The sequence below is a fragment of the Haliotis asinina genome, chromosome 6 (assembly GCF_037392515.1).
Source record: "Haliotis asinina isolate JCU_RB_2024 chromosome 6, JCU_Hal_asi_v2, whole genome shotgun sequence".
Taxonomy (NCBI): Eukaryota; Metazoa; Mollusca; class Gastropoda; order Lepetellida; family Haliotidae; genus Haliotis; species Haliotis asinina.
The window spans coordinates 19,791,943-19,910,562 of NC_090285.1; the positions used below are offsets into that span (position 1 = coordinate 19,791,943).

Here is a 118,620-nt window from a genome sequence, read left to right on the forward strand (position 1 = left end):
ACGTTTTGAAGGTGCATTTTCGAAAAATAAATTTAGAGCATAAACTATATATATAGTTTTTTATATATACGGTTTTTAACAACATTGGACAGATAGAAATACAATAGCACTTCCTTCTACAGTTGATGTGACAGACACAGCCCATGGGGATGACCATTAAAGGTCATAAACGTCATATACAGGAATCAATGGAAGTGACACAGTGGAATAAGGTAGCTAACAAGACACTGTACGCTGTGGTAGCGATGAAAATTAAGAATGTAGATTAAATAATAACAAATAATTCCCATATGCCTTGGTTACATGGTTTGGGGATTTTAGAAATATTTGGACGAAGGCTGTCCTGAATTAGACACTATAACAACTATCAAAATAAATGGTACATTGGAAAGAATGCATGGTTCATCCGCAAATCCACAGTGATCACAATGATCACAATGATCACACAAAGTACTCGTAACTGTTATGATGTGAAATATGTACAGTCTGTTTCGCTGTCTCCAAGACCTGAGATATATTCACAAAGTGTGTCCTAATGTTGATGGATGGTCCGTGTCTCCAACTCGTAAATACATCATGAGATAACTGACGGAACCCTTCCCTAATTGCAACAAATATCTGTTAACATTAGTGTCCAAGCCACGATTCCTATTTAAAATATGCGTATGCAACTGAATTGTTAACTATATATATAGCATAAAGGCATAAACAGATTAACAGAAGTTTATTGCATGTCGGTGGCGGGAGGCTTGTGAACATTTTAAAATACGATGCTGTTAGAGCATAACATTGTTAGAGGGCTATAATCTTGATTTGAATAATTATAAATTTATTTGGCTGAGTGAGTGAGTGAGTGAGTGAGTGAGTGAGTCTAGTTTTACACCGCACTCAATCGAGTCTGGACCAGACAATCCAGTGATCAACAACATGAGCATCGATCTGCGCAATTGGGAACCGATGACATGTGTCAACCAAGTCAGCGAGCCTGACCACCCGAACCCGTTAGTCGCCTCTTACGACAAGCTGAGTCACCTTTTATGGCAAACATGCGTTGCTGAAGGCCTATTCTACCCCGGGACCTTCACGGGTCTATCTGGCTAAGCGCAGCAATGGCTTACTGTCAGCTGTTGATGACAAGGTAGATATGTATCGTATGCAGTTCATGTTTGGCTATAATGATACATAGGGTGTAGGTAAACGTTGTTCCTGGCGTAGCTCGAGCAAATAAAGAGAATCATGATATTCGCCTTCTTTATCTTCTTCTCAATACAGGCATAATGCATCAACAGGTTTCAATTTTGAACATGTTTGTATTTAGTAATTTATTATTTGAACAGCATCTGAACTAACCAAACGTTCAGTACATGTTCAGAACTTTGATGCTTTGCCGAGGCGATAATAATAGCTGTCGCCCACGTCGGGAACTTGATGACCTGACACAAGGTAGAATGTCAAAATCATTTGCACTACTGCGTGACGCATTTAGGCAGCTATCTTATCGATTTTGATAAACCTGAGGAGCAACACGTACAGCTTAAACCTTGTCACTAATTACTACACGATGGAAAGATACATGAGATATTCCAATTGTAATCGTGTCTACCTCGCAACTACGTGATTTCCTCGGTAAGCATTGTTTAGGGACTACCTCGTAACTACGTGATTGTCTCGCTAAGCATTGTTTAGGGACTACCTCGTAACTACGTGATTGTCTCGCTAAACATTGTTTAGGGACTACCTCGCAACTACGTGATTGTCTCGCTAAGCAGTGTTTAGGGACTACCTCGTAACTACGTGATTGTCTCGCTAAGCATTGCTTAGGAACTACCTCGTAACTACGTGACTGTCTCGCTGAGCATTGTTTAGGGACTACCTCGTAACTACGTGACTGTCTCGCTAAGCATTGTTTAGGGACTACCTCGTAACTACGTGATTGTCTCGCTAAGCATTGCTTAGGAACTACCTCGTAGCTACGTGACTGTCTCGCTAAGCATTGTTTAGGGACTACCTCGTAACTACGTGAGTGTCTCGCTAAGCATTGTTTAGGGACTACCTCGTAACTACGTGACTGTCTCGCTAAGCATTGTTTAGGGACTACCTCGTAACAACGTGACTGTCTCGCTAAGCATTGTTTAGGGACTACCTCGTAACTACGTGACTGTCTCGTTAAGCATTGCTTAGGGACTACCTCGTAACAACGTGACTGTCTCGCTAAGCAGTGTTTAGGGACTACCTCGTAACTACGTGAGTGTCTCGCTAAGCATTGTTTAGGGACTACCTCGTAACTACGTGACTGTCTCGCTAAGCATTGTTTAGGGACTACCTCGTAACTACGTGACTGTCACGCTAAGCAGTGTTTAGGGACTACCTCGTAGCTACGTGACTGTCTCGCTAAGCAGTGTTTAGGGACTACCTCGTAACAACGTGACTGTCTCGCTAAGCATTGTTTAGGGACTACCTCGTAACTACGTGATTGCCTACAATGATAGCCATGTCCACGAGGGAAGTTGATGATGTAGGTTCAGAATAATTTAGAATAGCTTCACTCGGCTTTGTACTGATAGATAGAAATACAGATGGACGTTATGACTGATTCCTTGCTTGGGTCTACTTCAAGGCATCATACTGCATAATGCCCCTACAAACTGGTAATATCTTTGTTCTCGTGCAACTTGTGTCTTTAACTGATGTCATTTTCCATAGAGTTCAAATCTTTTGGACAAAGTTCAGCTGCACTTAAAATTGATCAGCACTAGAGTTTAAAATATTATGTTTCGACTTTATACCTAAATAGATCTATCCATTAATAAAAAGCCTTTCTAGATCTGATGGAATGTTTATAATTTATTATTGTGATGACGATTTTTATGGAGAAGCATGTTCAATGTGAATGTCTCCCTTCCGTTCAAAATATGAGATCTCCCCGCATGACGTTCAAAATTTCAATGACCCCATCCTCTTCACATAATTTCTTTGCATAGTCATAATATATTTTATGTACCAAATAGCTGACCCTACATAATACATGTGTACTAAATTAGTGAACCCCATGCTCCCTAGTACACACTGGGTGACCCGCCTTAAAAGTCATTATCAATACCACCATCCCACCCCCGCACCCTGCCATAAATTGTGACCCGTCCCTAAGAGAAATCAGAGCATTACAGCTGTACGACGCGGTGTTTAAGCTATCGGGTCTAGAACAGACATTTCAGTGCTTGACAACACGAGATCCGATGGCAGATCATGTGTATCATGTGCAGATCATGTGTATATGAATCACTATGAAATGGTTATAATACGAGATGCTCTCAAAAAGGTGACAAAACCCTTTCCCCATCCACAAGCAACCTGGGCGGCGGGTTAGCATAGTCTTTACAGTGTTCGCTAGACACGCCGAAGGCCTGAGTTTGATTCCCTATATGGGTACAATGTGTGAAGCCCATTTCTGGTGTTCCCCGCCTTGATATTGTTGGAATATTCCTAAAAAGCGGCGTAACTTCATATTCACTCTATGCTTGCTAAAAAGCAGTGTAAAACTAAACCCACTCACTCACTAGCCATGCGAAATCTCTGTTAAAAGCACTGTCTATTGTAAAATTCCGTTTATAGCAACTAGCGATGTTATCAATGATTATAAAATCGAGTATCGGTTGATAGATATATTACTCCTTGATAATTTCTTGACAGACACTATCCCTATCACATGTCTCCCTATTGCTAAACACCATGGATACACAGTAACACTATCGCCTTCTTATCAGTACCTGACCTGTCCTACATCTACCTTTATAGGCTTGTCAATCACTTTACACCTCCTCTCCTGTCAACCCTCGAATTCACATTTGACCTTAGTATCGGGTAGAATTCACTCGAAATGGATATCAGATGGGGTTTTATGTTTACTTCTCTAAGCGTCGCAGCGTTACTTGCGGTGAGTGTTCAGAATGATTTAATGTACAGTTTCTCTTCCATTGTAGTCCTGAAGATCGTAAAGCTTCTGCTTCATGGGCCATGAGTCACTCACTTGTCGGTGGCCCTGTAGGTTCTCAGAAATCAATGATCATGAGTTCGAATCTCCGAATTTGTATCCCGGTTTAACACAATTCCAGATATAAGGTTTAGGTAAAGTGGTGAAGGTCAAAATGCCTTAGACATGTACCACTTTGAGCATTTCTGACACATCAGTCTGATATAACTGAACAGTTGAACTTTTCATTTGACTACTTCTCAACGCCTTTCTATCATAATATTATTAGTCCCATAACGCCAGTGACTCTGACTGAAGTTTATGGATTATCGATCATTAAATGTCCATTGTTAACACTTCCAGACTGCTACGGTATGGCAGAAGTTCTGCTTTACAGCGCCAGGCAAAACTGTTTGATGCCATATGTATAGCGGTGGCTGATACATTATAGAATCTCACCCAGGGGCGCAGCTACCATTATTTAAAAAAAGCGGGGGATTACACATGGTCGTTGCTAATAAGATTGGGCAAGCCCCCAATACTATGTGGATGTAAAGCTTTGCAAAATATCGGGAATACTCGAAGAAACTGCTTGCTACGCGCCTGTCACCCTCGTGTCTACTGATGTCAGTTACATCAACACGAATATATAAAGTGACAAATCTCCGAGACTTCCAAGGTATAGGTTTGCCGTTATCAACGAGTGTTGATATAATTGATATCAGTAGACGCGAGGGTGAGATTCTATATATCATTCAAAACCATTCTTCATTAGTGTTAACTGAACATCTCAGAACACGGTACTGATATTAGCCTTGCAGTGCAGCGATGCCCCATCGTTGTGACGTCATGAAGTTCATGCCACCTTAGGGCATTGTACAGAATCTACTATCACAATAATATCTCCTTTGATGATCTCACACTCCCTATGGAACGCAGATTTGGGTGATAAAAATAGATCTTCTCATTTTAAGTGAACCCCTTAAGTTGATAAACAGAAATATACTGAAATTGATGTGAAAATCAAACCAAGTAGACATTTTGAGTTTAGTAGAATGATTTCTTATACTGGATGTTTTGAAACCCGATTGAACATGAAACTCGGCTGTTTCAAATTCTCAAACTCAGAGTTTGGGTATGCTCTGTCTTCATATTGTTTTCCAGTCAAATGTAATTTTACAGCCAAATGAAATATAACACGTATTACAATCATTAATGGTCATCAAATTTCTGCTTATTCATGTCTACTTGGCCTGCTCTCAGAAACGTAAACAACTACATGCACGCGCACACGAACGCGCACGCAAATGCTGAGAGATGCATACACAGGTACATACACCGTTGTCCTTATGTGCAGTAAACTTGAAAAAAAACCCCACTAAACCGCATGTTACCTCACCTCACCTGACTCTTGCCATAACACTACGTTGTAAACCATTAATATGTATTTCAGACATCAACGTCAGATACTACTACAACAGAAGAACCTGCTGATGGTATGTCATCGCTTTAGAAACGCTTTGAATAGGGATGTACTTCAAGGTTATGTCCTAAGCCATTGTTTATTTTGACTTTTAAAACATGTATGCATTTTCCTATAGTTGGTAGATTAACATCTAGCTTGCCTTTGCTTGAGTTTGTGTGTTGTGTCAAGATATGCTCAGTTTTTGTTCTTATAGCTATTTGAGATGTGATGGTCCGGACTAAGATATTGGCCTTCAGTAACCCATGCTTGTCGAAAGAGGAGCATTACGGGATCGGGTGATCACCCTCGCTGTCATCGGTTGCACAGATTAATGCTCGTGCTGTTGATCACTGGATTGTCTGGCCTAGACTCGAGTATTTACAGATTGTCCCCATATGGTTGGAATATTGCTTAATGCGGCGTAAAACTAAATGCACTCACTCGCTATTTGCGAGTGATTCATATCCACAAATCTGCTGAACAATCGAAATCATACATGAGACGCTGCTTCATTTGAGATAATAGGACCGCTCGGTATCTTTCACGTTATAGATTGACGGGCTTTGGATATTGTTCATCCATGTTATACCACTTGTGAGATTAAACTGTAAAAGAATACTCTGACATATATCCACGTCCTTGCAATATTTCCTAATTACATTTACCAGAAACACTTTTAAATACAATATCTCTACACCATCCGGTTGCAGAAAGACTGGAGTTGTCTTGTGGTTAAGGGCCGGGTTTGATTCTCCACATGAGTTCAATGTGTGAAGCCCTTCTACTGTCCCCCGCCGTGATATTGCTGGAACGTTGCTATAAAAGCGGCATCAAATCATGTTCACTCACCCTTTCTACCTATATAATAATGAACAGGCGTATGGCGAAATATCTCACGCACTGTTTCTGATAGCAATGTCTGATGTAGACAGCAGTACCTCTAGCACCTGTATCAATGTACTGGTCATCTTCTCGCAAACACCTGGTGTCATGAATACTTTGATAGCGTTCTTATGCATACGTGTATAATATCAGATCTCGCTCAAGGCCATATACTTTTAGTAAATTAATTGTACCTATGCAAAAGCATTGTCGCAGATACCTGTATGTACATGTATACCATTCGTTTGTTTGATCGGCATTATAGAAGGAAACACTCAACTTTATGAGACATGCTACAAGTGTATGGCTGATAACGAGGAAAGAATCTGCATAGAAACGTTTCTCTATGCAATGAAAACGAAGCTGTCATCCATAAAGTTATATGTTTCATTTTTTTGTCTTTTATTTTGTTCATCCTATACATTCTTATGATTGAATCTAACAATAGTAGGTTATTGTGACGAGTGGGTCAGGGTTCGCTGACTACTTCATAGTGGTTCATAATCACTTGCTCTGTCATGGTATCCCATACTTACAATCACTGGATTGTGTGGTCCAAACGAGATTGTTTAAAACCACATTACACAGATGTAAGCACTGCTGAAACAATTATCACTTATAATACAGTCAGAATTGTACAGTCAACTCCGCTTCCATCAGAGCTTTCTAACCGATGTGGAAAGGGTTTCTATTCTTATGATAATTTTATCATCCTTGTGTTCGCTTATCGTGCTTGAAATTGGATGCAAAACTCGATTCATAAACTTGGATGTAATCCACACTGGTTCATTTTCAGTCCCAGGTAAAGTGAACAATTTGAAGACAACAGAGATAACATCTACGTCTATTGGACTGTCATGGTCGGCCTCATCAAGCGATGTTCCCTTCACCCAATACGTCATCTTCACAAGCAGGGGAGGCAACTGTGAACAAGCTGTCTACATCGTTTGTCCTCCCGGCGATGCGATCTATGCAGGTGTACGTAAGGATTATTGTCACACATTTTCTCAGACACGTAATGACATTTCGGAACAGGGCCGATTGGGTAGCCTAGTGATTAAAGCGTTCGCTCCTCACACCCATGACCTGTTTCGATTCCCCACAAAGGTACAATTTGTGAAGCCTCTTTCCGATGTCCCCTGCCGTGACGCTGCTGGTCTATTGCTAAAAGCGGCGTAAAACCAACCTCATAGTGTATTCGTTTCCTTTACTGACCAAGAGTCCGTAAAATAAGAAGTAATACAAAGTAATAACAAAACGATTTTAAAATATCGCTGGACAACTGTCTACCGATATCTATATGTATAGAACGATAAACATGAAAGCTGACAGTAATCCGTATAAACCAATACATATTTATACTCTCTACAACAATTTACAGTGTGAACATGAGCATCATATAACATAATTATCTCAGTCTTTGGTCGCAAATAGAAGTGCTGCTGTGAGTTATTACATTTTGTCAATATGGGGTACACTCCATTTATAGCGGACTCGCTTATAACGAACTAACGGATATGAAGAATTCTTCTTTCTGGTCTCGTCCACTTACTGTTTGTTGTAATTTAAATGCAAATAGCGACATGCATTTATCCCGAAGTAAACTTCATTGTAACCGTAGTGTACTTGACTTTGTTTTGTCTTACGTCCTAAGGGATATGGTGAATTCGTTTTTTTCTGGTCTCGTCCACTTACTTCATTTGTAAATCTAAATGCAAATAACGACATACACTTATCCCGAACTACACTTCGTTATAACCGTAGTGTACTAGACATTGCTTTGTCTTACGTCCTAAAAGCCATGCGGATCTCTACCTTGGCATACACAGACATAACCCGTTAAGATGCGGGTTGGAATTGGTCCTCAGTCACACATACTTGCAAATTCTCCTTCTAACGGGATCGGGTTGTCCGGTTCGCTGATTTGGTTGACAAATGTCATCAAATGCCAAATGTGTAGAACGATGCGAATGATGTTGATGACTGGATTGTGTGGTCCAGACTCGATTATTTACAGACCGCCGCCTTATAGCTGTAATCTTGTTAAGTACATCGTATTATTAAGCCCGCTCATTAACTTGGTCACTCGGACTCATTTTGTTTGAAAATTTACCGTCAGGAAAGATTACAGTAAAGTTGCAATTATACGGTCGTAACGGTCTCCCTATATATTAAGGGACCAGCAACTTGACATATGACGACTGTGTTCAACGAACAGTTGTTCCAATAACTGGGTGTCTTCTGTAGACGGATTGTATGCCTAGATAGGAAAACGATCAGGAAAATAAAATATGTATTTTTCTGGTCTATCTGAGGTTATGTCTTATGACAATAATAACACGAGTCCATGGATGACAACTTCGTTTTATTGTCTAACACGAAGAAGGGGCAAGAAATAGCCCAGAAACGTAGTGTCATCCATATACTCGTCTTTTTATCAATGCTTAATGTTCAGTTCCAAAATGAGTGAGTGGGTTTAGTTTTACGTCGCAGTCGGCAATATTCCAGCTATATGGCCGCGGTCAGTAAATAAACGAGTCTGGACCAGACAATCCAGTGATCAACAACATGAGCATCGATCTGCACAATTGGGATGACATGTGTCACCCACGTCAGTGAGCCTGACCACCCGATCCCGTTAGTCACATCTTACGACAAGCATAGTCACCTTTTATGGCAAGAATGGGTTACTGAAGGCCCATTCTACACCGGGGCCTTCACGAGTCTCTGTTCCAAAATATGTAATGCTTGCATCTTGAAGTTTAACATTTGTTTTGTTGTTTCCAGGCTCACTGCCAAAACGTAATTGCAGGCCCGACTCTGACGTATGATGAATGCCATGGCAACATGACCTTCAACGTCACTAACCTACAGTCCAACACTGACTACGTTGTCACTGTCGCTGCTGCCGCCAATTTCACAGTAGGGGAAAACTCTACAGTCACAGATAAGACAGCTATTGGAAGTACGTACACAGTGGTGGTTCTGTGCAACAATCCTGCAGATATGTTTGCAACGTCTTTCAGTGACATTTACAGGCTGGTATGATGACGAGGAACAATATTTATGAGTAGACATCTTCTTTATTGCAGGTGTAGATCCTAACACCGTTATCAAACAAATGATGATGATGATGATGATGATGATGATGATGATGATGGGTAGTTTTGTTTTTAAATGGTATCACTAATGGCCTTCAGGAAACTCTTACAGTTTTACACACACTACAACGGTTGTTTCTTGTTTTAATAGTTGAAAATGGTGACTTTAAAAAAGTTCTTTTCGTCTCAAAGCAGAATTTTATTTCAACCTTTCTTTTGGAAATTTGGTTTATTTTGGCATGGTCGAAAATAGGAAAATTTAATTCTTCCGAAAAAAATGCATGTCGGCTAAATGTGAATGTCACATGAGAAACTGTTTTCGTGATATGCAAAAATCTGTGTGATGAAGCTTTGTTGTAAACTAATGCTTTCTAACATATATTTGATATTTATTAGTAATTCAGAAAGTTATGAGGGTAACGACTATTTTGACTTGTAGTGTATGTCTGAAATATTGCTGAGTTCAGCGTTAAACAACACACCAAGCAATCAAGGCTTAAGAGCGCTTTTCAAAGTCTCCAGATGGGTTCCGAATATGTTATTGTTGCCACAAAGGTCACAAATAGTAATGAAATTATGTTCGCTAATTCTTACAGAGCATTACGGCGAATGGACAGATCTTTGATGTTGCTAAGAAGAGGCAACATAGTGTAATGTGACCTCTTTATGATGAATAGAAACATTTTTTATGGATCAACAAGCTCTTCATTGCAGTGAAGAAGTTTTCTATCCATAGAAACGTGTTCCGTTTCAATGTCATATTGCAGTTCAATTTCAAAATGGTTAGCAGAGGTTATATTTCTTACGTGGTTAAAACAATTTTATAATTATTTTTGTCTGTTTGTCTGTCGAGGTACTGTTTTACAAACGGTTTACTTTAAGCATTTTAATTTTAAACTTCCTTTGGCTTAAAGTCTGGCAACCTGAACTCAACAAAATTGCTAACTCAGCTTGAAAAATCATTTGCACAGATTCAGTAACATCTATCGACCAACAACAAATCGTCAAAAAGTGGGGAAAATTGTAAATGACAGCTATATTCTGTTTGAAGATTTGGATTTTGAACAAACAGGTTCCATCTTTTTATTGGATCTGCCTGTATTCGGTTAATGTTCACGTTCATTCATTTATCATCGTACCTTCATGTAAACCATTTTACACTCTGCTATTTATTTTAACTCATCATTACATTAAGCCATACCTCACCCTCCTAGTGCTCTCACCTATTTGTCTTGTTGCTTGTTTAAATGTGGTTGGTTGTGATTCCATGTTTTGTAACCAAAGTTTCAATCGGGATTATGTTATTTTACCTTATTAATTTTAAAGTATTATTTTATTTGATCTTATGTGATAATACCATAAGACACGTCGTAATGTTATCAACTACTAAAATAATCAGATCTGAAAATGAACGATTCCTAGAATTATATGCATCCAGATATTGCTGGCATTTCCTCTTGTATATCTCACAGCAACATTATGTCTTGCCAAACAGTTCCAGCAGAGCCGAAAAACCTTCGCGGAACAGTCCAGAACCAGTCCGCCATTTTGGTTGAATGGGATGTCCCCTCACACAACCCTGGGCCAATGTGGTATAATGTCACTATTCTAAGAGAGCTAGACAGGACGTCTAGCAACTTTATTTGGAATGGTTATTACTACGTTGAAGGTTAGAACTAGTATTTTCCGGTTGATCACTTTGTATTGCTTTAGGTACATGCAACGTTAACGGCCTTGAAGTCTGTAGTGAGTGATTGCATTTAGTTTGAAGCCGCACCCAGAATTATTACAGCTATAAATTACGGTCTGTAAATAATCGAGTCTGGACCAGACAATCCAGTGATCAACAACATGAGCATCGATCTGCTGCGCAACTTGGAACCAATGACTTGTTAGTCGCCTAGCTATGTGATACAAAGCTTGTGAAGAATCCTTGGCAAACAGCAAAGGAACAGTTGTCTTTTCGTGTGATCACTTATTTTGTCCCATCAGTATTTGCAGTCTCTGCAAGTGTCAGGAATATTGTGGAACACTGAAAATTTGTCGTGTTTTTATTTGGTAGCCTGAAGTTACATTTTGATTAAAAAAATGACATGAAATGAAAAAGCAACAAAACGGTGTGTGCCTTACTCGCCTCCAGTTTGGAGTGCCAATTATCCAAGAAGTTATCATTGAAGTCTTTTATTTCAATAAGAATTGTTTGGTCGTTTGTTCATCTGACGAGTGATGGGGCATATATTTCCTACCAAGACGGCGCTATCTGTTTCCGAACGTTTCCTACGTTTGTCAGTACAACACCTTCAACAAGTTCAAACTCTATTGTTCCATTTTGTGATCTAGGTCAGAACAGCAGTTCCGTCGAGGTGACAGGCTTGATGAGCTCCTGGAGGTACATGTTCGCCATTACAGCCAGCACCAAAGCTGGAACCTCCCACATGGCAACATCCAAACCTGTCAGAACCCTTCCCTCTGGTAAGTAAGATAATCTAAAGAATGGAAATAACTTTATATTAACGTAAAGCCAAAAACGAATGTGAATATATTGGAATTGTTCCGCATGACAGATAACATGCGTCTCTCCGTCTATGGGGGCAGTGGGGTAGTGGTAAAGTGTCCACTCGTTATGCCGAAGACTCGAGTTCCCCACATGAGTGCAATGTGTGAAAGCATTCCCGGTGTCCTTCGCCGTGATGTTGCTTGGTGTTTGCCAAAAGCGGCGTAAAATATTCACTCACTCCTTACCTCTACGCTTGCAAATATTCATCCTCTGATATGATAATGAACAGGCGTATGGCACAACATTATAAATGCACACTTTAGTGAAGGTATTATTTGCAAATATTCTTCAACCATAGCGCTATGGCTTGAGTCTATGTAAAGGTATGGGAGTTACGGTCACCTTAACGCTATGATCGCTTTGTACAACGGCACCCTGAACGTGGGTACAATGCAGACAAACCAACGATCATAATACCAACAAATCTACATTTGAGCCACACTTCACCCGATCCAAGGATTCTTAAGGATGCATCTCCTCTGCTACATCACAGTACTTGTTACGTGTGCACTTAGGATCCAGCGAACTTAAGTCGCGAGGGTTGAAGCCCATCTCTGGATGGGTGTGAAAACCTTCGAGTCAGCTTTGTGTGCATACTATGTCAGTGTCATCTCAACCCCTACTGTACAGTACAAGAACCTGTGAATCCGTTGGTAGATGACCAGATGGTGGCCACATGAATTCCTGCAAACACCTAGTTGCGGTACAGCAACGTGCAACAAAGTGTCCTAGTTCACCCAGCTGTGAATAAGGTACTTCGCAAGGGTGGGAAAGCCACATGAATTTGGTGCTCCTAATGACTGCATGAGCTGTATGATCCCCAGGGACTTGAGATTGAAAATTGAGACTGAAAATACGTTGTGCCGTTGTGACTGATTTCCAGTGATAGAGGGAAAAACAAAGCGCCTTTGAGCAACTGAGCTGTATGTATGTATGTATGTATGTATGTATGTATGTGTGTGTGTGTGTGTGTGTGTGTGTGCGCGTGTGTGTGTGCGTGTGTGTGTGCGTGTTTGTGTGTGTGTGTGTGTATGGGATCATGTATGCACGTACGCACGCACGTATGTACGTGCATCCATTCATGCATGTATATTAGAAAAGCATCAAATCCTTTTCCACATTCTCAAGTAGCTTATCGTCATGTGAGGTGTGTACATTTGTCATCCCTTGTGTCCGCGAAATATACATAAACGATATGAAACGCCTTAGTATAGTTCCTTATCCGTGTCTGGAGCGTCAGATGAAATGCATCATCATCTGAACCCCAGATTTGGTGAGACTGAGGGGTAGCCCTGTAGTTAAAGCATTCGCTCGTCACGCCAAACACCTGGATTCTATTCCCATGTGTGTATATGTGCGACGACCAGATCTGATGTGCCCCACCGTAATGTTGCTTATGATTCGGTGTAAAATCGAATATCAATTATTTACCGATACCGATTGCCGATTGTTTGGGTGTAGACTAATTGACAAGTGTTGAACTCGATGGAATGGTTGGCTGAAAATACTTGTCATTGCTTTATTTCTGCAGTTCCAGGTGAAGTACAGAATATCCGTGTAAAGTATGACCACGATCAATACCTGGCCGTCAGACTTACCTGGGAATGTCCTCCCGAGAAGATGAGGAATGGGCGCATCACAAGCTACACAATCTCCTATACAGGCAATGTAGGTCAAATAGCGTGGTCAGCGTGTAATTTTTAAAAAATCATCGATTCATTTGTGTCTTACAGTCAACCTAAACTTCATTTCAGCAATCATTTCTGGCGTATAGATTCGCACACACCTAGATATTTTATTTACTTTTATTTATTTTATTATAATATTTATTTATTTGTTGCGGAGTTCAGTGAACGTTTCCTCGCTGCTAACTGGAAAACTCAATACAGACATAAATAATACATGCATTAGTAAACGCTTTTTCAAAGTGAAATTTCAACGATTGAGCCAAATTTCTTCACTGGCTAAAAAAATAAATTAAAATTTAGATAATATAAATAAAAGCACAAAACAGTTATTATCATTGGTGTTAGGCCACATGAGTGATACATGATAAGTAATTTTACGTACATGACCCTATATCAACCATAATATGTTTGTATGCATTTTGATTGTACAAGGACTTGAGTAAGACTCTCGTGGAATTGCGTCAAGGTTCACTGAGCTGGGTACTATGTGTCCCAGTCCATCCAGCTGTGAATTTGGGCACCTCGTTAGAATGGGAGAGCCACGATATACCCGGTGTGCCTAGTGGCACCAAGCTTTATTACTCCCCAGGGAGCTGAAATTGATAATACGATGTGACGATGAGATTAACATCTAACGATCGAGGGAATCAAATGCCTTGAGAAAACACTAGGTGCATGGATATATGCGCTATTTAAGTATCCTATCCTGCCCTTCATTCCTGAAATGGTGATGTAGATGTTAAAATATTCTGCAGATATCCATGACGTTGACGGCAGGAAGCTTCTACCCAGAGGATCCGTGTACCGACCCACATGCGGTTTATCTCCCCGTCATCCCTGATGGGAAGTACATTGTTGAGGTACGTATGACACAAGGCTAAAGAGTTATTTCGTTGCGTTAAATTGGCCACATGGGGTTATAAATGCATGTTTTTTACAATAAAAACAGGTCGTGTCTTATTCTGGTTCATAAAAGAATTGCCTAATGTATGAGACGTAGAAGACCAATCGATATATTTGTGAAGCGAGATCCACGAAAAAAACCCAATACAAATTAAAGGTTGAAATGTCAGGATTCAAATGTTTTTGAAAAAAATAAGAAGACCAGAAACGAAGCAAGGCATTTAAAACTAACTTCCAAAACATAATCTTTTGCTTTCTTTCTGTTAAGAGAACATAAATTTCATTTGAACATGCCACAGAATACGGATTGTCCATATTTCTTGTTTATAATATCATTAGTACATATAATTACAATGAAAGGTTTTCAAATGTTTAGGTCGATGCAATATTGAGGACAGTGAAAGGCAATCATGTTATATGGTGGATATATGTCCAAATTGTCAATACCTTACACGGCACATCATAAATCCATCATCAACGGGCATCAGCCATAGGCTAAGTGAGGTGACTGTAGCACAATGCAGCAATGAAGCTACGTAAACATGTGGCTCAAACGTAGAATCTTTCAAGATGATTAAACAAAGTATTTGGAAGATAGCAAGGTATCTAAAACCTGTAACGTAGAACCTTTCAAGATGATTAAACAAAGTATTTGGATGATAGCAAGGTATCTAAAACCTGTAACGTAGAACCTGTCGAGATGATTGAACGAAGTATTTGGATGATAGTAATGTCTCTAAAACTGACTAGCATAAAATATCTTTGGAACGAGCTTGAGATGCAGAACAGACGATGTACTTGCCCTCATACAATAAATACACAACACAAAATGAGTCTTGCCATGTGTATGCAGTTCTCTTTGTCTTCAGGGCCGGTTGGGGAGGCCTAGTGGTTAAAGCGATCGCTCGTCACGCAGACGACCCAGGTTCGAACCCCGATATGGGTACACTGTGTACAGCCCATTTCTGGTGTCCCCCGACTTGATGTTGTTGGGGTATTGCTAAGATCAGCGTAAAACCAAACTCACTCATTTTAACCTGGTTTGTGTCTTCATGACTCTGTTTTCTGGTTTGTACAGATATCGGCGAACGCTGAATTCCAAGGAAACAAATCATTAATCATTTTTGTAGCTGACCGTGATAGTGAGTGCTATTCGTTACAACATTAAATGGATTGTAATACATCTCCCATTTTTACCTCAGTCTATGGTTCTTACGGTTAATCATAAAACTGTAGTAACAACTGGATGCTTTTTGTCTAGTTTATAAACATGAATGGTGTCATATGCGAGAAGATCGTATAACACGAGCTGTTATCATCCACCCAACAGAGTGATGAATCAATGTGTTTTGTTTTCAGAAATGTCCTTTAAATTACCATCGTTTACTAACACAACTGTGTCGACATCAGGTAAGCTGTAGTAACATATACTAACGCAGTTACGGAATGCGAAAGTAATTTATGTTTGTTTAAACTGTTAAACATTGATCTGTATATGCAATTATTTAACAAGGCTGTATTCAAGCATTCATAGTTTATTGTCCAATGCGCGTCTGCAGAAATGGAGGCTACCATTTTCACGTCCCCAACCCCGTATTTAACACCCTGTCTACATCCAGCCACAAACATACCCTTTGGTCTAAGGGAGATAACTCCCTACTGTAAATAGTCAAGTATTGATGACAAAAACCCGAGACTGATGTTATGAGCAAGTCACCCAAGTCCATAATTTATGAAAAACAATCAGCTTTTACCACAAACATAGGCTACTGGAAACTCTTGTAACCAGATATAGGAGGCGGTGGGGTAGCGTAGTGGTTAATGCGTTCGCTTGTCACCCCGAAAGACCCGATTCAATTCCCTACTGGGTTACAATGTGTGAAGCCCATTTCTGGTACTTCCCGTCATGGTATTACTGGAATATTGCTGAAAGCGGCATAAAACTAAACTCCCTCACTCTAACCAGATATGATATCCTGAAGTGAAAATGTACACATGACGTATTTTCTTTCATCGATGTTTCTAAAATTCATGTGTCAAAAACTCTATAATGATGAATTTAGATATTTCCATAGACAACACCTTAACCTAATTTTCTACATTTCAGATTCCCGCAGCCTTGTCATTGCATCCGCCACATGTGGCTCCGTAATAGTCATCCTCTTTGTCGCCATCATTGCTCTTTATCTAAGTGAGTACTTTGTCATGTGCAAATCAATACTGGCCTGAAATACTTTGCATGCTGTATGGTCTTGTGAGCTTATCATTTACCCTTTGATCATGAGTGAGTAGACAGCTGGTCGTACGTGACTATCTGACCGCCTAAGTGAAACAGTTAATCTGGGTCTATTGAAGCAATCATTGATACTGAATAATTCTCCTATCCTTATTGCTCTTTGATGGTCGATGTACCTTTGCTTAATGGAGGTTGTGGGTAGCCTTATGGTTCAAGGCTTGGCTTGTCACGCCAAAGACAGAGGATCGATACCGTACATGGTATAGTGTCTATTTCCCTATTTCTAATTCCCCTCTATCCCGCCTCCATTTCCGCGAAATTTCTGAAAAGCGGCGTTTAAACTATACTCGCTCTAAGTACCTTTAAGGATATTTGAGTGAATGAGAGAGTGAAAATGGTTTTACGCTGGCTTATACCAGCAATAAAATGACGGACGCCAAATACAAAATAGACCGAAGCCTTAGACAATCCTGCGCCATTGCGCTGAAATACCAGGAAGTGAAATTGTAAGTTAAAAGGGGAAGATGCCAGTTGAAAATGCATGCATAACAGTGGCAGCAGTTAATTCAGAATGATTAATTCAGGATTTTAGAATATGGAGAAATTAATTTAAGAGACACAATGTAACAAATGTAACAACAATTTTGTCAAAAATGCTTTCACCGAAAACAAATAACATGAAAGGTCATTTTATCACTTTCAGCAAGAACAAGAGGTTTCACGTCAGGAGACAAACGGTATTTGGTGGGCTGATCACAAACATGGCTGTGCTTAGGACAAAGCAGAACGCAATATCTATCTCACTGTACAAGAAACAACATCACAATAAAGTTATCTTGGAATATTGCTTTGGAATTTATTAAGTTAACTGACACTGCGCATCTATCTTTCACCGTCTCCACAATTATGAATATGAATATTACTGCGATCGTTTTATTGAAACACTCGAGTATATACTATCCAAAAAAGAAAGGCATAGACAATTGTATATTAAACACCTATTAAATACCTATTGTGTTGAAACAATCGTCACAATATGTAACAAAAGTGTTGATAATATCATTTACACAATTACACAAGTAAAAAATCGATTTGACCTGAAAATGTTGATTTTAATTAGATTTCTTATAAGGATTAGAAAGGCATCGCCATAAAGCAAAAGAAACCACCTTCCAGTTGAAATTGTGCAGCAAAGAGCATTCACTGTCCGGCAATAAAAGTCCATTTTACTTCCAGAAAATGGCATTCATTTCGAAGGAGTTTAAAGGTCAAACCAGTACGTTACGTCTTGACTCTGCGACACGGAACATCGCCAATGAAAGAATGCATACTGGAGATTAACAATATTCTGTTGCCAGCCGTCTGAATGATAGTCTGAGCAAGCTATCATTCCTTGTGGCTCGCTGCAACCAAACAGGTATAACACATGACCGTCCCCGTACAGTCAGACCTCGATACATCCGGGTACTACAGTTGCGTGATCGTATTGCCACGGGTGAGGACATAGCAGCCAGGGCGCCTGGACTTCCGGTCAAACGGTACGGAACAGTTTGAGAGAGATCGGTCTGACAGCCGGGTAACCCTACGTCTGGGTCGTGTTAGGTCGTCACCATCGCGCTCAACGTCTCCGTTCTGTAAGAGTATCCACTAAGCTGTGTAGACATTACCTTCTTATAAATTGGTGTAAATGTCATGCACTAATGTGAATTTGTGGACAAGTTATACATGTTTGAAAATACAAAACTTTCGCAACAGATTTCTCGTCTACGCATTTCTTCTTTGGGATGTTACATATGCTGGGGAATACGGGAACACTACTTCATAGCAGTGTTTCTTTATTTATCCTCAGTTTTCCTCCCATATTGCTATTCAAATCTGATGAAAGCTGGAAAATATTACAGGAACTCATGAATTTCCCTGTGTTCCTTTTTCTGTTTCCCTAAGTATATCTCAAATCCGACTGCCAGGAGTGACGCCCGATTTCATGATATATTGAAACCTCACATTTGGATCTTTGGAGCTGTTGCGCCTTGATAAGCTTGCTTGATGATCATTGTACACCATGACCGAGAAATGCATGAAAGCTGACATACGAAATGTGTAACTTCCCTAACGCCAACATTTTCATGGCATATGAGGTCTTCCGTCAAGAAACAGACTCCCACTGGGTACAAGCCACTTCAGCCTTGAAACTCAAACTAACAAGACCATACGCGGTCATGCAATGCATTACATTTCCATTTCAGTACATACATGATCTTGACATTCACAATCGAAGTGTTATTTACGAAGTGGCACACAATCGTATATCTGTCCAAATGATTCACACTTTTCATTACAAATGATATGAATTGGACAAAAAGAAACTGGTTTTGGTGTCGAATATGCCTGTAATATTGATCTAGCAAGTTGGATGTGTAAATCAAAACAATACATTTGATAACATCGCATCTTTACTTGATCAGAGTAGAATGAAGATGTCTTACTGATGTTTTTGTTACCTTGCTCAAACAAAATGTGAGCTACGTTCAATCAGATATCGCAGTTTAGTTAAAATAACCGTGTATTAAAAAATTACACGTTTACAACAGGTTGGCTGCAATCAAATGTTTGCATTTTAAAAATAAAAGGTCTCGGAAGGTTCAATTATGCATTTTAAAAATTATTTCACATATTTAAAAGAAGATAAAAATAACTGATAATAATCATGTCTTATACGCAAGAAGTTTATGTTCTAAAATTTACAATTGGGGAAAATAAATCAATAAATTTTACTTTTTTGTAATCTGCTTCTTGTTATAAAAAATGATCAGCAATTCTTTCCTTATTTACATACCCACACCATGCGACAGTGGTAACGATAATGGTCAACAGTTGTGTAGCAACACCGCTACGAGCTGATAACGTGTCCCACATTTAGCTGTATATTGTACAATAGTACACCTAACATGATCAACGACGTTATAGATATGTAAATAAAACGCGCCTTGGCGTCACGTAAACAGACCCAGGTAATGTTCCCATCATTCTTTCACAATGCACACCTATTCGAGACTGGGCTTCATTTTCGCCTTGCTCAGTTTTGCGGTTGCACCTCAGGTGAGTAGACAGAACTGTTTACAGGTATGTTTCTTTGACCTTCGCGAGCTTCTGTGAATACTCGTATTACCATCAATCCACGTGGACAGTCTTACACGTCTCATTGTATGGCGTTCCATGTACCTTTCTCGAATAATGTAAGACAGTCACATGTAAGGCACCACGTGAGACGTTCGCCCTTCACGCCGTGCATTATCAGAAGTAATTCTGTTGTGTTTTGCGTGAATATTACTGATGGCTGCTTCAGACTCGTTCTCACATAATGGAAAATTAAATAAAGCGGTCATAAAATCATCTCAGTTTACTTATTGTAGAAAGCTAGTAACCGGGTTAACATACTTCAGTGAGTGAGTGAGTGAGTGAGTGAGTGAGTGAGTGAGTGAGTGAGTTAAGATCTATCGTTACACTGGCAATATTTCAGCCACATCCCGACTTTAACAAACTAGAACTTCATAATAAATGCAATTGAATTATATATTTAGCCGTAGTTCAAAGTAACACAAATACTAAGTTAATAAATATGGTAAGCATAGATTTACCTTGAATGTTTTGGGACTTACATACATAAAATATAGGTGCTCCAGCTACGAGACCAATATATCAACATATCCCAAAACCCACTGTGAGACACTCATAAACAAGTTTTAATGTACACATTTGCAATTTAAAACACGGTCTGTCACAATATATTTCATAATTATTAAAATGGGATATAACAATACTATTTACAATCTATAACGCTGACTGAAAGCCCAAATATAAAAAAATCCGAACACTTCATAATGCATGTGATATATTTATAGTTGCTGATACAGATACATTTCAATAATTAGTTACTTTTGAGAAAACCGCTCAGGTGAACTGATATATATTTCTGGTTTACTGTTTGAATCTGAGTCCACACTGTCAAACAAAATGTTATGGATGTTCAGCCTTTCGGGAGAAAAGAGTGAGTGAGTGAGTTTAGTTTTACGCCGCACTCAGCAATAATCCAGCTATATGGCAGAGGTCTGTAAATAATCGAGTCTGGACCAGACCATCCAGTGATCAACAGCATGAGCATCGATCTGCGTAATTGGGAACCGATGACATGTGTCAACCAAGTCAGCGAGCCTGACCCCCCGATCCCGTTAGACGCCTCTTACGACAAGCTGAGTCGCCTTTTATGGCAAACATGGGTTGCTGAAGGCCTATTCTACCCCGGGACCTTCACGGGTCGGAGAAAAGAGTATCAACTATACCTATTCAAAAATGTCACGAGCTACGACTCTGGATCACACAATCCACTTAGAATTAATCTTCAGTAGCCCATCCTTGTCGAAAGAAGCGACTGACGGGATCGGGTGGTCGATCAGGTTCGATGACTTGGCTGACATGATTATGCCATTGTATCCCAATGGCTTAGATCGATGTTTATGCTGTTGATCACCGGGTTGTCCGATCCAGATTCAATTATTTACAAACCGCCGGTACATACATACAGCTGAAATACTGCTGAGTGCGGCGTAAAACGTCACTCATTCACTCTAATTTACCTGTTCCAGTTTGATTTCACTTGTTCTGTTGTCTTCAAGGGTAAGCATCTGTTAATCTGTTAAATCTGTCTCCCCGAAAGGCAATCATGTTATGCGAAGATTTTCGGTGTGCTTTGAGGTTGCACGATTCAAATGAATATCAACGTCTTGACAAAATATCGCCATTCGTTATCAACACGTGCTATTCCGGAAGAAGACGAATCGCTTTTCTGAAAGTTACGGCAAGGGACGACTGTTGTCGAATGTTATTACCCATAGCACTGAGGTTATATGTGTAAGTGTGCAGATGGTATCTGTATAAGGTCATTTACATTTTCTTACTTCGAGGTTACAAGTGAATGAGAGCCAAACATATCGTCAGTTATGCACTCTTCAAATGAGGAACCCCCCCCAAAAAAAAACCCAACAACAACAAACCAAAAAACAAAACAAAACAAAACAAAAAACAAAAACAAAACAAAACAAAACAAAACAAAACAAAACAAAAAAAACAGAAACAAAAACGAAAAAAAACCCGAGAAATGCATCGGTGATTTCGACAGTAGGTAAAAAAACAATACAAATATACAAATATACTATTTCATTCCAAAACGATATATTGGAGTGAAAGCTAAAACGGCGCAATTTTAACTATTGTCCCTTGTTTTAGAAGCGTTTGAAGAATTAGAGTCGACGAAATGTCATCAAGAAAACGAGCAAAGTTTCACGTGTAAGTAAGCGGAAAAGCATGTGGTGTCGATGAAACAGGTCAGCGTTGTGTTTAATTTAGGCATTTGTTTTTGCCTGGTCAAGAGGGAATGATCATGGCACGAGTGTGTACTGCCAATCGGAAGTGGCAGTCTGCGGTTCATGAGAAAACCATATCTCGCAGTGAGTAGGGAAGAATTCCACAAGAGCGACTTATTCAGTATGTGCCTAGACGACACCGAAGAGTACTTGCTGCCATTATTGGCCAAACAAAAAAGAAATTACTATGACGCCATCTGATCGACGCAAGTAAGCGGAAATATAATACAACAGAAACTGATCTCGCATCAGCAAGAAACGGCATTTCACATTCACTAACGGAACTCCCGCGTTCATTTTTCACAGACACTGTCCTTCAAGTGAATGAGCAGAAGGGATGAGTGAGTGAGTGAGTGAGTGAGTTAAAACATAAAGTCTCACTGGCAGTAGTTCAGCCATATCGTGATTAAAACAAGCTGCAAATTCACCATACATACATGTAAGTAAAAATACCTGTCAAAAAGGACAGTAAAACCAGCTAGAATATCACAGTATTTTAGAAGTAAAACTCCCATCTATCTCTAACATTAGATTTCACATTCGGACAAGACAGTATAAAGCGGGCTATACATCGCCAACAACTAAAGGTAGATCACCATACTCGGGACCATGGGAACTTACAGTACATTTGCTTCCTGCATTGACCCTACCTGGATGTGCGCCATCCCTTACGTTTTTAGCAATTTAGACACATTTAGCCATACATTTAGAAATACACACGTGCTGTAACAATGGAAAGTTTCAATGTACTTTGAATGTTTTGGGACTTACGTACCCTCAGGAGGACAATAATGTTACAGTATTTAACCCCCTTCGAGGATACATACACTAACAACTAAGTTAATAATCTAAACTATACCAATCATTAAAATACATCTTTATACAGAATATATTGAAGCAGAAGGAAATAGCCATGAATCAGATCACAGGAAGAGTAGGGGCAGTAACTGCTGCCAGTGGTGGCCATGCAAAGTGCTAAAGGACTTTTGGACTCAAGGAAACCATAAAACAACAATGAAAGCTGTTGTTGGACGAACTCTTCTCTCTGTCCACAGGGGTGTGAATTTTCACATTTTTACAACTGAAATTACATGAAATAATTGCTCCTAAAACAACGCATTAAATTCGTCTAAATTGGCTTGTGCGTGTCTTTTTTTGAAGAGTATAGTATAATCTTGCATTGACATGCAAATTGTGAGAGGAGCGGTAGCAACGGTAGGGCATATCATTTTCGCACGTGCCTTGTGACACAACACATTTCCCATTTCGATCATCATTTCCGTAGTTTGGCGGAGAATTTTGGGTAGACAATCGAGAATGAGTGAGTGAGTTAAGATTCAAAGAGTCATTTGCAATATTTCAGAAATACAAAAACACACAAACAAACAAACAATAAAAACAACAAAAACAAAAACAAAAACGGTCAGTATAAAACGGGCTGGAAATCACCAGCAACTGAAGGTAGGTCACCAACCTAGGAACCATGGGAAGTTGAAACTAAACACCACATCATGTGGTATCCACCAGTGTAAAAAAAACCCAGTGGTATATGATTCAAAAGGATAATAATGTCAGTGTTCAGTCAAGAACCTTACACCTACAAAATATTATTAAGAGTGAAATGTAATTATCTGGCCTGCAATGTTCCGGTCATATCTGCAATATCTAATGCCCTCATATGCAATATAGACGAAAATAAGCCTGTGGTTGAAGCGTTTCCACATCAGTTCGAAGAGCCGGGTTCAATTCCCAGTATGTTCAATCTGTACTATGTGTAAAGCCCATATCTTGTGTCCCCGCCTTGATACTACTGGAGTATTCGTAACAGTATACCCCATCACTAAAACAAGATATCGATTTTCAGCTGTTAGGAGGTAACCAAATCCCAGGTAAAGTCAACGATGCAAAGACGACGTCGGTGACATCGTCAGCCATTGGTCTTTCATGGACGGCATCAACAAGTTACAACCCCTTCACGAACTATCTAATCTTTGTAATGGCAAGAGTACACAAGTCGACTTCATCAGTTGCTCTCCAAATATAGACATTTTTGTAAATGTAAGTTTATCCACTCCGTTTATCCGTTTTATCCAGGGTTTCACTCTCTGGGGCATAATTCTCTTCCCAAGATAAACTTGTACGTTTTTCGTTTAGCAAATCGCAAATGCTTGTCGTGAAAGGCGGCTAACGGGATCTGGTAACTTGTTTGACACATGTCATCGTAACCGAATGGGGTAGATCGATGCTCATGCTGTTGATCACTGGGTTGTCGGGTCCACAATTTATAAGCTGCCGCCATATGACTGCAATACTGCTGGGTGCGAAGTTGATCAACGACCGACCAGCCTTAAAAGTTAAACATATTTTTTAAATGTACATGACTGTGTATTTTTCTACTGAGTGTTGGCATTTGTTCTTAGAGACAAGACTCCATTCTCCATTTTAGTACAACGAGTAAAATGCTTATAGTTACAAGGAACTATGCATATTCAACCCGTATCTTATTATATGCTACAAACAAAATGGATGGGGAATTTGATAGTCATTAATAAACTAAAACGTGGTGAGGCCATTTATACTCTGAGGTAAATGTAACTTATGAGTGTAATGGGCACACCACATTTAAGCTTATTAATGACTATCAAATGTTACGGTGTTCCCATGCTTTTTGTTTGTAGTATATTTATGAAATTTGCTCTTTATTTCACAAACACACGTGAAGGTCCGGGTTAGTATTGATCTTCAGTAACCCATGCTTGTCGTAAAAGCCGACTGACGGGACTGGGAGGTCAGGCTCGCTGACTTGGTTGACTCATGTCAACGGTTCCCAGATGTGCAGATCGGTGATCATGTTCTTGATCACTGGATTGTCTGTTTCGACTCTGTGTAGCTAGGATAAACTCACCCATATCAGAAAAGATTTTTTCAGCTGTGATGTACACTTTCGAAAGATGAATCACTGACACGTTTTCACACCCACAGACCCATTGCTCCCTAGAATGCGGGTACATCATTTTCATATGACGAATGTAATGGAAACATGTTTTACAAAGTCAAGCCACTGACGTCATACACAGACTACGTTGTCGTCATCGCCGCTGCTTTTCGAGACACTATTGGGGAAAATGTCACACTCGCCGTGAAGACTGATATTGGAGGTACATGTAGTAAGTGAGTGAGTTTAGTTTTACGCCACACTCAGCAATATTCCAGCTATATGGCGGCAGTCTGTAAATTATCGAGTCTGGATCAGACAATCCAGTGAACAACAGCATGAGCATCGATCTGAGCAATTGGGAACCGATGACATGTGTCAACCAAGTCAGCGAGTCTGACCATCCGATCTCGTTAGTCGCCTCTTGCGACAAGCATCGGTGCCTTGTATGGCAAACATTGGTTGCTGAAGGCCCATTTTACCCGGATCTTCACGGGTCAGTGGTACATGTAACTACATAGACACATTTTATATAGTAACTATTCAATCTGAACAGGCAGAGGTTATGTTCAAATGTTGGTACTGTTCTGAGATTTAGGTATTGTATAGGTCCTTTTTTATTATACTTGTACAGCGGGTATTTGAGGAAAGAAGACTGGAAAGAAGTGGCACTTAAATATGACTGAATGATGTTGTTTTACTCAGCAAGTCAAGCTATAAACAAGAAGACATGGTTGTCAATATCCACGGCCACGGTGTTCTGTTCCTAACTGGTTCCTGTGTGTAACTCCACCACGACATTCATGTCCTGAAAACACATAACTCATTTGGCTTTGCCTATCTATGACGGTTACTATAACGATCTGCCCTCATTGCTGATACCATTCGCAAAGTCAAGAACCTCATGACAAGGACCTTAACTTGTTGATTTGGTTCATGTTTTTGAACTCCATCAAGGCATTCATGTCCTTTAAACACATAACAAATTTGATTTCCCTGTTTATGACGGTATCCAAGGAAATAGGTTCCCATCATCTCGGACGGACCAGACAATGATCAACAACAATGCTTGAACTATCACCGCTGTTGTAATGAGATCTACTGACCTAGTTAGGGAGTGTGACCACCTTACCCCTTATTTCAACAACTTTATTTTTGAATGACTTTAATTATATACTACCCACAACAATTATGGGAACACCTGGATTTTTAAATATAACAGGAAATGTGTTTTGTTCTAAAGGGTTTTAAAAAGAAATTTAACATAAGTATTGTGTCAACAATATATATTTGCCTTTAACAAAGAAAGAAGTGAACCCACATGTTGTGGTGAGTTCTTAGGAATATTTTCAGCAGTATTTTTATTCTGCTCTCGTCCTTCACCAATCTATCATCAGGAACCATCACTTGGAAATGTAAACGCAGATAGTGTTGCTTAATGCCAAGGGGTCGCGGAGAGTTCTGGATGGGTGATCAACAGTGTTTCTAGGACTTCAGTCCAGCCCCACAACGAAGCACTTGTGATACATGTGTAATCACCTTCAGCCGGTGAGGCTGTTCAAAATTGCCTCTGTTCATCCAGCAGAAAATGGGTACCCTATGGGATGTCATGTAACCATAACCTTCTATCGCCTAACAGACAGCTTGGGCTATACCGTGTGAGCACCATGGCGATGTTTACGAGTGTGAATATTTGCTCGTTATAAACATATTATTACTAAATATGCATATTAATATTATCATTAGTTATTTATCAAGGTCCTTTCTCACACTGCGCGTTGTCTTCAGTTCCAGGACCGCCAACCAACATCCGTTTTACTGCTGTGAACGAGTCAGCCGTCTTTGTTAAGTGGGACATTCCATCACACAATGCTGGACCCATGGCGTACAAAGTGACAGTTCTTCAGGCCAGGAATAGGACGTCCAGTCGCTTCATGGTCCATCATGAATATTTAGTTGAAGGTAAGAATCAATAAATAGTCTCCACAGAAGTGTTATTAAGGAACCGTGCAAAATTTATGGCTAGAAGGAGTGAGAATTGGGGAAAGCTGGGGAACAAAACTTTATACCAAAACGGAACTTTTCACATCCACGATATTTGGTCATGTTTTTCTGCAATTTAATGAATGATCCTCGTGCAATTCATGTGCATACGTTTTGCAGCTGGTTCCACTAAAAGTAATTAATCTCCGATGTAACCATACGCATGTAACTGACATGTAGTGAGTGCTTTAAGTGAATTCAAACTTATGATGACTAGCATAGATTGTGTTTTCATGTTCATTATCTGCAGGTTGGACAAGTAGTGAACTCCAAGTGCCATGCTTGTTGAGTTCCTGGAGGTACATGGTCACCATGACAGCTGGTACCATCGCTGGAAACTCACCACTGGCAAAATCAAAACCTGTCACAACGCTGCCAGTTAGTAGTTAGTATCATTAACAACCATAAGTAAAACAAAATGTATTTGGGCATTCTGAATCTGGTCGATGATAGATAAATGATATCGTAGATTATCTATATGTTCAGTTCATCCATGGCAATATTCAAATCTTTCACAACGCTGCCAAGTATCGCTGATAAACTACAAAATTTATTTGGTCAAAGATAAGAGGATAAGGTAATTGAGCAATATAACCAGCTCATAAAGCAGTTTTGTTAGGATCACGAGCGTGGTTCAATCTTCATACTCATATTATTCCAACATTCCGAGGGTCAACTGTAGCCTACAGCTAAGGATAGTTGAAGCTGGCTTAACATGATACTGAACATCTTCATATGTCAATGACGTTAACAAAGACTTGTTTACTTGTGTAGTCCCTAGTGCCGTGCAGAACATCCATGTGAAGTTTGTACCCAGTGAATACTTGGCAGTCCGACTCATCTGGGAATGTGCCCCCGAGAAGAAGAGGAATGGGCACATCACAAACTACACTGTCAAATACACAGGCAATGTAAGATTGTGACATGGAACACGCGTATTGTATAGCAACAAGACCTGGGCTTGTGTGACCGTGTTTCTAAGTATGAAAAAATATGTACGTGACACTAAGAGTACATTTAGATATGGAATAAATACTTATTTCTGTATTAACAATAACTATCACTTTTGTTGAAGAATATTGCTAATACGAGGATACATGATGTGAGACTCAAATATTTTTGCATCAACATTAACCATCACAAGATTCTAAACTGCTGAAGAATATTTCTCATACGACGGTACATAAACTCCCGTCACCAAGGGTGTATATATGCACAGAAACAGATGTCAGTCGTAAAAGTTGGCGAATTTGGGTATGATTAGATCGGAATTGTTTACTCTCACAAGAATTATCGGTTTCTTATTGTCATCTGACAAGCAAAAGACAAGTCGAATAGGTATGGAACGTTGTTTGTCACCAAAAGAATTAAATAACGTAAGGTCTCGCAGAGTGTCGGGAACATCTCACGAGACATGTAGACAATACACTCTATAGTTGTTCATAAAACTTGAAAATTGAGCGAGTCTTTCGTTGAGGTATTGCTATTCAGATAACAACATTGCCATGCTACGTATAAGGAAAGAGTGGTGGTAGCTGTATGTGCTATATCGACATGTGGAGGTTGCAACTGGGAGCTTGAAGGAAACTCTTCATCTTACAGGCATCTATGACGATGACGGTAGGAAGCTTCTACCCAGAGGATCCATGTACCCACCCACACACAGTGTATCTCCCCGTCCTCCCAGATGAGAAGACCAGAATCGAGGCATGTATAATTCTTTAATTGCACAAACAAAATATTCATGATAGTAAACATGTCCATGTATTCATGAAACACGTAATCACACTCTGCATACCTGTGTTATACAATGTGATTACAAAAACACAACTATGGGGTATTATTTTGCGTATGTGTAACAAACAGGAAATCATCGACACAAAACTGTGAAGCTCGCATTCAAATATAGAGCGTTAGTGGTTGGTTGGTTGGTTGGTTGTGCACGTCGCCATATTCCAGCTATATGGCGGTGGTCTATATCTAATCGAGTCTGGACCAGACAATCCGGTGATCAACAGCATGAGTATCGATCTTCACAACTGGAAGAGTGTTAGTGCAAGAAAATACCCTATCTTGATTATGTCCTGAGAAACAGATTCATTTGATGTCACTGAAATCCATTTGCCTAAATCGTATGAATGGATCACTGAAAAGCCATGATGACTCAGTGTGTTAACGAGCAGGGTAAGCATGCACAGATGTAGATATGAACTATGGCATAAATAGCACAAAATATACATTCTCACTAATGGTTGTCGTTACCGTAGAACAGTTTTACTCACATTGATCTCTTGCATATGCAGGTATGTCGTTATCGTAGAACACTTTCACTCACAATAATATCTTGCATATGCAGATATGTCGTTATCGTAGAACAGGTTTTACTCACACAGATCTCTTGCATATGCAGATATGTCGTTATCGTAGAACAGTTTTACTCACACAGATCTCTTGCATATGCAGATATGTCGTTATCGTAGAACAGTTTTACTCACAAGGATCTCTTGCATATGCAGATATGTCGTTACCGTAGAACAGTTTTACTCACAAGGATCTCTTGCATATGCAGATATGTCGTTATCGTAGAACAGTTTTACTCACACAGATCTCTTGCATATGCAGATATGTCGTTATCGTAGAACAGTTTTACTAACACAGATCTCTTGCATATGCAGATATGTCGTTATCGTAGAACACTTTCACTCACACTGATCTCTTGCATATGCAGGTATGTTGTTGTCGTAGATCAGTTTCACTCACAATAATCTCTTGCATGTGCAGATATGTCGTTATCGTAGAACAGTTTCACTCACACAGATCTCTTGCATATGCAGATATGTCGTTATCGTAGAACACTTTCACTCACAATGATCTCTTGCATATGCAGATATGTCGTTATCGTAGAACAGTTTTACTCACACTGATCTCTTGCATATGCAGGTATGTCGTTATCGTAGAACACTTTCACTCAGAATAATCTCTTGCATATGCAGATATGTCGTTATTGTAGAACAGTTTCACTCATGCTGATCTCTTGCATATGCAGGTATGTCTTTATCGTAGAACACTTTCACTCACAACAATCTCTTGCATATGCAAATATGTCGTTATCGTAGAACAGTTTCACTCACACTGATCTCTTGCATGTACAGATATGTCGTTATCGTAGAACACTTTCACTCACAATGATCTCTTGCATATGCAGATATGTCGTTATCGTAGAACAGTTTCACTTACACTGATCTCTTGCATATGCAGATATGTCGTTATCGTAGAACACTTTCACTCACAATGATCTCTTGCATATGCAGATATGTCTTTATCGTAGAACACTTTCACTCACAATGATCTCTTGCATATGCAGATATGTCGTTACCGTAGAACAGTTTCACTCATAATGATCTCTTGCATATGCAGATATGTCGTTATCGTAGAACAGTTTCACTCACAATGATCTCTTGCATATGCAGATATGTCTTTATCGTAGAACACTTTCACTCACAATGATCTCTTGCATATGCAGATATGGGCAAATGCTGAATTCAAGGGAGACGAAGCATCCATGGTATTTCTCGCAGATTGAGCACGTAAGTGAAAATTGTGAGTTTAACTGAATAATAATTCGTATGCTTTTGGGACGATGACTTGTATTCTCTATGAAAAAGTAAAAAAATATCAATTAAATGAGACCTTTCCAAATTAAATAGATTAATTTTTGGATCAAACTTGAATGGGACTGAACTAAAAAAACACTAGCATTTGTACTTTAATACTATACTGTAATCCCGAATGTAACATTTGACCTGTTTTCCCACTAACAGTCTTTAAAGTTTTAACATAAGAATCTTCGCATTGCATGCATTTACATATTTCAACGTTATAGGCTCACATGTATCAACATAATAACATTATCGGATTTATGGTCAAGGAAACTTGACCATTACTTTAAAACTTTGAAACATACGTTGCAAGCAGTTAAAGTTCTTGACATAATGAGAAAAGGATAACAGTAGACATGCCCCAAACAGTATCTGAGTGAGTTTAGTTTTACGCCGCACTCAGCAATATTCCAGCTATATGGCGGAAACAGTATGTATATGAAATCAACTGAAACATGTTAACAGGCATGAGACTGACATAGGGAGGGGCTAAATGCCAGTATCAATAACGACCACTGTGAGCCCTGATGGCAGCAGCAATGCTGTGGGCATGCACGGAGACAATCAAACTATGAACAACACAATGTGGAATGTTCTGCCTCTGATGCTGCAATGACGTGCGAAGTTGAGAAAGTGTCTGGGGTGGTGGGTTTTTCCGACGCACACGCTGTCCCTGCAGTCCATAGATCTTCAACTGGAGACAAACTAGGCGAGCGGGCAAGACAATGTGAGCAGGTTATGGCGCGATAGAAACTTCTCCTGGCGTTGTCGTGCTGGAACAGTCACCTGTTGACGTGCAGCGAGACGTGGTGTTGCAGCTTCACGTCACCATGTGTGGTGTCCGTCATTGCACTTGCTACAGGTACATGAGGTGTCGTGCTTACACAGCAGACACCAAAACGATGGACTTGTTGCACGCTCTTCAGTGCATAACGTTCCCGTTGTCGTCAATAGACACATGTGCCCCCTTCAGCACAAGCCAGGAGAACACACTACCAAACAAACCAACGCGTTGAAAGTCCTAGCCAAAAATCGTGAACGGCAGCTGTTACTGTGACCTGACCTGGCTCTTTGAGTGGTGTTGTAACGTGCCCATAAAACAGAAGTGCCCTGTTTGTACACAAAGTACCTTGCCACAGCTTGATGAGGTCTTCCTTCTTGCAGTTTCCATATTATTGCATTGAACGGACGTAGGCCTTGACATCATTGTGTCATCATGCGGCCCATCACTGATGATTTAGCCTTTCATGCCCGGCCCAATGGGATCGGTACTCACAGTATCATAATATCTTGATGCGTTTCAGATGTGAGTACGTTTACGTTTATGCGAATCGGACGTGTATTTTTACCGTTCATGCATAAATATTGTATTACTTCATTGTCGTCACTATTTACTTCATTCGATAACAATAATATCATCATTTTTGCCTTCGTCAATTTTCATTTTTTGAAGAGTATATAACTGAAGTTCTTGAAAGGCATTTCGAGGGCGGACGAATGTGAATACACGACACGTTTTATCGATAACAACGCCGTTTCATTCTTTATCACAACGCCTCAGGGCCAATACCTGCTCATTCATCAGGTGTGTATAATACCTGAACAACTACTTTCTGGAATCTTACAGCTACTAACAGTAAGAGGTGACTACCGGGGTAAGGCTCGGTGACTTGTTTGACACTTGTAGCCGTATCTCAGTTGCGTAGATCGATGTTGATGCCTGGATTGTCCATATACAATCCCACTAATAAAAAAACTCAACCAAAAGAAAACAAGAATACCCCCGCCAAAAAACATACAAAAACAAACAACAGAAACAAAAACAAAACAAAACACAAAGAAACAACAAACAAAAACTAAACAGTAAAAAACAACAACAACAACAAAACAACAACAACAACAAACAAAAAACAAAAAACAAACAAACAAAAACAAAAAACAACAATAAAAAACCCCCAAAAAAACAAAAACAGAAAAAATAGAACACCCCCCAAAAAAACAAAACAACAAAACAAACGAAAACGAAAACAAAAACAAAACAAAACAAAACAAAACAAAACAACAATATATAAACAAATAAAAAAAAACAATCAATAAATAAAGGGTAAACTACTATCATAAACCCAAGAGACGGACATCTAGCTCATTGCTGTGCCAGAGGGAACTTTGACTGAATCAAAAAACGGCTATTTTCAAGCTGTCTTGAGATGGTCACAAACTGCACATAGTGTCATACATAGAGAATCTCACCCAAGTGTCTACTAATATCAAATATATCAACACGAGTTGATAAAGTAACAAATACGGTAACATCGGCTTGCCGATGATATTTTTACCTTTATCAAAGAGTGTTGATAGAACTGATATCAGTAGACACGAAGGTGAAATTCTATTTATCATCCAAAATCATTCCTCGCTAGTTTTCAATGAAAAATGTACATCTCTGACCACAGCATTTTATCATTAGATTTGCGGTGCAACGATGTCATAGCATTGTGACGTCATCAAGTTCATGACATCATAGAATTGTCAGGGTATTGTACAAAATCTAATGCCAAAGCGATATCTCCTAAGAGATGTCGTCTGATCTCACACAAGCGATATTCCCCATGGAACACTGTTTTGGATGAAAAAACAAGACTCTCTTACTTATTCATATACTCTTTCATCACTACTTTTTCTTTTACACTTAGTGGAATTCCGGCAGACATTCTAGAATGGTTATTTGTTGACGTTTTCATTCTCCTGCTTGGTAAAGCCGAGGGAGATTATATAATTTTTCACATGCATGAGGGTAACTTTGCATGGCCTAATACGGTCAACCGATCCATCCGTTCACGCTAAAGAGAGCTCGATCCCCAACGGGCTACTTTGTGGTAGCAGTTTTGATCACTGTCATAATTAGCAGTTATGACCACTGTCATTTATTTTGGGGTTAACAAAGGTTATTTTTACTTGTAGTACAGCTTTGAAGGATTCGTACTTGGCTACGTCGAGGCAGATTGTGTCAATCATGTCCAGGGCCCAACCCGAGCCCCTTTGCGGTTATCGTTCCAAGGTTTCTCGTATTTTTGTGAAAGAGGTGTCAATGGACGTGTCAACAATCTCGGGATGAGTCGAAACGTCTTGTTTGTTTCTGAAGTGAAGGACGTGTTCGGTGGTACCATCTGTCTGCTGTTTGTCCCTTACATTTTCACCGTGATTTGAAATGTGAGGCTTCCCAGATCATTCAGGTTCTCGCCGACTTTGATGCCGATCAGGGGTTTTAGGTAGCTGACTCTGATATTTTTGTCGACGTTCACCCCCCATCCTATCAGATACTACTTACCTACGGCATGCTGGTTGGCACAAATTCCAGTTCCAGTGGTTTGTGTTCCTCCACCAGTTTGAGTAGCTCGGCTTTCTTTCACCCAAATATCCTCTCAGCCCATGCTCCTTTACTAGGAGCTTGCGTTGTGGTTTTCGAGGAGGAATTTGGAGCAACTTCACCAGATGAAGTTTCCTTAAACGGGAGTAACCGATCACTCCACATTCTTTGGCAAGCATTTTCAGTTCTCAAACTCTTGGCGTTGCTGCTTTGTCCAGATGCGAAGTCCAATATCTAACAGGGTTTTGAGTTTCACTCCACATTCTTTGGCAAGCATTTTCAGTTCTCAAACTCTTGACGTTGCTGCTTTGTCCAGATGCGAAGTCCAATATCTAACAGGGTTTTGAGTTTCACTCCACATTCTTTGGCAAGCATTTTCAGTTCTCCAACTCCTGGCGTTGCTGCTTTGTCCAGATGCGAAGTCCAATATCTAACAGGGTTTTGAGTTTCACTCCACATTCTTTGGCAAGCATTTTCAGTTCTCCAACTCCTGGCGTTGCTGCTTTGTCCAGATGCGAAGTCCAATATCTAACAGGGTTTTGAGTTTCACTCCACATTCTTTGGCAAGCATTTTCAGTTCTCCAACTCCTGGCGTTGCTGCTTTGTCCAGATGCGAAGTCCAATATCTAACAGGGTTTTGAGTTTCACTCCACATTCTTTGGCAAGCATTTTCAGTTCTCCAACTCCTGGCGTTGCTGCTTTGTCCAGATGCGAAGTCCAATATCTAACAGGGTTTTGAGTTTCACTCCACATTCTTTGGCAAGCATTTTCAGTTCTCAAACTCCTGGCGTTGCTGCTTTGTCCAGATGCGAAGTCCAATATCTAACAGGGTTTTGAGTTTCACTCCACATTCTTTGGCAAGCATTTTCAGTTCTCAAACTCCTGGCGTTGCTGCTTTGTCCAGATGCGAAGTCCAATATCTAACAGGGTTTTGAGTTTCACTCCACATTCTTTGGCAAGCATTTTCAGTTCTCAAACTCCTGGCGTTGCTGCTTTGTCCAGATGCGAAGTCCAATATCTAACAGGGTTTTGAGTTTCACTCCACATTCTTTGGCAAGCATTTTCAGTTCTCAAACTCCTGGCGTTGCTGCTTTGTCCAGATGCGAAGTCCAATATCTAACAGGGTTTTGAGTTTCACTCCACATTCTTTGGCAAGCATTTTCAGTTCTCCAACTCCTGGCGTTGCTGCTTTGTCCAGATGCGAAGTCCAATATCTAACAGGGTTTTGAGTTTCACTCCACATTCTTTGGCAAGCATTTTCAGTTCTCCAACTCTTGACGTTGCTGCTTTGTCCAGATGCAAAGTCCAATATCTAACAGGGTTTTGAGTTTCACTCCACATTCTTTGGCAAGCATTTTCAGTTCTCAAACTCCTGGTGTTGCTGCTTTGTCCAGATGCGAAGTCCAATATCTAACAGGGTTTTGAGTTTCACTCCACATTCTTTGGCAAGCATTTTCAGTTCTCAAACTCCTGGTGTTGCTGCTTTGTCCAGATGCGAAGTCCAATATCTAACAGGGTTTTGAGTTTCACTCCACATTCTTTGGCAAGCATTTTCAGTTCTCAAACTCCTGGTGTTGCTGCTTTGTCCAGATGCGAAGTCCAATATCTAACAGGGTTTTGAGTTTCACTCCACATTCTTTGGCAAGCATTTTCAGTTCTCAAACTCCTGGTGTTGCTGCTTTGTCCAGATGCGAAGTCCAATATCTAACAGGGTTTTGAGTTTCACTCCACATTCTTTGGCAAGCATTTTCAGTTCTCAAACTCCTGGCGTTGCTGCTTTGTCCAGATGCGATGTCCAATATCTAACAGGGTTTTGAGTTTCACTCCACATTCTTTGGCAAGCATTTTCAGTTCTCCAACTCCTGGCGTTGCTGCTTTGTCCAGATGCGAAGTCCAATATCTAACAGGGTTTTGAGTTTCACTCCACATTCTTTGGCAAGCATTTTCAGTTCTCCAACTCTTGACGTTGCTGCTTTGTCCAGATGCAAAGTCCAATATCTAACAGGGTTTTGAGTTTCACTCCACATTCTTTGGCAAGCATTTTCAGTTCTCAAACTCCTGGTGTTGCTGCTTTGTCCAGATGCGAAGTCCAATATCTAACAGGGTTTTGAGTTTCACTCCACATTCTTTGGCAAGCATTTTCAGTTCTCAAACTCCTGGTGTTGCTGCTTTGTCCAGATGCGAAGTCCAATATCTAACAGGGTTTTGAGTTTCACTCCACATTCTTTGGCAAGCATTTTCAGTTCTCAAACTCCTGGTGTTGCTGCTTTGTCCAGATGCGAAGTCCAATATCTAACAGGGTTTTGAGTTTCACTCCACATTCTTTGGCAAGCATTTTCAGTTCTCAAACTCTTGACGTTGCTGCTTTGTCCAGATGCGAAGTCCAATATCTAACAGGGTTTTGAGTTTCACTCCACATTCTTTGGCAAGCATTTTCAGTTCTCAAACTCCTGGTGTTGCTGCTTTGTCCAGATGCGAAGTCCAATATCTAACAGGGTTTTGAGTTTCACTCCACATTCTTTGGCAAGCATTTTCAGTTCTCAAACTCCTGGCGTTGCTGCTTTGTCCAGATGCGAAGTCCAATATCTAACAGGGTTTTGAGTTTCACTCCACATTCTTTGGCAAGCATTTTCAGTTCTCAAACTCCTGGCGTTGCTGCTTTGTCCAGATGCGAAGTCCAATATCTAACAGGGTTTTGAGTTTCACTAAGATCAGAAGCGAAGTCATATCTCTGATAGGGTTTCAAGTTATTTACATGAAGTAGATTGTTGGTGTGGAAAGTATGTCTCGCTATTACGTATTAGCAATGCCACCCATACGTTGGATAGTTAAACTTTCATAAATAAATAAAAACATTTAAAAAAACAGCGGGAAAAAATGTTTGCATGCACGTTTTTTCAGATTTTGATCCTCAAAAGTCAGCTGCGTTAGATAAGGTAGTCCTTTTTCTCAAGTAGATGAGATGGCCTTGGACCATGTCCACTTTGTGGGCCTTGCAGGTATGATAATGGCACACCTTTTCGCACATTTCACACATGTAGTTAATGGAATCTTTTGGGATGGGCAGCATGAGCATGCCACAATATTTACCACAGTATTTGGCGTAATATTGCAATAGGGTGAGCCTGTCGCCAATCGGTTTCAGTCGTTTGCCGGTGAGCATGTAGTATTCTTGCATGGCATGGTCGGCGTTTTTCACGGTGTTTTTGCACACAAGACGGCCATTGATGAAATCGATTCCCTCCATCTGGTTTCTGGCATGCTTTTGATAACTTGCCGCTTTTGAATCTCGTCCCTCTGCTGGTGAGCCCTCATGTCTCGGCTGAACAGCTGTATAGGCACGTCTCCGATGGTCACTTCTACTTGCTTGATCTTGGGGTTGAAAAAAGCTTGGCTATCTCTTTCAAAAGGTGCGTAGTCCTCCACGGGAACAATGCCTTTCATTGATCACGAGCACATTCAGGTTGATATTCCACAGCGTGTTGCTCTTGTCCTTGATGAGTGACCAATGCCTCAGGACTTGGTCATACATGACAGAGCTTTCCCGAGTACTGGTGGTGAATCTGCTGTGCCAACTCAAAGCTTGTGACCATGTCGAACCTCAGTGAGATGTTGTCGACAGCATGGCTGCCAGGATCAACTGCAGGTTGCGAATGACTTTGTCCCAGCCACTGAAGGTGAGTTTGATATTCCAGCCTGTCACCAAGCATGGCCTGGTAAAATGGCGCATGTCCCTCGAACAGCTTGAAGTTGAGTGGTACGCAACTGAGTGGCGATGGCTTGTTCGACTGGCATGATTTTGATGAGCTGGTCGGGCGCAGTCACAGGCCACAGGTGCCATGATAAAAGTTGTCGTCACCTTCTTTCTCCATTTGTCAGGTATCTGTGTAGCAGTAAAACACATCTCTGTCGTTGATGCTCAGCACCTTCTTCCCGCCGAATTTGATGGTGGGTTTCTTGGCAATGGCATGACCAAAGTTCTGTCTGACTGTTCAAAGTCAAAGCGAGGTCGATCGCTAGTTGAACCTTGCCAGGGACGATGACGTCGTTCTCGCCCAGGTTGGGAAACCAGCGTTTGGTTTTGATCGATCTTGCTAAGATTTTGTTGGTGACGGTCATTGACAGATGCATGGCTTTGATGCTCAGTGGCTCCCTCAGCTTTCGGAGGGGATCAAGCCTTTGTCCGTACATCATTAAGTTTCACATCGAACCACATATGTGTATTACAAAAAGGGGCGAAATTCCGATGGACTGTTTTGACGTGCAGTCTCATGAACAAGAGTGGTCAAATTATTGTGATGATTTAAAACAAGATAAAATTACGTTGAGTTGCTGTACTGAGACCGTTACAAGTATTTCATCGATGGGAAGGGCATGCTGCGGTTGAAATCAGATCCAAAGGTCGATTTCATGAACACCTGCACGAGAAAGCTGTCGACTCTGGTGTTCAATGCCTTTGCGATGAATTACACCTCTGAGATTACAGTGGTGTACGATCCAAACGTCTTCTTCCACCCAAGGTCGTCCATGATGTGGAAAACATCAGATGCAACGACGGAGACGTTTTGACCCGACGCCTTGAAGAAACGTCGGACAGCCTCAATAAAATATTGCAGTCATAGTGGAACAAACCCTTTCCGGGGGTCAAGTTTTCTGTTCAGGAGCTGCGAGGGCTAGAAGAAGCTTTGAAACAAGTATGCGGGAAACTAAACGAAATCGAAGAGCATATTGCTTGCAAGAGAACCAAAATTGGACGGGTGCAATGAGGCCTTAAAAACATCATCAAGAAAAGATTGTGCAATCAGGATGATGAGAGAAGGACCCATTTGGAAGCCACTTCTTCAAACCTAGAAACCCTTCTGTCCCAGATCAGTTCGGGAAACCATCGACCGAGTCCTGAATAAGAACACCACTTTGGCTGATTTCTATTCCAACAGCAAGGCATCACAATCGCCAACATTCTAACTGCTCCTGGGTTCAATGTATCAACTTTGGTCAAGTCCCTGACGGGAGGAGGAGGAGGAATGCAGCCGTCACCACGAGTAAGTGGCAGCAGTGACCTCGAAAACTGGATAAAAAATTCTGAAATCACTTGGCGAGGCCTTGACCAAGCTTGTTGGCGAAGCTGCTGAAGCGCTCCAATGAATCCTGGGCAGCATTGTCTCGTGGCTGCTCGGCATGCTGTCAAAAACGGTCAGGTGGCGCGGTCTAAACCTGTTTGCTTTCGCTGTTGCCATGGCTGGACTGGTGTATGTCACCGCTAAAGAATTCTTAACCAAATGAGGCACAACCCGTTCGCGATCCAGCGCTGTTTTGTGATCGACGTGCCGCTGAATGATGACCTGCATGTGTGGAATATATTGAGGCTGCTGCCGCCGTTGTATTATTACTTCAAGTGCCAGGTGTGGTGCCACATTGCCCGTTTCCTTGGTACGCCTGGACAATGGGACGTGATTCGCGTTAATGTGGCAGCTGTGTTGACAGCTTTCGATTGGCGGTTGCAATGACGATTTCATCCTCAGACGCATGTTGCTCAGAGTCATATACAGCCATCGATTTACATATGAAAAAGAACAGCCCACAACACAAACCCCAATGGGGTCGAGGGTATCCATGTTCATTACGTCATGCATTGCATCATATCCGAACAGTTTGATTTTGTTAGCCTCAAGTATATTCACCGACGAGTGATGGAAGATGAACTGAATGTCATATCGTGAAAGAGTATATTTATTCTTGAACAAAGAATGAGACTGTGCCCGGTCCTGGACGACATGGCAAAAACGCTGGAAACAACCATAGACAGGTTTTGTTTGCCGCAGTTATGTGAAATCAAATGACAAATGGAACTAGAATGTCACTTGCGTAAAGCGTTGTACTGATAATATCGCAGAGCCGTCAATCTCGTGGACAATACAGATATTGCATTGATAGCAGCCAGCATGGGTGCTGGGCATCAAAATCACAACCACAGCGATGGGGTTGATCAGATTGTTGCTCAAGTACATGCCTCACTGCAATGCAAGGCGATGAAATATGATTAAATCAGAGTTCGGGCAGAAATGAAGCTCAGATGAAAATCCTATTTCCACTGTGCTCAAGGACAGTAAAATCTGAGAAGACGAGTTTCGTGTGGTGCTCTCGGAGCTCGCGAAATATCACAGCATGAAGCAAGAAATTTTGAGATTGATATGTTAGCATATCTGAGCATATATTATCTATATAAATTATTGGGATCTTTCATTTATCATGAAAGTTACCAGTTAACATTACTGAAGAATGGAATTGTATATAGACAGGGATTTATAGCCTGACAGTAAAGGTCCTTGTGGACTAATGTACATGAACAAAGTAGGTATTTGTACAATAATAGGATAGACTGTGATGAACGTTTCTAATCGAGCTATTAAGCCCATGCATTCCTTTGAAATGTAACAAACCTCTTAAGCTTTGTCTTTGAAATACCGTTTGCAGACACTATGCGGAGGGGACACAAGTAGTGAACACATAACAAGGACAAACTTTATGGATGAACAACTTCTTTATTCTTGTGGAGCGGCGTTTCGATACAGATTCTTGTATCGGTGACAAGCAAGCGGCCACGCATAATAAACGTTGCCGCTTCAGTTACCTCCATATTGTTCTTTCCTTCCATTATGATCAAACAGCCCCAAGAATGCATACAGAGGATATATTTATCAATATGTACAAAGTTTGTCCTTGTGAAGGGACGAAAATCTATGTATTTTCATGCCGCATTCGATATTACATTCCTGCTACTCATGAGGGAAGATTTACATGATTTTAGGTAAAGGAAGCTGCAACACTAATCTTTATTTAAACACAAAACTTGTAACTTTGATTTCCAGGGAGCCATGGTTGATGGTCATTATGAACCAGAGGATCCATGTGATAAGACACATTCTGTCATCTTACCAGTACGACCAGAACACGACTACACATTCACGGTAAGCATTAAATAAGCATTTAATGTGATTAATCCATTCTCTGTCCATGAAAAGGACGTTAAGGGATTATCTCTATGTAGTTAGAATCAATTGGATATATCTCGTGTCATCATTATTTTCACTGTGTACAAAGAGTTGTTATGGGATGCGACTAGATCTACATCAGTTAAGTGAGTTAAAATATAAAGCCACTTTGGCAATATTTCAGCCACATCGTGACTAAAACAATATATAGAGTAACAATAATGAAAGATTGATTATATAATCCTGTCAACAAAGGACAGTAAAATGACTAGAATATCACAGATATACAAGTAAAACTAGAAATGAATTCTAAAATATTTAGCGATAGGGGATAACACAATATAAAAATAGGCTATAGATCGCCAACAACGGAAGGTAGATCACCACACTAGAGACCAAGGGGACTTACAGTACCTTTGCTACCTGCGTGGACCCTAGTTGGATTTACATCATCCCTTCAGCTGATGGCGATTGTAGGAAATTTTAGCCAAAATTAAAAGAACAAGAATACTACATCTAAAAATCCTGGTACGTTTACACTGGCTTTGCACGATGTGGGACTTACGTACCCTCTCAGGAGGACAATAATTTTACAATACTTCAACCCCCTTCGAGGGTACAGCCACAAACAGCTCAGCTTCCTAGTCTAGCTACCAAACATTAAAATACATCTATCTACAGAACATATTGTTCAGAATTCAACTAATAAATCAATTTCCTTTAAAAATGCAATAATTAAATGAGAACTAACTGTGTTAAAAAGATCTTTAACTGTTTTAACAGTAAAATATTTCTCCCTTGTGATGGAGAATTCAACACTGACATGAAACAATGGGTCATGTGGCATGTTAGCGTTTCTGTCCGAGGAAGTTGTTTTTGATAGTACAAATAATATCGATATCAATCCTTAATAAGACTGCTGATCATACACAGACATATACATCACCATATTCTCCTGAATCATTTCGTTTATGTTCAAGCCTTAACGGTTTCTTGGATGGAGCATAATCCTAATTCAGGAAGAATATTTTTAAATTCTACATTTGAGTTGTGACTAACTAAATTCTAATAAAGATGTTAATATTGACTTTGAATTGTTAGTGATAATTTCTGTAGCATCAGCTTACCAGATCACATCCCCATACTGATATTGTTAAAGATGTTAAACACACTCGTAAATCAACAACTGCCAACATTATTGACTATTTTCGTCGGGGTTATTCTTACTAAAGAGGTAAAACTGAGATGCTGGGTAAAAAATGAAACGTCTTGTGATTGCATGACATGTCCAGTGCTTCTAGTAGTAGGAAAATGGCATTCATGGGCAACAAGTAGTCACATGTTTATCTTCAAGGGGCTTGTTTGGTTAATCATCAATGTATTTGATGCAGAACTACTTTCGAGTTTGGAAAGGCTTTACGTTCACCAGTTTTTCTGGTACTCGTCACCTCCACAAATCGAATGACCCCATTTGGGCCTGAAGTTTGAGCACAAACCTGCTCCTGTTGAAGGCTTATCTCACTAAGTGGCAGTTACCACACACTATCATCAGTGGCACAAAACCAAATTCTGTTGACATAAAAGTACGTTTCCTCCATTTGACATTTTCACTCATTCAATGTCACTGTAATTAAAGTAATTACTTTTGTTGACATTAGAATTTGAAGCTGTTTGCTTTTATTTCCCAAATGCCATATCATGCATTTTAGCATTTCGTTGAAAAAGTACTTCTTATTTGTCTTTTTTTTTTAAAAAAGGTTTCCGCCAATGCGATGTACAGGGGCAAGCCGAAACAATCAGAGGTGTTCCATGTTACTGCTGGAAGTAAGTGCTATTAAAATATCTAGGAATATGCTTGCATAAAAAACTATTAGGGCCTGAAAACGAAATGACATAACATATTATAGGGATGTACCGAACTGAAGACGACATTAATGTGTTAATATAACGGATAATAAGACTATATAATGTGAAACAATGAAAGATAATATAATAGGGGCCATGCTGAATGTCCCTATCGTGTTAGTTTTGAACTTTCTTGTTCACAGAACCGCTAAAAATGGATAAAACGAATGTATTCAAGAGCATGGAAGCTCAAAGCTCAGACGCTGCTACCGATACATCCTTTGTCATCTCTTTTGATTCTAAGACTCTTCTTGATGGTACATATGGGAACATAATTGAAGCAGGAATGCTTGTAATGAAGAAAATTGGTAAGCAAAACCACCTGTTTGGCTCATGTCATTGAGTGGATGTGTAAAATAGCAAAACCTCAGTATAGGTTGTGTGTATTTCTGAATCCACGGCCACGGTTTTCACGAACACCTGTTTTCGTCACGGACAGCTAATGGAGTTTGTTTGTAAGGGGAGATAAGAGAATAGAGTGTTACATTCAATCTGATGTTTTTTCTTGTCTGTATTGATATATTACTATTTTGCAGGAATGTATAGATATATGAAATCATGGTAGCCCATTGTGTAGAGAACACATTTTCATAATAACTCCATACAAAAACTCATCATGTGCATGTAGATACGCCACACGCGGACCCTCAAAATGTGACTGACTGGGACACATGGAAGAACTGGTACAAGTGGAAGAACAGTGGGTACAAGGGTTCTTACCGCCCAACTCCAGAACACTACCTGCTACAAGCTAGGAGGAGGAGGAGCGCTTCTCCAGGTAACATTGACTTACAAGATATCACCCTTGAGGGATATATACTAATGATAAGTATGTGTTTTGAAGTAGCAGTCACATACGTGTACTAAGCGCGTCGATTTGTGACTTCAGGGGAACGCCTTACTTCGTACTCGGTTGGTGTGGATGAAAGCTGTGAAAGTAAAAAAGACCAGTTCTGTAATGGACCCCTGGAACCAGATACTACATATATGTGAGCTTCCTTTCTTTTTTTCCATGATGTCCAGCTACCATGCCGTGAGCTCTGAAAATTGTCTTTAAAGTTTTCTGACGTACGATAAAGTGAGCGAGCGAGTGAGTTAATATTTGACGTTACATCGATATTTCAGCCATATCGTGACGAGGACATGTTTGATAGTCAGATGAAATATACATGTATATATTATGAAAAGCTGTCAAAGGACAGCAAAGCAACTAGAATATCACAATTACAATTAAAACTGGTAGGAAACGTTACAGCTAATATCACTATTGGGATAATACGAAGTAAAAGGTGGCTATAGATCACCAACATCAGAAGGAAGATCAGCAGACTAGGGACCACGTATGATAGCCCAAATGTTAGGTCTCTTTATTATACCTAGTTTTTTTCTCAGGTTCTGTTAAAGTAAAAGTTAGAAAGACACTTTATAATTTCTGTGTTATCATCATCATTTGAAAATTATGAAATCATCATTCATCCGAAAATCAAAGATTTCTGTTCTTAAGTATTTCTTAAAACAATATGTGAAAAGCTGGTATGTGGAGTGTGGTACAGAGCATCTGCCAGGCGAAGGGAATCAATGCTTCGTTACTTAGACCGCGTTCTCGATTGCACCCGTATAGTAGCGTAATGTACACAACAAAGTCTGTCACTGCCGGCATTATTCGACAAGAAAGGAAAACTGACCATTGCGAAGGTCAAGGCCTCCCTGCCACAAGGGCAGAAATTTTCTCTCACAGCGCATAGATTTCATTATGAAATGCTTGCTCACTATTCCCTTTAATTGTTACTTTAACAGGACAAATCAATGGAGACGAACTGGTTATTTGACCACTATTTGTCGATATTAGATGACTCAACGGTTGCCTTAGACACATTCGCCAGAATGACTTGTTTTGACTTTGCCAATCCAATATTCGTCATTGTCCATTCCAGGGTTGTTGCTGTGTCGTGTACCAGTGCTGGATGTACGTCCACTGAGCCGTTCGGAAACTTTAAAACCAAACGTACAGGTATGCGTTAATTCACTTGATGATAGTGTTTTTGATGTTACATGTATGTTGATGTCCACTCGAAACGCATCACTGGAATAAAACTTTTTTTCTCCCTGACAAATGAAGAAAGGAGCGCGTCTCTACCGATACTAAACTGATCAAAATGATTCAGAGCAACCATAAATTAAGGATACCAATGACTGCGATGCAGCTGATATTTCACCGTTAGTGTCAACAGCGTGTATGGCCGCCATTCACGTCGAGCAGACGAGCATGTCAATAATGCGACCCTCCTCCTGAAAACCGTATCTTTCAAAGCGAGTTCAGCTCAAGGCCGTTATTCCGTTGAGTTCTTTTCCCCATTTTGTCCCAAACATCAGCGCTGGTTTTGGAGGCACATGACAGGAATGTTTTTTTTTTGTTACTTATTTCACGTGGTCTGGGGGTAAAAAGGTACTTTATAGCAATTTGTAGGTCACGCGATCACACAGGGATACACGTGTTTTTTGGTGGAGATCATGTGTCGGTACCATAGGCTGACTACTTTAAGCACAGTTTGGTTTAAACTTTGTGTTAACATATTCTGTGATGTATTTGAACATCGTGGTGTTGAAGAAACTAGCCTTGTGTGGACGGGCATCCTTGTGTTTGAATGTCGATTCCATGATGTTCAAGAAACGGATTTGCCACTGGCTCGAGTGTCTGTGAGATTACCCTGACCAGCTATTAAAGGGGCTCTCTGGGGTGTAAATAGCAAAATGGGTAACCCGCATCCATCTGCCTTGTCTTGGCATTGTGGTGCGTGGACGTCCACCGATCGACAGCTTCATTGTGGTTCTGTTGACCTCTCAACAGTGCTGAAACAGGGTTTCGGTAGCAATGGGAAGGCACAGGACCTCGACGTTGAGACAATCCCTCCATAGCATTGTGACGTTTGTCGTATAATTGTTTGAAAGACCAAATGTAAAAGAAAATACTATTAGGCTTTTCAAGTCGACACCAGTTTTAGACATTCATGTGCTCCAGACAGTGTATTGAAATGTACATGGCAAACATGTCCATTCACATTCCATCACTAATTAGTCCTAGGCCAAATTCTAGAAAAGTCCCTGTCTTTTAGGATCTCTCAGCAGCAGTAAACGCGTTATTCAGTAATTAGTATGACACCTCCCACCCTCCATAAATTCTTGTTGATGTGGAACTAGCTATAGGAGGTATCAGGTCGCTAAAAACTAACTGGGTTCAGTCCACTGTTGAAACAGTGTCCACATGTTCATAAACAAACTGCTTGAGAATTGATCACATTGTCTAATGTGTGGTGACAAGCACTGATGTTCAACGTGGTCAAGATATGCAGTAAGGGTGATAAGGCTGGGTGTATCATATTACCATGATATCATATTTTCATGATATCTCTACATTTGGCCTAGGAGTATAATTGTAATTGCAGTAACAATTAGAGTTTTCTTTTGTGGGATAATATATATGTATACATAATCATATACCCCGTGCTGTACTTGTCAAATCGACATTCATATGCTCCACACAGTGTATTGAAATGTACACGACAAACATGTCCATTCACATTTCATCACTAATTATAATATCAGTTGCAATTATAGTTTCCGTTTGTGGACAATATGTATGTGTACATAATCATACACCTCGTGCTGTACTTGTCAAATCGACAAGTAAAAGACCACACAATGATGATTTTTCATCGCGAAAATGAACAGTTTGAGGCATTTGTGTCTTAGTTTAGACGAACATGGTACATGTAGTGAGAATTGTTCAAGAGCACCTACATTGCCTTCCTTTCTATTGCTAATTAGTCAGACATAGCCCACATAAAAACATTCAGTCCACGGTGCACAAGCTTTATATGTAAAATGAAGTGAATACTTTCCGTGAATATAAAGAAAAAATATTTTACTGTAGTCGGGATGAAAACTGACTTGCCATTGCTTGTGTCCGATGGCACCGATGTGACCGGATACTCTCAACGTTTAGACTCTGGCTGGGTCCTCATGCATAGAGCAGCCTTAGTTACAATCGATCTTAGGTCCCTGAAGTCAACTTTACAATCACCATACAATTGCTCTAAAGCACTTGTAATGCACAAAACCGATGTTAGTGCCATTGTAAGACAGCATAAATGTAAGATAGCATTAACAGCTATCTAACTCTTCAATGGTGGAGGTACGAATTTCTTATACTCGACGCCCGTCTACAATTGTCTGCAAGAGCGTATAGCATGCTGCTCACATAGCAGGCGGTTACTGCACACAACAGAACCCACAATCGCTAATAAATACCTACCCATGTTCATGAAAATATTGAAATACTAGAAAACAAAAAAGTCATTAAGAACTTTGGGTCTTGATTGAATGCGTTAGTAACTGAGGAAATTGAAACAAAACAAAAAGAAAATGTCTCTGGGACATGGCAACTCAATGTCTGATTGCCAAAGGTTGCCACTGAGACGTATTTTACGTGCATCTTATCAGGGGATTTGGGGTAAAGACCTAATTATAGATGCTTGAACTTTTTTTGCCATATACGCACCAAACCATGTTAATTTTTGACCCTATTTCGTTGATACGTACTTCATCGTATTATGGAATTCCTTTAAAGAATACGAAAGAATCTTGATTTTACACGATATCTAATTGTAAATTATTTTCGTCGCAAAATAGTTACAATCAATGACACGAATGGAACAGAAACTAAGAATACATGTGGAACTCTGTGGAGTCACAACATGAAATACAACGGGCAAGGCAGACTCAACGGCAACGACATAATATGTCAAGGGAAACTACTCCCATCTTGCTTAAAAACTGAGATTAGCTGCCTTTGCGTTATTGGACACCTTTCGTAACTAAATCCTTTCCATGATTATGAAAACGTATGTTGTTTCAATTTTCTTCCAAGACCGAGTCGGGTAGGAATAGTTAGTACTTTATGATATCAACTCGATGTTCATGTAGTTTACTACCCATATGTGTTTCACTACCCGATGTTTCTGACGTTAAATCGGTGGTGCATTCTCCCTGTAGTTGAAGTGTCGAGGCAAATCACACGCTTTTATGCAATATGAGATCAATATCAAAACGCATAGTGGATTTTTTTGGGCGAGAAACAAAACCTGACTAAAACGCCATTTTCTTACATACTACAATAATCTTAGGTCCTTACGATTGGTTTGGACCAATTGTAGGTTTCGATTGTAACTTACAATGATCTTAGCTCACAATCGCTTTGTGCAAGTGTATGTCGATTGTATCTGAGGCCAAGATTGCAGTCATAACGATTTAAGGTCTTAAGTCATCACAGTCCCCCGTAATGGCAAAATACTCTCAATGACTATCTCTGCTAGTTATTATCATGTCAAATGGTTTGGTGTGTATTTCTCATACTGGAATTAGAGTATTGGGAGGTTTTCAGTTTTGCCCCTGATGGAACGATAGCACCAAATTCCGTTGAAGCCAGACGTGTTGGTATGGAAACTCAAAAAATATTTTATGCAACATTCCAAAATTACCAAAGGCACCAGTACAAGACCAGATCTATCTATGAGCCAAGTCTGGTGAAGAAATAGTGAACGGTCTGATCTGAAAAAAGTACAATCACTGAAGTCAGTCGAAGACAATTCTGTTGCCTTGGATACAACAACAACAACAACAACAACAACAACAACAACAAAACATCTTACTCAGGAGTCCCAAACTACCGGAAGGCACCAATACACCACCCGGCCTATCCGTGTGCCAAGTCTGGTGAAGGAATAGTTAACGGGTTTAAAGTTCTGTTGTGGTAAAGAGCACCATCAAATTCAGTCGAAGTTGAGTTTGATGCCATGAAAACATTTTATACAGTATTTTATTCATAATCCCCACATTACCAAAAGGCACCAGTACACCACAAGAGCTATATGTTTGGGAAGTTTGATGAAGAAATAGTGACCGTTTTAAAGTTCTGTTCCGGAAAAGACGAATGTGCAGGGACGCACGCACGCACGGGCGGACGGAACACACCCCCACCCGCAACACGCGTTTCTCGGGATAATAAGTGCAGCGCTAAGATCGTTCTGTGCAAGTGGACCCTGGTGATATCCATGTTGTTAATGATTCAAACATGGCGTGTAGTGTGAACTGTCGTACAGGATCAATTTTATGATTTTTGAAATAGCTCTACATTCTTATATGAAAGGTGAGTGAGTGAGTGAGTTTAGTTTTACGTCGCACTTAGCAATATTCCAGCTATATGGCGACGGTCTGTAAATAATCGAGTCTGGACCAGACAATCCAGTGATCAACAACATGAGCATCGATCTGCGCAATGGGGAACCGATGACATGTGTCAACCAAGTCAGCTAGTCTGACCACCCGATCCCGTTAGTCGCCTCTTGCGACAAGCATAGTCACCTTTTATGGCAAGCATGGGTTGCTGAAGGCCTATTCTACCCCGGGACCTTCACGGGTCCTTATATGAAAGGATCTGGCAGAGCATTTGCTTGACCAAACAACATATTACACTGTATATTACTGTGGTGTTGATGGTTGGAGTGAAATCAACGTTGATATCGCATCAGTATTTGAGAAAGCTACCTATTACAACAACAGTGTTTAACTGACCCTAAACTGCTTGCGGTGTACACTTCTTCATTTGTTACAGCACTTGATGATGCCGCACCATGGACGATCGCCTTTGGGGTGACCACCGCTCTACTGCTTTGTGTCATCATAATCCTTGTTATATATTTGTAAGTACCATGACTTGTTTAGATCAAACAATTCTCAATTCATGGTCCCCATCCCAAATCGCTTCTTAAGAGATGAGGGACGGTGGGGAGCCTAGTGGTTAAAGGCTCGTTACATCGAACACCCTGTTAGGAACATGAAGTTAGAAACGGATTGGACATGCAAGCACATACATACATACATTACGGCTTTTAATCCCGAATATGAAAAAAATTGCTAGACCCAGGTCCGATTCCCTATATGGGTACAATGTGAAGCCCTTTTCTGGCGCCCATGTTTTTATAATTCCATGAACAGCATGAAAATAATTCAGAATTCAGTTTGCGCAAATATTTGTCTGCTGTATGAGACTGCCGGTGCCTTTCACATGTTTGTATCTTCCATTGCAGCAAGGTTGTTCAGCCAGCAAAGACAAAGAGATCACGGGGAGGAGCCCCTGCAGTAGAGCTGTCGTTGAGAGGTACAGGACAGAGTGAGGACACCCCTTACGATGAAGTAGCAGGTGGATCTACCAGTGATTACCACAATACACATGTGAATAGATGTTATGAGAATGAAGATACCAAAAATCAACACACATATGAATCGTTGGCCAATCAAGTAAAAGACAACGACATGCATTTGTACGAAACTGTGCAGGTGCGCTTGTGAATCTGAGTGAGTGAGTATGGTTCCAGGAATATCGCAGAGGACGACACCAGAAATGGGCTTCACACACTGTATCCATGTGGGGAATCGAAGTCGGATTTTCAGCGTGATGAGCGGACTACCCCAGCGCCCCTTGTGAATACGAAGTTACCACGAATATATTATGTTTACTATCGTCAATATCAGTGCAGTACCTAATCGATTTAAGGAACCGCGTCATTTGGTCAAATTGCAAAATACATCACTGTGCTGATCGCATGTATTTCCCATTTATTTGTAAAGTTGTATTTGTCACACCGGGGAAGTGAAACGAATACAATAAATCAGATCAGCTTACTCTGGAAACAGCCCAGAAATTTTTCAAAAGATTTCACATTTTGTGCGCTTAGCGACGACTTTACCATGAAAATGAACAAAAATGTGAATATATTGTACATGTATTGGTGACCGTTTCCTGATCCTTGAATGTAACCGTCACAAGCACATGCAAGTGAATTGTTTACTTGAATGAGTACGATGCAGGGACAAATAATACAGATCAAAATAGACAGATGCATCCGGATGTCAATTTCGCTGCCACTGGGACACCAAATCTCGAAATATTCTACACGTGTCCACCTGAGTGAGTGAGTGAGTGAGTGAGTGAGTGAGCGACTAAAACAATATGTGTATTAAGAAGATAGATTATACATTTTCGCCAAGGACGGACAGTAAAATAAATAGAATATCACATATACACATGTAAGACTAGTAATTAAATCTAAAACATTTCAACTATAGGGGACAACATATTATATAAATAGGATATAGATCGCACACAACTGAAGGTATATCACAATACTAGGGACCATGGGGGACTTCCAGTATCCTTGCTACCTGCAAGGACCCTAGCTGGATTTACACCATCCCCTCAGCCGCTGGTGATTGTAAGAAATATTAGCCAAAATTAAAACAACAAGAATACTACGTTTAAAAATCCTGGTATGTTTACAATGACTTTGAAAATTTTGGAGGAGGCCCTTTAAGAAGAACTTTCCGCAATGCGGTTATGGCAGTGCACCCCACGACTCGAATCGACCGACACATATGTGAATGCAACTGCACCCCCAGACCCGAGCGTTTTAGATGTATGAGCTACCAAACGCCCCAACCCTATCGACATTTACACTTGAGAGACAAAATAACACAGCTAAAAACTGAAAATTTACCTTGAAACTCGCAGACCCACCACGTGAGAGGCTGAACTTGACTACTGCATGAATTCCGGTTTGGAAATAGTACTCGTTCCAAGGGTTTGTGTGTGATTTGCAATAACGCCACACGAATAAACAAAATAACCATGGAGGCCAAGTGTAGTCCTCAACTTCCTGTCTCGCAATTGCTGAATCAGTTGCTTAGTTTCCAATAAAATGGTCTGTCTGTATGTTTTGTCGAATGGGTTGTTTTTCGCTGTCTGTACTGTGTGTAACATGGAATCTATTTGTGGATATTGTTGATGTTTGGTGTATGTTCAACTCTGTATCGGTGCTTGTCATTGGTCACATTCCTACAGTCCCACGGAACCATACCCAGGATTGGTTGTCTGTGGTTTCAAATGGTTATTATTGTGCAAACACGTGGTCACATCGTATTGTTAATGCCGTGCTCGAGTGTTGAGGTAAATATACTTCTGTACTAATAGTATGTTATTGAAAGGACGCATAACTTACCCAATACTTACCCAATTGATTTCACTTGCCTGTAATTATTGCTGAGTTGTTTTGTGTATCAAGTAGCAAGGCCGTTTTTACTGTGGGCATAGACACCTGTGCAATAAATATCAGAAAAGGTAAACCTGTCATAGGCATTTATGCTGTAGTCGTGTCGCACCAACAATCTGTAATTGTGCAGTAACAAAAAAGTAAACAATTGACTAATTAGCACTGTGATACATACCTCTGTATATACCTGAAATTTGTACATAACAATGAAATAAAGTTATATCTCAACCGTGACCTGTGATAGAACTAAATAACTAACTATGATACACCCTTGGCCACGAGGTGAATCAATTGTTGAAATTGACCGTGATAACAAAAACTGTGACTGACCTCAAATAAGTGCTTTTAAATACTCTCATTAAATTATTTCTTTGTATTAGCAACTGGTACAAACTGTAATCATCCTGCTTTTGTGATAAAGCTATATCAGCAATACGAAAATAAACCTGTTTTGTGATAAACGTTTGTTGTGACAATCCTGTTTTTGTGAAAAGTCTTTTCTTGCGATACAGCTATTTTGCGATAAAGCAACTGAGTGATACATTTAGACACTCTGGCAAACAGCAGAGGGAAGCATGAGCTGCAGTTGTAGCCAATATGATGCTTCGTCAACAAATAAACCTTGCAAAGTGTTAAATTTGTCATGGCGAAAAGTGAAAAAGAGGTACAGTCGAGGATCCCTATCCATGAAACAGTATCTGTGCACAGCATGTGCATAACATTATGAACATCAGTCCTCTGCCACAGACATTGCTGCAGGAATACGAAATGGGCATTATACCACTGGGGACTTAAAACTGATTGCTGAAGCTGTAGGGGAACGTATTCCACAGGGTGTTCTTGACCATAGTCGAAATATTTGCCAGGAATATCAAGATAAAAACCTGTTGCAAACACATGAGGCTTCCCTGTGACTTCAGCATGTCAATCCAATCTTGATGTCCTTTCTAGCAACACCGTGCCAAATGAACTTGTCGTTGGGTAACGCCATAAAATAATGCTCTTGCATTCACTGTTGAACAAATTTATCATTGTAGAAATTCGAATCTCATTGCCCCTTTATCGTTTGCCTAACTGTATATTTCATAACAGGGAACAATGCAATAGCTACATCCCGTCCTGTTGCGTCATATCACAGCATACTGAAATGGGTCGAAAATCAAAGACAAGGGTCTGGTCAAGGTGACATCGTCACCTTCATTAACACCAAGTCCTGGCTCTTAACTGGCACATCCGCTACACCATGGTCAGGGTCATCACAACACTATTGCACACTTTCCCTGTAAATGAGGACTCGGTACAAACTCAAGAACAGTAAATCCACCTGACTGGCTCAGATTTGATGTGCAACATCTCACAGCATCTTTGCCATCATTCCTTACCCGTGATCTGTCACTGCTCGGACATTATAGAGTCTATGCCATCAGTCATATGATTGAGTCTGTACTGAGTGAGCAAAATTGTCCCGCTTCCGGTTGTTGTGATGACTATGCTCAGCATCAGCTGAGTCCTCGTCAGCAGGATCGAAGGCATCATACAGAGCACTGTTCGATCAGACCTCAACTAAGATCAGGACCATAAGAAGTGACAGAATAGGTCACAGGTACTCCCTTTGTGGAAGCTGGCAGCCTTATTGCTCCAGATCTACCCATGGTACATTTTCCTTGTCCAGTTCCCCGTCGCTTTCAATGCCACACTCTGTGCATCTATCACAGTCACGTTGCCTGAAGGATGACAGTGTTGTCTGCGTCATCCGTGACTCGGTTACAGTATAAATGCGGAAGGGAACTCAGGAGTGGGATCATGGGTAGTGGCAGCCTCTGGCACTTTTTGAGAAACCTGACAAAATTGTTGGCAATCCTTATATAAATTATAACCACTTCAACGATAACTGTATATTTTGAACTTATTTTTGCTTTGATGAACTCGGTTCCAACATGACACTTTATCAACACTTTCCAGACACGTATAGTGAGTTCTTCCTACGTCTGTCCTAGATTGGGTGTGCAGTGCTTCCAGTTCTGCTGTGATGACGTCATCATATGACTGTAGCATGTCTGTCTTTTTGTATAGCTTGTCAATCTGCAACAACACAGCAGATTGTCTTTCTTTCAGAACCGTGATCGTGTAGCGCCCATTGCCAGCAGTCACCACGTGAAGCTCTCTATGGAGATTCGTCACTGGCACCGTCATCTGCCACAGTCGGCATACCTTGGGACCCGTATGTCAACGCGTTTACATGTGTTTCTCGGAGTGAAGGCACTGGACATACATCTGTCATATTTTGCCAAGACGTATCAGGACAACACGACGCTGTACGTGGTTGAGACGACATATGGGAATCCCTTGCAGTATTGTTCATAACAATGTACAGTTTTCAACATTCTGTACGTAAATCAGCAATAACTATTTCTATTGTCAATATGTCATTGCACAAGAGGGCATATGGCGTCTATATGGTTTTAGGAATACAGTTTTACAAATGTTGTGAATGGGTTTTCCTTGCATCACTTTTCGCGTATCGTAATTTCCTCTACGGTGCTTTCTTGGGTTTCAATCGTGAGTGGTTAAAATGCACGGTTTTCCCTGTATTTAAGTGCATTTGGGACAGTTATATTACCAATCCTAGGTATGGCCAATGGCAAGCACTGATACAGAGTTGCAATGAACATACATCAAACAAAATTCACAAATAAATTCCATATCACACACAGTACAGACAGCAAATAGCAGCCCATTCGACATACCATTTTCATTAGAAACTACGCAACCGATTCAGCATTTACGTGGTGGGTCTTCAAGTTTCAAGGTATATTTCCAGTATTCAGCTGTGCGACTTTGTCTCTCAAGTGTAAATGTCGCTAGGGTTTGGGTCGTTCAGTAGCTGATATATCAATAACGCTCGGGTCTGGGGGTGCAGTTGCATTCACATATGTGTCGGTCGATTCGAGTCGTGTGGTGCACCGCCATGAGGAAGGTTAAGTCTTTGAAGGGCATTTAGAAGTGAAATAATAAGAATGAAGATTTTTATGGATATCAACTTCTTTATATGAGAACACAACGTTTCGGAGTTTACATCATCAACCCTCATGTAAATCATGTACATCATCCTTAATCCCCAATCATGTGTTATGTAAACATCATCCAATCTTGCGTATGTATCACCATTGGCTTCCATCCTTATCCCCGATCATGTACATCGTTCTTATGCCCTATCTGTGTTATGTAAACATCTCCTATCATCTGTAATGTATTACCATTGGCTTCCATCATTGTTATCATAACTGTCGGCTTCCTATCAGTGCTTGTTTATACTTGCTTCCAGCTTTCGTTAATTCATTCCACCTTTTACTTTGTTACTGTTTTACCTGTACATATAAATATAGCTCTGTATCCCATTTGCAATCACATGATGAAGTAATAAGCATTAACTCCGAAACGTTGTGTTCTCATATAAAGAAGTTGATATCCATAAAAATCTTCATTCTTATGAAGAAAGTTGTTTTTAGTGGGCCTCTTCCAGATATGTGCTATTATAGCGTGATTGTATTATCGCCCTACCGCTCGTTTGAACTACTATAGCTCGATCTAACTATTATAGCTCGTTTTCAGGTTCTCCCCGACTTGTTCTAAAGGGTCACACATAACATGATAAGTTGAATTCTGTTTCACCTCCATTCTTAAAGAGACACAATATGATTAGCTGAATTCGTTTTCACCTCTATTCTGTATGAGACATAGGTCATGATCAGTTAAAATTTGTTTCACCTCGATTCTCAAACAGACACAGAATATGATTTGTTGAATTCTGCTTCACCTTTACTGCTATCAAGGCACTGAATGTGATTAGTTACAAAACATCTGAGTTATGTTTACCTCGATATTGTATAGGCGCACTACTACTACACTCTGTGAAGAAAAGAGTGTCCCTGTGTCATTCACAACAGTTGGCTTGTTGAATCGCATCCCCTCAAGATCATACTGAATAACCTATTGAGGTACAGGTATTTGTCGCAAAGATAAGTGTGAGTGCGCATGACCTGCGCAGCCTTTATTTATACTATAGACATATCATGAGGGTGAAAACTACAAATTGACCCATTTGGGGAATTGAACCTGACCCTTTAACTAGAAATCTGTGCTATCGTCACTCAAAACATGGGAGCAACTAAAAGTGAACTTTTCGTATTGTATACCAAATTCTAGAAGAGTAAAATGAAGTAAATCTGTTGGTGAAATGAACTTAACCGGGCTGCTGACACATCTGAAGATTTGACCTGAAGTACTGAGTCCATGTCCCCTGTGAATGTGTATGCTATCTAACTTATCGAGCTTATCACAAATGTCAGTCAGCAGGGGACGTCACTGCAATATCTTGTCAACTGAACAATGAGGAAGTAGTTTACAACAAACGCCTCCTGAATTTTACAAGCAGGAGTGTGGGATCATGTAAGCAGTCAGGACTTCTCATCGGATGTACCTCTCATTGTCTCCAGAATGAATCCAGGATTAGGATTCTCTTGTCTGCTGCTCTTCTCAGTCGTCTGTGTGGTATGTAATACACTCGTGTTATCTTCACATCCCAGTTTCAAAGTTATGAACCAAGAAATATGATACACGATTCGAAATCAGTTTGTTGGGAGTATTATCGTTGACGACAATTGCTATGGCAGCTCTGTTGATCGCGGTTTTAGTTAGATATCAAGTGAGTCAAATCTCTCGACATTTAGCGAGCCAGTGGCTAATCTCTGTACAGAAATCTCTGACCTTCAGACAGCTAATGTCTTCCCTCAGTTACATCTCCCCTGGTGATGCTTTTCGACTCCATGAAAGCGAGGTTGGTTTAACCGTCTTGCACTTCCAGGTTGCATTACCATGCTCCCTAAACACCCACATGCACTGAAACTCCCTAAACAAGCACATGCACTGAAACAAACACAAACCCCCTTCCCAGAACGCCCTCTTTAGTTAGAAACCGACCAAGAAACTCTTACACATTCACAACTGGAAGTGTTAATGTTCATTTTACCTGGTGGGAAGGGAGGAAGTTAAGGCTTTCCTTCGCTTAGTCATAGATCAATGTGCATATACATTAGAAAGTGTTTTAATCTGTCACAATATCCTCGTTCAAGTACATTGTACCGAGCGTAAAATAGCCCTGTCTGCACAATGCTTTGTTTCAGGATGCTGATGTACAGACGTCAAATACGCCTCTTAAATCTTCCTCACTCTCACCTTCATCACCACCAAGTCAAACATCAGCACCGGCATTGGCAACATCGATAACAGCATCATCATCCTCACTCTCACCTTCATCACCACCAAGTCAAATTTCAAAATCGGCATTGGCAACATCGATAGCATCATCATCATCAACACAACTAATGACAACACCATCTTCAACATCACCCCCAACAGCAGCACCTACTACGAGTGCAACACCTTGTATAATTATTCTTGGCAAGTCATGTCAGACGTCCCCATCGTGTTGTCAAGTTGACCATGCGACCTGTTACAACAACACCTGTCAGTGTGAAGGCAACTTCTTTCAGGAGGGGGAGACATGTAGTAATGGTGAGTCCAAAGTAGTGTTTCATGAGATTGTCGATTGTGGATGAGTGAGTGCAGTCTTACCGTTGAATCACAGACAAATGATGCGAAAAAGAAAAGAGGCATGATTTATATGTAGATTTTTTACCAAGAATTGACATGAAATTAGTAACCTTTGTGCAAGTCCGTTCCCATCCAATCGATGTCATAAATTATTATGATGTGTTATATATGTGTTATAATCTTACACTAGAGATTCTATATTATCAAACGAGATTCCTTGCTTATCTCATTAAGCCCTGGAGCAGCTCCACTGCCCAACACCCGGCACCTCTCGCTGACTGCCTGATTGCTGCGACGAGGCTAATTAGTGCTAATCATGCCTGATTTCCCTGGCAGGTCTCGGATATGACAGGAAACTGTCTAGTCACACAAACAAGTACTCATTATTTAATTGTGTCGTAAAGATGTAAATGGAAAAGAGGCCGATGTAATTTATTACATGTATGTCTTATACCCCTTCGCCAGTGTGTGCTGTATTTTTATCAACACCTACGCGGTCTTTGTACGTACGAGATGAACAAATATACAAATTCCTCCTGTCTCTCTCATCGTATTGACTGAATGATAATATACTATTTATAATAGAGTTTAAAAAAAGAGAGAGAGGGCGGGGGGAGGGGGGGGGGAGACTTGCATTATAATCGTCTACATTTTTTGCCAATACATTGCTTGTGCTTACTGACTATTTCAAGGAAAGTATCAATAGGTGTGTAAGTAACATGGAGCATATAGAGATTTATAAGAATGAAGATTTATGGATATCAAGTTCTTTATATGAGAACACAACGTTTCGGAGTTAATGCTTACTTCGTATCAAGTCTTTGAAGGAGTAAGCATTAACTCCGAAACGCTGTGTTCTCATATAAAGAACTTGATATCCATAAATCTTCATTCTTATGCATTTCACTTCTAAATGCCCTTCAAAGACTAGAGATTTATAGTTTGCCACTTTGTTCATCTTAACTTAACGCTGCAAACATAATCACCATTCATACACATACATACTGCATGATAAATTTATCATTACTCGATGCTAAAAAAGCTTCCCGTCATGTGATGGGATAAAATATCCCGAATGTAACGCATTATATCTCAGTTACTCATTATATTGGCTGATACTTTGACCAATCGTATCGTGACAACCTGTCAAAAAGGAAGGGCAAGGTGACGGGGCGTGGCCTAAATTTCTGAAGGGCACGTTTGGTCACCCAGGTTGGATACATTGATTTTTTATTGTATTGTTGACCAGTGGATACGTTGTGTTTCGGTTGTATATATAACTGTAATGTAACAATTTGTGTATTGTCTGATATCGTATCGCTATCAAGGTTCACCAGATTGCACCCATTTGTGCATATACAGTACAGAGAATAAAGCGTACGTAGCACCATCAAATGGGTTGTCCGACAAAATAACAACATATTTTACGCTTGTCCGGGGACAGTCCGTTCAATAAGGGAGTAGGGGCGTGGCTACGTATAAATTCTACCGGAGACTGTTGTTTCAAGACCAAAAGTAGCGCTAAATAATCTTATTACTGTAGTCTGAATGATGATACGCAAGGGTATCAATACCATGACTAATGTGCTATCCTGCTTTTACTGATGATGGATCAACGGAATTAGTTGCTACACGTGATAATTACAGAGAGGTGTCAAGAAACATTCAATAGCACATAAAGTAAGGGATTATGTAAGTGTGTCTTTCTTCACACATGTTTGGATTCTTTGTATGTAAGACATACTTAAACCAAATGATGTCCCTCTCATATCATTGTGTGAGATTAAATTGTTCAAAACATCTATGTCAATGGCAGTAAAGACGAATTTACGCACATGCCTAATAATCTATGAAAGAAGCGTTTTCGCTGATACATTGCTAGTGTATACTGAATATTTTAAGGAAAGTATTAATAAGCTAGTCCTACATATAACAGATTCACAGTTTGTCGCTTTGGTTAATCTAGATTTAACTCAGAAAATCTACGTTATCACACGAACATACATGCATACATATTGTATACTGCTATTCCTTGCACATACATAAGACAAAGGGTCATGGGATGGGCGTCATCAAAGTTTCCGAATAGGTCGTTTTGTATCTTAACTGTTCAATATACTCCCTGATTTGTTATCTATGACCAATCGTATCATGAGATACCTGTCACATTGGAAATGACAGGTGATGGGGCGTGGGCTAAATTTCTGAAGAGTACGTTCGGTCACAAGACAGCTTGGATACAGATTGACTATTGGTTAGATCGTTGACAAATCGATATGCTAGATTTCGGTTTTATCAACTCTAGCTATCATGAAAAGTTTGTGTATCGTGAACATACATAATCGTAAGGATGCCTGAAATGTATATGTAGAACTAACAAGCAATTTGACGAGTTCATTTTTCTTTGAAGCGCTCAAAGCGCTACAATCCGATCATTTTTACCCCGGATAACCCAATCCAACCATTGAGTAGAGATAGTATTTATTTGCATATAGTTTTTGCGCACACTACTTGTACATCAAACATAATGGCTTGCTGAATATTTCAATATAATCGGCACATTGTTACGAATAAATATCATAATTCAAGTACATGTATTATAGAATTAAAAAAAGTAACACGATACTGATTTATTGTGATGTATACACTTGAAGTTGAATCTCCCCAAATATTTATGAAGATGGGCATACTTATATTTGTTTTGAAAGCAAACGAGTTCAGAAGCTTGGCAATGGGCGTGACTCCACAAAACAGGTTGTACAATGATGTAACAGCGCATTAGTTTGTTTTACACTTGTCACGCGACAAAAGTTTACCTGGACATGCATTCAGCCAGAGGCTGTTATTTTGAAGTTGAAAGAGATGTTCACATATTTCATTTAGTGTTGTCTGATTGAATAATTATACGCATCAATACCGTAACTGATATATCATCCTCCTTTTATTGACGATGGATCTGATACACGTGATCATTACACTGGATAAGATAATTACAGAGATCAAATACAAATGTTTCTCACACAATGTTTATGTAAATTGCATTGAAAAATCACGTTTCAAATAAGCACGAAACATCTTGAACAAAATACCCCAGTTACCTTTGTATGGTTTATGTGTACTATAAATGTATACTATGAGTAGATGAGTAGATGAGTAGATTGCTATTTATGTCTATGATTCAATATATGAACTATTACAACGAATGAATGAATGATTCCAGCTATATGGCGACGGTCTGTAAATAATCGAGTCTGGACCAGACAATCCAGTGATCAACAACATGAGCATCGATCTGCGCAATTGGGAACCGATGACATGTGTCAACCAAGTCAGCTAGTCTGACCACCCGATCCCGTTAGTCGCCTCTTAAGACAAGCATAGTCGCCTTTTATGGCAAGCATGGGTTGCTGAAGGCCTATTCTACCCCGGGACCTTCACGGGTCTAACACAGAAAGTAACCTCTCTCGTAAGAAAGGCTAATCTTTGATCATTACTGCTGAATTGATTGAAATTATAGGTACAGTACGAATTTAAAATGTAAAACCCCCAATACGCGGCTCTCGCTGTGAGAAGCTAATTAATTTGCCGCATATATGCGGCTCTCAGCCTTAATGAGATATTCTAGATGTAAAGAATCTGTGAGGTATTCAGACCATTGTGAACCCTTGTTTTTATAATATTGTACTAAGATGATTTTCAATCTGTTTCAGTCTCGACACTAAAGGTAACCAACATCACAGCGACGTTTGTCGGTGAGAGGAACATAACTCTTGGATGGACAAACCCCAACAATATCAAACCCACCTTGACCTACACAGTTCTAGGTCATAGTTGGAACTCACCGATGGACACGACAATAACAGGACTACGTCCAGGACAGCTTTATGAAATTGTCATCACATCCTCCATCATCCAGTACAACGTTACAAAGCAAGTAAACAGTACACCTGTAAGCATCAGGACATGTGAGTATTCTTAAGAAGGCGTGGTACAATATATTTACAAATCTCCTACACTTTGGAAATTACCTAAATTCACCTTAGACATGAATAGAAGCAGCAAAACCCTGTTCACATTCCTAAGAAATCCCTCCCAAAGGCAGAGTCGATTGATGACTATCTCATTAGCAGACATTTGTTTCAGCAGTTTTACAGCTGTTTGTAAAAAAGTCGGATCTGAACCAGACACTCCAGTAACATAAGGGCGCTTAGAACATTTACAGATGATTCGGCAGACTGTCTTTACTAAATGTTGCTTGTCAGTATGGGGCAGTTAATTCGACACTGATGTCAGGAAGAAGACGAAATACAATCTAAAACCTGTTCATGCTAGAATTAAAATCAGTATCATCAACTTTTAATAAGGCTGTATTCAAAGGAAAACCATGCTTGGTGTTGGTGATGGAAACTCACGGCATTTTGTCAACATAAGAAACAGAAACGCAAACATGGTTGTATAGATTCAAGTCTATGATATTAGTCAAAAGTTAAACAGTGATTAAAGAACGCTGCGTATCACGTTATGATCATTAATATTATCTTACCTCACCCATAAGTGTTGTTTTCTGCATGGCTAAGCGCTCTTCTGTTATTTTCAATGTATCCCACTTACAAGCGACGTTTATTGTAAAGTATCCCGCTGCCTATAGCAACTCATTCGGTACTTCGTGGCAGTATGTCGAAGAACATTGAATCACCCATGGTGCACGGAAATTACTGATGTTTTGCGAATAAAAATCGATTGAAGGGAGATAACTCTAAATCTGTTTTCTTGTGTCCTCTGCAAAAGGAAAAAATAACATCGCATTTCATTAACTAAATTTTGACAAAATGTTCAAATGTAGTGCCTGTGAATATTAAGAAGGGGAATTACGGCGACTTTACTATGACAATACCTGGGGGTAAAACAGCAAGATGCAAGATTCGACTCGTTTGACACAGGTTGGCGAAGTCTACAATCTGATACCCTTGCTTCAGATAGTTAAAATTAACATTGAGGTGTCCGGTAAGATAAATACGTTGTTCATTGTTCGCTTGCGGTCCTTGATTGATGTACCCTTGATGTTTGTTTATGTTTCTTATAAGTTGTAGACTGGTCTCGAGGGGCGCACGGATTGATGTACCCTGTTTGTTCCCTGAGCACGAAGGGGTACATCGACCCATTCCCCTCTCCACACCAGTGAACAACTCATAATGCGCAGTTACTTTCCAGTACTATACATGTATGGTCATTCTAGCCTTAAGATAAACGTTGTCAAGCATTTCAAGGAAAACCACGGCCAATGTTTTCTATATCATATCCTTCGACCAAGTGGTTTTGGTGCCATGTTAAGTTTGCTGTCACTACTGAAAACCAACAGAAGTTACGAAAAATGTTTGATTCCATTAGGTGAAAACACTATTTCTATTTACTGCTGACTTGGCCCAAGGTGAGTTACTCTCATTTAAGAAATGTCAGTTCTTCACGCATTTTGCGTGTAAATAGTCTCTTTACTGTATTAGGATAAATTAACATCAGTGAGGGGAAACATCAAGGATACATATTTCTGCAAAGAAATGTTTACATAACTAACGAGCTTGAAGCAATGGAACTTGAAGACATAAGTACATATAACTTTCGTAATTATGTCATTGAGAGATTCCTATGCCCCATAACAATGGAGATACACCCGAACCAGCCCAAAGCCGAAACCGGCCCCTAGATATTAAACCCAAACCGGGACCTGTTCGGGTCAAATGTCAGGGACCGGTTGGGCTCGAGGCTAATTCTAAGAATGAATTGGAAGTAAACATATAAAGATCTAGAGCACAGGCTTAACATTATAATCATAAGAAGACGGAAGTATCATTGCATACGGACATCGAGGTGAGCATTTAAATAATTCTCTTTATTGGAGTTATCATGGTAGTATATGGAGGGATTGCAACAGAGAGGACCATAGCTCAGTGTTATCGTGTTTAGACTATTCTCTCTGTTGGTATCCCGTTCCCCTTGGTTTAACCTTTCCTCACGATATGGACGACACCAGACCAAAAGTCGATCGAACTATCCACACATGTTGTAAACAGAATAATTGTGACTGCGTGTGCAATCTTTTCACATTTTCTAAAATGCGCACGATTTTGATTCAGTATATCAAAACTTGACCTTTGAAATAGTCATTGCTGTAATGATTCACAAGTTCAAATCTGATATGACATCCTACAGATTTACTTGTAGGTCTCAATCCATAGTTTGGTCTCCTCAATGTGACAAATGTATTGTTTTCAAACTCTTGTGTGATACTCACATAAAATGCTATTACTTGTGCATTAGCGCTTCTGACATGTTAACCATAAAGTGCCACTCCATTGTCTGTCATTTTTACGCATTTCAGTGAATCATAGTCTTAAATCAAATGAGGCTTTTGTGGTTATGTATATACACAAAATTAGGTTAACTTCAATGAATGACTTCCATTTATTGACTCATGATTTTGTAAGCTACAATGGCACAATTATGCCAACTGGACAACAGGGACATTGTTTACTGGCCTGGACCGGTTTCATAAAACAAATGAATTACTTCTGTTACAATCAAACCTGAGAATTGTATCCATAAAATCTCATTGTAAAACGTGTTTGTGTGTTCACTGGGACGACACTGGGTGGTGTGCTCACAAGCATGAAATCATTTTTGATGCAGACCCATCTGAAGTTACTGTTCTAAACAGCAGAACAAGAAAGGTTCCTGCATCAAACTTTTCCCTGACCTTCAATCGAAGTGATGGCGTCGCAAGCTGGTACATCGTCACAGTGAAGCACCAAAATGAAATTGTTTTTAACACGACTGTCTATGACAACACTACTGAAACCATCAGAACACAAATAGAAGACCTCCAGCCTGCCACGACCTACAATGCATCAATAGTTACAGTGTCAGGGGATCGCTACAGCACCTCCTCAACGTTCTCATTCATAACAAAGGATGAACGTACGTACAAACCATCGATAGTGTAAATGAGTGACCGTACATCATATCAGATTGAATTTTAACACTGATATCCATTTAAAACATTCTTATATCAGCATTGCCGCTCTATTCAATCATACAGAAGGACTGCTTTTTTTGAAATATCTTGTAACTATTAGTTTAAAATATTTATGTAAATGTTTGACAAAAGTTCGTTGCAATATACATAGATTCAATTTTGATTCATATTGATACTCCAAAAGCTATGTAACTGCGGTTTTTAGTTCCTGTCTGACTGAACTAGAAGATGAATTCCATATTACTTTAGTATGTCCTGTTTACAATGAGTATCGTACTCTTAATACATTATGTCGTTCTTAAAAAGGATTTGTACGTCGGTCAGAAAAAAATAACACATAATCATATCTGTTGAAGTAATAAGATTCAGTATTCTCAGTGTGGCACATATGCATGTTTTTACACATGTACCGTTGGCGTCTTGGCCACCTATAGGAAATAAAATGGTGATAATGATAATGAAAACAATAGTGTTTTGAACACACAAATGAAAACAGGTGGCATGTTATTGGTATGCATAAAACTGTCACGTGCCATTGCAAGAAATGCATCATCCATCGATGATCAGTCAGTCATATGCTACAACAAAAGAGGATACAGTGGTTCTCAGTATCCTAAATTTCAAATTTTGTATTAACATCCAGTTGGAACTGAAACTCCATCCCTGTCAGAAAACTGACTTTGTGAGTTTATTTTCATTGTAATTATTGTAGAATTATTGAGACAACAACGATCATAACTGAAAAAATGTGTTTCATCAATAGCTCCTGGATATGTAGAAAATCTTCACATCAAAAACATCCCAGACAATTACACGGCTGTGGAAGTCATCTTTTCCTGTCCCAATGAAACAGAAAGACACGGTGTCCTGAAGTTTTATATACTGTCGTATGAAGCGCAGGTATGTCTTAGCCAGAGGATAAACGACTTCCCATTATTATATATATGTATCACCAAGATCGCACTTTGAACGAATTAAATTTACTTCAAATCCTGTCTACAGAAAGGATGATACGTCTTGCGTGAAGTAAATACATGGGTACAGAAATGTTTTAAAGGACATGAATATTCCGTGTGCATACGTTGTAAATATTATTGTTATTTTTGTTATTGTCATTTTGTTTTACTTTCTTGTTGTACAGCAAATCATGTACCGTTATTCAACATATAATTACAAAGTTACGTTGAAGAATTATAGCATCATATATCAATATGCAAAGTTTCATTCAAGGTAGTTGATTGAAAAAGGTACAATTACTTTCTAGCAACTTGAATAAACGTTGACAAATTTGTAATCTCAAATGGAATAAGATATGGCTTTAGTTATACTACAGTAAAGTGTCAACTCTCCCTGGATGGAAGCAGAGGAAATAGTTTTTACAAATGATATGCTTTATGGTAGATTATTTTGTTTGCTTTGTTTCTGACAGGATACAAATGCAGAAGGGGTATTAGAAAATATTCAAGAATTGAATATTTCAGCTCAACCCGATTCCAACTGTAACTACTCACGAGTAGTACCAGTGACACCTCAAGTGAACTACAATTTCTCGGTGAGTGAGATGATACTATGGACACATCAGCTTGCAAACACACATTCTCCGAGTACACAGAAGATACCTTTCATTGAGTCTTTCTTTTATCTTTGTTTGTCTTTATATTCCTAAAAGGACGCAGCACTCTGTATTTTCCTGTACTCCATGGCCATGGTCATGATATAACTAAGTCAATTAAATCCTGTCGTCACTTGCATATTTGGACAACAGCTGTAATATATTCTATAATCTAAATATTTCATCCATGCAGGTAGCAAAGGTACTGTAAGTCCCCATGGACCCTGGTATGGTGATCTTCCTTCAGTTGTTGGCGGTCTATAGCCTGTTTTTATATTGTATCGTCCTCTAGAGTTATATTGTTTTAGATTTAATTACTAGTTTTACATGTCGTCACGATATGGCTCCAATATTGCCGATGTGACGTTAAACATTAACTCACTCACTAAATATTTCACCTGATATCATACCATGAATCCTATTACAATGTGTATCCAAAACAAAGGTTATTGTATTCTAAAGTGGGTCATCCTGGGCCTCTTAAATGTCAGATTCAGAGTTAAATGTGCAGTTCATTCAGAGTGAAACGTTCTCCCTCCCCTAACCGCCATTACACACTAAGAGACAATCTTGACATGATTGGTTTTCAGGTACAAGCATTCAACAAATACGCAGGCAAAAAGTCAACCAAGAGTTACACTACACCGACAGGAAGTACGTGAAACTGTTTACATTAATGTGTACATTTAACCTTGCTGAATATATCTCAAGTGTATGGTCAACTGACGTTCGTAATGTTTTCACCCAAGCCCACACCGAACAGCGTATCAGCATTGTCACAATACACCTCAGAACATGTACAATTCAGGCCCTTGTCTTTTTACAGCTTCCAAGTAAATGCATTTGCAAAAATGTCATTTTGTATTTATAATACTCCACATATGCACACTACTTCATGAAATAGAGGAGCAGATATTGTAACCAAGGTTGCGTTCGTGCAAAACATGCATACATGGATTAGTTAGAGTACTTGTCCCAGAAAACAACACTTCTGAAAAAAAAACATTGCAGGTTTTAGTTGAATTGTATATGCAGTCAAATGTTGTCTAGTTTGTTTTAATGACTGTACAACGTACAGACGTCAGTTACTTTCACAATCCCAGTCCCTCTAACTATCACTCTCTATCATCTCCAGCTTCATTTTAAAACGAAGTTAGGACATTGCTGACGATTTCTCGACACTGAGATGTCAAACGGCGACCTTGTCTTGGCTGTTCGGACATGTTGAGAGGAACTGACAAAGATACACCTGTTCACAATAATAGATCCAACAAGAGTGATATGGTCAATCAACGTGTTAGTATTCACTTGTTCAGGTCAAGCCGAACAAGCTGTAGAGTGTGTAATTTCAACAATCCCCGGTAATTCTAAAATCTTAACAGATTTAATACGCCTTGTATTGTAAATGTGCAAACAGGTTATGAATGTGCAAAAAGACTGCCAGGACTGTTAAGATTTTGTAGATGCAGTGGTGATGCCTGGAAAGAGATACCTTCGCAGAATTTGATATTCAGTTCATGGGTCCGTGGGTACATAATATGAATATGTTCGTTTTCCAAGAATGCGGTCGCGTGGGTAGTTTTGATGCATGGAACACATCGGCACATTCCGTCACAATACAGTGGACCAAACCATTTCTTCCAAATGGAAACATCCTTGGGTATCTGGTGAAGATTACAAGAAACGGCAACGATGACAAAGTTATAAATGTAACTTGTGACAAGACTAAGGTAGGTATGAAAACAGTCACAACATACTTTTTCAAAGAAGCAAACCAAGATTAAAATACCACACATTATCACTAAAACATCAATGGTTCTTTCACTGCATATATGAGAGGAAGGTAGAATGTGAAGTTGACTCTTCATGAACGAATAGTGTCCCCGCTGTTATCTAAGCGAGTATATATATTATAATTTTTTCCAGCAGAAGCAAGAATGCAGGGCAGCTGACACGTCGAGCAAGAAGAGTACTGCTGTTGTCAGTGGAGATGGAAATGGGCAATACGACTACACTATTACAGGCCTACTGTCCTACACAAACTATACAATAGGCATATCTTGTATCAACATAAATGGAACAGGGGAGGAAAACAGCACCGCTATTCAAACAAACATGACTGGTAAGCGGATTGATGTTAGCGATAATTCACCTATGTCTTTCAGTCAGGGGTTATTAATAACATTTTCAAAATGAGTAGTAAAGTGTCAGTCAGCAGAAGGTAGATGTGTCGGAATCCGGAATCAAGTTATGTGCGCACGAAAACTCATAAATATGTAAATGTAGGCATGATGTCACAGGTCAGCAAGGGAGTGCGTGAGCAAGTCAGCACTCAGCAATATTCCAGCCATATGGCGGTGGTCTGTAAATAATCGAGTCTGGACAAGACAATCCAGTAACCAACAACACGAGCATCGATGTGCGCAATTGGGAACTGATGACATGTGTCAACCAAGTCAGCAATCCCGTTGGTTGCCTCTTACGACAATCATCCTTTGAGAAATACGTCGAACATTATAAGGATACACTTTTGAAATTTGGATGGTGCAGCTGAGATCTTGTCATAGGCCACACCCGCCTGGTGGAAGCAGGATAGCAATATTTCAATCCAGCCCTGTATACTCTTCAGTTTTTGTCGATAACAACATATAACATGTGACCTGTATCCTGAAAAAATGTGAAAAAAAGGAAAAGAAAGAACTGCTTAAGGTGTCATCCTAATTCATAGTTGTGTGTTTTATATTTTCTCACATGCACATTAGAAGAGATAGATAATAGGAACCTTACAGATACTATTCCCCATAGATTTTACTTACTTGTATTCTTCACTAATTCAAAAATTGGTATCGTTCAGAAGAGTTAGGTAATACGAGTTTTGCTGATACTATTCCACATGGTTTTTAATCACATGTATTCTTTATTTTTGTCAAATTCCTAACTGGTATTCATGGAACTATAGGGTAATTGCGACCGTGTAGTCTAAAATGTACCATTCAAATGTCTGACTGATCACACATTTTATATAAATCAATTATTCATTATCATTTGCAGAGTCAACTGGAATGTCAAGACACATTACACTTTCATCAAAAGTCAGTACAAATATCACCCTGACCTCTGTGATTACTTTCAGCGCCAACGACTGTACTTTGTTACCGTCCTTGCCCGTGTTAACGTTATATTTCTGTAGTTCCATCGCCTCCAAAAGACCCCTGGGCATCTGTCAACAGCTCGTCCACTGTGACCCTGTTCTGGACTCATGCTGACCACAAGGACGGACCAACCACCTACTACGTAACAGTATGGGAAGCATCGCACTTGACCTCAGAAAGTTTCCAAGAAAAAATGGTTGTCAGTGTCAGCGGTATGTCATTTAAATTAAATGAACACATACTGGTACATAAACTGACATTTCATCCAGCAATATTACGACATTAGGTAACATTTCTACATTGATAAGAAACCGAGTTAACTGGTTAATGCACAAGTTGTATCTGTAGTTGATGGAAAAGGAAAACATATATTACTGGGTTAGTACGGGTTAGTATTTGCAGTGTGGTAGATTAAGGGTTACAAGCGGGGTCAAGTACAGATGTAAATTAAGCTACAGGGCATACTCCTGTCCTGATATGTATCTCATAACACTGTAGAACGTGGTTGCCATATATAAGCTAAGCAGTAGTAGTGAGTGAGTTTAGTTTTACGCCACACCCAGCAATATTCCAGTGATATGGTTGCAGTCTGTAAATAATCGAGTCTGGACCAGACAATCCAGTAATCAACAGCAGGAACATTGATCTCTGCAAATGGGAACTGATGACATTTGTCAACCAAGTCAGCGAGCCTAACCACTCTATCCCCTTAGTCGCCTCTTACGACAAGCTCAGTAGCCTTCTGTGGCAAGCATGGGTTGCTGAAGACCTATTTTACCCTGGATCTTCATGGGTCAAAACGTAGCAGCAGCAGCAGTAGTAGCAGCAACAGCAGCAGCAGCAGCAGTAATAGATAGATAGATTGGATATTTACATAGCGCACATATCCACGCACTAGTGCATTCTCAAGGCGCTGGTATTTTTCCCTCGATCACTGGATGTCAATCTCAACAGCACATCGTATTTCAATCTCAACTCCCTGGGGAGTATACAACTCTTGTTGCCACTAGGCGCACCGAGGGTATTGTGGCTCTCTCATCCTAACGAGGTACCCAATTGACAGCTGGGTGGACTGGGACACATAGTCACAGCACTTTGTCCAAGTTTACTGCACGTTGCTGTACCCGTAACTAGGTGTATGCCCATGTTCATGTGGCCACCATCTGGTCATATACCAACGGATTCGTGGGTTCGTTTAAGTGCACAGGGTTGTGTAGGGATTGTGACAACACTGAAAGATTCTGCACACAAATGCTGACTCCAAGGTTTGTACACCCGGTCACAGGTGGACTCGATCCCGAAACCTCAACCTCGCTGGATTACTAGCCTGGCGCCTTAGCCAGCTCGCTCACCATGCCCCTGTAGTAGTAGTAGTAGTAGTAGTAGTAGTAGTAGTAGTAGTAGTAGTAGTAGTAGTAGTAGTAGTAGTAGTGGTGGTGGTGGTGGTGGTGGTGGTGGTGGTGGTGGTGGTGGTAGTAGTAGTAGTAGTAGTAGTAGCAGCAGCAGCAGCAAGGCATCCACCCTTCATTTTACCTTGAAGAATAAACTTCGGTTAATGACTAGCCACTGCAGCGTTTCTGTATGTGTGTAACTCGAGCTTCTAACAACACACACGTTGCACAGGCTTTAGGTACATACTGGATCATGTTGTATTGGTGTCAAAGTGTACAACAATAATGGACACGTTGTCTCTTTATAGGAGGCAATTAGCGGATTCCGCATACTGTTAATAATCTATTTGCGATCTGTAAAATAATATTAGTACACCTACCAGTACATACTGGTAAACGAGTTGATAAAAGCTTCTTGACGTACTTCACTCGCGTTAAGTTATGCCGTAGTATGTAGCTACTGCATAAAAGTTTATAAGCACGTATTACAGTGAACGCGTACTCTTATTTTACATAATTACACACTTTCCTAAGAATTGATAAAATGCACCTCTTAAATGATAACTAGATTTTGAGGAAGGTGAAACAACACATTTGTCCTTTTCATAGTCAAAGCTTATTATACTTCAGGGTTTAACAGCACATCCGTCCTGGTTGAGGGTCTCCGGAGTTACTGGAACTACACCTTCAACATCACAGCAGCTACTCCATGTGGAAACTCAAGTGTCTTGTCTATGAATGAAACTGTTCGGACTAAAGAGTCAGGTAAACAAAGCTATCCTCACTATTTCTCTATTGATTATACCACCACGTAGCAGCAACATTATGAGTGCGGCGTGAAAGTAAACTCACTCACTGTTTTGACTTTCTTGATACGAACCCAAAGTTCATATGGAGTGACCGGGTGTATTCAATTTCCTTGTCTAGTTTCGCTGATAAATGTATCAGCAGCCCTCAATGGACATTCCGTGGCGTTTTCATTATTCACAGACTTTTAAGAGATCTCTGTATTAACGATTTCAAGAATTTCTTAAAAGAGGTACGGAAGTCAATGATTTGACTTATTCGTGTTTCCCATTATGTATTTTTCTGAAAAGTGCCCCTGAAAAGTGTCTTAGTTAGCAGCTACAAAAAGCGGAAGAACCCAAATGGACTAATTTTTTGAAACACGATGCCGCATTATGTGATGTTAATTTTGTCGAATTACCTGATGTTAAACATGACGATGATCAAAATACAACAGAGACAAAACTAAGTTGCTAGAATATTCCATAATGTTTTCTGACACTCTATCTAATTTATAGTACGTATTAGTCCAAATATCTTGACATGTACAATGGTGAAAGGTACTTCAGTATTGCACATACGTATATCACTGCCCAATAAGACCATGAAGCAAGGTTCTAACAACTCAGCAGTGTAGGTTTGGCTGAAAAGTGGTAGAAAAGAATCCACTGTATCTATTACGTGATAAAAGCACAAAAACTGCCTTATCGATAGAGCCAGGAGCCCTCAAGCAGAATTACTTACATACATAGCAATACCTCCTAAAAGTCAAGTATTATATATACTTAGCTAGGTATAGGGATGTATTTCCATTAATTCATCTTAATCACACAATGCAGGTATTTTCAGTACAATTACGAACAAACGTCCGTAGAAATATGCAATTTTAGTAAACTGAAGTATATAATGGTTACAGTCACTAACGATGAGTTTATTACACATCATAAGGTGGTGATGCTATTCTGTTGGAGGTACGTCCAGGTCCATGTTGTACCTCCAACATGTTGTAATGGTAGTACTGCCCAGTGTCACGTCCGTGAATAGCATATGAAAGTATTCTGCCAGTCACAGCGGTCCCACCCTACATCATAACTAGGCAATCCCAAAGATAATCGTTCTGATAAATGTTAATATAAAACAATCACTCTGTCTATGAGATTCAAGGACTCCAACGTAAGCCAGGTTTTATAAGAAAACATAACGTTTGCGGAACGACGACTGGTCATCTTCACATCAACATCGTCTTTGAATCAATGGACGATGGAATAACACGCATTCGTGGACACTAGGCACAGATGTCCCATCTGTGTAGCCACCCAGTCTGTCTAGCTACCCAGTAAAGCATATCTCCAGTATGATAGACGTTACGACAACGTAGCTGTCGTTCTAATGAAACGGTACGACAACGTAACTGTCGTTCTAATGAAACGGTACGACAACGTAACTGTCGTTCTAATGAAACGGTCTTCTGGGCCAGTTCTTACCCTTGACAACCAGTTAAGAAGAATCAGGCCACGTATTTTCAAGTGTACTCAACCTGAATTATTTAGTCCATTTTGCATTTATAGCTCCTGGCAAGGTGACAAGGTTTCGCATCCATCAGGATCCAGGCAATTACACAAGTGCTGAAGTCATCTTCTCTTGCCCCAATGAAACTGAAAGGCATGGCGTCATAAGATATTACAAACTGTCGTATGAAGCGAAGGTACGCCTTGTTTTCACGAAAGTATAATTACACCTTCTCTAATAATGGGTTAGAGTATAAATAAGGTGTAACTGCATTTAATATACTTCAACCCACCTGTACCAACGTAACGGATACTGCGTTGTCGCACATCTGACAAGAAACATAAGAATGAAATGAGTATCCAGTGCATATGTTTTGTACATTGTATGCTTTGTGTGACATTATTAACTTTGATGTAAAGTTTGTATCACAGCCATGACTGAAAATTACGAAAGACTGAACATGTCACACATAACATGCTATGAACGAAATGCCATTTTAGTGCTACATTCTAATTATATTTTGAAGTTTATTATCTTGTTGCTCTTATTAGAGAAGAAACTAACAACAGCGTGAGACAAATTACCCTAAGGCTTGTATTTAATATTTCTGCTGATTCTGAGACCAACTGTAACTGTTCACAGGTTTGCTTTGCTTTCTTTATTTCTGATAGAGGACGTATACAATAAATGTGACAGAACATCCCCAAGAACAGAACATTACAGCTCAGTCTGAGCCCAATTGCAACTACTCACTGATGTTACCAGTGACACCTCAAGTAAAGTACATGTTTACGGTGAGTGTGGGCAAAATATTCACATAAACTGTGCTGTACTTTTTTCATATCCTTTGAGGACTCATTTTTTGCATATACTTATCTGAATAATCAATGTTAACATTGATATGTTAATGTTCACATATAATGTAGATTGCTCAGGCAAACGTAGCCACGTGTATCCACTAGGCCCGGACAACAGGACGACACTTAAGTTAGTTGAACTGAAAGGTACTTTCGGAACAAATGTACTTTATTATCATATACTCATGGAAAAAGTTAAGGGAACGCACGTTTCTTAGTAAACAGATATTTTGAATTGCCCTAACTTCAGCGCCGTGTATGATCGTTTTCTTGAAGAGCAGTTCACTCAAACTCACCATAATGCTTTCCATGCACGTGTACTACATGCTCCTAAAGTTACTTGCACTTAAATTTACACGTGACATGTATGTGGACTGTCAAACACAACGGTTAAAAACAGTGTTAACTTGGCGAGACAGTACTTTGGCACAGAAATGGGAGGCAGTTGGCATGGTTAATGGTGGAAGCTCATTACGACAGGTTGCAACAACTAAGTCTGTTCGCGTGATATCCAGACTGTTGAATGTCTATAGAGTGACTGGTGACGTCAAAATGAGGCGTGGCCGGGAACGGAAAAAGAAAACCACCCCACGGGATGACCGGACCCTACGCCTTATTGCTCTGCAAGACAGGTTCAAATCCTCCTCCTGAATCATTACGGAATTCAGGCGAAGAACGAACGTCAGAATGTGTTCACTTACAGTGCGTAATCATCTTAAATCGGCTGGTATAAAAAGCCGTCGTCCATTGGTTGGAATCAAAATGACTGAGCAACACAAGCGCTTGAGACAGCAGTGGGCACGGAACCTTGGAGGAAGAACCGTACGTCAATGGAGAAACACGATGTTTAGTGATGAGAGCAGGTACACACTAGACCATAATGGCGGTCGAATTTGGAGTTTGGAGACGCGTTGGGGAACGTCACAGTGCCTGCACCATCAAACAACATGATCGTTATGGAGGGGCTCTGTTATGGGGTGGGGTGGGTTTACCTTTAACCACAAAACAGATCTTGTACGTGTTGATGGCAGGATAACAGTTTACGATATCGTGACGAGATCTTGAATCCGATTGTGATCCCCTCTGCGCGTACAGCAGGTGGAATGTTCGAGTTCCAGCATAACAATGCCCGTCCTCACATCGCTCATGTTTGTCGGGACAGACTGAGGGCTGCAGATGTCCGGGTGTTGCAATGGTCGGCAAAAAGTCCTGACCTTAACCCCATCGAACATCTTTGGGATGCTCTTGGCCGCAATGTTCGGGACAGATCTGTTCAACCCAACAATTTGGATGGACTTTTCATGGCTCTCCAGGACGAATGGCGTAGAATTCCGATTGGTACTATCCGTACACTCACTGGCGGCATGCCACGGCGATGCCAAGCAGTTCTCCAGAGACATGGGGGACACACCAGATACTGATTTTCATCACTTGACATAAGCCTTTTCATCTGTATGAACTTTTCTCTTACTGTTTCAAAGATTAAAAATCACAGCTATATCATGCGTTCCCTTAAACTTTTCCATGAGTATATGTTTGCATCTGGCATTAACTCATGATAACTTAAGAGATAAACTTGACATGATCTGATTACAGGTGCAAGCATTCAACACATATGGAGGAGTCAATTCTTCAAAGAGTTATACCACACACACTGGAGGTACATCAAACTGTCCCTGACCTGTGTCATGTCTAAACAGTCACATCTAATGTGATCACTATTTTCTAAGTAAAAAGTCAAGTGATATTCAAATGTGCTCCCATGCCATTAAACGTATAACTTCTGAACATAATCATGAGTCAGTTTGTGGGGTCATATCGACACATGACACGGGTATGTTCGTTTTCCTAGAGTCCGGTCCCGTGGATAGTTTGGATGTTTTGGATACAACAGCACATTCCATCAGGATACAGTGGACGAAGCCCTCACTTCCAAATGGCAACATCCTTGGGTATCTGATAAAAGTTACATCAGACGGGAAACCTGACCTGGTTATAAATGTAACATGTGAACAGATTGAGGTGGGTGTGATTACAGTGATGAGATACTCTCCTAAAATACTGAATAAAAACGCAAATACCATAGAGTACAACGATTATGTAAGTGGATATATGTACTGTTTCGTGTTGTACACAGGAAGGAAGGAAGAAAAGCTGTTGGCACTTCTAGCACGAATAGTGCTTCTGTTTTCAAACTGACTACAAATTGTTACCGAATTACATGTAAGGAATACACGTTGATATATGTTTCATTCATGTGATCAAAGTAAGGTAAGCGGGACTACAGTGACATGGCACATTTTATAGAAGTGAACAAAAACGTAAATATTTGTATAAATAAAACTACAACTAGTTTATGTTTTCACGTTATAGAAAAATGTCCCTATCCTATAGGTGAGTAAAGCTTCTTTGCGTCGTGCCTCTATGTGGATATATGTGTTATTTACAGTTAAAGAAGAAGCACAGCTGTAAAACAGTTGACAACACTGAGGACAACACGAGTATTGTTGTTGTCAACCATGATGGAAATGGACAATACGACTTCAATATTACAGCCTTGCAGTCCTACACCGACTATACGATTGTTATATCTTGTGTCAGCATAAACGGAAGAGGCGAGGAAACGAAGACCACTGTTCAAACGAACATGACTGGTAGGTGCGATGATATTGAACGGTATTGAATAAAGGCTCTGAATTAGACTGATTCTGACTGGTCAACTGGGGTGTCTAGTTCCAGAGAACTAGATCTAGTGCACGTGTGTTTTAGAGAAGATAATGCTGCTTTGTATAGAAATCACCGAGGTGGAAGAAGCTGGTTAAAATTCTTGAGGTGTCTAGCTGCAGAGAACTCGAAGGAGAGAATGCGTGGGTTTGACAGTACTGTTGGGCTGTATCGAGCATGTTCACGAGCGATTTGCTTATGTCCACATTGCCCATGCCATTAATACATTCTGTGATATATGACAGACATTCAGGCTTTGGACAGGCTGGGTTTCTTGAGTAACTGGATGTCATCAGCCAAGGTTCCGTCTGATGGTGGGTTAACCTGCAGTGGTATTTGCAACATGGCTGGCAAATGAGAGAAAGAACCAGATGCTTACCCAGATATGGCACTTAAGAGGGTAGTATGACAGTCTTTCAAGATGGACTGTTGTAAATCAGATACGACGTCTAGTGGGCTATTGTAAATCATGATTGAGCTTCAGAAGTAGGTTGTGATTTATCATATTTCAAAGATGGAGTGAAGTCCAAGAATGCAAGAGCAGCGACGTACATATTGATCCATTCGTATTATTTTCACTGCTATTTTGCCTTATACGTTGTCCTTCTTCTTTTACATACATTCCGAAAGCTTCTTTTCGGTAAATGCAGATATAGACTTCACAAACTCATATTAATAAAACAATCAAACAATCAATCAAAAATAAAAAAAAAAACGATTCTAAACGGTCTAACTGATTTAACATGTTTAAGAATGTGGAACTAAAATGTTTCGTTTCAATTCTGTTCAGCTTAGTAGGGATAGGGTGAGGTGCTCACCTCGGACGCTTACCTGAATGACTTATATTTCGTGAAGCCTTCAGATGAAATAGCGGGTTCATTATTATTTGAAAAATCACCAGAAACGTTGAAACACATTGATTGGGTCATCAAAATTTTGAAAATCAGTGGACATTTCAAAAAGACAATGGAGTATGTTTTAAATTTAATCCTTGTGTCATAACCACCTGAATATGCTGTCTCGCAGAATCCCATGTAGCGTATTATTTCTACTATATTAATACAACTATAGGGTAATTGCGACCATACAGTTTAAAGTCTACTGATGAAATGTCTGGTCGATCGCGCGTTTCATCGCTTATTCGCAGAAATAAGACGCAGTGCGTTTTCATCAAGAATCGCAGAATCAGTAGAAATATCAACATGGCCACTGCAATTGATTTCAGCGCCATTGACTGTATTTTGTTCAGGGTTACTGAACTTGATAACATCAATATGATGTTTCTGTAGTTCCATCACCGCCAAAGGATTTCTGGGCCTCAGTCAACAGCTCATCCAGTGTGACTCTGTTCTGGACCCACGCTGACCACCAGGACGGACCGACCACCTACTACATTACAGTTTGGGAAGCAGCCAACTTACACTCAGATATGTTCGGAGAGAATAAGATTGTCAGTGTCAGCGGTATGTCGTGTAATTATGATGAGGACGTATTGTGAACACCTACAAAAATTTATACACTTTCTTCAAGTGCTATTACTGCATATTACCTAACATTTCTGCATCGATAAGGAACCGAGTTAACAGGCCACTGCACATGTTAATAGAAATGGGAAAGCGCGGTTTTCCGACAATATCAGGAAAGGGACACCAGAAATGGAATTCACAAGCAAAAAGGTTTGGGCGCGACGAGCGTACGCGTTAACCACTCGACTACCCTATCGTCCCTGATACGGGATTGAAAGAGTACTAGGGTAAAGTGTTACGTTCATGGAAAAGGAAAGAATAGGTGATGTGTAGTCCATGGCAGACAATAAGTATTTGCAGCCTAGTGAAGGAAATGATTAAGATTCATTATCAATTAGGCATACAAATCATCGAGATCATCAGGTTGCTGTCCATTTAGAAGTGGCACTTAATGGATTCCGTATTACGTTATTACGTATTACGTTAACAATCAATTCCTGTACCATATATTTTGATCTGTGACGAGATATTGGTATACGTGCCAGTACATTATGACTAACAAGTGTAAAATTCTTCACATTTTTTATGGAGGGTCTTTTAGCCATAATGTTAAGGTAGCGTGCGTCACAATTAATACTTACTGTTATATATAATGCATAGTTTAGAGAAAACTACAACACCTTCTTTATCTTCAGGGTTCTATAACACATCCGTGGTGGTTGGGGATCTCCGGAGTTACTGGAAATACAACTGCAGCATCACAGCAGCTACTCCATGTGGAAACTCAAGTGTCCTGTCTCTGAATGAAACTATCCGGACTAACGAGTCAGGTATAAACCAAAAAGCGAACAAATGTGTATTCCTCTTGCTCATTTCCAAGAAGAGCCTATTACATATGAGGACCTATTTACACCTGACCTTCTTATATCCATCGCTATTACCCATCAGTTCGTGTTAAGTGTCTACCTTTGTCACCTGATTACGTTTGTTGTCCTTACATATACAATGGTCTCTGTAACTTAGTTTTGTTCACTTGATGAAGGATGAATTTAAATACGACAGAAACCGTGGTAGGACTGAAAGTCTAGTGGCTAAGTAGAACAGTCAAATTCTGACAAGTTCATGTAAATCGTGATAAAGTACATTTTAATTATCATATATTCCTCGTACTGAAATCTAAGTGCTTATTTTTGTTGAAAAATTTGCCCTAAGAATGAAATGAGAGTAACGGAAGTTGTAGTATACGTTGTATGCTTAGTAAAATGGAATGAAAAAGTAGTCCCGCATTCCGGTGACACTCTATGGTGTATCACACGTGTGCAATGTATCGAAAATATTTCATGGCCTATTTTGACAAATATGGACAATAAATAATACAACTGCAAATCAGTGCACAAGGAGCCTGTGGATTCGTATCGTGGACTGAACCAGAATATAATTCTTGCTAATCCATAGCGGAGCTTCTGGTTTACACTAAAAATGATAAACATCTCTGTCCCTGTTTCCTGTACTTCCGAATGTACACCTCTTGGTAGTATGAATACGTTTTGAAATACTCTTGGACACCTCGTCCATCTTAATTATTTTTAATCACCTACCGATAGTCATCAAATAACACATTATACAATGTTGTTGTACAATGGAATGTATTACATAGTATGTTTTATCCACAGTTCCAGGAAAAGTGCAAAATCTTCACATCGACTGGCCAACATTTGTTTTAATTTATATCCTTAAACACATCGGTCTATCTTAATATTATTTTCTTCACATATCAATGGTGATTAAATAACACTTGCCTGTGATTTAATCGTACATTTGGAGCAGCAAAATCTACTGTTAGTTTTTGTGTTACTAATAAAGAGTATGTTTCAATTTTAGCTCCTGGGAAGGTTGAAAATCTTCACATAGAGCAGATTAAAGACAATTTTACGTTTGTGGAAGTTATCTTCTCTTGTCCCAAGGAAACAGAAAGACACGGCGACATAAAATATTACACACTGTCGTATGAAGCTCAGGTATGTCTTATTGCTGCTCACATAAGATTTATATTGTTTAAATATCCAGGTGTAAGTAAGAATTATGTACTATTATTTTGATGTGATAAAGATTACGGATGGTGTATACATTCTCTTTCAGCTTAATTATACCTGTTCATACAGATATATAGAGCTAGGGAAAACATATGAATGAAATGGATATTCAGTACATATGTATTGTGAAAGATGTGTACTGTTTGTACGTTGACAGATAGGAAATCACAGCAATGTGACAGAAAACCCCACAGGATTGAACATTTCAGCTGAACGTGAGCTGAATTGTTCCTACTCACAGGTTGTATCCGTGACACCACAAACAAACTACTTGTTTTCGGTGAGTCCAGTTATTTTTTTAAAAACTTTTAACCCGTAGTAAGTCACTGAATATTTGACACGATTCCTTGGTTGTTCCGTTGACAGTTTCTTTAAAATAATTTATCTATAATTATTATTGTTAATATATTTATAAGTTGATTTAGTCACGACATGGCTGCAATATTGCCAATGTGACTTAAATCTTAACTCTCTCTCACTCACTCACTCACTCGCGATTTCTTGAGTGAACTGCATTCAGTTAACATGAGGTATAGAGCAGCTGTGTGGGGCACTAGATAATTGCTGTATCAAATGGGCAGGGTAATATGTTTTCATACTGAACAGTGAATAACATGTAATGGTAAAAATGTAGTTAAATTGTTTGTGTATGGGAATACCAGAAATTGTTCCAGATACATGCCGCGTGAGGGCAACACTTCGTCTTCTTTCAATTACAGGTTGTGGCCCATGATTCGTTTTCTGGGAGTATAGCAACTGGATATCAGTTCGCAGATATTGGGAGTAAGTGTGTTTCTGACATTCCATCCAGATGCTGTACATGATTTATGTATTACATGTAGGATACACGTGTATAGAACTCATGTATACGGGGGATAGAAACACTGTCATTCGAATGTCTCACTAAAACAGAACCTCCATGGCAAGATTGTTATGCAATACCCATCTCTTAGAGTGAACTTGCATGCCAACTTATAACGCTTTGTTAATGACAAACCAATATCATGTCATCTAACTGCATCATGTGCATTGTGCTGCAGAGCCAGGGAATGTTTCGGATTTCACGAGCACGTCTATCAACAGCACCTCCATCAGACTCTCCTTTAAACCTCCCAGATACCCCAACGGCTACATCCTGGGATACGTCCTGTATGTACACACAGAAGACGGGGAGTGCAAGCAGGCTGTGTGCATTATCTGCACTGACTGCAAGTCTCATGCAACCTTCAGGGTGAGTACATCAATCAGTATATCTTAAGGCATGAGAGGGCACACGATTTTACTACCCTCTGCCTGCATTGCCAGTTATGCTCAGTCAAAACATAGCCACCCTTAATTGTCTAATGTCAAGGTCTAACATGTACAGTGACGTCCTCTTTTTCTTGACTTGAACGTATACTATTTTCCTGCCATAGTGTATTGACATTCCACAGAAAAGAAAAGTTAAGATTTGCTACGACATTATGTTGAAGGTACATGCAATTGCAAGTATGACACATGTCCGTGTATGGAAAATCTTCTCCAGCAATTGAACTGGTGTCTCTATTGTTCAAAGAGTCTTTGGGAGGTTTGGGTAACGTTCATTCACACGTCACCGATAACTGTTTATTCCTATCATATAAAATACACGTGTGTGAAGGTCTTTGATCCAGTATTGAATGGGAAGGCGTAAATCTTCCAATTTACTCTCAACATATCTTAAGCAGAACAGTCTGAATTTCATACTAATAACTTACCAATTTCAACAACGGAAAGATAAGGTGACTCGAATGTTAGTGGACATATACAATACCAGGATAAGGTGACTCGAATGTTAGTGGACATATACAATACCAGGATAAGGTGACTCGAATGTTAGATATTAGTGTACATATACAATATCTGGAGGCATGATACAAATGCACATCCGAAATCTATTAGATATCTACATGCATTAATATCATAAGTCTGTTTTCCTATCGTCTTGAGTGCAAGTGGTGTTCACTGAAGTAATAGTTTCAGAATACTTCCTTCTTTAATTATCGGTATGTGGCTTCTTCAGGTTGAGCATGATAAGTGTCGTCTATCCCGCAATGTGACTATACAAACAATTGAAACGTCTCCCACCAACTATGACGTCACCTCTCTTCTGTCGTACACTAACTACACCTTCACTGTGGCCGCTGTCAACAGCTTCAGTGTCGGGATTAACACGTCTCTAGTCGTACAGACAGACATTGATGGTAACTACATTTGAATTAGTTCTACTCATTTTGCAAATGAGATAAATCTTAACGTGATTTTCAAATGGTATTCGTTTAATATTCCCAGGAACGATTTTGTAAAAAGGTACAGAATATATGATATGCTACATGTGTGATAACCAAAAAAAGTGACGTCATAATTGTTTGGATTTATATATAATAATGATATTTTTCTCCGTACTAGTCCCATCGGTTCCTAGCGATCCCTCTGCATTTGTGCTTAATACATCGTCGGTAGAGGTTAGCTGGACTCCCCCGACTCACAAGTCTGGACCGACGGACTATACCATTATCATACAGCAAGCAACAGGAAGATTTTCTTCAAAGTTCGAGAACACGAGAAACATTACTGTGAACGGTAGGATTTTTTTTTACAGGCGCAGCAGCCTAATACATTTCCATAATATTCATGACCATACGATGTAGATATATTGTTTTATGAGAATCAGTCTCAACTCCCTTGGGAGTATACAACTCTTGAAGCCTTTTGGCGCACCGAGTGTATTGTGGCTTTCTCATCCTAACGGGGTACGTTTCATCAAACATTTATGATATATTTATTTCTTTTGAAATACTTTTGGACTTCCACCTGGTTGATGCCAGAGCGTAACAAGGTATGAGAAGCGAGTAAAGCGAGAGTAATGTACCTATTTTTTGCCCACCAGGTTATCAATCATCTAAAACAACCATTAACGGCCTATTGAGCTCATGGAGGTATATGTTCAGCATTATGGCTAATACATCCAAAGGAGCTTCCCGTCCTATAATGTTTGGAAGCAACATCACAACACAGGAGTCTCGTAAGTACTGTTTTGCTATTGTAAAGCAGTTTCATTATCTCATTATGACATTATCTCGCCGCAATGTATTTCGTCAATGTCTTATAGCAATATGTAGGTAGGTAGCCCCTTATGTATCCATGAAGTTCTTTAATTTGTTTTATAATCATAATTTATGATTACATAAATTTTCAGAACCTTGTGAAGTACAGAATTTGAAAGTTTCATCGATTCCTGACAATTTTACTGCTGTTAATCTGACTTGGGACTGCCCAAAGGAAAGAGAAAGGAACGGCTTTATCAGGAATTACACCGTACAGTATTCGGATTCGGTATGATACCACAATGTTCACCAAAACCAAAAATGAAACGACACACACTTCTGCCTCCTGAATCTTGTAAAATACTGTGATCCGAGTGCCAAACCAATTACTTAAATGATACTGACTGCATGCTATTTATACCAAGCAGGACATGGAAAGTATGTTTTGTTTGAATACTGCTATTTTGAGATTGATATGTTAGCATATCTGAGCATATAGTATCTATATAAATTATTGGGATCTTTCAATTATCAAGATAGTTACCAGTTAACATTACTGAAGAATGGAATTGTATATAGACAGGGATTTATAGCCTGACAGTAAAAGTCCTTGTGGACTAATGTACATGAACAAAGTAGGTATTTGTATAATAATAGGATAGCCTGTGATGAACGTTTCTAATCGAGCTATTAAGCCCATGCATTCCTTTGAAATGTAACAAACCTCTTAAGCTTTGTCTTTGAAATACCGTTTGCACACACTATGCGTACGGGACACAAGTAATGAACACATAACAAGGACAAACTTTATGGATGAACAACTTCTTTATTCTTGTGGAGCGGCGTTTCGATACAGATTTTTGTATCGGTGACAAGCAAGCGGCCACGCATAATATACGTTGCCGCTTCAGTTACCTCCATATTGTTCTTTCCTTCTATTATGATCAAACAGCCCCAAGAATGCACACAGGGGATATGAATCAATATGTATAAAGTTTGTCCTTGTGAAGGGACGAAAATCTATGTATTTTCATGCCGCATTCGATATTACATTCCTGCTACTCATGAGGGAAGATTTACATGGTATTAGGTAAAGGAAGCTGTAGCACTAATCTTTATCTAAAGAAAAACTTATAACTTTGATTTCCAGGGAGCTATGGTTGATGGTCATTATGAACCAGAGGATCCATGTGATAAGACACATTCTGTCATCTTACCAGTACGACCAGAACACGACTACACATTCACGGTAAGCATTAGACAAACATCTAATGTGATCAACCCGTTCTTCGTCCATGAAAAGGACGTTAAGGGATTATCCCTATGTAGTTCGAATCAATATTGGATATATCTCGTGCCATCATTATTTTCACTGTGTACAGTTTCAATGGGATGGGACTAGATCTACATCACTGACATGAAACAATTGGTCTTGTAGCATGTTAGCATTTCTGTCCAAGGAAATTGTTTTTGATAGTATAAATAATATCGATATCAATCCTTGATAAGACTGCTGATCATACACAGACAAATACATCGCCATATTCTCCTGAATCATTTCGTTTATGTTCAAGCCTTAATGGTTTCTGGGTTGGAGCATAATCCTAATTCAGGGAGAATATTTTTAAATTCAGCAGTTGAGTTGTGACTAACTAAATTCTAATAAACATGTTAATATTGACTTTGATTTGGTAGTGATAATTTCTGTGGCATCGGCTTATCAAATCACATCCCCATACTGATATTGTTGAAGATGTTAAACACACTCGTAAATCAACAACTGCGAACAGATTGACTATTTTCGTCGGCGTTCTTCTTACTCAAGAGGTAAAACTGAAATGTTGTGTAAAAAATGAAACGTTTTGTGATTGGATGACATGTCCAGTGCTTCTAGTAGAAGGAAAATGGTATTCCGACTAGGCAATAAATATTCATATGTTTATCTTCAAGGGGTTTGTTTGGGTAATCATCAATGTATTTGATGCAGAACTTCTTTCGAGTTTGGAAAGGTTTTACGTTTACCAGTCTTTCTGGTACTCGTCGCCTCCACCAATCGAATGACCCCATTTGGGCCTGAAGTGTGAGCACAAACCTGCTCCTGTTGAAATCTTAGCTCACTAAGTGGCAGTTACCACACACTATCATCAGTGGCTCAAAACCAAATTCTGTTGGCAAAAAAGTATGCTGCCTCCATTTGACATTTTCACTCATACAATGTCATTGTAATTAAAGTAATTACTTTTGTTGACATTAGAATTTGAAGCTGTTTGCTTTTATTTCCCACATGCCATATCATTCCATTTTAGCATTTCGTTTAAAAAGTAAAATTCACATTTTTTAAAAGGTTTCCGCTAATGCGATGTACAGGGGCAAGCCGAAACAATCAGATGTGTTCTATGTTACTGCTGGAAGTAAGTACTATTAAAATATCTAGTAATATGCTTGCATTAACACTATTAGGGCCTGAAAACGAAATGACGTAACATATTATAGGGATGTACCGAACTGAAGACGATATTTAATGTGTTAATATAACGGATAATAAGACTATATAATGTGAAACAATGAAATAATATAATAGGGGCCATGCTGAATGTCCATATCGTGTTAGCGTTGAGCTTTCTTATTCACAGAACCTCTGAAAAAGGATGCAGCAGAAATATTCAAGAGCATGGCAGCACAAAGCTCAGACGCTGCCACCGATACATCCTTTGCCATCTCTTTTGATTCAAAGACTCTTCTTGACGGTACAAATGGGAACATAATTGAAGCAGGAATTCTTGTAATGAAGAAAACTGGTAAGCGAAAACACCTGTTTGGCTCATGTCCTTGAGTGGATGTGTAAAATAGCGAAACATCAGTATAGGTTGTGTGTATTTCTGAATCCACTGCCAGAACGACGTGATCAAGTATTATCGTGCTGTTGCATGGATGACACAAAGAACGGTGAATTCATTTTACCGTTTTCACGAACACCTGTTCCGTCATAGATTTTCAGTCGTCCTATCATATATTTTTCACAGCTAATGGAGCTTGTTTGTAAGGGGAGATAAGAGAATAGAGTGTTACATGTAATCTGATGTTTTATTCTTGTGCGCATTGATGTATTACTATTTTGCAGGAAAGTATAGAAATGTGAAATCTTGGTCGCTCATTGTTTCGAGAACACATTTTCATAATAACTCCAAACAAAAACTCATCATGTGCATGTAGAAACGCCACAAGCGGACCCTCAAAATGTGACGGATTTGGACGCATGGAAGAACTGGTACAAGTGGAAGAACAGTGGGTATAAGAGTTCTTACCGCCCAACTCCAGAACACTACCTGCTACAAGCTAGGAGAAGGAGGAGCGCTTCTCCAGGTAACATTGACTTACAAGGTATCATTCCTCGGGCATATTTACTAATGATAAGTATTTGAAGTAGCAGTCTCATACATGTACTAAGCGCGTCGATTTGTGATTTCAGGGGAGCGCCTTACTTCGTACTCGGTTGGTGCGGATGAAAACTGTGAAGGTAAAATAGACCAGTTCTGTAATGGACCCCTGGAGCCAGATACTACATATATGTGAGCTTCGTTTCCTTCTTTTCATTATTTCCAGCGACCATGCCGTGAGCTCTCAACATTTACTGACGTTAGATAAAGTGAGTGAGCGAGTGAGTTAATATTTAACGTCACATCGGCAATATTTCAACCATATCGTGACGAGAACATGTTTGATATTCAAATGAAATATGTATATATTATAAAAAGATGTGGTCAAAGGACAGTAAAGCAACTGGAATATCACAATTAGAGTTAAAACTAGTAGGAAAAGCTAAAGCTAATATCACTATTGGGATAATACAAAGTAAAAGGTTGCTATACATCGCCAACATCAGAAGGTAGAACACCAGATTGGGGACGACATATGACAACCCATATTCTAGGTCTCTTTATCATACCTAGTTTTTTTTCACAGGTTGTGTTAAAGTAAAAGTTAGAAAGACCTTTACTACTTTCTTTGTTATCCTCATCATTTGCAAATCATGAAAGCATCATTCATCCGAAAATCAAAGATTTGTGTTTTTAAGTATTTCTTAAAACAATATGTGAAAAGCTGGTATATGGAGTGTGGTACAGACCATCTGCCAGGCGAAGAGAATGCTTCGTTACTTAGACCGCGTTCACGACTGCACCCATATAGTTGTGAAATGTACACATCGAAGTCTGACACTGCCGACATTATTAGACAAGAAAAGATGACTGACCATTGTAAAGTTCAAGGCCTTCCTGCCACTAAAGCAGAAACTTTCCCTCACAGCACATAGATCTCAATATGAAATGCTTGCTCACTATTCCCTTTAATTGTTACTTTAACAGGACAAATCAATGGAGACGAACTGGTTATTTGACCACTATTTGTCGATATTAGATCACTTAACGGTTGACTTAGACGTATTCGCCAGAATGACTTGTTTTGACTTTGCCAGTCCAATATTCGTCATTGTCCATTCCAGGGTTGTTGCTGTGTCGTGTACCAGTGCTGGATGCACGTCCACTGAGCCGTTCGGTAACTTCAAAACAAAACGTGCAGGTATGCGTTCATTCACTTGATGATAGTGTTTTTGATGTAGCATGTATGTTGAAATCCACACAAAAAGCATCACTGGAATAATTTTTTTATCTCCCGGATAAATGAAAAAAGGAGCTACCGATACTAAACTGGCCATACATGATTAAGTGCAACCATAAATTAAGTATACCAATGACTGCGATCCAGCAGAAATTTCACCGTCAGTGTCAACAGCGAGTATGGCCACCATTTACGTCGAGCACAGAGACAAAGCTTCGTCTCATCAATAATGTGACCCTCTTCCTGAAAACTTGCCGTATCTCTCAAAGCGAGTTCAGCTCAAGGCCGTTATTCCGTTGAGTTCTTTCCCCATTTTGTACCACACAGCAGCTCTACTGTCGGAGGCAGCCACAGCATGATAAGAATGTTTTTTATTTTGATTTCATGTGATCTAGGAGTAAAAAGGTTCTTTTCAGCAATTTATAGGTCACGTGACCACACGTGTTTATCAGTGGGCATCAAGTGTGTCTACCATAGGCTGATTACTTTAAGCACAGTTTTGGTTAAACTTTGTTTTGACATATTCTGTTGAAGAAACTGTCTTTGTGTGGCCGGACATCCTTGTATTTGCTTGTCAAATTCATGATGTTCAAGAAACGGATTTGCCATTGGCCTGAGTGTCTGTGAAATTACCCTTACCAGCAATTAAAGGGGCTCTCTTGACTGTAAATAGTCCACCGCAAAATGGGTAACCCATATCCATCTGCCTTGTCTTGGCATTGTGGTGCGTGGGCGTCCAGCGATCGACAGCTTCATTGTGGTTCTGATGACGTCTCAACAGTGCTGAAATGGTGTTTCGATAGCAATGGGAAGGCACAGGACCCTCACGTTGAGACATTCCTATAAGAACCATCTCCATAGCCTTGTGGCGTTTGTCGTTTAACTGTTTGAAAGACCAAAGACAATAGGCATTTCAAATCGACAGCAGTTTTGGACATTCATGTGCTCCACAGAGTGTATTGAAATTGTTACGGTTAAGAATTTGTCGTGACAAACGATGCAAGAAACCCCCTGTGAACCAGCACATCAGAACAAAGCCAAGTCTAAAACACTCAAATATTATTAGTAGTATTATTAACAAAGAGAGCAAGTTATACAAAGTCACAAGTCTATTTCACAATACCAATTCTAAATACAATACAAATGAGACAAAATCTAAGGCAGTGAGCCATCAGGCTGCAGTAGATCAGGTGTTGACAGATGCAGAAAGATATTACTCCAGTTAAACTATGTGTCTGTCACAACATGACAACTAGCCTTTATATATATTCAGTCATTTCCCGAAAGATCGAACACTTACGGCCATCGCCACTCAGGTGGAATGCCCTTGAATAATCTCTTGGAAGTCAGCAAATAGAAGGCCAAGGGCTGATGATTTCCAGAAAACCTGCTGCCAAAATAGTAAAAATTCGGACCAGCTATTATAGGAAATGTGACCTATCATAAATATTATTCAAAACACTAAACTTTGTGACCCAATAATAATTATTACTTAATTAACAACAAAATATACAGAAAATACACACTCGTAAGACTCTCACCCTTGAGCAAAAGAAAGTTTCGTAGAAACTTTCTGTTACAATCATAATAATGACAAACATGGCAAATATGGCATTCTGAGAGATTTACATGATTTCGGTTTGCGAGGTCGTTTGCCTCAATTTACAGCCAATTTTTTAAATGACAGACAGTTTCAAGTCTGCGTGGGTTCTACCCTGTCTGATCATTACAATCAGGATCACGTTGTTCCACAAGGCAGTATTTTGTCAGTCACACTTTTTAGTATAAAGATAAACAGGTTATCAAAAGTTTTAAACGATTCAATTGGTGGATGGTTATTTGTGGATGATTTTAATATTTCTTGTCGTGGTAAAAATATGCATACCATTGAACAGCAACTGCAGTTGTGTTTAAACAAGATTAATAAATGGTGTCTTGAAAACGGCTTTAAATTTTCTAAATCGAAAACTAACTGCATACATTTTGTCGTAAATACAAACCACATAAAGACCCTGAACCATCTCTAGATGGGACGCCCATTAAAGTTGTGAAGGAAGCCAGATTCTTGGGTCTAATCTTTGATTCACATTTAACGTTTTTACCGCATATTAAATCCCTTAAAACAAAATGCCAGAAAGCGGTTGATTTGTTGAAAGCGGTTTCAAATTCTATATAGGGAAGGGGATCAAGCTACCCTCCTACAGCTTTATCAATCACTCGTGCGTTCTAAACTTGATTATGGCTCCATCGTCTATGGTGGAGTCTGCAAAAGCAACTTAAAACTATTAGATTCTGTCCATCATCAATCCTATTGACAGCCTCTATGTTGAGGCTGATGAACCATCTCTTGAGCAGAGCCGTGTAAAGTTAGCTTTACAGTACATTACTAAATTATACTCTAATGAATCTAACCCTGCATATAGCTGTGTCTTCAATCACCTTGATGAGGATTTATACAACAAAAAGTCTTCTCTTGTCCCGCCTCTAGGACACAGAATTAAACCCTTTCTTTCCGCTGCCGGCATTGAGCTGGAAAACATAGCTCCCTCCCGTCTTCTTTCTTCTCCTCCTTGGCAGTTGGCCAGGCCCCAAGTAGACCTAACATTGACCACATTTAAAAAATCAGAAACTAATGAATTACAACATAAACAAGAATATAATCAACTAAAACATAAATATAGCAATTATAAATCCTTATTTACTGATGGGTCCAAGGATGGTGGCGCAGTGGCTTGTGCCACTGTCATTGGATCCAGAACAATATCTTCTAGATTACCAGATAATAGTTCTATCTTTACAACTGAAGCTAACGCCATATTAACGGCTCTTAAATATATTCAAAGACACCCTAAACGTAAACAATATATAATCTATTCAGACTCTCTTTCTTGTCTTCAGGCGATTAAAAAAATGTCATGTAAACATCCACTTTTAATTGACATTATTGAATTGTATAATAATCTTGCTACTGGCCAAAACGGCATCGTCTTCTGTTGGTTACCCAGCCATGTAGGCATTTCAGGTAACACAATGGCCGATCTTGCTGCCAAGGCAGCACTCAACAAATCTGTGACACCTCTTCTTATCCCATACTCTTGACAACAAAGCGAGCATAAATTGCATAAAATAAAACCGTACATTGGTTACACCTACTTGGGCTGTCAGCCCAGATTTGAAGATGTCGTATTGGCCATACGAGATATACTTATGAATACCTTCATCATAAGGGATAAATATTTCAATGTAAAAACAATTAAGAACCTTTTTAACACCGTAAGTTCTCATTTAATTCTTGGATTTTTAAAGGAAATTGATTTCATAAGTGAATTTTGATTATTATGTTCTGTAGATAGCTGCATTTTAATTAATGGTCGTTTAGATTAGTAACTTGTTAGCGGCTGTACCCGCAAAGGGGGTTGAACTACCGTAACATTATTGTCCTGAGAGGGTACGTAAGTCCCAAAACATTCCATGTACGTTTTAGACTTCCACTGTTTTTAATCGTAGCATATGTGTATTTTTAATTTGTGGCTAGATGTGAGGGGATGATGTAAATCCGACTAGGGTCCATGCAGGTAGCAACGGTACTGTAAGTCCCCATGGTCCCTAGTATGGTGATCTACCTTCAGTTGTTGGTAATCTATAGCCTGATTTTATGTTGTATTGTCCGAATAGTGACATTAGTTTTAACTTTCCACACTAGTTTTAATCCCATTTGTGATATTCTAGTTGTTTTACTGTCCCTCGTTGACAGGTTTTTATAGTATCCATATATTTCATTTCAGTATTAAATGTTCTCATCACGATATGGCTGGGATATTGCCGATATGACGTTAAATATTAACTCATTCACTCACTCATAATAATGACATAATAACGTGACATGTAATAATATGAGTAATATCAGAAATGTCTTGCAGGATTAGAATGCCAAAATGCAGATACATTTTTGGAGTGCATCAGCACAAACATTGTCTTTGCCTTTAATGTGCTTGATCACAAGATTGAACCCTTGCAAGGTCAAACTCCACGCCATAAGTTTTTGATTCTTGTTCTTCATTTTGTGAAGAAAAAGTCAAGGGATTGTGATTAGTAAAAACTTAAATTGGCAAAGTGGCGGTACCAAGGTACACTTCAAACTGCTGTAAAGCTAACAAAAGACCTAATGTCTTTTTCTCAAGGGTAGAATAATTTCTATGGTGCTTGTCAAATTTCTTTGAAAAAATAGGAAACTGGAGGTTCAATTCCCGTGTCATCCTCTTGAATCAGGACCGCACCGGCACCAACATCACTTGCATCAATTTGCAACTTAAATGCTTTCTCAAAATTTGGTGCCTGCAATACTGGAGAATTCATGAGTATGGCTTTGACCTTTTCAAATGCAGTCTGACAACTGCCATCCCACTGGAATTTTACCTTTTCCCAAAAACATCTAAGAAGTTTTGAGAAAACTTTCTGTAACAGTCAGCCATACCCAAGAATCTCATGAGTTCTCTCCTAGATTGAGGTTCTGGAAAATGTACAATTGCTTCAACTTTAGCATGAACTGGTTGTACCTGGCCATGCCCTACAACATGCCCTAAAATCTTGTGCCTTCCCGAATTCACGGTTAACTTTGCGTCAGACAGTCTTTCTTCTTGAAAGCATGAGTTCTTTTCAGATAGTCATCCCTCTCCATGTTGCAATCGATGACATCATCCTCGACACGATCAAGGCCTCAGGTGACATTGTTGACGAGTCTCTGGAACGTCGCTGAGTGCTCTTCAGACCGAACGGCATCACCTTGTATTGATACAGTCCATCTGGTGTAGCGAATGCCGATACTTTCTTTGCATGGTCTGTAAGTGGAATCTGCGAGAAGTCCTTCAGTAAGTCAAACTTACATACCTAGCTTGATCAATGCAATCGTCCTCTCTCGGAACAGGATACGAATCGGTTCATGAGAGCGCATTGACAGCTTTCATGTCAGTACAGCAGCGCCAACCACCTCCACTCTTCGGCACAAGAACACATGGTGAACTCCACGGACTGTCACTGGGTTCAATAATGCCATTGTCCAGCATGTATTTCACTTCTTTCCGCAGAATTTCACGTTTCACTGGATTCATCTGATAAGGGTGTTGTTTTACAGGCACAGCATCACCTACATTTATATCATGGCCAACAACATCAGTTCGACCAGGCACATGAGGGAATAAGTGGGAGAACTCATGAATCATTATCAGATGTGATAATTTCTCATCAAAGTGAGCTAACACATCAGAATTTCTCAACTTTGGTGAAACATTATCACTAAGATCATCAAACTTCACATTGCTAACCCAATCATCAATGTTGTCAACTTTTTCACAATTGTCTTTAGTACAATCAGTAACTGGGGAGAGTGTGGCAATACAATTGACATGTTTGGTTTCTAACCTGTCATGATATTTCTTAATCATGTTGACATGACACAATCTCTTTTGTTTATAACGACCAGGCTTCACGACGACATAGTCTGTTTTGCTAACCTTTTTGTCAACAACATATGAACCTTGATATCTTGCAAACAAAGCTAACACTTTCTCGCCACAAGTAAAATTTCTCTCTTTTGACTTCCTGTCATAGTTTAACTTCATTTCTTCTTGTGTAACTTTCAAGTTTCTTCTGGCCAATTCACTTGCTTTTGATAGTCTGTCCCTAAATGTAGACACAGTCTAAGAGACTGATCTCAGGTTTGTCATTGAGCCAAGTGTTAAGTGGCCCCCACACACTGTGCCCAAATACAAGTTCAAAGAGGCTAAACCCTCAACTATCCTGAACAGACTCTCTTTGACAGCAAACAACAACAAATGCAGACCCTCATCCCAATCTTTCTCTGTCTCAAAACAATAAGTCTTGATCATATTTCTAAAGCTCCCTGTGGCTCTGGATGATACGCACTAGACTTAACTTGCTTAATACCTAACTGGTACATAGCTTGTTAAAACACCTTAGATATAAAATTTGAGCCAGGATCAGACTGAACAACACCTGGCAAACCTACTAAGGTGAAAAACTTGATCAAAGCCTTGACCATCACAGAAGCAACAATCCTATGAACTGGAATTGCTTCAGGAAATGTGGTAGAAACACATGATTGTGAGTAAACATTGATTACCAGACTTAGCCTTAGGTAGTGGACGAACACAATCAACAATAACTCTATGGAAAGGTTCTTCCGAAGCCGGTATAGGTTTTAAGGGAGCGGAAGGAATGTTCTGATTTGGTTTTCCAACAATTTGGCATGCATGACAGGTCTTGCAAAATTCAGCCACAGCTTGTCTCAAACTGGGCGAAAAGAAATGTGAGAAAATTTTGTTTACACCCAGATGACCTGCCATGGGATTCTCATGCACCAGTGAAAGTACATGTGTTTGAAATAATTTTGGTACCACAATTTGATTGTACAATTTCCATTCATCCTCCGCAGGAACATCCAGCGACCTATATTTCCTCATCAGAACACCATCCTTGTAGTAATAACAAACTGGGACCTTGCTAATATCCTAAAAAAACAGCCTTACTAGACAACTTCTGCTCTTCAACATCCTCACCCTGTGCACTGATAAGCTGCTCTCTGGAAAGAATGTGTTCACCACCTGATAAACTCTCTGACTTATCTTCAAAGAGTAGTAGCTCTTCGGGACTTCTTGACAAGTCATCTGTCTCTACCTCACACGAAGAATGATCCATGAATGTACCTGACAAATCATAAATGGTATCATTCTGCAAAGAACTCTTGGAAGAAATGCCTTTCGACATTGAATGAGTCACTGCACAATAAGGAAAAATACCCAGAAATTCATACTCAAAATTTTCTGTACTAACTGAACTCTCCGGCAAAACAGTGACCAGCGTCAACTTTGGCCCCCATAAGATCATTACCAATCAATAAATCAACACCCGGAACTGGGAGAGTCAAGAACATCAACTTTCATCTCACCTGAAATCCGATCTGAAGTCAAATTAAAAACATGGAGAGAAACAGAAGAATTGCCACCACTACCCTGAAGCAAAACATCTGAGTTAGCTGAAGACTCATCAGACAAAAGGCAAAATATCCTTCAAAATCAGGGATTGAAGAGCTCCAGTATCCCTCAAGATAACAAGGGGCCGTGGGGTAGAATTATCTCCCATAAGTGATACAGAACCCTTATAAACGAAGGGCAAAAACACCTTCCAAGCTGCAGAATCTGGTGACTTACTCTCACAAACAAAACTCTCCTAAGAAGCACCTGGAAAGAAAGGCTTAGGTGCGATGGACACAAAAGCATTTGGGGAACCTGTAGCCTGATTTCTAAACTGGAGTTTGTAACATGCAGTTTGTAACGCAAACAGGATCAGAACCAACTGTAGTCTTAGGCTAAGACTGAAAAAGTATGTAACTGCTTGCCACAAGAATTTGAACCTGTTCTAACACCACTCTAACCTGCATGTCCTTAAGTCGTAACCGGGGAAAAGCCCTTCTGGCCAGGAAACGTTGTATTGCGTGGAGATCTAAAAGAACTCTTGTGAGTCAAACAATAATCATCTGCCAACATTGCTGCCTTATGTAAGTCATCAACCTTTTGTTCATCCAAATAAGTCTTAAGGTCAGCATGAACACTCTGCTTGAAATCTTCCATCAACACTAATCGTCTCAAACCATCACAATCTGTGAACTCCATAGACCCACACCACCTGTCAAACAATGTTTCCTTTCCTATAGCAAACTCTACAAAAGCCTCATTGTCCCTTTTATGAGCGTTTCTGAATTTCTGACGATAAACGTCAGGCACTGACTCATAAGCTTTCAAAAGTGCACTCTTGACAAGATCATAATCTGAACTTTGTTGTACTGACAAAACTGAATAATCATCCTGAGCTTTACACCTTCAAAACTGTTTGCAGTAACATAGTCCATGACTCTCTCGGCCACTTGAGATTTTCAGCAACTTTCTCAAAATGTAGAAAATATTTGTGTACTTCTTTCTCTCTGAGAGGGGATAAAGCCTAGCCTGCCTTGCAATGTCAAATGAGGAAGATTGTGAGGTCTGAGAAGGGTTTTCAAGTTTTTTCAGAGCAATTTCTTTGTCAATTTCCAATTCCTTCAATTCTAATTCCTTCCTGTCTCTTTCCCTTTCTATTTTTTCTCTTTCTATTTCCTTCTCCATCTCAAATTTCCATCTCTTTTTCTTTTTCTATTTGAAACATTTTGAGTTCTATTTTTTTCATTTCCAACTGGTCTGAATATTCCTTGGGCACCATTTCCAAAACATCATCTTCAAAAATTCCTTCATCAATATAGTGATTCAACACAATTTTCAAAATCCTCATTTCAGGTTTGGCATCACGTTTGATATGTGAAGAAATTTGCAACAAATCTGATTTCCTCAACTGACTAATTGTCTCAGAGTCAGGGGACAATAAAAACTTCTCAAGTTCAAGCACCATTTTGCTGGTTCCTCAAATAACTTGTTGCAAAACTGCAGAAATTTGAAATAAATTTCACAAATGGTCTTAAATGTCAAATGAATTCTATCCCGGACGAGCCCCCAACTGTTTTACGGTTAAGAATTTGCCGTGACAAATGATGTAAGAAACCCCCTGTGAACCAGCAAAACAGAACAAAGAGGAGTCTAAAATATTCAGATATTGTACTATTTAGCAATGAGAGAGCAAGTTATACAAAGTCGAAAGTCAATTTCACAATACAGATTTCAAATACAATACAAATACGACAAAATCTAAGACAATGGGTCACAAAATATATAGTATAGCAAACTCACCAAAGTCTTAGTGTGAGAGAGAAACAGTTATGCAGAATGTCACACAGTGAGCGGTCTGAGGATGGCTAGGAAGATCGAACGGTGGCAGCGATTGATGATGTATATACTCCAGTGAATGAATGTGAATATGTCCCCACAACACGGCAACTAGCCGGTATATATACTTTCAGCCATTTCCCGAAAGTTCGAGCACTTACGGCCATCGGCAACACCGTAGAATGCCCCAGAACAATGACTCCCGGAAGTCAAATAATAGACAGCCAAGGGCAGATAATTTCTAGAAATGCTTGCTGCCAAAATCTTGAAAATGCTGACCACCTATTATATGAAATGTGACCCATCATCATTATTATTCAAACCACTAAACGTTGTGACCCAATAAAATAATTATTACTTAATTAACAACAAAAAATACACACGTAACAATCACTACCCCCAACAATACTCTTAATGACTATGTCTGCTGGTTATTATCATGTCAGATGGTTTGGTGTGTATTTCTCAAAGTGGAATTAAAGTATTGGAAGGTTTTCAGCTTTGCTTCAGAAGAAACGATACCACCAAATTCAGTTGAAGCCAGACGTGTTGGTATGGAAACTCAAACTATATTTTATTCAGCATTCCAAAATTACCAAAGGCACCAGTACAAGACCAGACCTATCAATGTGCCAAGTCTGGTGAAGAAATAGTGAACGTTCTGTTCCGAAAAACAGCACAACCACCTAATTCAGTCGAAGACAATTGTGTTACTTTGGGTACAGAAAACATATCTTAATCAGAATTCCCAAACTACCGGAAGGCACCAGCACATCACTCGGCCTATCCGTGTGCCAAGTCTGGTGAAGAAATAGTAAACGGTTTAAAGGTCTGTTGTGGTAAAGAGCACTACCATCAAATTCAGGTGAATTGGATGCCATGAAAACATCTTATGCAGTATTTAATCAGAATCCCAAAACTATCCACAGGCACCAGTATATCACAAGAGCTATATGTGTGGGAAGTTTGATGAAGAAAATTAATAGTGATTGTTTAAAAGTTCTGTTTCGGAAAAGAGGAATGTGCACGGATTGAGGGCAGGTTAACACCGCCACCCCAACCCGCAACACGCGTTGCTCGGGGATAGTAAGTGCAGCGCTAAGGTCGTTCTGTGCAAGTGGACCCTGGTGATATCCATGTTGTTAATGATTCAAACATTGAGTATAGTGTGAACTGTTGTTACAAGATTTTATGATTGTTGAAATAGTTCTACATTCTTACATGAAACAATGTGGCAGAGCATTTGCTTGACCAAACAATATATTACTCTCTATAATACTCTGGTGTTGATAGTTGAAGTGAAATCAATGTTGCAATCGCACCAGTATTTGAGAAAGATGCTTATTACAACAACAGTCTTTAACTGACTCTAAACTGATTGCAGTTTACACTTCTTCATTTGTTATAGCACTTGATGATGTCGCACCATGGACAATCGCCTTTGGGGTGACCACGGCTCTCCTGCTTTGTGTCATCGTAATCCTTGTTATATATATGTGAGTACCATGCCTTGTTTAGAACAAACAGTTCTCATTTCACGGTCCCCATCCCAAATCGCTTCTTAAGAGATGAGGGACGGTGGGATAGCCTAGTGGTTAAAGCGTTGGCTCGTCACGCCGAAGACCCTGTTAGGAACGTGCAGTTAGAAACGGATTGGGGATAGGGGATAGGGGATGCGAATCCCGAATCTGAATTTTTTTTCTGATTCGAAATTGACACTGTTGGTCTGAACTCCCGAATCTGAAAAAAATATTCCCGAATTCGAATCCTGAATGTGAAAAAAAATTTCAGATTTGGAATTCAAATGCCGAAGCCCGAATGTGAAGATGGAGCACAAGGAGCACCTAGTGCATTATAAGGGGTGAGATAATGCTTATTGACACTGTTTGTCTTTCTTCGAATGTCATGGACGTTGACGTTTGCAAGCAGGGGAGGGTGCAAGGCATCGTGGGGATAGAATCGTTTGACAGATGAAGGTGCATAAGCATAGTTACAACGGCGCTGAAGTTCCAAATTCCAAATGTGTAAAAGAAATACATACGTACACACATACGCACGCACGCGCGCGCACACACATACGTATGTACGTACGTACCTGTCTGCCTGCACGCATGCATGAACGCATGCAAGCACACACACACACACACACACACACGCACATATATACATACATACATACATACATACATACATACATACATACATACATACATACATACATTCCGAATCCGTTTCTTACTTCATGTTGCTAGACCCTGGTCCGATTCCCCATATGGGTACAATGTGAAGCAGATTTCTAGCGTCCTCGGCGATAATATTGCTGGAATATTGCTAAAAGCAGCGTAAACTCACTTACTCTCTCAGATGACATAGGGAACAGTAAATGATCAATCGATGTCATGTAGTGGCACTTAACATATTTATAAGTCCATGAACATCATGGACATAATTCAGAATTCAGTCTGAGCAAATATTTGTCTGCTGTATGAGATTGCCGGTGCCTTGCACATGTTTGTATCTTCCATTGCAGCAAGGTTGTTCAGCCAGCAAAGACACAGAGATCACGGGGAGAAGCCCCTGTAGAGCTGTCGTTGAGAGGTACAGGACAGAGTGGGGACATCATCTACGATGAAGCAGCAGGTGCATCTACAAGTGATTACAACAATACACATGCGAATAGATGTTATGAGAATGAAGATACCAAACATCAACACACATATGAATCATTGGTCAATCAAGTGAAAGACCACGACGTGCATTTGTACGAAACTGTGCAGGTACGCTTGTGAATGAGTATAGTTCCAGGAATATCGCAGAGGAGGACACCAGAAATTGGCCTCACACACTGTATCCATATGGGGAATCGAAGTCGGATTTTCAGCATGATGAGCGGACTACCCCAAAGCCCCTTGTGAATATGAAGTTACCACGCTCATATTGTGTATACTGTCAATATCAGTGCAGTACCTAATCGATTTAAGGAACCACTTCATTGGGTCAAATTACGAACTAAATCACAGTGCTGTATGTAATCTGATCGCAAGCATTTCCCATTTATTTGTAAAGTTGTATTTGTCCCACCGGGGAAATGAAACGAATCCAGTCACTCAGATCAGTTTACTTTAGAAACAGCCAGACAGGTTTACAAAAATGCATACAAAACTTCTGGTATGTTTATAATGAGTTTGAAAATTTGGGGAGAGGCCCTTGAAGAACAACTTTCCGTAAATGGCGGTCATGGCAGTGCACCACACGGTTCGAATCGACTGACACATATGTGAATGCAACTGAACCACAAACACGACATTTACACTTGAGAGACAAAATAACACAGTTGAAACTACAGTTATACTTTGAGACAAGAAGACCCAACACACGACAGGCTGAACTTGACGACTGTATGAATTCCGGTTTGGAAATAGTGCTCGTTCCAAGAGTACTTGTGTGATTTGCAGTAACGCGACAAGAGTAAACAAAAGAACTATGGAAGCCCATGATTGGTTGTTTGTGGTTTCAAGTAGTTATAAATTCATGTTATTGTCCAAACACATGGTCACGCCGTATTGTTAATGCCGTGCTCGGGCGTTGAGGTAAGTACACTGCTGTACTATGTTACGAAAAGGACGCATGACTTACCCCATACTTACCCAGTTGATTTCATTTGCCTGTAATCCTTGCTGTGTTGTGTGTATCAACTAGCAAGGCAGATTTTACTGTGGGCATAGAAAAATCAATAAAATAAAATAAATAAACAGAAAAGGTGAACCTGTCAAAGGCAATTATGCTGTAGTTGTGTCGGACCAACAATCTGTAATTGTGCAGTAACAAAAAAATAATTAAACAATGGACTAATTAGCACTTTGATATATACCTCTATATATACCTGGAATTTGTACATGACAATTAAGGCAGTTTTATCTCAGCCGGGACCTGTGATAGAACTAAATAACTTACTGTGACACACCCTTGGCCACGAGGTGAATGCAATTGTTGAAATTAACTGTGATAACAAAAACTGTGACCTCAAATAAGTGCTTGTAAATATTGTCATTGAAATATTTCTTTGTATCAGCAACTGGTACAAACTGTAATCATCCTGGTTTTGTGATAAATACGAATAGGAAAATAAACCTGTTTTGTGATAAACGTTTGTTGTGACAATCCTGTTTTTGCAAAAAGCCTGGTCTTGCGATACAGCTACTTTGAGATAAAACAATTGTGTGATACATATAGACACCCGGGCAAACAGTAGAGAGAAGCATGAGCTGTGCTTGTAGCCAATACGACGCTTCGTCAACAAATAAACCTTTCAAAGTGTTAAATTTGTCCTGACGAAAAGTAAAACAGAGGTACAGTCGACGGATTCCTATGATGAACAGCAGTCCTTTCCAAGTACATCTACCACAGACATTACTGCAGCAATACGAAATGGGCATTATACCACTGAGGACTTAAAACCGATTGCTGAAGCTATAGGGGAACGCATACCACAGGTTGTTCTTGACCATAGTCGCAATATTTGCCAGGAATATCAAGATACAAACCTGTTGCAGACACATGAGGCTTCCCTGTGGCTTCAGTATGTCAATCCAGTCTTGATGTCCTTTCTAGCAACACTGTGCCATATGAACGTCATAAAATAATGCTCTTGCATTCACTGTTGAACAAATTATCATTGCAGAAATTCGAATCTCATTGCCCCTTTATCGTTTTCGATTAACCTAACTGTACATTACACAACAGGGAACAATGCAATAGTTACATCTCGGCCTGTTGCGTCATATCACAACATGCTGAAATGGGTCGAAAATCAAAGACAACGGTCTGGTCAAGGTGACAATGTCACCTTCATTAACACTAAGTCCTGGCTCATAACTGGTACATCCGCTACACCATGTTTAGGGTCATCCCAACACTATTGCACACTTTCCCTGTGAATGAATACTCGTTACAGACTCAAGAACAGTAAATCCACCTGACTGGCTGATATTTGACAACATCTCACAGCATCTGTGCCATCATTCCTTACCCGTGATCTGTCACTGCTCGGACATTATAGTGTCTATGTCATCAGTCATATGATTGAGTCTGTACTGAGTGAGCAAAATTGTCCCGCTTCCGGTTGTTGTGATGACTATGCTCAGCACCAACTGCATGAGTGCGCGTCAGCAGGATCGAAGGCATGATACAGGGCAGTGTTTGATGAGACCTCAACTAAGATTAGGATCATTAGAAGTGACAGCATAGCTCACAGGTACTCCCTTGTGGAAGTTGGCAGCCTTATTGCTCCACATATACCCATGGCACATTTTCCTTGTCCAGTTCCCCGTCTCTTTCAATACCACACTCAGTGCATCTATCACAGTCACGTTGCCTGAAGAATGACAATGCTGTCTGCGTCATCCGTGACTCGGTTACAGTAAAAATGCGGAAGTGTGGGGAAGGGAACTCAGGCGTGGGATCATGCGCAGTGACAGCCTCTGGCACTTTTTGTGAAGCCTGAAAAAATATTGGCAATCCTTATATAAATTGTAACCGCTTGTAACAATAACTGTATGTTTTAACTTTTTTTTTCATTTATGAACTCGGTTCTAATATGACACTGTAACGACACTTTCCAGACACGTATAGTGAGTTCTTCCTACGTCTTTCCTAGACTGGGCGTGCAGTACTTCCAGTTCTGCTGTGATGACGTCATCATATGAACGTAGCATTCCGTGTCTGTCTTTTTGTATAGCTTGCCAATCTGCAACATAACAGCAGATTGTCTTTCCTTCAGATCCGTGATCGTATGAGTATAGCACCCATTGCCAGCAGTCACCACGTGGAGATTCATCACTGGCACCGTCATCTGCCACAGTAGGCATACCTTGGGACCCGCATGTCAACGCGTTTTCATGTGTCTCTCGGAGCGAAGGAATTGGACATGCATCTGTCATATTTTGCCAAGACGTATCAGGACAACAAGACGCTGTACGTGTTTCAGACGACATCTGGGAATCTCTTGCAGTATTGTCCACAGCAATAACTATTTCTGTTGTCAATATGTCATTGTACATATAGACTGGCGTCTATATTGTTTTAGGAATACATTTTTACAAATGTTGTGATTGGGTTTTTCTTTCCATCACTTTTCGCTTATCGTAATTTCCTCTTGGGTGCTTTCTTAGGTTTCAATCGTGAGTGGTTAAAATGCACGATTTTCCCCGTATTCAAGTGCATTTGGGATAGTTATATTACCAATCCTGGGTACGGTTTCTGCGACTGTGGGAATGTCGCCAATGACAAGCACTGATACAGAGTTGCAATGAACATACACCAAACATCAACAAAATCCACAAATAAATTCCATATCACACACAGTACAGACAGCGAAAAACAAGCCCTTCAACAAAACAGACCATTTTTATTGCAAACTACGCAACTGATTCAGCACTTGCGGGACAGGAAGTTGTGACTCCCCGCTAGGCTTCCATAGCGGTTTGTTTATTCTGCAAATCACACGAATACTCTTAAAGGTACATTTCCAGTTTTCAGATGTGTTATTTTGTTTCTCAAGTGTAAATGTCGATAGAGTTTGGGTCGTTTAGGCTCATATATCAATAACGCTCGGGTCTGCGGTGCAGTTGTATTCACATGTGTCGATCGATTCGAGTCCTTTGGTGCACTGTCATGACCGCAATGCGGAAAGTTGTTCTTAAAGGGCCTCTTCCAGATACGTGCTATTATAGCTCGATCGTACCATCGCCCTACAGCTCGTTTGAACTACTGTGGCTCGATCAAACTATTATAGGTCGTCGACCTGTTCTCGCTTACCGTAATTCCCTCTACAGTACTTTCCTTGGTTTCAATCGTGAGTCGTTAAAATGCACGATTTCCCCCGTATTACATGATAAATTGAATTCTATTTCACATCCAATCTTAAAGAGACACAATATGATTAGAGCTGAATTATGTTTCAACTCTGTTCCATAAAAGACACAATATGATTGCTGGATTCTGGTTCATCTCTTTTCTTAAAAAGACACACAATGTGATGAGCTGAATTCTCTCTCACCTCTATTCTTTAAGAGACATAGATCATGATTAGATAAAATTTGTTTCACCTCGATTCTTTTTTAAAGAGACACAGAATATGATTTGTTGTTTCAAAGGCATTTAGAAGTTGGTGGAATCAAACTAAAGATGCTTTATGGTTCAACTTCTTTATCATACAAGGTCACAACGTTTCGAGACAGTTCCTAGTCTCTTCTTCAGGTGAACTTCTTGTATAATAAAGAAGTTGAACCATAAAGCATTTTGGTCAGAATATGATTAGTTGGATTCTGTTTCACCATTACTCCTAACAAGGCACTCAATATGATTACTTACGTAACATCTGAGTGATGTTTACCTTGATATTCTACAGGCACAGTACTACTACACTCTGTGAAGAAAAGCGAGCCCCTGTGGCATTTACAAATGTTGGTTTGTGGAATCATATCCCCTCAAGATCATACTAAATAAACTGTTGAGGTACAGGTATTTATCTCAAGGATAAGTGTGAGTGCGCATACTATAGAAATATCATGAGGAGGAAAACTACAAATGGACCAAGTTGTGGAACTGAACTCGACCCTTTAACTACAAAATTGTGCTATCGTCAATCAAACATGGGACTAACTAAAAGTATACCAAATTCTAGAAGAGTAAAATGAAGTACAACTGTTGGTAAATTGAACTAAACGGGGCTGCTGATACATGTGAAGATTTGACCTAAAGTACTGAGTACATGTGCCCGGTGATTGTGTATGCTATCTGAATTATCGAGCTTATCACAAACGTCAGTCAGCAGGGGACGTCACTGTAATATCTTGTCAACTGCACAATGAGGAAGTAGTTTACAACAAACGCCTCCTGAATTTTACAAGCAGGAGTGTGGGATCATGTAAGAAGGCAGGGCCTTTCATCGGATATGCCTCTCATTGCCTCCAGAATGAATGTAAGATTGGGATTCTGTTGCCTCCTGCTCTTCTCAGGGGTCTGTACGGTATGTAATACACGCGTGTTATCCTCACATCCCAGTGACAATGTTATGAATCAAGCAATATGATACGCGATCCTAAAACAACAGCTCTCAGTTTGTTTGGAGTATTATCATGAAGGACAATTGTTATGGCAGCTCTGTTGATAGCGGGTTTAGTTAGATATCAAGTGAGTCAAATCTCTCGACATTTAGCTAGGCTAATCTCTGTACAGAAACGTATCTCTGACCCTCGGGCAGCTAATGTCTTCCCTTAGTTACATCTCTCCTGGTGGTGCTTTACGACCCCATTAAAGCGAGGTTGGCTTAACCATTATTAAGGGCCAGGTTGCATAACCACGCTTCCTAAACTACCAACTGTCATAAAGTCATAAGTAAATTACCTAACAACCCGACTCCTACACATGCACTGAAACAAACTTCCTTTCAAGAACACCCTCTTGAGTTAGAAATAACCTGAACTATCCCAAACCGAGCAAAAAACGAAACTTCACATCCACAACTGGAAGAGTTCATGTTCATATTACTGCTTCCTTTACCTGGAGGGAAGGGAGGAAGTTAAAGCTTTCCTTCGCTTAGTCATAGATCAATGTGCATATAGATTAGAAAGTGTTTTAATCTGTCACAGTATCCTCGTTCAACTATATTGTAAAATAATCTTGTCTCCACTTTGCTTTGTTTCAGGGTGCTGATGTACAGACGTCAGATACGCTTCCTACATCCTCATCACTCTCACCTTCATCACCATCAAGTCAAACTTCAACATCGGCACTGGCAAAATCGATAACAGCGTCATCTTCCTCACTCTCACCTTATTCACCACCAAGTCAAACTTCAACATCGGCATTGGCAACATCGACAACAGCATCATCACCACAGCTGCAGTCAACATTACCTTCAACATCATCTCCAACTACAACACCTACTACGACTGCAACGCCTTGTATTCTTGGCATGTCATGTCAGAAGACCCAGTCTTGTTGTCAAGTTGAACATGCGACATGTTACAGCAGTGTGTGCCAGTGTGACGTCAACTTCTTTCAGGACGGGGGGACATGTAGTAATGGTGAGTCCAAAGTAGTGTTTCATCAGATTGTCGATTGTGGATGAGTGACTGCAGTGTTACAGTGGAATCGCAGATAAATGATGTGGAAAAACCCCGACTAGACATACATGTAGGTGTTTTACCAAGAACTGACATGAAATTAGTAACCATGGGTCAACCTTGTGCAAGTCGATGTTATAAAGTATTATGTGTTCTAACCTTATACTAGCGATTCTATATTATCATATGAGTTTACTCGCATATTCTGTATGTAAAGGTGTTCGGACCATTGTGAACCCTCACTTTCAATAAAAATTGTACTAAGATGATTTTCAATCTGTTTTAGTTTCGAAACTAGAAGTAATCAACATAACAGCGACGTCAGTTGGTGAGAGGCACATAACTCTTGGATGGACAAATCCCAACAAAATCAACTCAACCTTGACCTACACAGTTCTAGGTCATCGTTGGAACTCATCGATGGACACGACAATAACAGGACTACGTCCAGGACAGCTTTATGAAATTGTCATCATATCTTCCATCATTCAGTACAACGTTACAAAGCAAGTAAACAGTACACCTGTACACATCAGGACATGTGAGTATTCTTAAGAAGATGTGGTACAATATATTTACAAATCTCTTACACTTTGGAAATTACCTAAATTCACCTTAGACATGAATAGAAGCAGCAAAACCCTACACATCAGGACATGTGAGTATTCTTATCAACCTGACGAAGAAGGTGTGGTGCAATATATTTACAAATCTTGTACATTTAGGGAATTACGTTAATCCAAGTAAGACATAAATAGAAACAGCAAAACCCTTTTCACATTCCTAAGAAATCCCTGCCAAAAGCAGAGTCGATTGTCCAGACATTTGTTTCAGCAGTTTTACAGCTGTATGATGCTGTTTGTAAAAAGATCGGATCTGAACCGGACAATCCAGTGATATAGGGGTGCTAGAACATTTACAGTTCTGTCTGACTACTGGCAGACTACCAAATGTAACTTGTATGGGGCAGTTAATTAGAGACTGATGTCAGGAAGAAGATGAAATAGATTTAAAAACCTGTTCATACTGGAATTAAAGTCAATATCATCAAGTTAGAAAAGCTATAGTCAAAGGAAAACCATGGTTAGTGTTGTTGATGGAAACTCACGGCATGTTGTCAACATAAGCAACGGAAACCCAAACATGATTGTATAGATTCAAGTCTACGATATTAGTTAATGGTTAAACAGTGATTATGGAACGCCACGTATCACGTTATGATCCTTTTTCAATGTATCCCACTTACAAGCAAGGTACATTGCAGTGTGTCCCGCTGCTGATGGCAACTCATTCGATACTTCGTGATAGTATGTCGGAGAACATTGAATCATTAGTACACGGAAATTACTGATGTTTTACGAATAAAAACCGATGGAAGGGAGATAACACTAAATAAGTTTTTGTGTCATCTGCAAAATGTAGCGATGGCTAAGAAAAGATTAACCTCGCATTTCATCAAATAAAGTTTGACAAAATGTTCAAATGTAGTGCCTGTGAATATTAAGATGGGGAATTACGGCGACTTTACTATGACAATACCTGGGGAAAAACAGCAAGATGCAAGATTCGAATCGTTTGATTCACACAGGTTGGTGAAGAGTATGATCTGATAACCTTGCTTCAAATAGATAAAATTAACATTGAGGTGTCCGGTAAGATAAATACGTTGTTCATTGTTAGCTTGGGGCCCATTGGTTGATGTACCCTTGATGTTTGTTTATGTTTCTTATAAGTTGTTCACTGGTCTGGAGGGGGGCATGGATTGATGTACCCTGTTTGGTCCCTGAGCAGGAAGGGGTACATCAAACCATTCCCCTCTCCACACCAGTGAACAACTCATAATGCACAGATACTTTCCAGTACTATACACGTATGGTCATTCTAGCCTTAAGATAAACGTTGTCAAGCATTCAAAGGAAAACCACGGCCAATGTTTTCTATATCATATCCTTCGACCAAGTGGTTTTGGTGCCATGTTAAGTTTGCTGTCACTACTGAAAACCAACAGAAGTTACGAAAAATGATTGATTCCATCAGGTTTCTATTTACTGCCGACTTGGCCCAAGGTGAGTTACACTCATTTAAGAAATGTCAGTTCTTCACGCATTTTGCGTGTAAATAGTCTCTTTACTGTATTAGGATGAATTAATATGAGTGAGGGAAAACATGAAGGATACATATTTCTTCAAAGAAATGTTTACATAACTAACGAAATGTTTACATAACCAACGAGCTTGAAGCAATGGAACTTGAAGACAAAAGTACATATAACTTTCGTAATTATGTCATTGAGAGATTCCTATGCCCCATAACAATCGGGATACACCCGAACCAGCCCAAAGCCGAAATCTGCCCCTAGATATTAAACCCAAACCGGGACCTGTTCGGGTCAAATGTCAGGGACCGGTTGGGCTCGAGGCTAATTCTAAGAATGAATTGGAAGTAAACATATAAAGATCTAGAGCACAGGCTTAACATTATAATCATAAGAAGACGGAAGTATCATTGCATACCGACATCGAGGTGAGCGTTGAAATAATTCTCTTTATTAGAGTTATCATGGTAGTATAAGGAGGGATTGCAACAGAGGACCTTAGCTGATTGATCGAAGGAAACTGAAGGCTCAGCAGTGTTATCGTGTTTAGACTATTCTCTCTGTTGTTATCCCATTCCCCTTGGTTTATACCTTTCCTCACAATATGGACGACACCAGACCACAAGTCGATCGAACTGTCCACACATGTTGTATAGAGAATAATTGTGCAATCTTTTCATATGTTCTAAAATGCGCACGATTTTGATTCAGTATATCGGAACGTGACCTTTGAAATAGTCATTACTGTAATGATTCACAAGTTTGGATCTGATATGACATCCTACAGATTTACTTGTAGGTCTCAATCCATAGTTTGGTCTCCTCTATGTAACAAACGTATTGTTTTCAAACTCTTGTGTGACACTCACATAAAATGCTATTACTTGTGCATTAGCCTTCTGACATGTTGGCCATAAAGTGTCCCAGCCATTGTCTGTACTGAACAGCACTTCTTGTACGAGTGCTATTACGACTGTAATCGTAACACTAGGTCACTTTTACGTTTTTCAATGAATCATAGTCTTAAATCAAATGAGGCATTTGTGGTTATGTACATACACAAAATTAGGTTTTTTAAACTTCAATGAATGACTTCCATTTATTGGCTCATGATATTGTAAGCTACAATGGCACAATTATGCCAGCTGGACAACAGGGACATTTCTTGCTGGCCTGGACCGGTTTCCTAAAACTGAATTTCTACTGTAACAATCAAACCTGAGAACTGTAACCATAAAATCTCATTGTAAAACGTGTTTGTGTGTTCACTGGGACGACACGTGTGTGTTAGTATACTGGGTAGTGTGCTCACAGGCATGAAATCATTTTTGATGCAGACCCATCTCAAGTTACCGTTCTAAACAGCAGAACAAGAAAGGTTCCTGCATCAATCTTTTCCCTGACCTTCAATCGAAGTGATGGCGTCGCAAGCTGGTACATCGTCACAGTGAACCACCAAAATGAAATTGTTTTTAACACGACTGTGTATGACAACGCAACTGAAACCATCAGAACACAAATAGAAGACCTTCAGCCTGCCACGACCTACAATGCATCAATAGTTACAGTGTCAGGGGATCGCTACAGCTCCTCAACGTTCTCATTCACAACAAAGGATGGACGTAAGTACAAACCATCGATAGTGTAAATGAGTGGCCGTACATCATATTGGATTGAATTTTAACACTGATATCCATTTAAAACATTCGTATATCAGCATTGACGCTCTATTCAATCATAAAGAAGGACTGGTTCTTTTAAAAATATTTTGTAACTATTAGTTTAAAATATTTATGTAAATGTTTGACAAAACGTCGTTGCAATATACATAGATTTAATTTTGATTCATATTGATACTCCAAAAGCTATGTAACTGCATTTTTCAGTTACTGTCTGACTGAACTAGAAGATGAATTCCATATTACTATATTCTATCGTTCTTAAAAAGGATTTGTACGTCGGTCAGAAAAAAATAACATAATTATATCTGTTGATTCAGGATTCTCAGTGTGGCACATATGCATGTTTTTACACATGTACCGTTGGCGTCTTCCCACCTATGGGAAATAAAATGGTGATAATAATAATGAAAACAATCAACAATAGTGTTTTGTTAATTGAAGACACAAATGATAACAGGTGGCATGTTATTGGTATGCATAAAACTGTCACGTGCCATTGCAAGAAATGTATCATCCATCGATGATCAGTCAGTCATATGCTACAACAAAAGAGGATACAGTGGTTCTCAGTATCCTAAATTTCAAATTTTGTATTAACATCCAGTTGGAACTGAAACTCCATCCCTGTCAGAAAACTGACTTTGTGAGTTTATTTTCATTGTAATTATTGTAGAATTATTGAGACAACAATGATCATAACTGAAAAAATGTGTTTCATCAATAGCTCCTGGATATGTAGAAAATCTTCACATCAGAAACATCCCAGACAATTACACGGCTGTGGAAGTCATCTTTTCCTGTCCCAATGAAACAGAAAGACACGGTGTCCTGAAGTTTTATACACTGTCGTATGAAGCGCAGGTATGTCTTAGCCAGAGGATAAACGACTTCCCATTATTATATATATGTATCACCAAGATCGTACTTTGAACAAATTAAATTTACTTCCAATCCTGTCTACAGAAAGGATGATACGTCACGCATGAAGTAAATACATGGGTACAGAAATGTTTTAAAGGACATGAATATTCCGTGTGCATATGTTGTAAATATTATTGTTATTTTTGTTATTGTCATTTTGTTTTACTTTCTTGTTGTACAGCAAATCATGTACCGTTATTCAACATATAATCATAAAGTTACGTTGAAGAATTATAGCATCATATATCAATATGCAAAGTTTCATTCAAGGTAGTTGATTGAATAAGGTACAATTACTTTCTAGCAACTTGAGTAAACGTTGACAAATTTGTAATCTCAAATGGAATAAGATATGGCTTTAGTTATATTACAGTAAAGTGTCAACTCTCCCTGGATGGAAGCGGAGGAAATAGTTTTTACAAATGCTATGCTTTATGGTAGATTATTTTGTTTGCTTTGTTTCTGACAGGATACAAATGCAGCAGGGGTATTAGAAAATACTCAAGGATTGAATATTTCAGCCGATTCCAACTGTAACTACTCACGAGTAGTACCAGTGACACCTGAAGTGAACTACAATTTCTCGGTGAGTGAGATGATACTATGGACACATCAGCTTGCAAACACACACTCTCCGAGCACACAGAAGATACCTTTCATTGAGTCTTTCTTTTACCTTTGTTTGTCTTTATATTCCTAAAAAAACGCAGCACTCTGTATCTCCCTGTACTCCATGGCCATGGTCATGATATAACTAAGTCAATTAAATCCTGTCGTCACTTGCATATTTGGACAACAGCTGTAATATATTCTATAATCTAAATATTTCATCCATGCAGGTAGCAAAGGTACTGTAAGTCCCCATGGACCCTGGTATGGTGATTTTCCTTCAGTTTTTGGCGGTCTATAGCCTGTTTTTATTTTGTATCGTCCTCTAGAGTTAAATTGTTTTAGATTTAATTACTAGTTTTACATGTCGTCACGATATGGCTCCAATATTGCCGATGTGACGTTAAACATTAACTCACTCACTAAATATTTCACCTGGTATCAGACCATGAATCCTATTACAATGTGTATCCAAAACAAAGGTTATTGTATTCTAAAGTGGATCATCCTGGGTCTCTTAAATGTCAGATTCAGAGTTATATGTTCAGTTCATTCAGAGTGAAACGTTCTCCCTTCCCTAACCCCCATTACACACTAAGAGACAATCTTGACATGATTGGTTTTCAGGTACAAGCATTCAACAAATACGCAGGCAAAACGTCAACCAAGAGTTACACTACACCGACAGGAAGTACGTGAAACTGTTTACATTAATGTGTACATTTAACCTTGGTGAATATATCTTAAGTGTATGGTCAGCTGACGTTCTTAATGTTTTCCGAACACCGAACAGCGTATCAGCATTGTCCAAAATACACCTCAGAACATGTACAATTCAGGCCCTTTATATCACTTTAGTCAAATGTCTGGTTACAGCTTCCAATGTACATGCAATTGCAAAAATGCCATACTACATTTATAATACTGTACATATGCACTCTACTTCATGAAATAAAGGAGCAGATAAAGTAATTAATGTTGCGTTCGTGCAAAACATGCATACATGGATTAGTTAGAGTACTTGTCCAAGAAAACAACACTTCTGAAAAAAGAAAACATTGCAGGTTTTATTTGAATTGTATATGCAGTCAAATGTTGTCTAGTTTGTTTTAATGACTATACAACGTTCAGACGTCAGTTACTTTCACAATCCCAGTCCCTGTCGCTATCACTGTCTACCATCTCTAGTTTCATTTGAAAACGAAGTTAGGACATTGCTGACGATTTCTCGACACTGAGATGTCAAACGGCGACCTTGTCTTGGCTGTTCGGACATGTTGACAGGCAACGGACAAAGATACACCTGTTCACAATAATAGATCCAACCAGATGTGATACGTTCAATCAACGTATTAGTATTCACTTGTTCAGGTCAAGCCGAAAAAGCTGTAGAGTGTGTAATTTCAACAATCCCGGGTAATTCTAAAATCTTAACAGATTTAATACGCCTTGTATTGTAAATGTGCAAACAGGTTATGAATGTGCAAAAAGACTGCCAGGACTGCTAAGATTTCTAGACGCAGCCGTGAAGCCTGGAAAGAGATACCTTCGCAGAATTTGATATTCAGTTCATGGGTCCGAGGATGCATAATATGAACATGTTCCTTTTCCAAGAATGCGGTCCCGTGGCTAGTTTTGATGCATGGAACACATCGGCACATTCCGTCACAATACAGTGGACCAAACCATTTCTTCCAAATGGAAACATCCTTGGGTATCTGGTGAAAATTACAAGAAACGGCAACGATGACAAAGTTATAAATGTAACTTGTGACAAGACTAAGGTAGGTATGAAAACAGTCACAACATACTCTTTTAAAGAAGCAAACCAAGATTAAAATACCACACATTATCACTAAAACATCAATGGTTCTTTCACTGGATATATGAGAGGAAAGTAGAATGTGAAGTTGACTCTTTATGAACGAATAGTGTCCCCACTCTTATCTAAGTGAGTATACGAGGGTTGGCTGAAAAGTTCTAAGCCTGAGTGGTTTTTCCTCACCAGGTAGAGACAGGTGTTTGCCACCAATGAGGGCAATCATGTAGTGAATCATAGACACAAGAACTACAAACGTACTAATAGTTTTACCTCAACTACAGCTCTTTTGGTACACCTACCCTCTGAAATCATCAGAAATGGACAATACTGAATACAGGGCAGTCATCAAGTACTTGCAAAAGAAAGGGATGTCCCCAACACAGATACATGCTGACATGGTCTCCACTCTAGGGAATGATGCTCCTTCATTTTCCACAGTAAAGAAGTGGGCTGCAGAATTTAAGCGTGGCAGACAAAGCCTTGATGATGACCCACGCTCAGGAAGGCCTTCAACAGCAACCACTCCAGAAAACATTGCTAGTGTAGTGGGCATCTCTCATGAGAGGGTTGAGCATATTATCACCAACGAATTAGGAATGACTAAAGGTTCTGCAAGATGGGTGCCATAGCTCTTGACAGCAGAACAGAAACGTGTCAGGTTCCAGACGTCCCTTGACAATTTGCGTCGTTTTGAAGCAGATCCCGATGATTTTGTGGCACGATTTGTAACCATGGATGAGACCTGGATACATCACATCAGAAACAAAACTACAGTCAAAACAGTGGAAGCATCCTGATTCACCAGCTCCGAAGAAAGCCAAGTCTGTTCCTTCAGCTGGAAAGGTGATGGCATCAGTCTTTTGGGATTCCAGGGGTATTCTGCTCATTGATTATCTTGAAAAAGGTCAAACTATCAACGGCAGATACTATGCTAATCAACTGCACCAGTTGCGAGAAGCAATCAAAGCCAAACGACGAGGGATGATCGCTAAAGGTGTCCTCTTCCACCAAGACAATGCGCCTGTTCATAAATCGGTGGTGGCCATGTCAACAATCCGCGATTGTGGCTTTGAACTCATTGACCATCCTCCTTATTCACCTGATTTGGCTCCTTCTGACTTCCACCTGTTCCCCAAAATGGAAAAGGAACTCGTCGGTCGCCATTTTGCAAGTAATGATGAGGTCATTTCCGCTGTGACTGATTTTTTTAGGGTAGCTGAAGAAGATTTCTTCCTGACCGGGATTCGGGCCTTGCAGCATCGCTGGCAAAAGTGTGTGAACTTGGAAGGGGACTATGTTGAAAAATGAATTACAAACACGGACTTTGTAACTTTTTTTCACAGTGAGACTAAGAACTTTTCAGCCAACCCTCGTATGTATTATAATTTTTTCCAGCTGAAGCAAGAATGCAGGGCAGCTGACACGTCGAGCAAGAAGAGTACTGCTGTTGTCAGTGGAGATGGAAATGGGCAATACGACTACACTATTACAGGCCTACTGTCCTACACAAACTATACAATAGGCATATCTTGTATCAACATAAATGGAACAGGGGAGGAAAACAGCACCGCTATTCAAACAAACATGACTGGTAAGCGGATTGATGTTAGCGATAATTCATCTATGTCTTTCAGTCAGGGGTTACTAATGACATTTTCAAAATGAGTAGTAAAGTGTCAGTCAGCAGAAGGTAGATGTGTCGGAATCCGGAATCAAGTTATGTGCGCACGAAAACTCATAAATATGTAAATGTAGGCATGATATCACAGGTCAGCAAGGGAGTGAGTGAGCAAGTTTAGTTTTACGCCGCACTCAGCAATATTCCAGCCATATGGCGGTGGTCTGTAAATAATCGAGTCTGGACCAGACAATCCAGTAACCAACAACACGAGCATCGATCTGCGCAATTGGGAACTGATGACATGTGTCAACCAAGTCAGCAATCCCGTTGGTTGCCTCTTACGACAATCATCCTTTGAGAAATACGTCGAACATTATAAGGATACACTTTTGAAATTTGGATGGTGCAGCTGAGATCTTGTCATAGGCTACACCCGCCTGGTGGAAGCAGGATAGCAATATTTGAATCCAGCCCTGTATACTCTTCAGTTTTTGTCGATAACAACATATAACATGTGACCTGTATCCTGAAAAAATGTGAAAAAAAGGAAAAGAAAGAACTGCTTAAGGTGTCATCCTAATTCATAGTTGTGTGTTTTATATTTTCTCACATGCACATTAGAAGAGATAGATAATAGGAACCTTACAGATACTATTCCCCATAGATTTTACTTATCTGTATTCTTCACTAATTCCAAAATTGGTATGGTTTGGAAGAGTTAGGTAATACGAGTTTTGCTGATACTATTCCACATGGTTTTTAATCACATGTATTCTTTATTTTTGTCAAATTCCAAACTGGTATTCATGGAACTATAGGGTAATTGCGACCGTGTAGTCTAAAATGTACCATTCAAATGTCTGACTGATCACACATTTTATATAAATCAATTATTCATTATCATTTGCAGAGTCAACTGGAATGTCAAGACACATTACACTTTCATCAAGAGTCAGTACAAATATCACCCTGACCTCTGTGATTACTTTCAGCGCCAACGACTGTACTTTGTTACCGTCCTTGCCTGTGTTAACGTTATATTTCTGTAGTTCCATCGCCTCCAAAAGACCCCTGGGCATCTGTCAACAGCTCGTCCACTGTGACCCTGTTCTGGACTCATGCTGACCACAAGGACGGACCAACCACCTACTACGTAACAGTATGGGAAGCATCGCACTTGACCTCAGAAAGTTTCCAAGAAAAAATGGTTGTCAGTGCCAGCGGTATGTCCTTTAAATTAAATGAACACATACTGGTACATAAACTGACATTTCATCCAGCAATATTGCGACATTAGGTAACATTTCTACATTGATAAGAAACTGGTTAATGCACAAGTTGTAATTGTAGTTGATTGAAAAGGAAAACATATATTACTGGGTTAGTACGGGTTAGTATTTGCAGTGTGGTAGATTAAGGGTTACAAGCGGGGTCAAGTACAGATGTAAATTAAGCTACAGGGCATACTCCTGTCCTGATATGTATGTCAAAACACTGTAGAACGTGGTTGCCATATATAAACTAAGCAGTAGTAGTGAGTGAGTTTAGTTTTACGCCACACCCAGCAATATTGCAGTGATATGGTTGCAGTCTGTAAATAATCGAGTCTGGACCAGACAATCCAGTAATCAACAGCAGGAACATTGATCTCTGCAAATGGGAACCGATTACATTTGTCAACCAAGTCAGCGAGCCTAACCACTCTATCCCCTTAGTCGCCTCTTACGACAAGCTCAGTAGCCTTCTGTGGCAAGCATGGGTTGCTGAAGACCTATTTTATCCTGGATCTTCATGGGTCAAAACGTAGCAGCAGCAGCAGTAGGAGCAGCAACAGCAGCAGCAGCAGCAGCAGTAGTAGATAGATAGATTGGATATTTACATAGCGCACATATCCACGCACTAGTGCATTCTCAAGGCGCTGGTATTTTTCCCTCGATCACTGGATGTCAATCTCAACAGCACATCGCAATTCAATCTCAACTCCCTGGGGAGTATACGACTCTTGTTGCCACTAGGCGCACCAAGTGTATTGTGGCTCTCTCATCCTAACGAGGTACCCAATTGACAGCTGGGTGGACTGGGGCACATAGTCACAGCACTTTGTCCAAGTTTACTGCACGTTGCTGTACCCGTAACTAGGTGTATGCCCATGTTCATGTGGCCACCATCTGGTCATATACCAACGGATTCGTGGGTTCGTTTAAGTGCACAGGGTTGTGTAGGGATTGTGACAACACTGAAAGATTCTGCACACAAATGCTGACTCCAAGGTTTGTACACCCGGTCACAGGTGGACTCGATCCCGAAACCTCAACCTCGCTGGATTACTAGCCTGGCGCCTTAGCCAGCTCGCTCACCATGCCCCTGTAGTAGTAGTAGTAGTAGTAGTAGTAGTAGTAGTAGTGGTGGTGGTGGTGGTGGTGGCGGTGGTGGTAGTAGTAGTAGTAGTAGTAGCAGCAGCAGCAGCAAGGCATCCACCCTTCATTTTACCTTGAAGAATAAACTTCGGTTAATGACTAGCCACTGCAGCGTTTCTGTATGTGTGTAACTCGAGCTTCTAACAACACACACGTTGCACAGGCTTTAGGTACATACTGGATCATGTTGTATTGGTGTCAAAGTGTACAACAATAATGGACACGTTGTCTCTTTATAGGAGGCAATTAGCGGATTCCGCATACTGTTAATAATCTATTTGCGATCTGTAAAATAATATTAGTACACCTACCAGTACATACTGGTAAACGAGTTGATAAAAGCTTCTTGACGTACTTCACTCGCGTTAAGTTATGCAGTAGTATGTAGCTACTGCATAAAAGTTTATAAGCACGTATTACAGTGAACGCTTACTCTTATTTTACATAATTACACACTTTCCTAAGAATTGATAAAATGCACCTCTTAAATGATAACTAGATTTTGAGGTAGGTGAAACAACACATTTGTCCTTTTCATAGTCAAAGCTTATTATACTTCAGGGTTTAACAGCACATCCGTCCTGGTTGAGGGTCTCCGGAGTTACTGGAACTACACCTTCAACATCACAGCAGCTACACCATGTGGAAACTCAAGTGTCTTGTCTATGAATGAAACTGTTCGGACTAAAGAGTCAGGTAAACAAAGCTATCCTCACTATTTCTCTATTGATTATACCACCACGTAGCAGCAACATTATGAGTGCGGCGTGAAACTAAACTCACTCACTGTTTAGACTTTCTTGATACTAACCCAAAGTTCATATTGAGTGACCGGGTGTATTCAATTTCCTTGTCTAGTTTCGCTGATAAATGTATCAGCAGCCCTCAATGGACATTCCGTGGCGTTTTCATTATTCACAGACTTTTAAGAGATCTTTGTATTAACGATTTCAAGAATTTCTTAAAAGAGGTACGGAAGTCAATGATTTGACTTATTCGTGTTTCCCATTATGTATTTTTCTGAAAAGTGCCCCTGAAAAGTGTCTTAGTTAGCAGCTACAAAAAGCGGAAGAACCCAAATGGACTAATTTTTTGAAACACGATGCCGCATTATGTGATGTTAATTTTGTCGAATTACCTGATGTTAAACATGACGATGATCAAAATACAACAGAGACAAAACTAAGTTGCTAGAATATTCCATAATGTTTTCTGACACTCTATCTAATTTATAGTACGTATTAGTCCAAATATCTTGACATGTACAATGGTAAAAGGTACTTCAGTATTGCACATAC

At 39.7% G+C, this 118,620-nt stretch overlaps 3 protein-coding genes across 3 annotated transcripts; all 3 read left to right on the forward strand.

Moving 5' to 3' along the window:
- Nucleotides 1-3,800: 3,800 nt before the first annotated feature.
- LOC137286127 (neogenin-like) lies at nt 3,801-17,648 on the forward strand. The gene is made up of 12 exons (XM_067817790.1): nt 3,801-3,934; nt 5,424-5,466; nt 7,114-7,295; nt 9,105-9,282; nt 10,914-11,087; nt 11,759-11,890; nt 13,507-13,643; nt 14,419-14,523; nt 15,645-15,708; nt 15,926-15,976; nt 16,674-16,757; nt 17,506-17,648. Exons 1-12 carry the CDS (start codon nt 3,878-3,880, stop codon nt 17,553-17,555), a joined length of 1,257 nt encoding a protein of 418 aa, XP_067673891.1. The 5' UTR covers nt 3,801-3,877; the 3' UTR covers nt 17,556-17,648.
- A 2,190-nt stretch (nt 17,649-19,838) lies between these two features.
- LOC137287734 (fibronectin type III domain-containing protein 2-like) lies at nt 19,839-30,783 on the forward strand. The gene is made up of 7 exons (XM_067820121.1): nt 19,839-19,901; nt 25,221-25,380; nt 26,946-27,119; nt 27,451-27,582; nt 27,975-28,111; nt 28,803-28,907; nt 30,724-30,783. The coding sequence occupies exons 1-7, from the start codon at nt 19,839-19,841 to the stop codon at nt 30,781-30,783; spliced, it is 831 nt and encodes a 276-aa protein (XP_067676222.1).
- Nucleotides 30,784-56,693: 25,910 nt separating this feature from the next.
- LOC137286123 (phosphatidylinositol phosphatase PTPRQ-like) lies at nt 56,694-101,173 on the forward strand. The gene is made up of 34 exons (XM_067817786.1): nt 56,694-56,838; nt 57,471-57,861; nt 61,611-61,865; nt 64,585-64,872; nt 65,694-65,830; nt 66,360-66,482; nt 67,133-67,196; nt 68,103-68,272; nt 68,469-68,664; nt 69,733-69,906; nt 71,716-71,850; nt 73,440-73,576; nt 74,052-74,174; nt 75,834-75,897; nt 76,090-76,259; nt 76,687-76,891; nt 78,251-78,424; nt 79,123-79,257; nt 80,309-80,445; nt 80,678-80,800; nt 81,240-81,303; nt 81,561-81,751; nt 82,562-82,742; nt 82,948-83,121; nt 83,429-83,563; nt 83,738-83,874; nt 84,736-84,834; nt 85,930-85,996; nt 86,219-86,383; nt 86,799-86,948; nt 87,055-87,154; nt 88,087-88,163; nt 98,436-98,523; nt 99,558-101,173. The coding sequence occupies exons 1-34, from the start codon at nt 56,785-56,787 to the stop codon at nt 99,814-99,816; spliced, it is 5,142 nt and encodes a 1,713-aa protein (XP_067673887.1). The 5' UTR covers nt 56,694-56,784; the 3' UTR covers nt 99,817-101,173.
- Nucleotides 101,174-118,620: the final 17,447 nt, after the last annotated feature.

What these genes read in the sequence shown, in the direction of transcription:
- LOC137286123 (XM_067817786.1), top strand. Translation starts at nt 56,785, where the DNA reads ATGAATCCAGGATTAGGATTCTCTTGTCTGCTGCTCTTCTCAGTCGTC. An exon ending in GGGGGAGACATGTAGTAATG is followed by an intron (nt 57,862 to 61,610) that starts GTGAGTCCAAAG and finishes AATCTGTTTCAG; the next exon opens with TCTCGACACTAAAGGTAACC. An exon ending in AAGGAGGAGCGCTTCTCCAG is followed by an intron (nt 86,949 to 87,054) that starts GTAACATTGACT and finishes TTGTGATTTCAG; the next exon opens with GGGAGCGCCTTACTTCGTAC.
- LOC137287734 (XM_067820121.1), top strand. Translation starts at nt 19,839, where the DNA reads ATGCACACCTATTCGAGACTGGGCTTCATTTTCGCCTTGCTCAGTTTT. An exon ending in GTTTTGCGGTTGCACCTCAG is followed by an intron (nt 19,902 to 25,220) that starts GTGAGTAGACAG and finishes ATTGCTCCCTAG; the next exon opens with AATGCGGGTACATCATTTTC. An exon ending in ATGAGAAGACCAGAATCGAG is followed by an intron (nt 28,908 to 30,723) that starts GCATGTATAATT and finishes TTGCATATGCAG; the next exon opens with ATATGGGCAAATGCTGAATT.
- LOC137286127 (XM_067817790.1), top strand. Translation starts at nt 3,878, where the DNA reads ATGGATATCAGATGGGGTTTTATGTTTACTTCTCTAAGCGTCGCAGCG. An exon ending in CAATCTCCTATACAGGCAAT is followed by an intron (nt 13,644 to 14,418) that starts GTAGGTCAAATA and finishes AATATTCTGCAG; the next exon opens with ATATCCATGACGTTGACGGC. An exon ending in CATCATTGCTCTTTATCTAA is followed by an intron (nt 16,758 to 17,505) that starts GTGAGTACTTTG and finishes TATCACTTTCAG; the next exon opens with CAAGAACAAGAGGTTTCACG.